The sequence below is a fragment of the Rhinoderma darwinii genome, chromosome 1 (assembly GCF_050947455.1).
Source record: "Rhinoderma darwinii isolate aRhiDar2 chromosome 1, aRhiDar2.hap1, whole genome shotgun sequence".
NCBI lineage: Eukaryota > Metazoa > Chordata > Amphibia > Anura > Rhinodermatidae > Rhinoderma > Rhinoderma darwinii.
Genome location: NC_134687.1, coordinates 174,273,561 through 174,417,739, shown reverse-complemented (window position 1 = coordinate 174,417,739; position 144,179 = coordinate 174,273,561). Strand labels below are relative to the sequence as shown.

Here is a 144,179-nt window from a genome sequence, read left to right as displayed (position 1 = left end):
CGCCTCTTCACTGTAGACGTTGACACTGGCGTTTTGCGGGTACTATTTAATGAAGCTGCCAGTTGAGGACCTGTGAGGCATCTATTTCTCAAACTAGAGACTCTAATGTACTTGTCTTGTTGCTCAGTTGTGCAGTGGGGCCTCCCACTACTCTTTCTACTCTGGTTAGAGCCTGTGTGTGCTGTCCTCTGAAGGGAGTAGTTCACACCGTTGTATGAAATCTTCAGTTTCTTGGCAATTTCTCGCATGGAATAGCCTTCATTTCTAAGAACAAGAATGGACTGTCGAGTTTCACATGAAAGCTCTCTTTTTTCTAGCCATTTTGAGAGTTTAATCGAACCCACAAATGTAATGCTCCAGATTCTCAACTAGCTCAAAGGAAGGTCAGTTTTATAGCTCCTCTAAACAGCAAAACTGTTTACAGCGGTGCTAACATAATTGCACAAGGGGTTTCAAGTGTCTTTTAATCATCTATTAGCCTTCTAACACAGTTAGCAAACACAATGTACCTTTAGAACACTGGAGTGATGGTTGCTGGAAATGGGCCTCTATACACGTATGTAGATATTGCATTAAAAACCAGACGTTTGCAGCTAGAATAGTCATTTAGCACATTAACAATGTATAGAGTGTATTTCTGATTAATTTAATGTTATCTTCATTGTGCTTTTCTTTCAAAAATAAGGAAATTTCTAAGTGACCCTAAACTTTTGAATGGTAGTGTATGTACAAAAGTACAGAATTACAAAAAGTGAGAAAAAAGGAGATCAAAAAATATGTTAAAAGTGAAGCAATAAAAAGAACAATAGCTATCTAAAAACAGGGGTACAATCACCACTGTGAAAAGCCCAACCGTGTATTTAAAAACGTATTAAACACAATACTCCCAGTCCTAGTTCGTTTGCGAACCCTTTGTGACTGGGTATGTAAACAGAGATATCAAAATATGGAATCAGCGTATAACATTGGTAAAGCAGTGGTTTGGACCCTCGTTCACACAGGAGCCTGCGTTAACCGCACCAGATTCTCCCAATGTACAGATGCACAACAATGCCACTGCCCCCTACGCAAAATTCCCTCACTTCACCCGACCCTATGCGTTTCTATACTTATCATCAGGGGTCTGTCAGTCTGGCCAGGATGCCAGCGATATATCTTCAGCAGCAGGTATTCTACTGCACAACACGGAAGCATGCACGCATAGATGTCAGCGGCAATTATACATTTTACTCATTTATCACTTCAGTGAATTTTCAAATGTTCATATTTGTGGGAGCACAATATATATCGTTAAAATACAGTGAATTAATAAAAAGAACAAACAATACATACTTTAGGGGGTTAATATTAGACCCAGTAATCAAAATTACATGGTGAAAATTACAGTGCTACAAATGCATGGTCATGATGCTCAAAAAGTGATAAAAGACAATGGATTTACACAATTATGATGTTATATCTTAATACCATAAAGGGGAACTCTCCAAAAAAAGGGGGGATAAAAGATATTTGTAACCCCCTAACACAAGAATAATAATGAAATTCACTAAGCACTAAAAAAGTACTAATGAATAAAAAATATTGAATACATATAACTATATAATGTGATAGAACAATGAAAATAAATGATAACGAATGATAATGAAATAAAAATTAATTAAATTTTAATTAGAATAAAAAATACAGAATAATAACACGGTAATCATAGAATAGAGTTCATCATTTTGGATAAACTTCATTATGCATGTTAATTTTACATAAAACACAAGGGGGCACAAAAAAATAGATATATTGGAAGAAGCCACAGCTTGGCACAACTCTGCAACGATATAGCAACGGATCCTCCTTTCGAAACCGTATCGTTCCTTGCTGCTTTTTTCTTGGATTCCATTTGTGGGACTCTGGATCAGGTCCCTTTGAGGCTTGCACTCACTATATTACATATTGCTTTGGATCTCCAGTGCTGTGATATTCTCCTTCTGTCTATCTAGTACATAAGGCCCTCAAAGCCACTTCAGAACTGAACTGGTCCTTGAAAAATAGCCTTTTGAAATTTTCTTGAAAATGTGAGAAATTGCTGCTAAAGTTCTAAGCCTTGTAACGTCCTAGAAACATAAAATAATGTTCAAAAAACTATGCAAATTTAAAGTAGACATATGGAATATGTGAAATAGTAACAATTTTGTGTGGTATTACTATCTGTTTTACAGGCAGATACATTCAAAATGAGAAAATTCATAATTTATGCAAATTTTCTCAAAATTTTGGTGTTTTTCACAAATAAGCAATGAATTTATTGAACAAATTTTTACACTAACATAAAGTACAATATGTCACAAGAAAACCATCTCAGAATTGCTTGGATAAGCAAAAGCATTCCAGAGTTATTACCACATAAAATGACACATTAGATTTGAAAAAATGGGGCTGGTCCTGAAGGCCAAAATGAGCTCGGTCCTGAAAGGGTTCATTAATAAGTTGAATAAAAGTGGTCCCAACATTGAACCTTGGGGTACACCACTTATAACCGGGGAGATATTGGTCTTTATCTTGGACTACAAGGGCACCCCCTTTGTCGGCAGACTTCACAACCACCTCTTTAACCCCTTCCCGACCACTCCACGTAGATTAACGGGCTGCAGAGCTGGTCCTTGTGCCTGCAGCCCGTTAATCTACGTGTGCTCCTAACAGCCCGGGATCTCCCAGTACAGGCTGCCACTAGCAGCCTTAGTACTGGAGGAAAACATCAGGTCAGATCACAGCGGTGATCCAAACCGATTAACCCCTTAAATGCGGCAGTCAATAACGACCTCCGCATTTAAGTTGTTATAGCAATATCGGCGCGATTGCGGGGGCCGATGTTGCGGGGGGGTAATTACCATGGCAACTGGAAGCCTAACAAAGGCTTCCGATCTGCCATCTATGGAAGGCGATTAGGTCCTGCCAGAGGTAGGACCTAATATGCCTCCTGTCAGTGTGAAACTGACAGGTATAATACCCTGCAATGCATAAGTATTGCTGGGTATTATAACAACGATCCAACAATTGGATCTTCAAGTCCCTAGTGGGACTAAAAAAAAAAAATTACAAAAAAATTTACAAAAGTAAAATGACAAAATAATAAAATTTAAAAATCGCCCTTTTTTCCCTTATAAAGACCTTTATTATTAGAAAAAAATAAAAATAAACTATACATAATTGGTATCGCCGCGTCCGTAACGGCCTGAACTATAAAAATATAATGTAAGTTATCCCGCATGGTGACCGCCATAAAAAATTTGCATAAATAGGGATCAAAAAGTCGCATGTACCCAAGTTCCGCAAAAAACAAGCCCTCATATAGCTTTCGTGATGGAAAAATAAAAAAGTTGTGGCTCTTAGAATATGGCGACACAAAAACTAAATAATTTTTTTAAAACCGTGATTTTATCGTGCAAACACCGTAAAACATAAAAAAAACCTATATACTTATGGTATCGCCGTAATCGCATCGACCCAGAGAATAAAATAAATATGTAATTTATAGCGCACGGTCAACGGCGTAAAAAAAAATAATAAAAAACAATAGAAGTTTTGACGGCCTAGTTACACTAAATTCAGCAAAAAACCTATGGGATCAAAATGCTCACTATACCCCTAGATCAATTATAGTTAGGGCTGTAGTTTCCCAAATGGGATCACTTTTGGGGGGTGTCCACTTGGTCCCTCAGGGGCTTTGCAAATGTGCCATGATACCCGAAAACCAATTGAGTAAACTTGAGCTCCAAAAGCCAATGTCACGGACACTGGGTTTGTGGACCCACTAGGCCGCTCCACCGTAGCGGGGAGGCAGCTGACCAGGTCACAGTCTATGCGAAAGTAAAATGGCAGACAGTAATGCTTGGGTACCTGAAATAGTCCGGGCGGTGGCTGTGGCTTCAGCACGGATGGAGGCAGGAGCGGCAAGTGGCGCCAGACGTGGCGGGCAGTATCCGATGAGCGTTAGACACTTGACGTGGCAGATGGCACTTGACGTGGCAGATGGCACTTGAAGTGGCAGAAGACACTTGACGTGGCAGATGGCACTTGACGTGGCAGATGGCACTTGACGTGGCACAGGAACAATACGGAATACAGGAACGGTAACAGGGCACGGGTAACAGCTGGAACGTTCTTGTCGGCGGGACGGTAGTGGAGCAGAAATTGGAAACGGGTGAAGAACAGTGACCACCTGGCTTGACGAGGATTCAGTCTTTGAGCGGACTGAAGGTAAATAAGATTCTTGTGGTCAGTGAAGATCAGGATGGGGTGAGCAGCGCCAGAAGATGTCTCCACTCCTCCAGAGCCAATTTGATAGCCAGTAGCTCCCGATCTCCAATGGAATAATTGCGCTCAGCAGAGGAAAACAGTCTTGAGTAGTAGCCACATACTACAGCCTTTCCTTTGGAGCTCCTCTGGAACAGAAGTGCACCTGCACCAACAGAGGAAGCGTCCACTTCCAGTGAGAACTGCTGAGATACGTCACGGTGATGGAGGATCGAAGCTGAAGTGAAGGCTTTCTTGAGGCTAATGAATGCGGACTCTGCTTCTGGAGTCCATACCTTGGCGTTCACACCCTTGGTAAGGGTAGAGATGGGGGCCGTCAGAGAAGAAAAGTTCGGAATAAACTGGTGGTAGAAATTGGCGAAACCCAGGAACCGCTGTATGGCCCTTAGGCCTTGAGGACGTGGCCATTCCAGGACAGACTTTAACTTCTCAGGGTCCATCTTAAGGCCTTGATCCGAGATGACATAGCCCAGGAAGGGCAAAGACCTCTTTTCAAAGGTGCATTTTTCTAACTTGGCATACAAGCGATTCTCTCTTAGTCGCAGAAGAACTTGACGAACATGCCTCCGATGGGTCATCAGATCTGGGGAGAAAATTAAAATATCATCGAGATAAACTACAACACACGTATAGAGGAGATCTCGGAAGATGTCATTAACGATCTCCTGAAATACTGCGGGAGCGTTACACAGTCCGAAGGGCATCACTAGGTATTCGTAGTGCCCATCGCGGGTGTTAAATGCCGTCTTCCATTCGTCACCCCGGCAAATCCGGATTAGATTATAGGCCCCCCGCAGATCTAGCTTGGAAAAATTTTTGGCTCCTCGTATGCGATCAAACAGCTCGGAAATGAGTGGCAACGGGTATTTGTTCTTGACCGTGATCTGATTGAAACCACGGTAGTCAATGCAGGGTCGGAGAGATCCATCTCTCTTTTTAACGAAGAAGAAGCCTGCCCCGGCTGGGGAGGAAGATTTTCGAATAAAACCCCTCTCCAAGTTCTCCTTGATATAGGCTGACATCGATAAAGTCTCTGGCAAGGAGAGAGGATATACTCGTCCACGGGAAAGAGAAGAATTGGGAACCAGTTCAATGGGACAGTCATAATTCCGATGTGGAGGCAACGTCTCAGCCTCTCGTTTGCAGAAGACATCCGCAAAACTGGCATACTGAGAAGGTAGATCAGAGAGTGACTGAGGCAGAGGGGGCACAACAGGACGGACTTGTGACAGGCAATGGCTATGGCATCTGGAACCCCATTGAAGAACTTCTCCAGAACTCCAGTCGAGTGTCGGGGCGTGTAGACGGAGCCATGGCAGACCCAGCAGGATAGGATTGAAAGCCTTGGGTAGTACCAGGAAGGAGATCTGTTCTGAGTGAAGAGCTCCGACCCGTAATGTCAACGGCTCAGTGATGAGCATGATTGGATCAGGCAACGGTAGACCATTCACAGAGGCAACTGCCAGGGGTCTCTCCAGACGGACTGTGGGTAGTTGAAACCGATCCACTAGATCTTGGTGGATAAAATTAGCAGCCGCTCCAGAGTCAAGATAGGCGGAGGAAGGATGTGATGCCTGTCCGGTGACGATGGCTACAGGTATCGATAATTTGGAAGAGGTTTTAACGTTTGGAGATGTTCCACCTAGAGTTGCCTCTCCAACCAACCCTAGGTACTGGAGTTTCCCGGTTTCTGTGGGCATTGGCGCACAAAATGACCCTTGAGGCCGCAATAAATACAAAGTCCAGAGGAGGGTCTGCGCTGCTTCTCCTGTTCAGATAACCGGACTCTGTCTACCTGCATGGGTTCCTCAGGTAGCGCACTAGGAGTGGGCAATAGTGGTCTCTGGGCAGAGGGTGCTGGTCTGTGGGCCCGGCTCTCCTGACGAACCTCTTGAGAGCGTTCCCGGATTCTCATATCAACCCGGGTGGCTAACAGGATGAGGGCATCCAAGGTAGAAGGAAGGTCGCGGGCTGCCAGTTCGTCCTTGATGTGAGAGGACAGTCCCTGCCAGAAGGTCGCCACCAGTGCCTCATTGTTCCATGCCAGCTCAGCTGCTAGGGTACGGAAGGAGATCGCATACTCCCCTACTGTGGAGCCTTCTTGCTTGAGGGTCAGCAGAGTGGCTGCGGCAGAGGATGTTCGACCCGGCTCCTCGAACACGGCACGAAAGGACTGCAGGAACAAGGCTAGGTCCGAGGATACAGGTCCTTGTTGCTCCAAGATTGGGTTCGCCCATGCGAGGGCCTTGCCAGCGAGGAGGGAGATAATGAACGCTACTTTGGCCTCCTCAGAGGGGAAGAGATGAGGCCGTAGCCTAAAATGCACCGTGCATTGATTGAGAAATCCTCTGCATGCTCTGGGGTCACCGTCGTAGCGAGGAGGAAGAGGCAGAGGAATTGAGGATCCGGAACAAACAGGGGGAGCAACAGGCAGTGGCACGGCAACAGCTTCAGGAGGAAGAACCGGGGGTGGAACCGCGAGTAGATCCAGGCGGCCAGAATAGAATTCACCGCCTCAAGGAGTTGATCCTGACGTGTGCGTAGGTCATGCATCTCTGTCTGAATCTTCTGTACTGGGGTCTTGGGCTGACCAGCGGGTTCCATGGCCTGAGCGTACTGTCACGGACACTGGGTTTGTGGACCCACTAGGCCGCTCCTCAGTCTATGCGAAAGTAAAATGGCAGACAGTAATGCTTGGGTACCTGAAATAGTCACCAGACGTGGCGGGCAGTATCCGATGAGCGGTAGACACTTGACGTGGCAGATGACACTTGACGTCTCAGATGGCACTTGACGTGGCAGATGGCACTTGACGTGGCAGAAGACACTTGACGTGGCAGAAGACACTTGACGTGGCAGATGGCACTTGACATGGCAGAAGACACTTGAACGCGGGTAGGCACAGGAACAATACGGAATACAGGAACAGTAACAGGGCACGGGTAACAGCTGGAACAGGAGACACTAAGGGACCATTTGCGAGACAGACTGGGAAAGACTAACAACGCTCAGGCAAGGATTAGAAGGCCAGGGGCCTTCTTATAGACCAGGAAATTGTGGCAGTTGATGATGATGATTTCCTAATTGCGCGCGCTGGCCCTTTAAGGCCGGGCGCGAGCGTGCGCGCACACCCTACGGGACCCAGCCGGACGGAGCGGAAGTGAGCGCTGGCATCTCCTAGGAGGGAAACGGAGGTCAGCGCTCACAGATCCATGGCTGCGGGCGTCGGGAGGTGAGTAAACCCGACGGCCCGCGGCCATGGGCGCTACAGCCAAATAGCGCTCCTTCCCTTCTGAGCCCTGCCGTGTGTCCAAACAGCCGTTTATTACCACATATGGGGTATTGCTGTAATCAGGAAAAATTGCTTTACAAACCTTGGTGCGCATGTTCTTCTTTATTCCTTGTAAAAATGTATAATTTCTAAGTTTTATTGGAAAAAAATTTAGATTTTAATTTTTACAGACTAATTCCACTAAATTCCGCAAAAAACCTGTGGAGTTAAAAGCTCACTATACCCCTTGATAAATTCCTTGAGGGGTGTAGTTTGCCAAATGGTGTATTTTTGGGGGTGTTTCCACTGTTTTGGCCCCACATGACCTCTTCAAACCTGACATGGTGCCTAAAATATATTCTAATAAAAAGGAGGCCCCATAATCCTCTAGGTGCGCCTTTGCTTCTGCGGCCGGTGCTTCAGACCATTAGCACACTAGGGCCACATGTGGGATATTTCTAAAATCTGCAGAATCTGGGCAATAAATATTGAGTTGTGTTTCTCTGATAAAACGTTTTGTGTTACAGAATTTTTTTTATTAAAATGGATTTTCCAACAAAAAAAAGAAATTTGTTTTTTCCCCTCTACTTTGCTTTAATTCCTGTGAAACACCTAAAGGGTTAAGAAACTTTCTAAATGCTGTATTGAATACTTTGAGGGGTGCAGTTTTTAAAATTAGGTGATTTATGGGGGTTTTTAACATATAAGGCCCTCAAAGCCACTTCAGAACTGAACTGGTACCTATAAAAATATGTTTTTGTAAATTTTCTTGAAAATGTGAGAAATTTCTGCTAAAGTTCTAAGCCTTGTATCGTCCTAGAAAAATAAAAGAATGGTCAAAAAATGATGCCAACATAAAGTAGACATATGGGAAATGTTAATTAATAACTATTGTGTGTGGTATTACTATCTGTCTTACAAACAGATACATTTAAATTTAGAAAAATGCTAATTTTTGCAAATTTTCTCTAAAGTTTGGTGATTTTCACAAACAAATACTGATTTTATTGATTCAATTTTTCCACTAACATACAGTACAATATGTCATGAGAAAACAATTTCAGAATTGCTTGGATAGGTAAAAGAATTCCCAAGTTATTACCACATAAAGTGACACATGTCAGATTTGAAAAAATTGGCTGCGTCCACAAGGCCAAAACAGGCTCAGTCCTGAAGGGGTTAATCTGAGAAAGACATTGTAATGCTTGTTTTTCACAATGAATGAAATTATGTCAGCTTTGTGGTTTTACAGACAACAGTCATTTTTCTATGTCACATGATAGCAGGTGAATGTATGTTTCAACACTAGTATCACCTGTTGGAGGGGAACGTGTACTTATTTTAGTCAACCCAAGCCCTTTTCTAGTTAATAAACAAGTTTAGTGGCAGATGCGATCGCAAATCCCTAGGGATGCGTTTAGTCTTGTAGTGTTCTGCAATGGTTAACATATGCAATTCAAAGGGCTGTAGTTTACACCATTTGTTCAACAAAGCTATCCTGCATTTTTCAGGAGGGCTCTAAGAGAAGTGTAACACCTTCCTTAACACTTTCAAGTATCCTGGCCACCTGCTCCTCGCTGTATACAAACATAATGACTGCATTTATACTCGTTTTATCCATTATGTAGGTACATACCACAATGTGCATGCAGGATATATAGTGGATTATACACTTTGTAAAACAGAGATAGACTAATAAATTGCCACTGCAGCAGACATCCAGTGGAGAATATGTTAGTTTACAGTCACTAGGCAAACGGGTGTATATACGACGCGTGATGTCATCACGTCACGTACTAGCATTGTTGGGTTGCTAAGCGACACAGCAGATATGTACGACATATGACGTCATTACGTCTTATACTATCATCGTTCGTTAAATTGCTATGCTACAGACAACTAGCTGTGAAGCTACGGTATGTAGGCTGTATGCGATGCTGTGATGCTATGCGCTGCTCTTGTACTAAGATGCCCAGTATGATTATGAAATAATACAGTGTTTAATACTATTGTATCAGGCCCCATTGAGGCTAGCTGGAATACAATATTGGCATATTTCCTGGTTATACCTTCTCCACAGCGATTGGTAGGAGTGCCATAAATAGACGCCTTATTGGCCTGGACTACAAATGTGCCGCTCCCCTCTCACAAATCCGAGATTCTATGCATCCGTATGTTTTATTAGCTTTTAACAGTATTTGTAATGAATTTCTGTACATATGTGATACTTTTTACTTGTGTTAATAATTATATTAATATCTATCATAAATGTTGTATCCAACATTGGTGTGTATATATATATATATGTGTGTATGGTGGTGGTTGGTATATTTAGACTTGAGAAAGACCAATGTATGGCCGAAACATTGTCTTTTTTCTGTATGCATTCGTTGATGGTGCAGTGGCAAATTTTTAGTGCACTGTGATTTTTCGGGAGCTATTGGAGCCTGGCGCAATCAATGCACAGCTAAGTCCACAAATGGTGCTGGGGAGGCTATTTCTATACTATTAGGCTATATTCACACGTGTTGGATTTGCATATTGCAAATCCGACAAAAATTCCTGCTTGATCCGCGGCAGAAATCCAAGGCATGTTTTCTGTGGATATGCAGCAGATCCGCACGAGGATTAGCCCTATTGTCATTCCACACTTCGGACAAGAATGCGCATAGAAATTTGCTGCAGCATGTGAACAAGGTTGCGAAACCCGATTCACATGCCTGGGATGCAAATTGTTGTCGGATGTAATGTCACTTTCTGTGCGGAATCCACGCCAAAATCTGTGTCAGGCACGTGAACAGGGCCTAACAAGGGGGCATCCTCTAGGTCTAGGGGAAAGAAAATTACTACACTAACATAAAAGGGGATTCTTTACTGTGAGAGCAGTGAGACTATGGTATCTCTGCCAGAAGAAGTTGATAAGGTGAATTCATTGAAAGAATTCAAAAGGAGCCTGGATGCCTTTCTTGAGTGTAACAATATTACAGGTAATCGTACGTTGATCCAGGGATTTATTCTGATTGCCAAAGATTTTTTTTTCCCTAAAGTGAAAATTTGCTTTTACCTCATGGGGGATTTGCCTTCCTCTAAATCAACACTGTAGGAGTAGAGGTTGAACTAAATGAAGTTATGCCTTTTTTCAACTTTACTTACTAAATTACTAGAAATATCCTTCTTAAATATACAATAAAAAGGGTCCTGTTCACAGCAGCCTTGAGTACATCTAAGATCATCAAAATCATTGTGCAAAAACTTTGTGTGAACATACCCTATGGGGGCCTTGTATCTGTTAGTGCAGGGGTCAGGAACCTTTTTGGCTAAGAGAGCCGTAAACGCCACATATTTTGAAATATAATTCCGCGAGAGCCGTACAATATGTTTAAAGGGCCATTGACAGATCTTTGCCCTGATAGTGGTCCTTTAAATCAGTTTCTTATGCCCACAAGAGATTAATTTAAAGCCCCCAAGAGTGTAATATGGGTGGCAGATGTTTTTTAAGGCCATATTTTTTTTTTTTTTTTGGGGGGGGGCTATATAATGGATTATGTGGGATTATTTTCAGGGGTGAAGTGGGAAGGGGGGGTTGGTGGGACACACTGTATTACACAGCCCCTTTATTGATGCAGCTCACTGCTGCTGACCATGAGGCTGTGTAACAATTTCCATGTTATAATGTTCACATTCAAAGCAGCAGCACAGCCAGGGGTTTCTGGAACGTCCAAGGGAGACACAAGGGAGGAGGCAGATGCCGCTTCACTAGGGGACGCTACGGCTGCTATAGCGGTATTTACGCCACTGCGCATAGGTTTGTACGGCGTAAAACTACAGCTCCCAGCATGGCCGAAACAATGATAAGGATATGCTGGGAGATGCGGTTTCACAAAAAAAAACATACCACCATCATCTCGCTGCAGATCATACAGTGACTACATTACTGATTAGAGGCAGAATAAACATTTACATTAAGTGACTCACCGGTGACGTCTCAGATTCTAGTTCTTTTCTTCTCCCTCTGGTTCAGACATCTATGATGGATTTCTCCCGGCCATGACCCACTTCTGCAGTTTTCCGTTTAGATGTCTTCAGCTTCTCACTTTTAAAACATTTCTGCACCTGTAAACAAAGTTACAATTCTCAACACATCTAAATATAACTGTCTCACACACACACACACACACACACACACACACACACACACACACACACACACCGTGCCCCCTGTAGATAGTGCCCCCTGTAGATAGTGACCTACATAGAAGCCCCTGTAGATAGTGCCCACATATGGACTCCAGAGCTGCAAGGCAATAGTGCTAACCACTGAGCCACCGTGCTGCCCTACATATAGCTTCCCCTATAGTTAGTGCTCCACGTATAGCCCACCTCTGTAGATATTGTCCCACATATAGCCCACCCCTGTAGACTGTGCACTACATATAGCCACCCTGTTGCTAGTGCCCCACAGGTAACCCACCCCTGTATATAGTGTCCCACACATAGCCCACCCCTATAGAAAGTACCCTAAAAAATAGCTCCCCTATAGATAGTGCTCTACATATAGCCCACCCCTGTATAGTGTCTCACATATACTGCCCCACATATAGACCCCCCTGTAGATAGTGGCCCACACCCCCACATATAGACCCCCCTATAGCTACTGCCCCACATATAGACCCCCCTGTAGCTACTGCCCCACATATAGACCCCCCTATATATAATAGCCCACATAAAGACGACCCCCCCCCTGTAGATAGACCCCCCCCCCCACTATAGATAATGCCATTCACATTTTTCTGAGGAAAAAAATATATAAAGTTGACATACTCACATTCTCCGGTTCCCACGCTGTTCACTGGCGATGCAGACATGCTCTCTTCTGAGCATGTCTGCAGGAGCTGAATGAGCGTCCTTCAATGACGCTGATTGGCGGGGCAGAATGACTTGCCCCGCCAATCAGCACCTTCCAAGCATGGAAGCGGCGCGATGATGTCATCGCGCCGCTAGCCAATCAGTGTCATTGTAAGGCACTGGATGGTCAGGCACGGAACATGCCCGGCCATTCAGCGCTAATACATGTATTTGGCTGCCGCTAGCACCGGGGCCCCCTCCGGTGCTAGCGACACCTACAGGCATGAGAGTGCCTGTGTAAGGCTCGGCGGCGCGGGCCCCACAGTAGCGGTGCTACCCCTGTAGCAGCCATAACGGCTGCTAGCGGCGCCACCGGGCATTTGGGAGGGCGTGTCGGCTGGCGGCACGGGCCCCCTCAAGCCCCGGGCCCCGTAGCAGCCGCTACTGCTGCTACCGCGGTAGTTACGCCACTGGGTAGGAGCCCTGTCTGCGAGCCAGATACGGCCATCAAAAGAGCCATATCTGGCTCGCGAGCCATAGGTTCCCGACCCCTGTGTTAGTGTATGGGGGACCTGTAAATGACAATGCTAGAGGAGCACCAAAGCATCCAGAAAGAAGCACACAAAAAAAATTCTACAGAAAAGCAACATATATCCATGCTGCTTCTTTCATTTATCTTAAAGTGTAGTTGAACGTTCGACAAGCTTCTGACATGTCATAGAGACATGTCAGAAGTTTGGATTGGTGGGGGTCCGAGCACTGAGACCACGACCAATTGCTAGAACGAAGCAGCTGAAGTGCTCGTGTTAGCGCTCAGCTGCTTTGTTTCTGTTCGGCTTTTTCCGGAAAGCCGATGTATCGGAGTACGAGCTCATAGACTTTCTATTGAGTCCGTACACCGATTCATTTATTTCCGGAAATAGCCGAGCAGACACGAAGTAGATGAGCGCTCACACAAGCACTTCAGCTGCTTTGTTCTAGAGATTGGTGGGGGTCTCCGTGCTCGGACCCCCACCAATCCAAACTTCTGACATGTCAGAAGTTTGTCGAACGTTTAGCTACACTTTAAGACTGGGCAATGTGTTTAAATGCAGATTTTTCAGTAGTTCAACAGAGACACACTACATTGATGATTTATCATCAACATAATTAATTATTTAAAAACATCAGAAACACAAAAATGGAAAAAAAAGGAGGAAATAAAAAAAACTCACATAGTCACATTGGTTAGAGGTTTTTTTTTAATCTTAAAATAGCCAACTGGAACAAAGTTAAACGTTTCCGGAGGCCAATCAAAGCATTGCGAGCTCCAGCAGGGGCCTACCCACATAGTTATAGAGAATGTATAGTATGTTCATGTCCTTTGTGTATAAGTCGCACACAGGATAATTACGACTTACTTGCTGCTACGCACAAGATCACATTAGTACCGGACTATCAAGTAAGTATTCCAGTATTCTAGAATTTCAAGACCATCAGGTGCCAGATTACTGGATTTTTCCAGAATTTGTTATTTATACATACAGGTTTATTCTGCTCCAATGGGTTAAACACATCCTTGTAAATGTAAAGTATTTAATCCTTTTTTATTAATGCTGTTTATAACAAAAAGAAAGTCTGAGTTCTTTAAGCCTCTCTGCAGGATTGTGCTGTAACAAGGTAATGTGCTGCTGAGAGTTTGTTTTGATCTTTGGATAATATCAAGTAGTTAGTTAAATGAAGAAGCGCTTCCCACTGATTTTGGATCAGAATGAGAATAAAAAGAAGTGAATAAATTGCATGTAAAATGGTATAAATTATGGGGCTTATTGAACAAATAAAGCTGCATTTTTGGATTTTAAACTGCAGTGCTAAAAAATCCCTCCAAGTGTAATAACTTCTGGTGTTTAGTAACCTAATAGGACTTTTTCCTGCTGTGGTCTAAAACGACTTATGACATACGGCCACTAACCATGTTATATGATCTTTTAAAAAAATAATTATTCTTGCAATCGTTTTTTGAACACAAGTTTCTCCTGCACACTTGGCGTGTTAAGGCTAGAGCTACTGTGGCCACAACAGGTTCCACAGCCAAAGATCGCTGAGTTGTGCTGGCTGCATCGCGGTAATTATAGTAAACTTGGCTCACAGGTTTCTGCGACATGACTCAAATAAGTCGAGTCGCTTCTCCCCTTATGTAAATCTACCCTCCCAAAGCAGACACTGAAACAGAGTTGGATTTTAATGGCCACAGCAGCCGTTTATTATTTAAATAACAATAACTTTAAATACCATAATTTTTGAATCCCCAAAAAAGGGGATACATCATAACAACAAATAACCCACTGCGACCCTATCAGGGTCATAACATTATAAACCAACCAGAATGACAGGGGCAAGTCCTTGAAGCCACCGATACTTAATTTTGGCCATCTGCCCACAAATACCTTACCCCCAGCCGTAACCCGGCCCAGGAGCACCAAATTACCTTTTTGCAGATGACCACCATATATATATAAATATATATAACCCAGCTTTCAAAAGGGGTAACACCCTAAGAAGCCGACAAATTGGGGGTGCATCCCGTGATGCATTCCCCCCCACCACTTTTTACGACCTACTTCAAGGACTCCCCCCCGCAGCTGCAATGACAAAATTTTACCTCCCCCAAAGACAAATGTCAATAAGCAAATAAACTTTGACGAGAAGAACCACCATCCGCAGCAACCTTTTGCCGCGGTCAACCGATCCACATCAGGGCGGGCGGGCGGGAACATGTTCCTGCTTCTGTGTCCTGGCGAAGAGAGGGAGAGCACAAACAGGAAACAGGTACATCCCCTTCAATCCCCACCCCTTCTCACTCAAGCCCTCCTGCTGTCCCCCCCCCCTTTCCTCTCATAGGCCAGCCAACTCTGTGTCCCTCCCATCTATTTTAGTCATGGAGGCCTTCCCTTATTCCTTTTTTCTTCTTTCAGTACGGCCTCTTCTTGACTCAAATAAGTCGAGTCGCTTCTCCCCTTATGTAAATCTACCCTCCCAAAGCAGACACTGAAACAGAGTTGGATTTTAATGGCCACAGCAGCCGTTTATTATTTAAATAACAATAACTTTAAATACCATAATTTTTGAATCCCCAAAAAAGGGGATACATCATAACAACAAATAACCCACTGCGACCCTATCAGGGTCATAACATTATAAACCAACCAGAATGACAGGGGCAAGTCCTTGAAGCCACCGATACTTAATTTTGGCCATCTGCCCACAAATACCTTACCCCCAGCCGTAACCCGGCCCAGGAGCACCAAATTACCTTTTTGCAGATGACCACCATATATATATAAATATATATAACCCAGCTTTCAAAAGGGGTAACACCCTAAGAAGCCGACAAATTGGGGGTGCATCCCGTGATGCATTCCCCCCCACCACTTTTTACGACCTACTTCAAGGACTCCCCCCCCGCCAAAGCGAAACAGGCCTTGACCACCTCACGCCTGCGAGCTCCTCCACACTCCCACCGCTCGCTCAATTCCATCGGTCAAAGCCAGACTCCACATATCCATCCCCACCTCATTGAGGTGCACACCGTCCTCTCTCCAGTAGCTGCCTGTCCCAGCCTCCAGATCCCAGTGGCGCACCGCAACCCCACCATTACGCGTCACGAAGCTCGATATGGCCCTATTAGCCTTAATGCGAGCCTTGTTAATTTTTCCCACAGAACGGGCCATCCGCCAGTTCTTCCTAGGGACCATCTCAGACCACACCGTCACCAATTTAGGATAAGTTGCCCATAAGCAGAGCAAATCATGCTTGACGTCCCGTACCAACTCCCGGAAAGGGCGTATACCCAAATCGTTGCCTCCCACATGCAACACCAGTACCTCCGGCGCCCTGTCAAGCAGTACAAAATTGTGAAACTCGGGCAATACCCTGTTCCATGTCATTCCCCGTATACCCATCCACCTCACAACCGCCGCGTCCCGCGGAATCCTGAGCTGTCGACCGTCCGGCCGTACATCCGCGCGAAGGGCACCCCAGTACACAAAAGAATGTCCCATAATCCACACCATGCATGAGTCACGGCCTGCAAAACAAATGAAGAACATACACGCACCACCTCTTGCTGCCGCGTACCATTAATACTCAGGCGGAAACGCACGCACCCGGAACATGCTATACATCAATATATCACAACATGTTCAAGCGCACATAGGAACGGAAACGCGCCGACTCCCAACGCCCTATCCGCTGCACGCCTGCATCATCTAAACCCCATCTCACCGCCTCCGTCGCTGCCCCTATACGGAAAGAATGAGACGAGTATTGCTCTGCCTGCACCCCGCTAGCCACCAGACACTTTCTGAAAACCGAAATAAACTGATACCGCGACAGAAACGAGCCATCCTCGTGCCGCAGCAACGGCCCGTCTGAGAGATCTAAACCCGCCAAGTACTCCTTGACACACAACACTGGACAAACCGGATTCTTTGGGACCGCCAGCAAAACCACTCGACGTCCTGCCCCTCCTTGGTCCGTTTTGGACCTTCGCAACACTATCTCCACCCTGTCTTCATACAAATCGACATTATCCTGCAACAAGCCCCCCGCTTTCACCGAACTGGGGGAAACCAATTCCCCTACCCGAAAAGCTCCAAAAAAGGCTAACGCAAAAGCCAACCGGAAAAGCTTGCTCTCATACTCTGAACGACACACCTGCCGCACCACCACCTCCAGGGAACACAACAATTGAAATGACACGGGACGCCTCTTATCCCTCACCACTACACCCCGTCTCAGCCCTTTCAATGCCTGGCCCACCAAAAACCGCTTCGTGATATCTGCCAACCCCCGTAACTTACAACCGAAAGCAATGGCCGCCACGAAGCGATTAACCTTAGCGACCGTGCAACCCCGGGCGAACGCATCCCCCAACCAAAACAGCAAGGCCACCATCCTATCATCATCCGAGCACACATCCCCCAAAGATCTCACCCACTCCTCCCATTGCCTCCATCCAGCCGCATACGACGACCACGTCGCACTGGCCAGTGAACGTTTAATCAATGCACCTGCCGCCTGGATACCAGCTCCCACAGATGACTGGGACAGTCCACCCCTGTTAACTCCGCGTCCGGGACCAGCTGCCGGAAACGATCCCACTGCGAGCGAGAAAGCGCGTCAGCAATACAATTCTCTACCCCGGGAACATGCACCGCCACCACCCATGCATTTAAACTCAAACAGGAAAGCACCAACTGACGCAACAAGCGAACCACTGGAGGGGACGACGCCGAAGTATTATTTATAGCCATCACCACCCCCAAATTGTCGCAATGAAAACGCACTTTTTTTTGTCCCGGAACCTGTCTCCCCAAATGGTGACCGCCACCACGATGGGAAACAGTTCGAGTAGGGCCAAGTTACGCGTCAGTCCCGCCTCCACCCATGCAACCGGCCATTTTCCCGCGCACCATTGACCTTTAAAGAACGCCCCGAACCCCACCGCCCCAGACGCGTCAGTGAACAATTCCAAATCGAAGCTATCTAACGCCCGGGACATCCAAAGAGAGCGCCCATTATACTGTGCCAGAAAATGGAGCCAGACCTGTAAATCTTCCCTGTGCTCTGCAGCCAGACGAATGAAATGATGGGGTTCCCGAACCCCCGCCGTCGCCGCTGCCAACCGCCGACAAAAAACCCTGCCCATCGGCATGATGCGGCAAGCAAAATTCAACTTCCCCAATAAGGACTGTAATTCACGTAGCGTAATTTTCCTAATCCGACACGCTCGCTCCACTACCAACCGCAAATCCCCCAACTTATCCTCCGGCAATCTGCACTCCATTGCTACGGAGTCGATAGTAATTCCCAAAAAACAAATGGTCGTCACCGGACCCTCAGTTTTTTCCACAGCCAAGGGTACACCGAACTCCCTTGACACCCAATTGACCGTCTCCAACAAATTTGCGCAAACCCCCGAACACGACGGGCCAACGCACAAGAAATCGTCGAGATAGTGAATAACTGATTCCACCCCCGCGACCTCCCTGACTACCCATTCCAAAAAAGAACTAAACACCTCAAAGTACGCGCACGACAACGAACAACCCATGGGAAGGCATCGATCAATGTAATAATCCCCTTCCCAATAACATCCCAACAACCTCTGGCTGTCCGGATGAACCGGCAACAAACGAAACGCCGCTTGAATATCAGTTTTTGCCATCAGAGCCCCTCTTCCGTAACCACGTACCAACGCTACCGCCGCATCAAACGACGTGTAGACCACAGAACAGAGATCCTGGTCAATGCCATCGTTAACCGACGCCCCCTTCGGGAAGGACAAATGCTGAATAAGCCGGAATTTGTTACCTTCTCGTTTTGGAACCACCCCTAACGGTGACACCACCAAACCTGGAACTGGGATCGTGCTAAAGGGGCCCGCCATTCTGCCCAGATCAATCTCCTTCCGGATTTTTTCCGAGACTACCCCCGCATGCTGATATGCCGACTTAAGGTTGCGCTGCGTGAAAGGGACCTCATGCAAAGGGGGCGGAATAACGAAACCGTAACCAAAACCTAAACTAATCAACCGCGCCCCCTCCTTATTGGGGTACCTACTTAGAAAGGGGGCCATCTTTATGAGTTTCACCGGAGTCTCCCCCATAACCAGACGCACCGCTGGCTCCCCCTTGTCGTTTACCCTTCTTAAAACATTTAGACGCTCCATGTGACTGCCCGCTGCAATGTGAACACGCATGCTTGAATTTACACGTCGCTCCAAATTTGCACTGCCCCTCATTGAACTGCCAACACGTCCCAAATTTTGAACCTGAGGCCTGACTACCCCCGCCGGAAGTTCCTGCTGCATTCCCGCTCCCGGGAAAGGACTGCCCCTGCTTATAAAGTGCCGTCACTTTCAACCATAAGGCTATGTCCTTATGGTCCCACCGTATATTCGGCCGCACCGCTTTCCTCTGCCGAAACTGCTCATCGTAACGAAGCCAGGCCTGGCCCCCATAAACCCGATGCGCCTCCCCCACCGCATCCAAATAACAAAACAAGCCGGAACAATTATCTGGCGCCTTTTCCCCAATAACGCTCGCCAAAATTGCAAAAGCCTGCATCCAATTGACGAACGTTTTTGGAATCAACCTGTACCGTCTCTTTTCTTCCTCATCCTTTTTTGTTTCATCCCGCTTCACCTTATCTAAATTAAACTTCTCCAGCGGAAGCAAGGAAAAAATCTCCACATACTCGTCCTTCCAAATCCTTTCCTTTACCTCCTGCTTTAAATGCGCCCCTAACGGGCCCTCATAACAAACATAAACCTCCCCGCGCGCACGATCATCAAGACGCACCCTATCAACCTCCTTTGGCGAGTCTGTTTGAACCGCCGCCGCCACTGCCACCGCTGCCCCGGCATTCAACCCCCCACCGTTTTGACGAACCGGAGCGCTTCCAACACTGCCCCCCCACACCGCGGCCGGCGCCACACCTGACGATTCTTGGGAAGGGGAACCACCTAGCCGCCCCACTAACACTTTTAAACATCCCACTAACTCCGCCAAACTATCCCCCGCACCCGCCTGTAGCGACGGGACCCCCGACTCCGCCGCGACGCCCACCGCCTCGACACCCTCTACACCGATACCCGACATCAATAAAGCTGGAAATGGTAACGTAGGTGTCAACTCACCAGGCTGCCCAGGGGCTGTGAACCCGTCAGCCGGACCCCCATGTCCACGTGGAGAGGCCCGCCGCTCACCGTCCTCCAATGCTCCGGACTCCCTCTGGCGCTGTCCGCATTGGCAATGTGTGCACGGGGAATTTTCGTCTGAGTAAAGGGGGGGTGACATCGCATCATCCAATTGGCCGAGGTCCAGTTCATGCCTCATCCGTCCCGCTGAACCAGCTCCAAGCTGTTCCGTCCCTGGCACTCCAACCACCGACCTCATCCTGCGACCTCCGGTCGTTTCCACCTCGACGACACCATGAGCCGACCCTCTGGCTGGCACATCACCATGCAGGGTCGCCGTTGCCCTTCCGCCACGTGCTGAAGAAGGAGAGGATGTGACCGGAAGTGAAGGCCGCGTCCTCCTCGCCGCTGCCGCCGGGCGCTGCCGCGTTTTGGGATTCCTCCCAGGACCAGACGAAAGAGCAGCGGCAGGCCGCCCTGGGGTCTGGCCTGCAGGGTCCACTGATGGGCTCCTCTTGCGCCGCCGCGCCCGCGGGATGTCTTCAGGACTCAGCCTTGCGGGCGGGCGCGAGCGCCTCGTGCTGCGCGTCACGCCGGGAGTGCCAGCCCTGGCCTGAGTCATGGGGGAAACGGGCTCTCCTCTTCTCCTGCCCGACCCCCTGGTACGCCGGTCCTGTACCTCGGCCTGCTCCAGCAGCCCCGCGACCACCGGCATGACAGAGCGCTCCCCGCTTGCTCCAGCCGACTCTGCTCGCTCCTGGACCGGAGCGCCCGATTGTCCCTGCAGCAGCGTCGCTACTCGTGCTCCGAGCCATCCAGGACCCTGAGAGGCTGCCGCGGCCCGCAACAGCTCCATAGCCTCCTCATCAGACGCAGCAGGGGTAACAAACATGTTCCTGCTTCTGTGTCCTGGCGAAGAGAGGGAGAGCACAAACAGGAAACAGGTACATCCCCTTCAATCCCCACCCCTTCTCACTCAAGCCCTCCTGCTGTCCCCCCCCCTTTCCTCTCATAGGCCAGCCAACTCTGTGTCCCTCCCATCTATTTTAGTCATGGAGGCCTTCCCTTATTCCTTTTTTCTTCTTTCAGTACGGCCTCTTCTTGACAGTCACAGGAAATCCGAACTTGAGGGGTATCTTGTGACTGTCGTGTCACGATCATGGCAACCTGCGGGTCGCAACATGGCCACTTTCATTACTACAATGCAGCCAGCACGACAATGCGATGCAGGCAGCAAAACGCAGCGATCTTTGGCCATGTGACCTGTGTCGCAGCCAAAGAAGCGTGTAGAGCATCACTGGTGACTTGGCCATATTTTATCAAACATCTAAGATCGTTTTTTAGACTTTTTAATAACACTCAATACCCTTAGGCTATATTCACATGGTACATATGGCAAATCCGCCATATGGATAATCTGCGACAGAAATACACAGCTGAAACTTGAATTTCTTCCACAGATTCGGCAGCGAGTCAGCACGCTGATCAGTCCTATTCTAATTCAATGGAGCTAACCTGCTGCTTTTTAAAATTGGCAGTGTTCTCTTTATTCCGCCTGATTTTATCCAGAGCATGTAAATGGGGCATAAAGAAAACCAATGTGTATGGAATAGACGATTGTGACATATTTTCACTCGCAGAAATTTCTGCAACAAATCTGCTGCGTGTGAACATACCCTTAAAGAGGTTGTACAGAATTAGAAAAAAGGGTCTGCTTTTGTTCAAAAACAGCGCCGTGCTTGTCTATGGGCTATGTCTGGTATTGCAAATCAGTTCCATTCACTTCTGACTCAATGTTTGAAAAAATAATCTTACCTTATAAAAATGTAGCATATGAACTCTAAGTTAGACCTGGCCTAGAACTTGTGCCTGATTTTTTTTTTTACAAATTTTAAAAACATTCTAATGATATTAGAGACATTCATCATGACCTGACTTGATGCAATCACTCAAATTAATCATAGTAAGGAAAAAAGAAGTTAAGGCCTTGGGACAATGATCGGGTGAACGAGCGCTCGTACTAACACTCATTCCCGATCATTGTCCTGTGAACGTGCAAGTGCCTATTCATTGGCTGATCAGATTTTTTATGCGGCCAGAAAAATAGTCCTAGTCAGCAGCATATCTCCCCCGATTAGACGGGGATGTGCTGCTGACAAGATGCAAATGTATGGGGACAACCAACTGTATTAATGATCGTTCATCTCCATACATTCTGACCATTGCTCTATGTAAATAGCGCAAACGAGCACCGATCGATTTTATGTTTTGTCGATCGATACTCGTTTAACGAGCAGATTATCTTCCAGTGTAAGGCTGGATTCACACGAGCGTGTGCGTTTTGCGCGCGCAAAAGGTACATAACAGCTCCATGTGTCAGCAGCGTATGATGCGTGGCTGCGTGATTTTCGCCATTTGTATGTTTGTAAACAGAAAAGCACCACGTGCTTTTCTGTTTTCATTCATAGGTTTTACTGCTGTTGCGCGAATCACGCGCGTCATACGGAAGTGCTTCCGTGTGCTGCGCGTGATTTTCACGCACCCATTGACTTCAATGGGTGTGTGATGCGCAAAAAACACACAAATATAGGACATGTCGTGAGTTTTAAGCAGCGGACACACGCTGCGTGAAACTCGCGGACTGTCTGGACGGCCCCATTGACTAACATAGGTCCGTGCGAGGTGCGTGAAAATCACGCGCGTTGCACGGACGTATATCACGTTCGTCTGAATAAGCCCTAAAGGACATTTAGTCCTTGACGAGGTGATCGCATGGCATTGCGAGTGTGCCCACGCGATCCCTTGTGGGAACGTGGCACTGACACACAGTCACACTCCTACCACAGCTGGAATGGGGGAAATATCCAATCCTGGCAGTTAACCCCTTCCTTCCGCAGTCAGATTTAGTTTTTTTCATTTTTGTTTTTTCCTCTCCGCCTTAAAAAAGCCATAACTGGTTTATTTTTCCATCGACATAGCTGTACCATGTAATGTACCATATAATAAGAGACGTTTAAAAGTAATTTTTGGGGTGATATGGAATAAAATAGCAACCCATTTTTTTGGGGTTTGGGTTTGGTTTTTCAAAAAACATTTGTGTCGCCATATTCTGAATCCCATAGCTTTTTTATTTTTCCATTGATCGAGCGGTGTGTGGGCTTGTTTTTTTGGGAGGCGAAGTGACCGGGGCATTTAAGCGTTTAGATAGCCGGGATTAGAGTTATCTCCAATCCTGGCTGTTAGAGCGAAGTGATAGCTCCATGCTCCCACCCTCCCAAGTATGACGTATATGTAAGTCAAATGTTAGGAAGGGGGTAACCCCCTCAGTGCATTAATCAAACCTGATTTCAGTACATTGTAAGGCCAGATTTTCACATCCGAGGTGCCCGCGTGTGGGTTCCGTTTTTACGGATCCCCATAGACTTGAGTCTATTGAGGGATGCGTGAAAACAGAAGAAAATAGGACATGATCTATTTCTCAACAGACCCTTCACACGGTTCATTAAAACAACAGCCGTGTGAACGGCCCCATTGAAATACATGCGTCCGTCACAGGGACGTATTCTACGTTAGTGTGAATACGCACTAAGAGTCATTTATAAGTTTGTCTTGTAAACCGCCCGGTTAATCTGTCGCAAATGATGACTTCAGATGAATTTCAGTGGCAATATTTGCTACCTTTTTGTCAAGTGAAGAGAAAAGTGGGTGGACTAGGAGACATACTTTAGGCCACATACTGTATAATAAGTAGAGTAGCTGTACATGGTACAAATTTTCCAGTGAATCTACACCTGGCCATAGCAGGTATAGATTTTATTTTCAATTTGTCTAAATAAATCCAACTACCTCCTTGTCTTAGGGGGGATTCACACGAACGTGTATTCGGTCCGTGCGGGCCACGTGGTTTTCACACGCCACGCACAGACCAATACAAGTCTATGGGGCAGTACAGACAGTCCGTGCTTTTTGCGCAGCGTTTGTCAGCTGCGCAAAAAGCGCGACATGTTCAATATCTCCGCGTATTTCGCGCATCACGCACCCATTGAAGTCAATGGGTGCGTGAAAAGCACGCAGGTCGCACGGAAGCACTTCCGTGCGAACCGACTGAAACAGCGCACCAGCTGTCAAAAGGATGAATGTAAACAAAAGCACGACGTGCTTTTCTGTTTCCAAACATCCAAACGGAGTGTCTTTGAGATGAGCGAACCCGGACAACCGAACCGAACTTCACCGGGTTCGGCCGAACTCGTTTTGGCCAAACCCGGCAAAAAAATTTCCGGTACGCGACGTCAGGAGATAGTCACTGTCCAGGGTGCTGAAAGAGTTAAACTGTTTCAGCACCATGGACAGTGACTTCCGATCCCAATATACATGAACCTGTAAAAAAAAACGAAGTTCTGACTTACCGATAACTCCCGGCTTCTTCCTCCAGTCTGACCTCCCGGGATGACAATTCAGTCCAAGTGACAGCTCCAGCCAATCACAGGCCAAGCACAGGCTGCAGCGGTCACATGGACTGCCGCGTCACCCAGGGAGGTGGGGCCCGATGTCAAGAGAGGCGCGTCACCAAGGACGCGTCACCAAGGCAACGGCCGGGAGGGAAGTTCTCGGTAAGTACGAACTTTTTCTTTTTTTTTAACAGGTTGCTGTATATTGTGTTCGGCATTCACTGTCGAGGGTGCTGAAAGAGTTACTGCCGATCAGTTAGCTCTTTCAGCACCTTGGACAGTGACGGGCGTCGACTAGCCTCATCTCTATGATGGCGGCTGCGCGAAAATCACGCAGCCGCGCATCATACACGGATGACACACGCAGCTGTCAAGTGTTTTTTGCGCGCGCAAAACGCCGCTTTGTTTGCGCGCGCAAAAACGCAACGTTCGTCTGAATCTGCCCTTAGACTGATGTAAAAAAGCCAGTCTTAAGGGGTTTTACACTAGGCAATTATCGGGCAGACGAGCATTCGTAGAATGCTCGTTATAGATAATTGCCCTGTGTAAACAGGGCAGAGATCAGCAGATGAACGAGCAAATGCTTGTTCATCTGCTGATCGTATCGTTTTAAAAAATTAAAACATTATCATATGTAAACGGACACGCGCTGCCGACATAATAATAATGTATGGGGACGAGCAATCAGAGTAACGACCGCTCGTCACCCTAACATAGCTCCTTGTGAAAGGAGTAGTCGAGCGCCGATCAACGATGTCTCGTTAATCGGCGCTCGCTGCCCCGGCCAAATTCGGCCGGTGTAATAGGGGCTTTAGTAAATGTGGGACATAATCTTTATGTGTACGACAACCTTGATTATCATAGTCCTATGGGTGTATTCACATGGGGTAATAATGGTTGTCTAGAGAGCTGCATACAAATGAGTGAGTAGACCTTATAAGACACAGGGGTGTTATGTGCCGTTGAGATGCTTCACTAATCTCAGAAATAGTCAAAATGTAGAGATAGGCACATCAAAAAATAATAGACAACAACCTGTTAAAGTTGAAAAAAGATATATTCTTTGTATTAATATTATAATATACAAAATCACTATAAAAATAGCGCAGAAGTGTAAAAAGTAGTCACCCCATATGGAGAAGTCCTTTCGCTCAGATAGGCTGGTATGATGTCTTGTTTTCCGGACTAGAGATCTGGAGGACATCAGCAGAGGCCTACGTGGAGGGTAAGGGCATGTTCAGACGTGGCAGAATTCTGCAGGCACTTTCCGCATCAATGCTGCACATAATCTGCATTGCAGATTCCGTTGCGCCTTTGCCTAAAATGTGAAGCAAAATGCTGCGGATTAGTCGTTGCGGATACAGGTGAAGAGTACAGCCTGCTGTCTTTTAAAACATTCCATCTCAGTCTGGCTATAGACCTCGAAACACATAGGTCCAGCCAGAATGATGAAATATCCTGTTCGCAAAACAATCCGCAACGCAACACACATAACATCTGCGGATTTCATTGCGTAATTTTGCAACTCCATTGAAGTCAATGGAGAAATTACGCCACAAGTACGCATCAAGTCCGCAACAGACAGTGTATGCTGCGGACACCAAATTCCGCACCGCAGCCTATGGTCCGCAGCGGAGTTGTCCGCAACGTCTGCACGAAGATACCTAAAAAGGTGTGGAATCCAATAGACAGACTGTCTGCTGCGGATTTCCAGTGCGGACTGTCCACAGCGGAATTCCACAGCAATTCCGCCACGTCTGAACTACGCCAGGTGCGATGTTTCGGGGGACCTCCCCCTTTCTCAAGCGTGTCAGGCAACATCTGGTGCAAGCTTAAGTATTGAAGGTGAAGCAGCTGATTGTGACAACAGATGTGAGTAGAAAAAACATCTTTATGTGATTTAAAATGTAAGACCTTATTTACACGACAGGCTTTCCTGGCCGAGTGACGGCCGTTCATAAAACGTCCGTCTCACGGCCGCAGTAGGAACAATAGACCCCTAATGGGGCTATTCACATGACCGATTTTTTGACGGCTCGGGAAACCCGGCCGTCAAATAATGGGACATGCCCTATTTTCGTCCGTTCTCCCGGCCGCCCGGCTCCCATAGAGGTCTATGGGGCCAGGTAATACACAGCCATCACTGGAATGTGTCCCGAGTGACGGCCGAGTCTTCCGTTGCTCGCTCTCTCTCCTTCTCCTCCTCACAGTGCGAAGTGCATGTGAGGAGGAGGAGGAGGGTATTTTTTTGCTCCCTGTAGGAGCGGAATCCCCAATCCCCGGCCACAGCTTCAGCAACGCTGTGGCCGGGGATTGGGGATTCTGCTTCAGAAGTGCCTGACGTCACTGTGTCCATATATGGACACAGTGAAGTTGGGGACTTCTCCTGGAGCGTAAACACCGGCAACAGGGTCGGGGATTCCGCTTCAGAAGTGCCTGAATACACCTTAAGAGTATGTTCACACAGCTTATTTTCAGATGTATTCAGACAGTAAAACGTTCATATTACGCTTTGGAATACACTTAAAATGCACATGCAAACAGCTTTCCATTGAATTCATGAGGAAAAACACTGTGTAGTACATATGAGGCATATCTTTACACTGTTGAATTAAAAAACACCCCGTAAAAATATGCTTCACTTCTTGAAATGTATTACAAGCTTATTTTCCATTGACACTGCAAAAAAACTCTTTGAAAATACGCCTCAAAATACGCTTCGAAATATTCTATGGAAATCAGCTCCAAAAACGCCTGGATTCAGGGGGTGTTTTCTCTTGATATCAGCCTCGTATTTTTCACACATACACTATATGGACAGAACTGTATTGGGACACACTACCTCTAGAACATTATATTCAGGTGTTTCATTCAGTCCCATTACCACATGTCTATAAATCACGCTTCTCTATCTGGCAGTCTGATGGACAAGTCTGGGATTGGCGATTGCCAGGAGAACGTTACCTGCCTGACTGCATTGTGCCAACTGTAAAGTTTAGTGCAGGAGGGATAATGCTATGGTTTTTTTTCAGGGGGTGACCTAGGCCCCCTAGTTCCAGTGAAGGGAAATCTTAACGCTTCAGTATACCAAAACATTTTGGACAATTGTAGGTTCCATCTTTGTGGGAACAGTTTGGGGAAGGCCCTTTTCTGTTCCAGCATGACTGTGCCCCAGTGCACAAAGCAAGGTCCATAAAGAAATGGTTGGGTGAGTTTGGTGTGGAAGAATTTGACTGGCCCGCACAGAGCCCTGACCTCAACCCTATCGCATACCTCTGGGGTGAACTAGAACAGAGATTTACGAGCCAGGCCCTCTCATCTAACATCAAAGTCTGCCTCACAAATTCTCTTCTGGATGAATGGGCAAAAATTCCCACAGACGCACTAAAACATCTTGTAGAAAGCCTGCCCAGAAGAGTGGAAGCTGTTTTAGAAGCAAACGGGACCTACTCCATATTAATCCTTATGGATTTAGAATGGGATGTCATAAACACTTCTGTACGTGTAATGTGTAGTTGTCTCAATACTTTTGTTTATAAAGTGTATGTCGTGTGAACAAAGCCTTAATGTAGCAAAGATTTACAGGAGCTCTAAAATGGAAAATAAATTACAATGAATTATATCACTATTGTTTAGCTCCATGATAAAATCAGGCGTTTTAGTCTGTGTATGGTAACTTAAAGCGACTTAAAGGAACAGTGTCACGGAAAAAAAATTTTTTACATCAGTTTGATTTTAGTGTTTTATTAAAAACTTTTAGATTTATTTGTGTGTTTTACTTTTTTTTATTTTTGAACTTTTTCTTCCCTATGGGGGCTGGCATTTTTTTTTCCATTTCTGTATGTTTCGATTAACGACACATACAGACATGGAATACGGCAGCTACAGTCCCATAGTGAATGCGAACGGGGCCCGTTCCATCCACTATGCTGTACACCGTCTGTGTGGGAACGGCGCATGCGCCGCTCCCACACAGTCCAAGTTGAACTGTGCGCCGTCCGGCGCCATTTTCCTGTAAGATTACTACTTCCGGTCGCGGCTTCCGGACTTGTGCACTTGGAGCGGCGGTAGCAGAAGGAGCGGTCGGACCGGAGGGAGCGGCGGCGACTGGAGCAGGTAAGTTATTTCTGAGTATGTAAGTGTTTTACTGTGTGTTTACTAGTGTATGTAAACCTACTACACTGTGTGTTAGCTCAAAAAATGGCGACACACAGTGTAGGAGGTTTGACCGTTCAATCCCCTCGTTTCTCCCGGCACTAGCCAGGATAAAGGAGGGGGGGATTCTGAGAGCTCACTAGAGCGAGTGAGTTTTCTCAAATTTTGCAGCATAAAGCAATGTGGTTGCTTTACCACATGCAATGCTGCAATTTTGGGAATTGCTCCATCTAGTGACCAGCACTGGGAAATATTATAAATTAGAATCTAATTTATAATATTTCCTGACTCGTGAAAAAAATTAAAAAAATTAGAACAATGTTTAATCACCTATACACTAATTGTTTAACTAAAAAAAAATAAAAAAATTTCTAGCGTCACATTCCCTTTAAGTCGTCTTGAGAACCTTTAATTGAATTCTGCTCAATTCACACAAGGGAGTCATTTTAATCTTATTTTCCTGAAGCTTAAAGAGGCTCTGTCACCAGATTTTGCAACCCCTATCTGCTATTGCAGCATATCGGCGCTGCAATGTAGATAAGAGTAAAGTTTTTGTTTTTTTTTTAAAACGAGCTTTTTTGGCCAAGTTATGACCATTTTTATATTTATGCAAATGAGACTTTCTAAAGTACAACTGGGCGTGTTTAAATTAAAAGTACAACTGGGCGTGTATTGTGTGTGTACATCTGGGCGTTTTTACTTCTTTTACTAGCTGGGCGTTGTGAATAGAAGTGTATGATGCTGACGAATCAGCATCATCCACTTCTCATCGTTAACACCCAGCTTCTGGCAGTGCACAGACACACAGCGTGTTCTCGAGAGATCACGCTGTGACGTCACTCACTTCCTGCCCCAGGTCCTGCATCGTGTCGGACGAGCGAGGACACATCGGCACCAGAGGCTACAGTTGATTCTGCAGCAGCATCAGCGTTTGCAGGTAAGTAGCTACATCGACTTACCTGCAAACGCCGATGCTGCTGCAGAATCAAATGTAGCCTCTGGTGCCGATGTGTCCTCGCTCGTCCGACACGATGCAGGACCTGGGGCAGGAAGTGAGTGACGTCACAGCGTGATCTCTCGAGAACACGCTGTGTGTCTGTGCACTGCCAGAAGCTGGGCGTTGTGAAGAGAAGTGGATGATACTTCTAGTCACAACGCCCAGCTAGTAAAAGAAGTAAAAACGCCCAGATGTACGCACATAATACACGCCCAGTTGTACTTTTACTTTAAACACGCCCAGTTGTACTTTAGAAAGCCTCATTTGCATAAATATAAAAATGGTCATAACTTGGCCAAAAATGCTCGTTTAAAAAAAAAAAAACGTTCCTCTTATCTGCATTGCAGCGCCGATCTGCTGCAATAGGAGATAGGGTTTGCAAAATCTGGTGACAGAGCCTCTTTAACAGGTTCCCGACCGCTGGCCGTATTTATACGCCCAGCGGTCAGGGTCTCTGAAGTCCGCCGTATAGACTATTTACGGCGGCACTTCAGAGACTGTGCACGCGCGATCGCGTGCACACAGCTCTGTGCCCTGGCTGTTGCTAACAGCCATGGGCACTGGGCAGAATGTCAGGGGTCAATCTTTTGGCCCCTGAACATGTGATCGCTGTGACAACCAATCACAGCGATCACATGCATTTCTGCATAGAAAACAGTGTGCACGCGATCGCGTGCACACAGCCCTGTGCCCACGCTGTTACCAACAGCTTTGGGCACTGGGCAGAGTATCAGGGACCAATCTGATGGTCCCTGAACATGTGGTCGCTGTGAAAACCTATCACAGCGACCACATTTGTTTTATTTTGACTTTTCTGGCAGTAAATCTCCTGCCTCTTTTCTTCTCCTCAAACATTGTTTCAGTGTGAGGAGAAGAAGAGACTCGTGAGAATTGCTGCCAGAAGATTACAGTGAAAAAAAATACAGTTACACTATAAAACATTCTATGTATAGATAGATTTCTATCTATCTATACAATCTATCTATCTATCCATCTATCTTTTTTTCTATTTATCTACCTTTCTTTCTTTTATTCTATTAGAATAGGCAGGTAGGGAGTATATAATTATATATATATCCACATATATATAATATATATAGCAATAGCGGTTTATTTTTTTGTTAGCGGTAGTGTAGATATATATAGCAGTTAGTTTGTGTGTTTTATAAAAAAAATAAAATAAATTGTTTAGCTAGTGTTAGTGTTAGTTACGTTATGGCGAGGAAGTTGTTTAGCGCCGAGGAGGCATACGCCATGCTGTGGTCTGAGTCGGAGACCGCATCAGAGTTGGCGTCCGAGATGGAACCTGTTTTAGGTAGTGACGATGACAGCCTCACTTCAGGTTCATCTTCAGGGGACGTTGTCCCTGATGCAGTTGAAACTGCAGAACATGAAAGCGCAGGGCCAAGTAGCGCTGTAGCACGGGACAGCCTGGTCCCTTCAGTCCAGGCTCTTGTATGGGCACCTGCCCCATCTTTTGGGCCTAGAATCCACGGATTTACTGCCACTCCTGGCATAACCGTGGACAATATAAATTTTGTCCAAATGGATTACTTCCATTTATTTATAACGGACGACATCCTAAATCAGATTGTCCACTAAACAAGTTTATATGCCACGCAATATATAAGGCAGAAACGTTCATCCACCCATGCCAGAGATTGGACGCCCACCAATTTGCAGGAATTAAAAAATTTTTTGGGGCTCATCCTAAATATGGGTATTGTCAAAAAGCCCTCCATTAGGTCTTACTGGTCAACAAGACCCGCCCAAGCCACTTCAATGACAACACACAGGCCCCCCCAAGTACCGATGCAAACCGGGATCGGTTGTTCAAAATAAGACCGCTAATAAATTCCCTGAATAATTTATTTCTACAACTCTACACCCCTGAGCAGAATGTAAGTGTGGACGAATCCCTCCTCAACTTTCATGGCAGACTTAGCTTTCGCCAATATCTACCTTCCAAAAGGGCAAGATATGGCGTTAAGCTCTACAAATTGTGTGAAAGCGGGTCAGGATATACCACCGCCTTCAGGATTTATGAAGGGCGGGACCGCACAATAAATGTTCCTGGATGCCCCCCTGATCTTTCCACCAGCAGTAAGATCGTGTGGGAGATAATGCAGCCTCTGCTTCACAAGGGGTACCACCTGTACTGTGATAATTTTTATTCGAGTGTGCCCCTGTTTAGGCATTTGCATGCTGCAAGGACTGGGGCATGTGGTACCATGCGCAAAAACAGAATTGGTTTTCCACAGCAATTAGTGGGGAAGCGCATGGTAAAGGGGGACTCCTGTGCTTATGCATCTGAAGAATTGCTGGCGGTCAAGTTCAGGGATCGCAAAGATGTGTATGTGCTAAGCACAATTCATACCGCAGGAACAGTGGCAGTGAGGGAAAGAGGGGCAACATCGGACAAGCACAAACCAGTGAGCGTGTCCGAATATAACAAGTACATGGGGGGGGTGGATTTAAGCGACCAGGTTTTACAGCCCTATTTAGTAAAACGCAAAACTAAAACCTGGTACAAAAAAGTGGCCATTTATCTTATACAGATGGCCATCCACAACTCATTTGTGCTCTACAAAAAAAACAGAGGCAGAGACACATACCTGGATTTCCAGGAAAAAATTATTGAAGGCCTCATTTTTGATGTTCAGGACACCCGAGAATGCCCCCAGTCTGAGGATGTCACGCGACTGACTGAAAGACACTTCATCAGTCGGATTCCCCCAACAGCAACCAGAAGCAACCCCCAGAAAAAGTGCCGCGTCTGCAGAAAAGACGGGCACTGCAAAGATTCCCGATATTTCTGTCCCTCATGTCCCTCGCAACCAGGCCTGTGCATTGAGCCATGTTTTAAAATATACCACACTGTTCTGAATTATTAGATTTTAGTTAATTCGTTGAAAATATATTTGCCCTACATTACGTTTTTATTTTTCCTCTGATTTTACTCCAAGGGTGAGGGAGGGAATGGGTGGGGGGTGGATGTCATGTTTGCATATTTTCTAAAGTTCATCTGCTGGAGAGCTCCATTTGCATAAACCTGCAATTTCTTATTTTAGAAAACCCAAAAAAATAAATTCCCATTATACCCCTAGATGAATATTTTGGGATTTCTGCTTCAAGAACAGATATTTTGGAAGGGTTATAGAAACTCTGTTGAGTTTTGTAAAACCAGCTTTGAAAAAAAGCGATTTGTGAAATAAGCTTCTTCTATCGTCCGCCCTCCTACATCTCTATGTGATAATAAGGCACACATATTTGGTATCCCCATGCACGGGAGAAGTGGCAGAATGTGAAAGGAGATTAATTTTGGCCGTGGTCTATGCCGTGTGTGAAAAATGCTGGTATAAACTGACGCATTTGCTAAAAAATTGCTAATTTTATTTTGATCCATCTTACTCAAGAAACTTTCAGAAGAAATCTGGACTGTCTAAAAATATGATAAACCCCTTGAAGAAAACCTTGTGGGGTCTACTTGCGTGAATGAAGTAATTTATGGGGTGATTCTAATCTTTCAGCAGCATTACGCCCCCCAGAAAACAGTATGCGGCTATAAAGTCAAGTGCAGAATTCCTGGACCGAAAAGGCCAAAAAGCCTCCTTTTATGCCAAGCCCTGGCACATGCCCGCACAGTGAATAAGGCACACATATTTGGTATCCCCATGCACGGGAGAAGTGGAAGAATGTGAAAGGAGATTAATTTTGTCCGCGGTCCATACCGTGTGTGAAAAATGCTGGCATAAACTGACGCAATTGCTAAATTCTTGCATTTTTTTCCAATTTTGCCCACTTTAGAGAAAAAAATAAAAATTATATATACTGACAAATGCCACTAAAACAAAGCCCTATCTGTCCTTTAAAAAGAGTGTAAAATTCAAAGATGAACTTTATTCACCTGCAGAGTTATAGTCATCTAAAGAAGCGCATAGCAAAATTGTGAAATTTGCTCTGGTCATTTAGCTGTAAAACAGCCTAGTCCTTAACCGGTTAAAGAGGCTCTGTCACCACATTATAAGTGTCCTATCTCCTACATAATGTGATCGGCGCTATAATGTAGATAACAACAGTGTTTTTTATTTTGAAAAACGATCAAAATAGTTTGAGCAAGTTATGAGCAATTTTAGATTTATGCTAATTAATTTATTAATAGACAACTGGGCGTGTTTTTACTTTTTTACCAACTGGGCGTGGTAAAGAGAAGTGTATGACGCTGACCAATCAATGTCATACACTTCTCTGCATTCATTTTTAGCAGTACTCGCAACACAGCGTGATCTCACGAGATTATTTATTTATTATTTATTTCAGTTACTTATATAGCGCCAACATATTACGCAGTACTGTACAGAGGTCCTCTTTTTTACTGTCCCCAATCGAAATATTGCGTCCTCCAGCCAGGACGCAATGTCTATTCACACTCCCGACACTACGGTAAAGTTTCTGTGAATGACAGCACATCGTGATTTCGCGAGATCACGCCGTGCTGTGTGAGTTAAGTCCCACAGAAACTTTACCGAAGTGTTGGGAGTGTGAATAGACATCGCGTCCTGGCTGGAGGCAATGTCTATTCACTCTCAAGACACTTCTGTAAAGTTAATGTGGGAGTATGTGACAGTACAGCATGATCTCGCGAGATCACGCTGTGTTGCGAGTACTGCTAAAAATGAATGGAGAAAAGTGCATGACGCTGATTGGTCACTATTTACACGCTCTTTACAACGCCCAGTTGGTAAAAAAGTAAAAACACGCCCAGTTGTCTATTAAGAAAGTAATTAGCATAAATCGAAAATTGTGAATAACTTGCTCAAAATTGTTTTTCAAAATAAAAACCACTGTTGTTATCTACATTACAGCGTTGATCAGATTATGTAGGCGATAGGGCACTTATATTGTGGTGACAGAGCCTCTTTAAGACATTTTGGTCCAGTTAACTTGCCCAATTAGTTGTAACCTACACTTCTGTTTTTATTGTCTCTATTTTCTGGGCAGAGTATATACCCCTCAATATGATAAATGGGATGGAGATGTTCCCAGTCTCAGAGCCTGCTGAATGGTAAGCTTTCACAGAGTGGAGAATTTGTCAATGCACACACACAATTCCACCAGCTAAATTCTTTTCTTGAGCTTTTGCTTGATGTGCCCCACCCAGTGGTGACATATGTAAAGACGGAGATTGAGGACCATGGCGACCCTATTGTACTAGAGTTATGTGAGATGTGACAGCTGGCTTAGCTTTACTTATTAACCTATTTTATTCTGTTTTGCAGCTACAGAGACTTTCCTAAAAAATACTTTCACATTTTATTTGGCACAATAGTTTACAAAAAAGTGCACTCTACACCTAACCATGTATATGTACAAAAATATACACATGGAATAAAAAAAAGGCTATGTCTCCGTATAAAATCAGAGGTATAGAGAGCTACAGTAGAGCCCCATAGAAGTATATGCGTACCCTATTGTTGTTTCCAATTTAGCAATGATAAGTTGTGTATTGTGTCTCTGAAGTTTAAATAATTTAAGAACTTTCCTGCCCTCAAATATTACTGCCACTATTTACGTTAAAAAAGGACTTTATACATATAAAGTTACAGCAGGTATCAAGAGAACTGTCATTGTCAGCTCATTTCTCAACAGTTCATTGTATTGACCTGCTAAAACCCACACATTTGATATCCGCGTCTTTCTGAATCAAATGGAGTAATTGAGTAATAATGGGTTCTGAAATATGTTCCAAGAAACGCTAACTTTTTTCACCATCATTTGGCATGCAAAGTAAACAATAAAAATACGTCACATTGCACTATATTATCTTTATGTACTGGAGGCTCATAGGGCACTAAGGACTATGCCAAGTGAGTTTGCAAGAACATAGGCAGTTTCTTGAACATGACACTGGAAGGGCCTTACCAGGAAGGAGCGATGAGATGAGTGGGGGATGTGACAGGGCTTGGCTTGTTAGCTTTACTCCTTAACAATCTTTCCATCAGTCAAGGAAATTAGAGTATAGATAAGACACTCTAAACCTAGCAAGGGCAAACACCTGTATTACCATACAAAGCGCAAGTGTACAACTCTCATAGCACCTTGTAGACCCAAATAACATACATGTATCCCTCTCCTGGGGTGTAATAAGTGTCCTTGTCTTAGCATTCATTCTAAAGCAGCTTCTGTGTTCGTCCTGAAAGGCTGACACAATAGAGGAAGGACAATAAAGGCAATGAATGCGGAGGTTGGACTCCCCTTAGTGCTTTAGGGCCAAGTAATGTGTAATCATTCCAGACTTGGCTATCAGTGAAGGAGTTCAGGGAAGACGGCGCACACCTCTGCCTTGGGAGGTTAAGTTTTGCCAGAGTAGGAAGCAGGCAGGGCTCTCAGGTGACAAGCCCTCAGGTAGACTGTAACATGACTTCATTGGGGTGGAGCTATGAGCTGTACAGGTGTCTCCTTCAGACAGGTTACTAGCACTGGTACAGCTGATCTCTGGCAGCGCTGACTCACTCCATTGCTGCATTGTGGGGCTGCTAAAATAAAACTATTGCAACGGGAATTAAATTGTACATGATTGACCATGGACACCAAGGACCCCAATGGGAAAGATGGTGGGGGGTTCAAGAGGAAGAACTTGACGTTTCTCAAGAGCAGGTTGTATATGTTAGAGAGGAGGAAAACTGATACAATTGTGGAGCACACTGTGAATGGGGACCATGGGAATACAGGCACATTGCGCAGGAGTCAATCTGACAGGACCGAGTATAACCAAAAGCTTAAAGGTAAGGGTCACATGGTGTGCTTGATAATTCTCCAACATTTTTGGGCTGTTCTTTATTCATTTATACATATACTGTTGAGTAAAAATGAGGGTGGCGGGGTCTTATGCGCCTCAATGTATTTGCCTTACAAGGCCTACTTAAACAAGTAGATGCTCATGAAATACTCTCCTGTAAGTATTTATACAGATGCTGATGTAGCAGGGCTAAGTTTGTCATTCGGCAAAAGTCTACGGTTGATACGGTATCGGATTTAGTTTTTTTTGCATAGAACTGCATGTACACCTGTTGCATTATATTTACAAAGAGTGTTATCTCAATATGCAAATATCAATGACAAATTCAGCTCTGCTTCATCTGCAAATGCTTAGTTGAATGACATCCTGATACATGTATCTAATATTTGTAAAGTTAGGAGAAATATGTTGGCAAAAAAGTTTGCATTACTAATGCTATTGCACGATAAAGTACGGTATATAGAAGGCAGCCATATAGATTTAAGGAATTTGCTGCATTGCATTACCCAAAATGTTCATGACTGTGGAGGGGATGGATGTGTCCCTCTGTTGGTATGCACACTGCAGGGGTATCCAAACTTTTGTGCCTTGGACCATTGTGTTGACTTTGCTACATATCCTTTCTCACAGGCTGTTGCTTTTTCCTCTTTGCCGTTTGCATAATTTTTTGTTGTTAGAAATAATTAATACTTAGAAGAAGGTAATGCAATATCGATGGCGTAAACAAGTCTTATTAATTATAGGCTTCTTATAGTTATGTGTAATGCTTGGACATTTAGACTTTGTCTCTTCACGTTGAGCAGGATGCCCTAGAAGTGTTCAGTAATGGTCTTCTATGTGCAATGAAACGCTTACAACATTGCTATTCAAGATATTATGCATTTCATGCTAATATTTTGTTTTATACTTATGCAGTTACATTTTAGAGATTAGTTGTGAATGTGATCAGTTTTATTATAGTGTCTTAAGACAATCGGCTTTCCATTCCTCCCTGTATGAGAAAAGTGGTCTGTGGTTAAAGGGGTTGTCCCATCAGCTGATCACCTGTGGTCTGGCTGATGGACTCTCTGGCTATATGCTATTCTTGCCAAGAGAAGCTATTGGCACTTACACATTTCCCCTGCAGCGACTATGTGACTATTGGCGCCATCTCCGCTCTTGTACTGGTTCTTTCTGCTCCGGCTAATATACTGGAGCCTTCAGCAGATAATCTCTCTGTGACATTCATATGGTTTAATGCCCTTATTATGGGTGTTTAACTGTGATCATCACAGTTTACATTTATACTAACATACGTCACGTATGTTAGTATAAATGTAAAAGCACATGTATGAATTGTAGAATGAGAGCTTTACCATTCCCTCTGCACTATTGGTAGCAAAAATCGCAACTATTTTACATAATACATTTTTAAATCCATGATCACCACATCTATGGTGCATGTTTAGCTTAAATCTCCTGACGTATTCACCAATATCACACAGACTTTAAAGTGGTTTTCTAGGACTGTAATATTGAATGCTGTGTCTCCTTTCAAATCAATGGGTTGTCTGTGTAATGTAGGACAGGACAAGTTCTCCAGAGCGAGCGGCGTGGTTTGTAGCCGCTCTCTACTCAAGAGATGAGGATGCTGAACAGAGGACCTTTCTCAATAAAAGCAGACCGGTCACATATATATACTGCCCTGCTGATTTCAGCGTTCTGTCACTTATTAGATAATGTGTCATGATTACGGACAATTTAGCAGTTATACTTGCGGCACGCGGCCTGCGATGAAGGCTTAAGTCCAAGCATATTCATATATTCACACCTGGAGGGTGGGGGGGGGGGGGCGAGAATATATGAATATACTCTGAATCAAGCTTGCAGCGCTGCCCGCGTGCCGCAAGTATATCTGCTAAATTCTCAGTAACCACGACACATTAACTAATAAGTGACAGACTGCTGAAATCAGCGTGTCTGCCTCTTCTTTATGCGGTCCTCAGACAGGGCAGCATATATATATGACAGATCCGCATTAATATAACACATATACCTCCGACGTATAGATGTGAACAGAGCCTAACTCAGAATTCATGCTACGGTATATGACATTAGCTTTTCTAGACTAGACAACTCCTTTAAGTCCTGTTTTCCTTAGTGAAATAGATTGATGAGGTACTAAGCTCCTTGTTGTCATGTACACAACTGTAGGAGAGATGTCCATATGTCACAGTGACTGATTATTATATAGGTGACAGTTGTTTCTTGGTTGTGATGAGTGTGTAATGTTTGAGATTCATGGCTCCAGGCTGTGAGCTGCATGTAGCATGGTGTAATAAAACTACTGCACAGTCAGATACCAGCCCATGGTGTGTGTCACTGCTCCGTGCATAGCTCATGTCAAGACTCTTTCTTGCTTAGTAACAGATCCAAGGAGATGACAACACTTGGTGACAAGAGAGCGCTTCTGACTCTGGGAACAAGTTCAACAGGCGAACAATGGGAGTATGAAACTTCCTCCAACTACTTTGATAGATCAGATTTCTCCCATCAATGCATCATTGCGGGCTTGAGCAATAACCTCTAACATAGTCACAAGTATTTTACTACTATGGCGTTGTGGATAATGCATTCAAGGGCCAACCAAACGTATTCCAACCATTGTTTTGCAAGGGATCATTATAAAATAGAAACAATGACCTAATGGGTTGCCATAGGAAACACATTTCTGATATTGACCCCCCCCCCCCCCACACAAACATACTGTACAAATTGTTTCTTATACATATGCGCGAATTTGTTCCATTATAAAGGGTATTTACTTTTGGCTGCTTCAACCCTTTTAGGTGATTTGAACAACCTTGTAACTTGTACATGTAACTCCGTACCTTCATAGAAAATAAAGGGGAACACTGAGGTACATGTATAAATAATGCCATATTTATACTACTGAAAACCCCAGTGTAAATTTAACACGGATAATGCCAACACAGAATTTATGTCAAACTTTTAACAAAGATGGCTGAGTGCAGTAAATCTAGGTGCATACAGTACTTCAGTGCATACAGGGTATAGCTGCAATACTTATAATGGTTGTATATATATATATAGTACTTATATAATATTTATAATGGTTGTGTATATAGTATTGCATGGAGACTGCTGCACTAGTTCACACTGCATAAACCATAATCTGACTCAGAACTTGTGGACCAAATGTCCTGTCCCACAAAGCCACCCTAAGGCATTGGCCTTTTATTCCTAATGATAAACTGGCCCTAAGGGCTTATTCAGACGAACGTATAATACGTCCGTGCAACGCGCGTGATTTTCACGCACCTCGCACGGACCTATGTTAGTCTATGGGGCCGTTCAGACAGTCCGTGATTTTCACGCAGCGTGTGTCCGCTGCGTAAAACTAACGACATGTCCTATATTTGCGTGTTTTTCGCGCATCACGCACCCATTGAAGTCAATGGGTGCGTGAAAATCACACGCAGTACACGGAAGCACTTCCGTGTGATTCGCGCAACAGCAGTAAAAAATAGGAATGAAAACAGAAAAGCACCACGTACTTTTCTGTTTACAAACATACAAACAGAGTGTCATAATCATGGCGGCTGCGCGAAAATCACGCAGCCACGCATCATACGCTGCTGACACACCGAGCTGTTATGGACCTTTTGCGCGTGCAAAACGCCACGTTTTTTGCGCGTGCAAAACGCACACGCTCGTGTGAATCCGGCCTCACAGTCCGCATCCTGTTCTTGGCCAAATAGATCAAAAAGGTGTTGTTAGATCTATCATAAAAGATTATTAAAAATGCAAAGTGTCAGTTGTGACATTTGCTGCTACCTTAATACAGTAGTATCAAAGGCAACAGAATCCTATTCAATAATCCTTGTTTATTGTGCTCAAATAGTCATACAGAATATAAGCAACGTCCCAGCGCGTTACAATGGCTGGGTTTTTCTCAAGCTCAAGATTTTCTGCTACCTTATGATAGATTTGACAGAATATATTAATACATATTGCCCTCCCTGCAGCCCTAGCCATACACCTTTTAAATAGTTGTTTTTTTTTTAAAATAAAAATGTGTAACAGTGTGTTTTGTGCAACTTTCGAAATACTTTTTATTAAAAATTATTTTTACTTTTTGAGATACAGCTGCTCTGTATTCTGTATACAGAGCAGCTGTATCGTGCGCTAAGACCTGAATCCGTCAGTGACAGCGGGATTGAGGGGTTCAGCGTCAGCGGGTCCTGCGTGTCTCTGACACGTAGAATCCAGCTGTTATCGATCACATCTAAGTTATGAACCGCTGACCTGACGGATTCAGGTCTCAGCGCACGATACAGCTGCTTTGTATACAGAAATACAGAGCAGCTGTATCTCAAAAAGTAAAAATAATTTTTAATAAAAAGTATTTACCACTGATAGACATTTTTATTAAAAAAAAACAAAAACAAAAATTTCTAAGTTGTATATAGCCAATCATTTTACCAGCTCCATAGATTTCAGAGGTCACTGATACTGATAGTTTACTGTAGGTTGGAATACATTATTCCTTTTTATTGTTTGTGTATTCATAATCAGTACTTCTGAATTTTTCTGAAATATTTTTTTTCTGAAATCAGTCGAAGAGATTACTATATGATAAATTGTATGGTTAAATTGTATTACACCATGAGGGCATTTTGACCATGTCAAACAGTTGAGGTGGTCTGAAATATGGTTATATATTCTTTTGTGTATTGATTCCTGTTCTATGTATCCACAATGATGAGTGATAGGTTGTGCTTTTGACAAACTTTTTCATATACCCTTCAATAGGTCCCTATGTGTTCACACTCACTTTTCTACAATTGAATGCCCCCAGGCCAAAAGTTGCTTACACCCTAGTAAAACATGCTTTAAACCTGTTCACTAACATTAGAAACCTAGTGTTTTTTTCTGCTATTGATGCCTTTACTTATCAGTCTTGTTAAACAAGTACCTGAGGTCTAGACTTGAAGCACATGAGCCACAGAGGGAAAGTTTTATCTGGTCCCATCACCTAGTAGAAGAACATTGGGATACACCATATGCGGTTTTATCACACTATATAGGATTTTTAGACAATATAAAGATAAATATTAAATGTTTATTAAAATGGTTCTTTACAGCATAATAGCAGTATCAGTGGCTTTAACAAGGAACAGTTTAATCTACGGTAGCATGTGATATGCAAGACTATTGCAAGCTTTAAGCCCTTCGCACACCCAGACGTGCTATTTCGTCCGGGTGCGGGGGGTGATGTTTGGAGCGTGCTCACGCACTGAGCACACTCCATATGCTGCGGGTGTTGGCTGTATTTTACAGCAGACACCCGGGACTAACAGCCGGGAGCAGCGATAGCAAATGCTGTGGTCAATTGCGACCGCAGTTTCTAAGGCGTTGAAAAGAGTGGGGCGGCCCCCTCCGACAGCTCATCGTCCCCTCCCCCGCAGTGAGATCGGGGGTGGGGGGTGATGACGGTTGTTATGGCAGCCCAGGGGCCTAATGAAGGCCCCCAGGACTGCCTTCACTCTGCCTCTGTTAAGCCGTGTCTCTGCAGGGCTTAACAGAGGCTTGTAAAAATGACGATATACTGCAATACGTTAGTTATTATCTAACGATCGCTGGTTCAACTCCACTAGGGTGGCTAATCATGTGTGTAATAAAAAGCGATTAAAAAGTTCTACGTACCAAAAAATGGTACCGATAAAAACGACAGCTCGTCCCACAAAAAATAAAACCTCACACCGCTCAATCAGTAAAAAATTAACAAAGTTATGGCTCTCAGAATGTGGCGACACAAATTGATTTTGCTAAGCTGTCAACAAATTAGCTTGGGAATTGGGGATTTGGTTTCCAGGTGGTTTCAAAAACAAACTTGAACATTCTTACTGCTGATCATGAGCTGTGTTTGCTATACCTGCAGACTCAAGTCATTTCTAATATTCAATTGAAAATTCTAAACATAAAGCAGCTTTTGAACATAGTCTAATGCCCATTTTCTCTCCTCCAAGCTGCATAAATGATTTATTGTCCCCTTTTTAAAGGCTATGTACACCTTTGAAAACGTTTTTTGTTTTTTTAATAACAATGTGTATCAGGGTATGTTCACACGCTAGCAGGCTTTTACGGCTGAAATGACAGACTGTTTTCAGGAGAAAACCGCTGCCTCGTTTCAGCCGTAAAAGCTCCTCCTCGTATTTTGCGAGGCGTCTGTGACGCTCGTAAATCTTGAGCTGCTCTTCATTGAGTTCAATGAAGAATGGCTCAAATTACGTTGCAAAGAAGTGCCCTGCACTTCTTTGCCGAGGCAGTCAATTTACGCGTCGTCGTTTGACAGCTGTCAAACGACGACGCGTAAATTACAGGTCGTCTGCACAGTACATCGGCAAACCCATTCAAATGAATGGGCAGATGTTTGCCGACGTATTGTAGCCCTAGCCTCGTTTACGTCTGAAAATAGGTCGTGTGAACCCAGCCTCAGTGTGATTGATGCAACTTTTAATTACTTTTTATTAAAATGATTTTTACTTTTTGAGATACAGCTGTTTTGTATCTTATATACAGAGCAGCTGTATCCTGTGCTGAGACCTAAATGCATCAGGTTACCGACACTGACAGGTTCAGTGTCAGCGGGTCCTGGACCCGCTGACACTGAACCCGTCAGTCCCGCTGATCTGACGGATTCAGGTCTCAGCGCAAGATGCAGCTGCTCTGTATAAAGCAGCTGTATCTCAAAAAGTAAAAAATATTTTTGCTAAAAAGTAATTAGACAGTTGCACCAAACACACTGACACACATTGTTATTAAAAAAACAAAAAACATTTTCAAAAGTGTACATAGCGTTTAAGGAATACTCAGAATGCAAGTAATACCGTATTTGGGCTGCTGTTCTGATTCTAGCTGTATTCTAGGAACAGTAGGCATTGAATTTAGGGTGTTTGCTGAGAAGTCATGGGAAATGTGATTTCCTCATACCTGCCCACTCCTATTATCAGAATCAACCTCACTGATAAAGATCATGATAATACATATAATATGTAGACCTCATGCATGCAACAAAACCATGACCATGGAAATTTTACGGTGGCACACATAGTTCCTATGGTTCTTTATTATTAAGGCACTATGTGTGCCATCATATGGTGCCTTCATGAGGCCCCATATTCTATGGGAGAAGACCTCAGTAATATGGCATGCAAGGGAACAATATTTTGAAGCCAAGAGGGGAAACCTCGGTGTCCCACCATATGAAGGCACACAGAGGTACAATACGGGCCCGTAGATTTGGGTGATGTATTACATGCGTGCATTAAGCCTACGTCAAAGTTATTACTGAATTTAAAAATTTGAACATCTTAATACACAAACACTGGGTAAACAATTGGCATTTCTGAAAAGATGTGTATTATTATTCATGGTTTGCGCCCAACTTTGTCACCAGACTGTTAGTTGTTTTTCTTTTAAAAAAAACAGTTTGATGACATTCTCCTAAACCTGTTTCTATTGGAAATTTTCATTGCAGTACTGCTAATATTTAGATAATTTTTAATAAATCGAACTATTTCAGAACCTAAAAATAAAATTGGGCTTGTGTATGGACCTTTCAAAAAGTTCGGAAGGCTTTGAAAACATAGTTAATAAACTGTGCTTATCCCAAAGAAATATTACAATCACATTGCATTATTCACATTTACAAACCTCTTTAGATGATCTCATTGGAACCTTCTAGTAGACCATTACCTGGAACATATGAAAATATGAGTCATTCCTTGTCTAAAGTTATTTGCATGCTTCTTGATGTGGCTGTCCTAATGTGCTAATGTGCTTCTTCTCTTGGCAGAGTTAAAGCGCATAGGCAGGTATTGGATAAAGCATCAGTAAATAACATGTTGACAGTAGCAAGTACGGCATTCAATATTATCCTAAATTAACATTACCAGAAAATATGGATTAATCTTGAGAAATAAGTGTCTTATACATTATATGTGAGTGTTGCTTGCAATGTTAGCAATCGTTCATGTACTAATGTGTATTATAATGCCACTTTATACTTAATATGAAGCATAACAGATTTATAATAATAAAGTTGTTGCAGTTGTCTCTTGCATTATTAGGGTGGTATCTATAAGGTGAAATTGATATTGTTTGGACATTGTTGTTGGAATAAAATGTTGAAAAAAAGTTTTTAAATGTGTTGTTACTTGCACCAACAAACCAATAAAAGGAATTTGTTCCGAAAACAAATAAATGAAAACCGCGTCAAAATCAGCATTTTTTTCCAGACCGATCAAAGGAAAAAAAAGCTGCATGCCCTTTCTTGAAGCGGTTTCCGCCTCTGAACCCCCATTGAAATAAAAAAATCCTGAAGGAACTTTTTGACTGACAAAAAACTCTAAATGAGTTACTTACCCTAAACATGTGAATCATGTTTTTCCTATATCCTGAGAGTTTTTGGGTATGAGACATAAGGCTAAAACAAATTGTAATATTATAGGGATTGGGAATCATCTACATATTCTTGCAAATGTGAGACGAGTATTAATATTACTCTAGGATAGCAGTGGTTTCTGGCTCAAATCCCATTTTTCCTTAGTCTCCTTCTTGTTTTGGAGATTTGAACACAGACCTTATATGAAGCCAGACAGGGTTATAGTTCTTCTCTTGTTATTATGTGATGTTTTATGACTTTTTTGATATATGACAATTTCAGGCAAAATTCACCACTTTTCCAAATTTGCTACATTTGTAGATTATGGCTGATACTGTAGTTTGATTCCCATAACCTCAGTGGGCTACATTATGCATTTCAACAAAAATTTTTTCGTTTATAGGAGTTTTTGTGTAGTGGGGCTTAGAGCTCATACAGGTTAAAATAATTTTGGAAAGTAACTTGAAATCAGATTTAGAATTGTCTGCCTATGTAAGTTGTGGTGTAGGATTTCTTTCCACTTATTCTACTATTTTCTATAAATCTAGAAATAAAAATGTAAAAAGAGAACCGACCTTCATCAATTATGACATATAGGAAACCAGTGTTATGTGTACAAGTAGTCCTAACCTACAGTGACTATTCTAAAGAGATCATGAAAGAGAATCGGACCAGGTAATGTTTCTTCCCTTTCTTTTCTGTCGAGCTGTGCAAAGATTTATTTTTCTGCTACAGTATCAGATAGGTAAAAAGAAGGAAGTGCCATGACGTTTTGACAACACAGTGGGCATTATTTGTGATGGGTGTGACCATTTTTCTCAGTAATTCATGTGCTATGACTATATACTGATTCATAATAAACAGTACGCCAAGCCAGCACAAGCAAATGTGTTTTACAACCTGAAATAGGTTAGAATTTAGAGAAACTCTTATCGAAAAAGGCAACAAGCTTTTTTTGTTGTTGTTGTATTCTTCTCAATGACCTAGGTGGACTTATCATAAAATGACCTATTGTTTAAATCAAGTTTTTTTTAATAAGAACTAGGCTTGTCCATTGGGGCAGCGGACAAGTACAAACATGCAGCCCCTCTGACAGCCCCCTGCTCCACCTGTACTTGTTGTATCTACTTGTAGATTTGTAACACAATGTATGCACTTGATTTGTTGACACATTTTAACAAATGATTGCATTAGAATGGAACCCCTTTTGTTGTTGCTTTTTATTTTCCATGTAACTCACTCTTCATAGGAATTTTTTTTTTTAGCTTGTGCTGAGCACACTGGAGGTAGGGTCAGTAGTCGCCTCATTATCATCACAGACAGAATTACAACGAAAGGTAACAACTCTGTTACAACACTGGTGGCAGATAACACAGGATCCACTATTGACAATATTTGATGGGGACAGCTCAGCCCTTTCTCCTTCTCTCTGTACAGTGTCCTCTGCCCGTATCACAAAGCATGCCCACAACACCCTCCCATAGAAGTAAATTTGTTATTTTCTGGCCTAGGCTGCCTATACTTTCATTGAATCCTGTTGATATTGGTGCTTTCCTCCAACAATCTAATGTGTATGGGGACCTCCCAACTGTCAACTAATAGCAGATGTCAGGGGAATATAGATCACTTTGGATTTCAGAGTTCCAATTCTTTTCTACCAGGAGATAAGCTACTATCAGAGATATCTCCCTATTGAAATAAACATGCACACTCAGCTAAGCAAGCATGTTTATGGGAAGGTTGAGGGAGATGGCATCCGAAAACTACCTTTTTGTGTATGGCGAGTCTTAGTTTTCTTATGCCAGCTGGAAATCAAATCTCTGGAACCTGCTATTGCAGCAGCTTAGGCTAGATAACTTCCTCCATAACCATGGCAAAAACAAAAAACTTTTACAATCAGAAAATAAAAACAGAAAAAAAAGAGTATGTTTCAGTATATTAAAATAATCTATGAAAAAACAGAGCTGGAGGGAAACTACTAAATATAGCTACCACGAGATAAAGCAAAGTTAAACACCTTGGCTATTTCACAGCAAATAACAGACAAACTAATTTTGGAACCAATGTCCCTAGATCATATTCCTATTGAACACTATAAATAATAATAATAAATAAAATAAAAAAATAATATATATACTATATATATACACATACATATATAATATACAAAATGTTTGGCCAGCACATTCCAGAAAAAAACTATTAACAATTCTATTTTTGAAAGCATTCTTACTATGCAGCATTTTTCCCACAACTTGGTTACGCTTTTGCACAGTACTCATATATATATATATATTTATTTATACAGTACTGTGCAAAAGCGTAAGCCAGTTGTGGAAAAATGCTGCAAAGTGAGAATGCTTTCAAATATAGAATTGTTAATAGTTTTTTTTTTATCAATTAACAAAATGCAAAGTGAATAAACAGAAGAAAAATCAAAATCAAATCAATATTTGGTGTGACCACCCTTTGCTTTCAAAACAGAATTAATTCTTCTAGGTACACTTGCACACAGTTTTTTAAGAAACTCGGCAGGGAGGTTGTTCCAAACATCTTGGAAAACAAACCACAGATCTTCGGTGGATGTAGGCTTCCTCAAATCCTTCTGTCTCTTCATGTAATCCCAGACATACTCGATGATGTTGAGATCAGGGATCTGTGGGGGCCATATCATCACTTCCAGGGCTCCTTGTTCTTCTTTACGCTGAAGATAGTTCTTACTGACATTGGCTGTATGTTTGGGGTTGTTGTCCTGCTGCAGAATAAATTTGGAGCCAATCAGACGTCTCCCTGATAGTATTGCATGATGGATAAGTATCTGCCTGTATTTCTCAGCATTAAAAGGAACCTGTCACCAGCATTTGACCTATTGAACCAGCAATACCTGGTGTTAGTGGGTGAAAAATAATTTTTATGTAACCTATAATTATCTTCTAAGTTGGCTCTGTACCTTTAGTATTCAGTTTTTTAGTGTTCCCGTGCTGTATGCTAATGAGCATGAAAGAGTCATATCTTCGTTTGAAAAGAGTCATATCTTCATTCCTCAAGCCTTTCCGAATTAACCCCGCCCCCTTACTTTTGATTGACAGCTCCTCGCCTCCACGAAATCCCGCGCTTGCGCATTGAATTCCAGTTCTGATGCGTGCGCACAGTGCGACACCATAGCCGCGCATGCACAGTAACTAGATTTAAGGCCCTGATGAAGCATGGAAGGGTATTGAACAATACATGACGGGTGCATGTGCGCTCTCAGACGAGATTTCGACAGTCCGTGCGGTCCAGTTTTCGGCGGTGGGATGGCATAAGAAGAGGAACGAACAAGACTGCCGGATTATTAGCATAAAAAGCGCTAAATGTTTGCAGACTGTTATTTACGGTAAGAGGAAGAGTTTAGGGGAGGGGATAATGGCAATGAACTTTTGACAGCAGCGGCCAGCGAGGAGTGAGTAGAGTTTAATAGGTGAAATGCTGGTGACAGGTTCCCTTTAAGGACATCATAAATCCTGACAAAATCCCCAACTCCATTTGCGGAAATGCAGGCCCAAACTTGCAACGAACCTCCACCATGCTTTACTGTTGCCTGCAGACACTCATTATTGTACCGCCTTCCAGCCCTTCGGCGAACAAACTGCCTTCTGTTGCAGCCAAATATTAAAAATTTTGACTCATCAGTCCAGAGCATTTGCTATTTTTCTGCACCACAGTTCCTATGTTTTCATGCATAGTTGAGTCACTCGGCCTTGTTTCCACATCAATGGTATGGCTTTTTGGCCGCAATTCTTTCATAAAGACCACATCAGGCCTGACTTCTCCAAACAGTAGATTGGTGTACCTGTATCCCACTGGTTTCTGCCAGTTCTGAGCTGATGGCACTGCTAGACATCTTCCGATTTCAAAGGGAAGTAAACATGATGTGTCTTTGATCTGCTGCACTGGTTTCCTTGGCCGACGACTGCGTCAATGGTCCTTAACTTTGACCGTTTCTTTGTGCTTCTTCAAAAGAGATTGAACAGCACATTTTGAAACCACAGTCTGCTTTGAAATCTTTGCCTGGGAGAGACCTTGCTGATGCAGTATAACTATCTTGTGTCTTGTTGCTGTACTCAGTCTTGCCATAATGGACCTGCGACATGAAAGTATCTTCCATAACCTCACCTTTGTAGCACAGTTTGGCTGTTCCTCATCAAGTTTTAAGCCTCCTACACAGCTGTTACTGTTACAGTTAATAACTGTGTTTCAACCTACATATGAAAATGATTATCAACTGTTTGGTATAATTGGTTAATCATGCCCCTGACTTATCCTACAAAATCCAAGAATTTATGCTGTTTTGAAGGCAAGGGGTGGTCAAACCAAATATTGATTTGATTCAGATTTCTCTTCTGTTCATTTACTTTGTATTTTGTTATTTGATTAAAAAAAAAACTATTAACACTTCTATTTTTGAAAGCATTCTTACTTTGCAGAATTTTTCCACAACTGCCTAAAATTCTTTGCAGTCGTAATGCAATAAGTTGGTAAGTCAATAAAGTAGTTTCTGAGGTTACTAACTGCTACAAGCGTTACAAGCAGCACAGGGAAACATACAAAAGCTAGCCACAAGCCAACGTTCAAAGTGCAGTTTACAGAATTCATGTCTAAAAATGGACTACTGACTGCTGTGAATGAGGTCAGTTGGTTGTCACATGGTGTTTTTTGGAATATAAAATTATAGCATCTAGTAGTTTTAAATATCTCCAACTGGTAAAGGGAACAATTATTTGAATTACCTTTATATAAGCAAATCGCTGTTTAATCACTTATTTGATGGTGATTTTGTCTTGCTTACCCTTTGGAATGATGTTTAGTTTACAGGGAATGTTTACCCATACACCGACATTTTTAAAGAGGCTCTGTCACCAGATTTTGCAACCCCTATCTCCTATTGCAGCAGATCGGCGCTGCAATGTAGATAAGAGTAAAGTTTTTTTTTTTTAAAAACGAGCATTTTTGGCCAAGTTATGACGATTTTTATATTTATGCAAATGAGGCTTTCTAAAGTACAACTGGGCGTGTTTAAAGTTAAAGTACAACTGGGCGTGTATTGTGTGTGTACATCTGGGCGTTTTTACTTCTTTTACTAGCTGGGCGTTGTGAATAGAAGTGTATGATGCTGACGAATCAGCATCATCCACTTCTCTTCATTACCACCCAGCTTCTGGCAGTGCATAGACACACAGCGTGTTCTCGAGAGATCACGCTGTGACGTCACTTTATGCCCCAGGTCCTGCATCGTGTCGGACGAGCGAGGACACATCGGCACCAGAGGCTACATTTGATTCTGCAGCAGCATCGGTGTTTGCAGGTAAGTCGATGTAGCTACTTACCTGCAAAACGCTGATGCTGCTGCAGAATCAACTGTAGCCTCTGGTGCCGATGTGTACTCGCTCGTCCGACACGATGCAGGACCTGGGGCAGGAAGTGAGTGACGTCACAGCGTGATCTCTCGAGAACACGCTGTGTGTCTGTGCACTGCCAGAAGCTGGGTGGTAACGAAGAGAAGTGGATGATGCTGATTCGTCACAACGCCCAGCTAGTAAAAGAAGTAAACACACCCAGATGTACATACACAATACACGCCCAGTTGTACTTTAACTTTAAACACGCCCAGTTGTACTTTAGAAAGCCTCATTTGCATAAATATAAAAATGGTCATAACTTGGCCAAAAATGCTCGTTTAAAAAAAATAAAAACGTTACTCTTATCTACATTGCAGCGCCGATCTGCTGCAATAGGAGATAGGGGTTGCAAAATCTGGTGACAGAGCCTCTTTAAGTAATTTTTCTCCTTTTTTGTAGTGTAATAATTTTATATTTGTTTTGTGTACATGGGTTCACAATGCAGCAGGGAATGAATGGTCTGTGTCTTCCCTGCATTACAACAATTGACAGCTATCACCCCGAACTCTGGGAGCTGAGAAAGATGAGCAGTTGTTGTTTACCTCAGACACCGCTTATCTCAAGGCAACACAAAATTATCAAACAGATAAATTCAATCTAATCTTATTCATGTTTTCCTCAACAGCAGTTCCCATAACCATAACCATCATATAGTACTCTGACAAATCACCAACAAAATCTATAAAGTCTAAGAGCACCTAGATATATAGGGTAAGATAAAACAGCAGTGATCTAATGACAACTGTTCACTAGATTTCCATAACCAATGGGAAGCAACAAGCACAAAAACAAATACTTCTGCATTGTACAAACATATCATTTCAAATCAACACTTTGATAGAAAAGGGATTATTTGGGGCCCCTGTCACATAGCTTGTGTTGGTCTGTCACTGTGATCACCTGATTCTGGTAATATCAGTGCTCTATCAAATTCCATAGATGTCTTCCTAATGGGACTATGTAGATGTAGAGATTACTATATTTCACTATCTCCGACTGCTGATCTATAGACACAGCTGAAACATGATCAGGGTAGCATACTCAAGCAAATGTTATTGTTCCTTTTTATGTGCCTGTGAGGTATGGATGTCATTCGCTATTATACTGATATGTTTTGCAGAGCTCAGTACACAGAAATGACATCGTAGTTCCTGCTGTGTTTGTAATGTGTGTACCAAGGGAGTATATTTGCATCATGCTATATGAGCCATCCTTTCAGCGATGCACAGTAAACAGAGTTGGTGGGAAACGATCAGTCTACCTATATATACAAAAATGCACAAACTTGCTTGGCAAGTCATAAACTAGTATATGTATGTGTATATATATATATATATATATATATATATATATATATATATATATATATATATATATATATATCCAAGAAGAAAATTCAGCAGCACTCCAACGATCAAGGTGAAAAAAAGGTGAAATTTATTGTGCCAACATGGCAATGCAACGTTTCCGTCCCACCTTGGGACCTTTCTCAAGCATAGTGATACATACAAGTTCAGTGATTTATATAGTGTGTATGCAATCAGTGTCGTCAATCTCATTAAGAAAATGAGGTTGATATATACATCTTAAAACAACGTGATATAAACAAAGAAAGAGTATCGAAGTGACATAAGTCGATACATATAGTGAAAACAATAAGTTGATGTTAAAAACAACATAAAACATACATTTCTTATGCAAGAAAATACAAAATTCCATAAATCGCAATATTCACCAGCTGGGTGAAATACGGAGACTGCATGACCACTTAACCAATCAGAATGCAGGTATTGTTGTTAGACGTATAACACTTGTCATTCACAGCCCGTGTCTGTCCGGCTCCAATGCGCATGCGTCGGATCAGTCCGGACCGGATATGACGTCTCGCTATAGTAACTAGTATACCGATCGTTAGTAAACAGAGTCCTCTCAGCATTCAGTTTGGTCGATCAGTATAACCCGGAAATGACATATCGCTTCAAGAGTTAAACATATCGATCCTCCGAAAAGACCATTGCGTATAATACAGGTAGGAAATATAAATCAAATAAGAATATTGCTCATCTTGTCTTTACACAGCACCTACAGGGTAAATATACCCAAATGTTATACCTACATGGAATAGGCAATTTACCGCACATCATAATTAGAGTGTCAAAAGCTCATTCATGGTAATATATAAGAAAATAACCAATAGAATCCACACGAGGAAGACGGGATCCCGATCACATTCCGTGTACGGCGGTCTCCGTCATTCAGGTTCGTGGAAAGAAACGCACACAACATCGTGTACGCGGTCCCAACCATATTGCCTATAACACGTGTAACGGACTCACAATATTTTAAAATCATAAAAATAAAAAAGAGAAAAGATGTACCGTAAATACAACCCAGTCATGGGAAAGGAAGAAACGAATAAAATATCAAATATGCTGAGAAACAGACACCTTGAGCAAGAGAATACTTCAACCACCTTTCCATCGCAGATATAGCTAATATTGGTTTATCATAATATCAATGAAGTCGATCTGAAGTGGTCCTGCAGTCCCATGTTTATCTACAATAGAAGAATTTTTTTATTAAAAACATGTCAGGTTCATGTATCAAACATTTTCTTTTTAAAGAGGAGAACATCACCAGAAGTCGAGACACAACAGAAGGTAACAGACTCAGGGAGCAATTCTAGATACATTAAATTCAACGTTAAGACCATTAGGTCGCAAGGAATTCAATTGGAAAATCCATTTAAGTTCACATTTATGTAGTGCCCTATGTCGATCATCACCCTTATAAGATAAAGGGATATGGTCAAGGATCATAAATTTCAGATCCTTTTCAGTATGGCCATGATCAGTGAAATGTTTTGCAACAGGTAAGTCACATTTCTTTTTTCTTATTGAGTACCGATGGTTATTCAACCTCGTTTTAAAATCACATGTAGTTTCCCCTACATACAATAAATGGCAGGGGCACCAAAGTATATAAATAACCCAGTCTGTATCACAGGTTACATGATGTTTAATTTTAAATGACTTATGTGTCACAGGATGATCAAAAATATTACCCCTCTGCATAAGATTGCAATTGATGCATCTATGGCATGGGAAATTTCCTGGTCTTAAAGACTTTAATAACGCTTGTGTCCCTTTTAGCTGTTGTACACCAACTCTGGTTCTGACAAGATTGTCCCGCAGATTCTTAGATCTACGGTAAGACATTAAGGGCGGGTTGTTAAGTTCACAAATATGGTTATAGCTATTTTTAATGATAGGCCAGTGTCTATTCAAAATGCTGGATACACTACCGCTCAACACATTATATGTAGATATGAATGGTAATCTTTTGCTTTTAATGCGCTTACATGGTTTAGTCAATGTTTCCCTCGGGATACTCTTGATCTTCATTTTGTGAGTATATAATAAATGTTTAGGGTATCCCCTTTGAGCAAAATTGGAAATCATGAGGTCTAGGGACGTATCTAAATCATTCGGATCATCCACAATCCGTTTTGCTCTCATCATCTGACTTAATGGCAAAGACCGTATCATGTTCTTAGGATGACAGCTCTCAAATTGTAAAAGGGTGTTACGATCTGTATCCTTCGTATATAACCTAGTGGTTAGGACATTGTCCCTCAGTATTACATTGACATCCAAAAACTGTACCATTTCATTGGAATAGGTCATAGTAAATCGGATATTATGATCAATCTGATTAAGGAACTGATGAAAAGACTCCAAATTTGCTACAGTATCCGTCCAGATGAGGAAGACATCGTCTATGTATCTCCACCACCCCAGTACATGGGTGAAGTGGTGGGACACATAGACGCATGTCTCCTCCATCATGTCCATGAAAATATTGGCGTAGGTGGGGGCCATATTGGACCCCATCGCCGTCCCCTTTAATTGAATGTAAAATTTATCATCGAACATGAAGGGGGTGCGGTCGTGGTTATGGATACCATAACATATATGTCAGAAGCTCATAGACAACTGAGTGATACAGATATTTACAAATTATTAAAAACTGACCCTAGGTGTGATATTGAGAAGAAGATTAGAAATTTTTTGACATCAGCAGTTGATGAGGGCATTATCGACTCTGCGTTACATGCCTTCTTGCTTATAGATCATCCAAATACTCCTTGTCTTTATTTACTTCCCAAGATTCACAAGGGATTAGTGAATCCGCCAGGTCGCCCGATTGTATCTGGTAGGGGTTCCCTTTTAAACAATATCTCGATTTTTGTAGACAAGGCATTGAGACAATTTGCAACAGGCACTAAATCCTATATTAGGGACACCACAGATTTCCTTCAGAAATTAAAACAGACAAGACCCCCAGCAGGAGCACTGTCGGTGTCTTTTGATGTTGTCTCCCTCTATACCTCTATAGGACATGATAGAGGTATGGAGGCAGTGAGATGGAGACTAATGGATTCTGATTATGATATCCCGTGTAGGGAATTCATCATGTCTCTCCTAGAACTGATTTTGACCTACAATTACTTCATGTTCGATGATAAATTTTACATTCAATTAAAGGGGACGGCGATGGGGTCCAATATGGCCCCCACCTACGCCAATATTTTCATGGACATGATGGAGGAGACATGCGTCTATGTGTCCCACCACTTCACCCATGTACTGGGGTGGTGGAGATACATAGACGATGTCTTCCTCATCTGGACGGATACTGTAGCAAATTTGGAGTCTTTTCATCAGTTCCTTAATCAGATTGATCATAATATCCGATTTACTATGACCTATTCCAATGAAATGGTACAGTTTTTGGATGTCAATGTAATACTGAGGGACAATGTCCTAACCACTAGGTTATATACGAAGGATACAGATCGTAACACCCTTTTACAATTTGAGAGCTGTCATCCTAAGAACATGATACGGTCTTTGCCATTAAGTCAGATGATGAGAGCAAAACGGATTGTGGATGATCCGAATGATTTAGATACGTCCCTAGACCTCATGATTTCCAATTTTGCTCAAAGGGGATACCCTAAACATTTATTATATACTCACAAAATGAAGATCAAGAGTATCCCGAGGGAAACATTGACTAAACCATGTAAGCGCATTAAAAGCAAAAGATTACCATTCATATCTACATATAATGTGTTGAGCGGTAGTGTATCCAGCATTTTGAATAGACACTGGCCTATCATTAAAAATAGCTATAACCATATTTGTGAACTTAACAACCCGCCCTTAATGTCTTACCGTAGATCTAAGAATCTGCGGGACAATCTTGTCAGAACCAGAGTTGGTGTACAACAGCTAAAAGGGACACAAGCGTTATTAAAGTCTTTAAGACCAGGAAATTTCCCATGCCATAGATGCATCAATTGCAATCTTATGCAGAGGGGTAATATTTTTGATCATCCTGTGACACATAAGTCATTTAAAATTAAACATCTTCTATTGTAGATAAACATGGGACTGCAGGACCACTTCAGATCGACTTCATTGATATTATGATAAACCAATATTAGCTATATCTGCGATGGAAAGGTGGTTGAAGTATTCTCTTGCTCAAGGTGTCTGTTTCTCAGCATATTTGATATTTTATTAGTTTCTTCCTTTCCCATGACTGGGTTGTATTTACGGCACATCTTTTCTCTTTTTTATTTTTATGATTTTAAAATATTGTGAGTCCGTTACACGTGCACGTGTTATAGGCAATATGGTTGGGACCGCGTACACGATGTTGTGTGCGTTTCTTTCCACGAACCTGAATGACGGAGACCGCCGTACACGGAATGTGATCGGGATCCCGTCTTCCTCGTGTGGATTCTATTGGTTATTTTCTTATATATTACCATGAATGAGCTTTTGACACTCTAATTATGATGTGCGGTAAATTGCCTATTCCATGTAGGTATAACATTTGGGTATATTTACCCTGTAGGTGCTGTGTAAAGACAAGATGAGCAATATTCTTATTTGATTTATATTTCCTACCTGTATTATACGCAATGGTCTTTTCGGAGGATCGATATGTTTAACTCTTGAAGCGATATGTCATTTCCGGGTTATACTGATCGACCAAACTGAATGCTGAGAGGACTCTGTTTACTAACGATCGGTATCCTAGTTACTATAGCGAGACGTCATATCCGGTCCGGACTGATCCGACGCATGCGCAGTGGAGCCGGACAGACACGGGCTGTGAATGACAAGTGTTATACGTCTAACAACAATACCTGCATTCTGATTGGTTAAGTGGTCGTGCAGTCTCCGTATTTCACCCAGCTGGTGAATATTGCGATTTATGGAATTTTGTATTTTCTTGCATAAGAAATGTATGTTTTATGTTGTTTTTAACATCAACTTATTGTTTTCACTATATGTATCGACTTATGTCACTTCGATACTCTTTCTTTGTTTATATCACGTTGTTTTAAGATGTATATATCAACCTCATTTTCTTAATGAGATTGACGACACTGATTGCATACACACTATATAAATCACTGAACTTGTATGTATCACTATGCTTGAGAAAGGTCCCAAGGTGGGACGGAAACGTTGCATTGCCATGTTGGCACAATAAATTTCACCTTTTTTTCACCTTGATCGTTGGAGTGCTGATGAATTTTCTTCTTGGATATACGTATGGTCTTTGGATCGGGACTATCAGCTGGCACCCTTCATTACTGGAACCTGCACATTGAATTAGAGTGCTGCCGTTTTTCTACTAGTATATATATATATATATATATATATATATATATATATTTATATATTGATATATATAGTATACTCTGCTTGTTTGTAGTACAGGAAAAACAGATGGATGACACAGACAATAGGACAGAATCTGTTTACCTCTGTCAAATCTACAGTGGAGCTAATCTCATGTTTCTACATTTGTTTAGGCGTTTGGTGTTTGTCTGATCAAACAGAAGATAACATTTTAAACAGGAGCCATGCCATGCACTGGTTCAAGCACAATTTCACCAATGTATACCATAAGAGTGCCCTATTAGCATACATTTGAGAGGTTTCTGTCTGGGTACCTTTGTTACTGAATAGTGTAGCCTGCTATGCTGCTGCACACGGTAGAAAAACGTAAATATGAAATTTTTGGGCAGACATCTATAAATGTATGGCATTTATTTGCATATTCTTGCCAGAGGAAGGGCCTAATAGGCTGTCTCTATAGTTTTAATAGAAATATTGCAGATTATTACACAAAAATCAAACCATTGCACGTTAAAGTCCCAAAGTGGGACAAAAAAGTGTTAAAATAAAGATCAATAAAGTCTTTTAAAAAGTTAAATAAAAAATAACCCTTAAAAAGGGATTTTTAGTCCATGCAAAATTCCATTTTATGTCTAAATATTTAAAAAAAAATTATAATCTACACATATTTGGCATCAACCCACATTTGTAACAACCTGGTCTATATAATTATCAAATTACTTATCCCGTACGGTGAACGTCACAAAAAATAAAATAAAAAAACAATTTCAGAATTGCTGTTTTTTGTTTATCACACCTCCTGAAACAACGGAATAAAAAAAGTTGTGTATACCCCAAAATGGTACCAATAAAATCTACAGCTTCTCCACAAAAAATAAGCTCTCACACAGCTTTGTTGACAGCAAAATTTTAAATGTTATAGGTCTCAGAATATAATAACACAAAAAATTGTTTTTAAAGTGCAAAACAATATAAATTTGGTATCGCGGTAATTGTACTGACCCACAGAATAAAGTTAACATGTCATTTATACCCCAAAAACTAAACCTAAAAGAAAATAACAAAATTGTTGTTTTTTTCTACCCCGTCCCAAAAATGGCAAAAGTTATACATTACATTATATGTATCCCAAAATTGTGTCATTAAATAATACAACTTGTCCTGCAAAAAACGAACCCTCATACAGCTACGTCGATGGAAAAATGAAAAAGTTATGACTCTTAGAATGTGACGATAAAAAAACAAAAAAATCTGTGTCCTCAAGGCCAAAACTGCCTGCATTCTTAGGCTGGGTTCACACGACCTATTTTCAGACGTAAACGAGTCGTATTATGCCTCGTTTTACGTCTGAAAATAGGGCTACAATACGTCGGCAAACATCTGCCCATTCATTTGAATGGGTTTGCCGACGTATTGTGCAGACGACCTGTTATTTACGCGTCGTCGTTTGACAGCTGTCAAACGACGACGCGTAAAAATACAGCCTCGTCAAAAGAAGTGCAGGACACTTCTTTGGACGTTTTTGGAGCTGTTTTCTCATAGACTCCAATGAAAACAGCTCCAAAAACGGACGTAAAAAACGCTGCGAAAACGGCGCGAAAAACGCCGCGAAAAATGCGAGTTGGTCAAAAAACGTCTGAAAAGCAGGGTCTGTTTTCCCTTGAAAACAGCTCTGGATTTTCAGACGTTTTTGGTCACTACGTGTGCACATACCCTTAAGGGGTTAATGTAGACCAAATATACTGTATACGAAAAATATATCTTTTTGGCAGATCCACTATGCAATATGTAGAGATGACAAAACCTTTTCACCAGTTTCTAGAAATCAGAGTGCTGTTCTGGTGCCACTGCCACGTGGAGTGTGTGCTGTACAGACAGCAGGGTTGCCAGGTTGGGTTTCCCCTCAAATTGGGTTGCTTTTTTCTGCAGCCCGGCGGGTTTTTGTGTTATCAAACCGCCCAAACTTAGTTCTGCGGGTATTAGGCGTTTGGGCGGGTTTATAGTGCTGTACTAGTTATATAACAAGAACAGCCAGGAGATGGCAGAATTACCAAAAAAAGCGCCTATATGCTAGTATTGCATCCTCCTGCTAAGACAGGCTTCTCCAAGGGACAAGGAGGTTAATTATACTCAGGGGGAACTGAGCCATTCGAAGCATTCCCCCCCCCCCTCCACCAAAAAAAAACCAAGTTATTAACTATTGTATTAATCCAATAGATAGCGGTCTGTACACTAACCCTCCTACCTTCCGGCTCTTGTTCAGCATCGGGCGCGACGGCTCTTGGTCCTGACGCTGCGGTGGCACACACAATGTCCTGACGCAGAGATGTCTTCAAGACCCAGTGCTGCGACGTCTGGAGTTGAACAAGAGCCAGAAGCGAGGAGGGTAAGTATGTAGTCTAGTCTGGGGTCTAAATATATATTTTTGTCTAATCTGGGGTCCGAATTAAGTTAGGACTCTGATCTGGGGTCTGAATTAAGTCAGTGGGTCTTGTCAGGGGTCTGATATTAATATAGGGGTTCTGAATATATTAAGGGGATCTGATATTAATATAGGGGATCTGAATTAAGTTAGAACTCTGCTCTGTGGTCTGAAATAAGTCAGTGGGTCTTGCCAGGGGCCTGATTATTAATATAGGGAGTCTGAATATATTTAGGGGGTCTGATATTAATATAGGGGGTCTAAATATATAAAACAACACCTGTAAAGGATCTGCCAGGCACTGCGGGGTTAACTCCCAGAACTAATCAGTCAGCACCTGAGAATACATCCCTGAGACTGACTCCTGCTTCCACCATTCAGGCTGGCAGGCTTAGGAGTGGGAGAGCCTATCGTAACCTGGCCAGACTCAGCTAGCTCCCGCCCTCGCTCTATTTAAGCCTGCACTTCCTGTCCCTCGGTGCTTGTTATTGCTTTGGTTTCCTTCCTTGTGGTTCCTGGCCCAGCTACAGCTCCTGCTATTTTTGATCCTGCTCCATACCGACCCTGGCTTACCGACTACTCTTCTGCTTTTCGTTTTGTACCTCGCACACTCCTGGCTTGACTCGGCTCGTTCACCACTCTGGTTGCTCACGGTGTTGCCGTGGGCAACGGCCCCTTTTCCTTGCTTGTGTTCCTTGTATGTTTGTCGTGCACTTACTGAGCGCAGGGACCGCCGCCCAGTTGTACCCCGTCGCCTAGGGCGGGTCGTTGCAAGTAGGCAGGGACAGAGTGGCGGGTAGATTAGGGCTCACTTGTCCGTCTCCCTACCCCCTGCCGTTACATAATAACAAGCCCATACCTAGTCTACCCCTGGTCCCTGACACCACTATGGATCCCCGTGAGACCCTGGCTCAGCAAATGCAGGGTCTCTCCCTACAGGTCCGGGCCCTGGCTCAGAGGGTCAACCAGCCTGATGCTACCCTGGTAGTTCCCCGCACCGCACCTCTTGAACCCCACCTCAAGTTGCCCGACCGGTTCTCAGGGGACCGGAGGACTTTTCTCTCCTTTCGGGAGAGTTGTAGGCTTTACTTTCGTTTAAAGCCTCATTCCTCAGGTTCTGAGAGCCAGCGGGTGGGTATAATTATGTCCCGGCTCCAGGAAGGGCCCCAAGAGTGGGCCTTTTCCTTGGCTCCTGACGCCCCTGAACTTTCCTCCGTTGATTGTTTCTTTTCTGCTCTCGGACTTATTTATGACGAGACTGACAGGACTGCCTTTGCCGAGAGTCAGCTGGTGACCTTAAGTCAGGGTAAGAGACCTGTTGAGGAGTATTGCTCTGACTTTCGGAAGTGGTGCGTAGCTTCTCGGTGGAATGACCCTGCCTTAAGGTGCCAGTTTAGGTTGGGTCTGTCGAATGCCCTGAAAGACCTGCTAGTTAGCTATCCCTCTTGTGACTCCCTAGACCAGGTTATGGCTTTAGCGATACGACTTGACCGACGTCTCAGGGAACGACAACGTGAACGTTTATGTGTTTTCTCCTCCGACTCCCCCATGATGTTGCTTCGTTCCTCCCCGAAAGATTCAGAGATACCTATGCAACTCGGGGCCTCCGTGTCCCCCCAACAACGTAGAGAATTCTGCAGGAAGAATGGTCTCTGCTTCTACTGTGGGGGCGACAAGCATCAAGTGAACAACTGTCCTAAGCGTAAGGTTGCAGCCAGAGAACTTCCGCGTCTAAGTGATCATCGGGGAGGTCACTTGGGCGCACAGGTATTTCCCGTAAATATGAAACGTACTAAGATCTTGCTTCCCTTTCAGGTCTCTTTTGGTGGTAGGTCTGCTACCGGCAGTGCTTTCGTGGATTCAGGGTCCTCTACTAATATCATGTCTGTGGAATTTGCTATGTCCCTTGCTATGCCTCTTATTGATTTGCCTAAACCTGTCCCGGTAGTGGGTATCGACGCCACTCCTCTTGCTAATGGTTATTTTACACAGCATACCCCTGTTTTTGAACTCCTTGTTGGCTCCATGCATTTGGAGCAATGCTCTGTACTGTTGATGCAGGGATTATCGTACGATTTGGTGCTAGGTCTTCCCTGGTTGCAGTTGCATAATCCTACGTTTGACTGGAATACTGGGGAGCTAACCAAATGGGGTAATGAATGTTGTACGTCATGTTTTTCTGTTAATTCTATTTCTCCCCCTAAGGAGGCGAATACGCTACCCGAGTTTGTTCAGGACTTCGCTGATGTTTTCTCTAGGGAGGCCTCCGAAGTGTTACCTCCTCATAGAGAATACGATTGCGCTATCGAATTGGTACCAGGAGCTAAGCTTCCTAAGGGTAGGATATTTAACCGGTTAAGGACTAGGCTGTTTTACAGCTAAATGACCAGAGCAAATTTCACAATTTTGCTATGCGCTTCTTTAGATGACTATAACTCAGCAGGTGAATAAAGTTCATCTTTGAATTTTACACTCTTTTTAAAGGACAGATAGGGCTTTGTTTTAGTGGCATTTGTCAGTATATATCATTTTTTTTTTTTCACTAAAGTGGGCAAAATTGGAAAAAAATGCAAGAATTTAACAATTGCGTCGGTTTATGCTAGCATTTTTCACACACGGTATGAACCACGGCCAAAATTAATCTCCTTTCACATCCTTCCACTTCTCCCGTGCATGGGGATACCAAATATGTGAGCCTTATTCACTGTGGGGGCATGTGCCAGGGCTTGGCATAAAAGGAGGCTTTTTGGCCTTTTCGGTCCAGGAATTTTGCATTTGATTTTAGAGCCGCATACTGTTTTCTGGGGGGCCTAATGCTGCTGAAACATTAGAAACACCCCATAAATGACTTCATTCACACAAGTAGACCCCACAAGGTTTCCTTCAAGGGGTTTATCATATTTTTAGCAAGTCCAGTTTTCTTCTGAAAGTTTCTTGAATAAGATGGAACAAAATAAAATCAGCACTTTTTTAGCAAATGCGTCAGTTTAGGCTAGTATTTTTCACACACGGTATAGACCACGGACAAAATTCATCTCCTTTCACGTTCTTCCACTTCTCCCGTGCATGGGGATACCAAATATGTGTGCCTTATTCACTGTGCGGGCATGTGCCAGGGCTTGGCATAAAAGGAGGCTTTTTGGCCTTTTCGGTCCAGGAATTTTGCATTTGATTTTAGAGCCGCATACTGTTTTCTGGGGGGCCTAATGCTGCTGAAACATTAGAAACACCCTATAAATGACTTCATTCACACAAGTAGACCCCACAAGGTTTCCTTCAAGGGGTTTATCATATTTTTAGCAAGTCCAGTTTTCTTCTGAAAGTTTCTTGAATAAGATGGAACAAAATAAAATCAGCACTTTTTTAGCAAATGCGTCAGTTTAGGCTAGTATTTTTCACACACGGTATAGACCACGGACAAAATTCATCTCCTTTCACGTTCTTCCACTTCTCCCGTGCATGGGGATACCAAATATGTGTGCCTTATTCACTGTGCGGGCATGTGCCAGGGCTTGGCATAAAAGGAGGCTTTTTGGCCTTTTCGGTCCAGGAATTTTGCATTTGATTTTAGAGCCGCATACTGTTTTCTGGGGGGCCTAATGCTGCTGAAACATTAGAAACACCCCATAAATGACTTCATTCACACAAGTAGACCCCACAAGGTTTCCTTCAAGGGGTTTATCATATTTTTAGCAAGTCCAGTTTTCTTCTGAAAGTTTCTTGAATAAGATGGAACAAAATAAAATCAGCACTTTTTTAGCAAATGCGTCAGTTTAGGCTAGTATTTTTCACACACGGTATAGACCACGGACAAAATTCATCTCCTTTCACGTTCTTCCACTTCTCCCGTGCATGGGGATACCAAATATGTGTGCCTTATTCACTGTGCGGGCATGTGCCAGGGCTTGGCATAAAAGGAGGCTTTTTGGCCTTTTCGGTCCAGGAATTTTGCATTTGATTTTAGAGCCGCATACTGTTTTCTGGGGGGCCTAATGCTGCTGAAACATTAGAAACACCCCATAAATGACTTCATTCACACAAGTAGACCCCACAAGGTTTCCTTCAAGGGGTTTATCATATTTTTAGCAAGTCCAGTTTTCTTCTGAAAGTTTCTTGAATAAGATGGAACAAAATAAAATCAGCACTTTTTTAGCAAATGCGTCAGTTTAGGCTAGTATTTTTCACACACGGTATAGACCACGGACAAAATTCATCTCCTTTCACGTTCTTCCACTTCTCCCGTGCATGGGGATACCAAATATGTGTGCCTTATTCACTGTGCGGGCATGTGCCAGGGCTTGGCATAAAAGGAGGCTTTTTGGTCCAGGAATTCTGCATTTGATTTTAGAGCCGCATACTGTTTTCTGGGGGGCCTAATGCTGCTGAAACATTAGAATCACCCCATAAATGACTTAATTCACACAAGTAGACCCCACAAGGTTTCCTTCAAGGGGTTTATCATATTTTTAGACAGTCCAGTTTTCTTCTGAAAGTTTCTTGAATAAGATGGAACAAAATAAAATTACCTTTTTTTTTTAACAAATGCGTCAGTTTATGCTAGCTTTTTCACACACAAAATGGACCACGGACAAAATTCATCGCATTTCACATTCTTCCACTTCTCCCGTGCATGGGGATACCAAATATGTGTGCTTTATTCACGGGCATGTGCCAGGGCTTGGCATAAAGGGAGGCTTTTTGGCCTTTTCGGTCCAGGAATTCTGCACTTGATTTTATAGCCGCATACTGTTTTCTGGGGGCCGTAATGCTGCTGAAACATTAGAAACACCCCATAAATGACTTCATTCACACAAGTAGACCCCACAAGGTTTCCTTCAAGGGGTTTATCATATTTTTAGACAGTCCAGTTTTCTTCTGAAAGTTTCTTGAATAAGATGGATCAAAATAAAATTAGCAATTTTTTAGCAAATGCGTCAGTTTATACCAGCATTTTTCACACACGGCTTAGACCACGGTCAAAATTAATCTCCGTTCACATTCTGCCACTTCTCCCGTGCACGGGGATACCAAATATGTGGCCTTATTTATCACATAGAGATGTAGGAGGGCGGAGGATAGAAGAAGATTATTTCACAAATCGCTTTTTTTCAAAGCTGGTTTTACAAAACTCAACAGAGTTTCTATAACACTTCCAAAATATCTGCTCTTGAAGCAGAAATCCCAAAATATTCATCTAGGGGTATAATGGGAATTTATTTTTTGGGGTTTTCTAAAATAAGAAATTTCAGGTTAATGCAAATGGAGCTCTCCAGCAGATGAACTTTAGAAAACATCAAACATGACATCCACCCCCCACCCATTCCCTCCCTCACCCTTGGAGTAAAATCAGGGGAAAAATAAAAACGTAATGTAGGGCAAATATATTTTCAACAAATTAACTAAAATCTAATAATTCAGAACAGTGTGGTATTTTTTAAAACATGGCTCAATGCACAGGCCTGGTTGCGAGGGACATGAGGGACAGAAATATCGGGAATCTTTGCGGTGCCCGTCTTTTCTGCAGACGCGGCACTTTTTCTGGGGGTTGCTTCTGGTTGCTGTTGGGGGAATCCGACTGATGAAGTGTCTTTCAGTCAGTCGCGTGACATCCTCAGACTGGGGGCATTCTCGGGTGTCCTGAACATCAAAAATGAGGCCTTCAATAATTTTTTCCTGGAAATCCAGGTATGTGTCTCTGCCTCTGTTTTTTTTATAGAGCACAAATGAGTTGTGGATGGCCACCTGTAACAAATAAATGGCCACCTTTTTGTACCAGGTTTTAGTTTTGCGTTTTACTAAATAGGGCTGTAAAACCTGGTCGCTTAAATCCACCCCCCCCATGTACTTGTTATATTCGGACACGCTCACTGGTTTGTGCTTGTCCGATGTTGCCCCTCTTTCCCTCACTGCCACTGTTCCTGCGGTATGAATCGTGCTTAGCACATACACATCTTTGCGATCCCTGAACTTGACCGCCAGCAATTCTTCAGATGCATAAGCACAGGAGTCCCCCTTTACCATGCGCTTCCCCACTAATTGCTGTGGAAAACCAATTCTGTTTTTGCGCATGGTACCACATGCCCCAGTCCTTGCAGCATGCAAATGCCTAAACAGGGGCACACTCGAATAAAAATTATCACAGTACAGGTGGTACCCCTTGTGAAGCAGAGGCTGCATTATCTCCCACACAATCTTACTGCTGGTGGAAAGATCAGGGGGGCATCCAGGAACATTTATTGTGCGGTCCCGCCCTTCATAAATCCTGAAGGCGGTGGTATATCCTGACCCGCTTTCACACAATTTGTAGAGCTTAACGCCATATCTTGCCCTTTTGGAAGGTAGATATTGGCGAAAGCTAAGTCTGCCATGAAAGTTGAGGAGGGATTCGTCCACACTTACATTCTGCTCAGGGGTGTAGAGTTGCAGAAATAAATTATTCAGGGAATTTATTAGCGGTCTTATTTTGAACAACCGATCCCGGTTTGCATCGGTACTTGGGGGGGGCCTGTGCGTTGTCATTGAAGTGGAGGAACCTCATTATTGTCTCATAACGAGACCTGGGCATTACTGCAGAATATACTGGGGTGGCTTGGGCGGGTCTTGTTGACCAGTAAGACCTAATGGAGGGCTTTTTGACAATACCCATATTTAGGGTGAGCCCCAAAAAAATTTTTAATTCCTGCAAATTGGTGGGCGTCCAATCTCTGGCATGGGTGGATGAAGGTTTCTGCCTTATATATTGCGTGGCATATAAATTTGTTTCGTGGACAATCTGATTTAGGATGTCGTCCGTTATAAATAAATGGAAGTAATCCATTTGGACAAAATTTGTATTGTCCACGGTTATGCCAGGAGTGGCCGTAAATCCGTGGATTCTAGGCCCAAAAGATGGGGCAGGTGCCCATACAAGAGCCTGGACTGGAGGGACCAGGCTGTCCCGTGCTACAGCGCTACTTGGCCCTGCGCTTTCATGTTCTGCAGTTTCGACTGCATCAGGGACAACGTCCCCTGAAGATGAACCTGAAGTGACGCTGTCATCGTCACTACCTAAAACAGGTTCCATCTCGGACGCCATCTCTGATGCGGTCTCCGACTCAGACCACAGCATGGCGTATGCCTCCTCGGCGCTAAACAACTTCCTCGCCATAACGTAACTAACACTAACACTAACTAAACAAATTTTTTTTTTTTTTTTTTTTTTTTATAAAACACACAAACTAACTGCTATATATATCTACACTACCGCTAACAAAAAAATAAACCGCTATTGCTATATATATTATATATATGTGGATATATATATAATTATATACTCCCTACCTGCCTATTCTAATAGAATAAAAGAAAGAAAGGTAGATAGATAGAAAAAAAGATAGATGGATAGATAGATTGTATAGATAGATAGAAATCTATCTATACAGAGAATGTTTTAGTGTAACTGTATTTTTTTTCACTGTATTCTTCTGGCAGCAATTCTCTCGAGTCTCTTCTTCTCCTCAAACTGAAACAATGTTTGAGGAGAAGAAAAGAGGCAGGAGATTTACTGCCAGAAAAGTCAAAATAAAACAAATGTGGTCGCTGTGATAGGTTTTCACAGCGACCACATGATCAGGGACCATCAGATTGGTCCCTGATACTCTGCCCAGTGCCCAGAGCTGTTGGTAACAGCGAGGGCACAGGGCTGTGTGCACGCGATCGCGTGCACACTGTTTTCTATGCAGAAATGCATGTGATCGCTGTGATTGGTTGTCACAGCGATCACATGTTCAGGGGCCAAAAGATTGACCCCTGACATTCTGCCCAGTGCCCATGGCTGTTAGTAACAGCCAGGGCACAGAGCTGTGTGCACGCGATCGCGCGTGCACAGTCTCTGAAGTGCGGCCGTATATATACTATACGCCGGACTTTAGAGACCCTGACTGCTGGCCGTATATTTACGGCCAGCGGTCGGGAACCTGTTAATCTTTCTTGTCCCGAACGTGAAGCTATGAGAGTGTATATCCAGGAATCCCTGGCCAAGGGTTACATTCGTCCCTCTTCTTCTCCGGTAGGTGCTGGCTTCTTCTTCGTGGGGAAGAAGGATGGTGGTCTTAGGCCATGCATTGACTACCGTAGCCTGAATAAGGTCACGGTAAGGAACCAGTATCCCCTTCCTTTGATTCCTGATCTCTTTAATCAGGTTCAGGGGGCCCAATGGTTTTCTAAATTGGATCTACGGGGGGCGTATAACCTTATTCGCATCAAAGAGGGGGATGAGTGGAAGACTGCGTTTAACACGCCCGAAGGCCATTTCGAATACCTCGTCATGCCCTTTGGGTTGTGTAATGCCCCTGCGGTCTTCCAGAATTTCATAAATGAGATTTTGAGAAATTACCTGGGGATTTTTCTGGTAGTGTACCTTGATGACATACTGGTGTTTTCCAAGGACTGGTCCTCCCACGTGGAGCATGTCAGGAAGGTGCTCCAGGTCCTTCGGGAAAATAAACTGTTTGCCAAAACCGAAAAATGTGTGTTTGGGGTACAGGAGATTCCATTTTTGGGTCAAATCCTCACTCCTCATGAATTCCGCATGGACCCCGCCAAGGTTCAGGCTGTGGCGGAATGGGTCCAACCTGCCTCCCTGAAGGCGTTACAGTGTTTTTTGGGGTTTGCTAATTATTACAGGAGATTTATTGCTAACTTCTCGGTCATCGCTAAGCCCCTTACGGACCTCACTCGCAAAGGTGCTGATCTCCTCCACTGGCCTCCTGAGGCTGTCCAGGCTTTTGAGGTCCTTAAGAAGTGCTTTGTCTCGGCCCCGGTGCTGGTTCAGCCCAACCAAATGGAGCCATTTATCGTGGAAGTTGACGCATCTGAGGTGGGAGTGGGGGCTGTCTTGTCCCAGGGTACCAGGTCCCTCACCCATCTCCGCCCCTGTGCCTACTTCTCCAGGAAGTTTTCGCCAACTGAAAGTAACTATGATATTGGCAACCGCGAACTCTTAGCCATTAAATGGGCATTTGAAGAGTGGCGCCACTTCCTGGAGGGGGCTAGGCACCAGGTAACGGTCCTTACCGACCACAAGAATCTGGTGTTCCTAGAATCTGCCCGGAGGCTAAACCCGAGACAAGCTCGATGGGCGTTATTTTTTACCAGATTCAATTTTTTGGTTACCTATAGGGCTGGATCTAAAAATATTAAGGCTGATGCACTGTCGCGTAGCTTCATGGCCAGCCCTCCTTCGGAGGAAGATCCTGCTTGTATTTTGCCTCCAGGTATAATCATTTCCTCGATCGATTCTGATTTAGTCTCTGAAATTGCTGCTGATCAAGGTGCAGCTCCCGGGAACCTTCCTGAGAACAAGCTGTTTGTTCCCCTGCAATTCCGGCTAAGGGTACTTAGGGAAAATCATGACTCCGCACTATCTGGCCATCCAGGCATCCTGGGTACCAAACACCTCATTACCAGAAATTATTGGTGGCCTGGGTTGCCTAAAGACGTTAAGGCCTACGTCGCCGCTTGTGAGGTTTGTGCTAGGTCCAAGACTCCCAGGTCCCGACCAGCGGGCTTACTGCGTTCGTTGCCCATTCCCCAGAGACCTTGGACACATATCTCCATGGATTTTATCACCGATTTGCCTCCATCCCAAGGCAAGTCGGTGGTGTGGGTGGTGGTGGACCGCTTCAGTAAGATGTGCCACTTTGTGCCCCTCAAGAAACTACCCAACGCCAAAACGTTGGCTACCTTGTTTGTCAAACACATCCTGCGTCTCCATGGGGTCCCTGTCAATATTGTTTCGGACAGAGGGGTACAATTTGTTTCATTGTTTTGGAGAGCCTTCTGTATGAAGTTGGGGATTGATCTGTCCTTCTCCTCTGCCTTCCATCCTGAAACCAATGGCCAAACGGAGAGGACTAATCAGTCTCTAGAACAATATTTAAGGTGTTTTGTCTCTGACTGTCAATTTGATTGGGTCTCTTTCATTCCCCTCGCCGAATTTTCCCTTAATAACCGGGTCAGTAACTCGTCTGGGGTCTCTCCTTTTTTTTGTAATTTTGGGTTTAATCCACGGTTCTCCTCCGTTTCACCTGGTAGTTCCAACAATCCTGAGGTAGAGGTCGTTCATCGGGAACTGTGCACAGTCTGGGCCCAGGTTCAGAAAAACCTAGAGGTGTCCCAGAGCGTACAAAAAACTCAGGCTGATAAAAAACGTTCTGCTAACCCCCTGTTTATGGTCGGGGATCTGGTGTGGTTGTCGTCTATGAACTTGCGTCTCAAGGTTCCGTCCAAGAAGTTTGCTCCCCGGTTTATTGGGCCGTATAAGGTCATTGAGGTCCTCAATCCTGTCTCCTTCCGGCTGGAGTTACCCCCGTCTTTTCGGATACACGACGTGTTTCATGCCTCCCTCCTCAAACGCTGCTCCCCGTCCTTGGCTCCCTCGAGGAGACCTCCTGTTCCCATCCTCACCCCGGAGGGGGTGGAATTCGAGGTGGCCAGGATTGTGGACAGCAAGATGGTCCAAGGCTCCCTCCAGTACCTGGTCCATTGGAGAGGATACGGGCCCGAGGAGAGGACTTGGGTACCCGCCCGGGATGTTCACGCTGGGGTATTGGTCAGGAGGTTCCACCTGCGTTTCCCCAGTAAGCCAGGTCCACTTAGAAAGGGTCCGGTGGCCCCTCATAAAAGGGGGGGTACTGTAAAGGATCTGCCAGGCACTGCGGGGTTAACTCCCAGAACTAATCAGTCAGCACCTGAGAATACATCCCTGAGACTGACTCGTGCTTCCACCATTCAGGCTGGCAGGCTTAGGAGTGGGAGAGCCTATCGTAACCTGGCCAGACTCAGCTAGCTCCCGCCCTCGGTCTATTTAAGCCTGCACTTCCTGTCCCTCGGTGCTTGTTATTGCTTTGGTTTCCTTCCTTGTGGTTCCTGGCCCAGCTACAGCTCCTGCTATTTTTGATCCTGCTCCATACCGACCCTGGCTTACCGACTACTCTTCTGCTTTTCGTTTTGTACCTCGCACACTCCTGGCTTGACTCGGCTCGTTCACCACTCTGGTTGCTCACGGTGTTGCCGTGGGCAACGGCCCCTTTTCCTTGCTTGTGTTCCTTGTATGTTTGTCGTGTTTGTCGTGCACTTACTGAGCGCAGGGACCGCCGCCCAGTTGTACCCCGTCGCCTAGGGCGGGTCGTTGCAAGTAGGCAGGGACAGAGTGGCGGGTAGATTAGGGCTCACTTGTCCGTCTCCCTACCCCCTGCCGTTACAACACCCTTTTATATAAGCCATGCCCCTCAAAAAGACCACTCCCATGTTTTAATTAGCTGCAACCAGCTTCTCGAGTATCATTTTGTGAAGGGCTCTCCCAGATTGACATCTCTGAATATCTGGGGTCACTCTAGCTGTCACTGTATTTAGGAACACAGGTTATCATTATATCTAGAGCCACATTGACTGTATATTTGGGACAATGTGGCTCTCACTGTCAGAGGGAAATTTGTCTCTCACTGCATTTGGGGACAATTTGGCTTTCACTATATCTGAGGGCACGGTGGCTGTCAACTTAAGGGCAGGGTCTCACCGTGACTTTGGCCACTACTCAAAGATCACTGTGTCACTCTGCCTGCATCGCAGGTAATGAAAATCAATGTAATCGCTTTGTGACCCACAAGTTACCACAACACCACTTTCGCAAGTCATCTAATCGGGTTTGGTTTCCTTTAGACTGTGGTGTCACGCATGCGGCAAATTCCAGGTCGCAAGACTATTATTACCTGAGAGGCAGGCAGGGTGACAGAGCGATCTTTGGATGCCCGACCTGGGTCGCGGCCAAAGTAGCTGTGTAGCCCTAGCCTAATTGGGGACACTGTGGCTCTAACTTTACTGTGTTCAAAACTAGTGTAATAGCCACAGCTAGGAGAAGCCTCTTTAGACTGGGTTCCCACACTGCAGATTTTGATTTCATTTTGTAAGCGAAAACCAGAATTAGATCCAGGAGAGCAGACCTATTAGATTTTTCTTTATATATTTCTTATGTTTAGGTTCCGTTCCTGGTTTTACCTTAAGACACATGCAAAATCTGCAGCAAATCTGCACTGTGGGAACCCAGCCTTAGGTTCAGTTAACACGTATACACTACCGTTCAAATGTTTGGGGTCACCCAGACAATTTTGTGGTTTCCATGAAAACTCACACTTATATTTATCAAATGAGTTGCAAAATGACTAGAAAATATAGTCAAGACATTGACAAGGTTAAAAATAATGATTTTTATTTTGAAATAATAATTTTCTCCTTCAAACTTTGCTTTCGTCAAATAATGCTCCATTTGCAGCAATTACAGCATTGCAGACCTTTGGCATTCTAGCTGTTAATTTGCTGAGGTAATCGGGAAAAATTTCACCCCATGCTTCCAGAAGCCCCTCCCACAAGTTGGATTGGCTTGATGTTCTTGCGTACCATATGGTCAAGCTGCTCCCACAACAGCTCTATGGGGTTGAGATCTGGTGACTGCGCTGGCCACTCCATTACAGATAGAATACCAGCTGCCTGCTTCTTCCCTAAATAGTTCTTGCATAATTTGGAGGTGTGCTTTGGGTCATTGTCCTGTTGTAGGATGAAATTGGCTCCAATCAAGCGCTGTCCACAGGGTATGGCATGGCGTTGCAAAATGGAGTGATAGCCTTCCTTATTCAAAATCCCTTTTACCTTCTACAAATCTCCCACTTTACCAGCACCAAAGCAACCCCAGACAATCACATTACCTCCGCCATGCTTGATAGATGGCGTCAGGCACTCTTCCAGCATCTTTTCAGTTGTTCTGTGTCTCACAAATGTTCTTCTGTGTAATCCAAACACCTCAAACTTCGATTCGTCTGTCCATAACACTTTTTCCAATCTTCCTCTGTCCAATGTCTGTGTGATTTTGCCCATATTAATCTTTTGCTTTTATTAGCCAGTCTCAGATATGGCTTTTTCTTTGCCACTCTGCTCTGAAGGCCAGCATCCCGGAGTCGCCTCTTCACTGTAGACGTTGACACTGGCGTTTTGCGGGTACTATTTAATGAAGCTGCCAGTTGAGGACCTGTGAGGCATCTATTTCTCAAACTAGAGACTCTAATGTACTTGTCTTGTTGCTCAGTTGTGCAGCGGGGCCTCCCACTTCTCTTTCTACTTTGGTTAGAGCCTGTTTGTGCTGTCGTCTGAAGGGAGTAGTACACACCGTTGTAGAAAATCTTCAGTTTCTTGGCAATTTCTCGCATGGAATAGCCTTCATTTCTAAGAACAAGAATAGACTGTCGAGTTTCACATGAAAGCTCTCTTTTTCTAGCCATTTAGAGAGTTTAATCGAACCCACAAATGTAATGCTCCAGATTCTCAACTAGCTCAAAGGAAGGTCAGTTTTATAGCTCCTCTAAACAGCAAAACTGTTTATAGCGGTGCTAACATAATTGCACAAGGGTTTTCAAGTGTTTTCTAATCATCCATTAGCCTTCTAACACAGTTAGCAAACACAATGTACCATTAGAACACTGGAGTGATGGTTGCTGGAAATGGGCCTCTATACACCTATGTAGATATTGCATTAAAAAACAGACGTTTGCAGCTAGAATAGTCATTTACCACATTAACAATGTATAGAGTGTATTTCTGATTAATTTAATGTTATCTTCATTGAAAAAAACTGTGCTTTTCTTTCAAAAATAAGGAAATTTCTAAGTGACCCTAAACTTTTGAACGGTAGTGTATACCTTTGTTTTTTCCGCAATAGAATTAGTTGTGGAAAATCCACAGCAAATACAGTAGCAGCAAAGTGGATGAGATAAAACAAATCTCATCCACACGCTGCGCAGCGTAAATACTGAGCTGAAAAACCGCTGGGAAATTGACCTGCGGTGTGGAATTTTATTCCGCAGCATGTCAATTGTATTTGCGTAAATGCTGCTTATTTGTTGCATTTTTTGCAGCGGGTTTGCAGTGATCCCGCCGCAAAAAAACGCAATTCAGAAGAAAATAAAAATCTCATACTTACCTAGAAGTCTGTGTTCCTCCGTCCAGCGCGGCCTATGTGACCGCTACAGCCAATCACAGGGTGTAGTGAAGGTCACATGGGATGAAATGTCATCCCGGGAAGCCGGTCTGGATGATGTCAGGGGGGCGATCTACTGGGATGACGCTTCATCCCATGTGACCGCCGCTGCTGCCAATCACAGGCTGCAGTGGTCTCCTGGGATGAAACGTCATCACAGGAGGCCAGCCTGCTAGCAGGACTTTAAGTGCTGCGGTTTTCGCAGCGGACATTCCACAGTTTGGTGCGCTTTTTCGTCCCTGTGGCGCACGGAGCAGATATGCTGCGTGCTATTATGCAGCTTATCCGCCCGTGTGAACACAGCCTTAGACTGCCATTCAGGAATATTTTGCCTGCACGTCTGGGTGGGAGTGGGGAATAGGAGATTTGTATAGATCTCGGATTTCTGTGTGGACAAAAGCTATATTCTCTGTAGAACTAATAGTCTAAGCGTTTGTGTGCACTTTGTGTTCCAGCTGTGCCCATTGGTTCCCCTATAGGGTTCCCCCATGGAACAATTCTAGAAACTCCCACATAATTGATATAAGATAACAGTTTAAATCTGAAACTTCTTTAACTTTCTCTTGGATTAACTTCTTAAACCACCAGGGAAAAATAAGCACAAAAAACAATATATTAATTAGTCATTTTAAATTTAACTGCAAATAGAAATTTGCGATTTTCCAAAACACCAGCGAAGCAAATGTTCTTGGTCTGCCAAAATAATTCTCTGAGCATTCACGAGATCACAGGGCGCAAGTGCTAGCTCATTCTTGCATAACAATACATAACGATATCTATCTAGAAATTATGTTAAAATATGCATTACAAATCCCATCTAACTTCAATAACTGACAATTTCCTTATTTGCGAGATGTGTTTCTGTGATTGCAGATTGTCAGAAACAATTTCTGGAGGCTGCATTACATTTACCTTCTTTCATGTGCCACAATACTATAGAAACTTATTTTTTGTGTGGAATCTCACATATAGTTTGGACCTGTCTAAAACAATAGATCACTTAGATTAATATTAAAGAATATTTGAACCTCCTATGCATTTGTACTAGGACTGGTGCATAGCAAATGTGGTGCCAATATTCAAAAAGGGGTCAAAAACTGAGCCTGGAAACGATAGACGTGTAAATTTAATCTCCATTGTGGTTAAAATATTTGAGGGTTTTTTAAGAAATGCTTTTCTCGAGTATCTCAATGCAAATAAACTGTTAACGCAGCATCAGCATGATTTTATGAGGGATCGGTCCTGTCAAACCAATCTGATTCGCTATTAAGGCTGTGGATGTGGTGTATCTAGACTTTTCAAACGCGTTTGATACTGTGCCGCATAAATGGTTGGTATATAAAATTAAAATGCTGGGACTGGGGGAAAATATGTGCAATTGGGTTAACAACTGGCTCAGTGATAGAAAACAGAGGGTGGTTATTAATGGTACACCCTCAGAGTGGGTCACAGTTACCAGTGGGATTCCTCTTCTTTTTAATATATGTATTAATGGCCTTGTAGAGGTTTTACAGAGTATAATTTCAGTATTTGCAGATGACACTAAGCTCTGTAAAGTAATCAACACAGAGGAGGATAATGTAATATTACAGACAGGGGAGTTGCTAAAGGCTCATGGGCCCTCATGCAAAAGTTCTTCTTGGGGCCCGACCCAAACTTTTCATGGCCGACAGCCTGCATCTTTCAGCTGTATTGCTGGGTCTCCTAAGTGACCCAACGATGCAGCACTAGCAGCCAGGGGCGTCACTATGATCTTAAAATGTCAGGGGCAATAGCCCCAATACATATGTGTCCCCCAAAAAAATGTGTGTTCGTGTATGTATGTGTGTGTGTGTGTGTGTGTGTGTGTGCGCGCGTGTGTGCGTGTGTGTGTGTGTGTGTGTGTGTGTGTGTGTGTGTGTGTATCTATTTATCTATCTATCAATCTATATACAGTTATGTCCAGAATTATTTGGACAGTGACAAGTTTTGGCATTTTAGCTGTTTATCAAAACATATTAAATATACAGATATATAATCAATATGGGCTTAAAGTGCAGACTGTCAGCTTTAATTTGAGGGTATTCACATCCTAATTTGAGGAAGGGTTTAGGAATTACAGCTCTTTAATATGTAGCTGCCTCTTTTTCAAGGGACCAAAGGTAAGTGGACAATTATCTCAAAAGCTATTTAATGGGCTGCATGGGCTATTCCCTCGTTAATCCTTCATCAATTAAGCAGGTAAAAGGTCTGGAGTTGATTCCAGGTGTGGCATTTGCATTTGGAAGCTGTTGCTGTGAACCCACAACATGAGGTCAAAGGAGATCTCAATGCAAGTGAAACATACCATCGTTAGGCTGAAAAAAATGAAGAAATCCATCAGAGACATAGCACAAATGTTAGGAGTGGCCAAATCAACAGTTTGGTACATTCTTGAAAAAAACAGCGCACTGGTGATCTCGTGAACTCCAAAAGGCCTGGATGTCCACGGAAGACAACAGTGGTGGATGATCGCAGAATCCTTTGCATGGTGAAGAAAAACCCCTTCACAACATCTACCCAAGTGAGAAACACTCTCCTGGAAGTAGGTGTATCCGTATCTAAGTCTACCATAAAGAGAAAACTTCATGAGAGCAAATACAGAGGGTTCACCTCAAGGTGCAAACCATTAATCAGCCTCAAAAATAGAAAGGCCAGATTAGACTTTACCAAATAACATATAAAGAAGCCAGCCCAGTTCTGGAATAGCATTCTTTGGACAGATGAAACTAAGATCAACCTGTACCAGAATGTTGGGAGGAAGAAAGTATGGAGAAGTTTTGGAACGGCTCATGATCCAAAGCACACCACATCCTCTATAAAACATGGTAGAGGCAGTGTGATGGCATGGGCATGTATGGCTGCCAAAGTCACTGGGTCACTAGTGTTTATTGATAATGTGACTGAAGACAGAACAGCCAGATGAATTCTGAAGTGTTCAGGGATATACTTTCTGCTCAGATTCAACCAAATGCAGCAAGGTTGATTGGACGTTGCTTCACAGTACAGATGGACAATGACCCAAAACATCCTGCGAGAGCAACCCAGGAGTTTTTTTAAGGCAAAGAAGTGTAATATTCTGCAATGGCCAAGTCAATCACCAGATCTCGACCCGATCGAGCATGCATTTGACTTGCTTAAGAAAAAACTTAAGGCAGAAAGACCCACAAATAAGCAACAATTGAAGACAGCTGCAGTAAAGGCCTGGCAAAGCATCACAAAGGAGGAAACCCAGGGTTTGGTGATGTCCATGGGTTCCAGATTTCAGGCAGTCATTGCCTGCAAAGGATTATCTACAAAGTATTTTAAAAAAAAACACATTTTATCTATGGTAATGTTAATTTGTCAAATTACTTTTGAGCCCCTGAAATGAGGAGGCTGTGTAGAAAAATGGTTGCAATTCCTAAACGTTTAACAGGATATTTGTGTTCAACCCAATGAATTAAACCTGAAAGTCTACACTTCGATTGCATCTCAGTTGTTTCATTTCAAATCCAATGTGGTGGCATGCAGAGCCCAAATCATGAAGATTGTATCACTGTCCAAATAACTCTGGACCTAACTGTATATATATATATATATATATATATATATATATATATATATATATAGGAGTCAGCATATCTATAGCACTATGACCCAAATAGCTATGGATAGGATTAGATACAGTGGCTCAGCAGATTTATCACACATGATAGGCTTAGATATAGGGCCCAGCTCGCTGACATTGCGGCTCCATCGCTGGACCCAATCAGGCAGTGGCTATTACTAAGGCGATAGTAATAAAGTTTAAAAAAAATACAAAGACATAGAAAAAATATTTAATTGAAATAAAAGAAAAAACACACAACCCTCGTTAACCATTTTATTGAGAATAAAAAAAGCCGTCATAGAAATAGACCATGAATCTGAAGTAGCCCAAACCTGTAAAAAAACACAAACATAAAGAAAAACATTCGTAACACATGTGATAGGCTTAGATACATGGCCCATGTGTGATACATTCTGTTGGACCCTGTATTTAAGCAAGGTAGATTTAGATACAGGGTCCAGCAGACAGTAATCTTATACAGTATAAGATTACTGTCTGCTGGAGCCTTGTATCTAAACCTACCATTTGGTAGGCTCAATACAAGACCCATCAGACAGGATCACACATGCGCCATGTTTCTAAGCTTACCATGTGGTCATGGTAAGATGCTTAGATACAGGGCCCCAGCAGACAGTAATATTATACAGTATAAGATTAGTGTATGTTGGGGTCCTGTATCTAAGCCAACCATGTGGCAGGCTTAGATACAGGGCCCATCAAACAGGATCACACATGGGCCATGTATCTAAATCTACCATGTGGTAGGCTTAGATACAGGGCCCAGAAGACAGGATCACACCCTGTGTGGGCCCTGTATCTACGCCTACCACATGGTAGGCTTAAATACAGGGCCCCAGCAGACAGTAATATTATAAATACCCTCCTCTTCGGCTCCGGCCGCAGTGGAGGTCCTGACACCATCCAGTGTCGCGATGTTATGCACGGCGCACAGTGTCGTGACGTCATCGTGGGAAAAGACGTCAGGACCTCCGCTGCGCTCCGGATCGAGGAGGGTAAGTATGCTTTCAGTTACTATAGTGACAGGGGCCCTTTTAGTTTACTATATAGGCCCCAGTTACTATAGTAACTTTTTATAGACATGGTGTGGGGGGCCGCTGGTCCCCCTGGTTTCGGGGCCCGGTCACAATTGCGACCACTGTGACCCCTATAGCTACACCACTGACTACAGAGGGATTTGGGGAAGCTGGAGGTTTGGGTAGAGGAATGGCAAATGAATTTTAATGTCAATAAATGTATGGTTATGCACTTGGGCTGTGGAAACTAATTTTACAATTATGCATTGAATGGTAAAACACTGGCTAAAACTACTACTGAAAAAGATTTGGAGATATTGGTGGACAGTTCATTTAACTTTAGCAACCATAATTCTTTGAACAAGTTCAGGAAGGGCATTGATGCCTTTCTTGAAAAATATAATATTACAGGTTATAGGTACTAGATTCTGGAGATGGGACGTTAAACCAGGGATTTATTCTGATTGCCACATTTGGAGTCAGGGAGGGATATTTCCCCTAATGAGGCAATTGGTATCAACCTCATGGGGGCTTTGCCTTCCTCTGGATTAACACGGTAGGAATATAGGTTGGACTTTTTGGACCTGTGTCTTTTTTTAACCTTTTCAACTATGTAACTATGTAAATTCTGGAACATAAGGAGATTCTTAAGGCCCTATTACACGGGCCAATGATCGGGCAAACGCACGTTCCCAAACATTGCCCTGTGTAAACAGGGCAACAATCAGCCGATGAACGAGCAGACACTCGTTCATCGGCTGATCTGCTCTTTTATGCAGCATTAAAAATGATCGCTGTCAGCAGCATATCTCCCTGTGTCTCCCAGCATCTTTGTGGAGATTTATAATTAGACATTTATGTGTGTTGCCCTTTAGTGGAACATTATAGTCATGTCTTGACACAGTTGTACCTAATGTAAACAGCGCACCAACAATACAAGTATACAAGACAAGAAGCATCATAGAAGAAAGAAAAGGAAGGAAAAGGCAGTTTAGTGAAAGCTGTCTGAAGATGTAATTAGTTAAGTGTATTAATCATCATGTAATCATTTCTTGGTTCTGTTAACTAAAGAACATTTCTATCAGTTCTTTTTAGAATTTGATGCATATTTTATGAAGGAGTACTATAACAATATTTTTTTCCAATCACAAATCATGGTAAAGAGGAAATGACATAATCTCCAAATATTTGTTTCAACATGTATGACATATACTCAGTACTAATTAGATATATAATGTATGTTATCCTTTTCTGCATGACTCATGGAGTCTCTTCTAGAGCAATATAAATAGTTAGATAGATAGATAGATAGATAGATAGCAGGGGCGTAACTAGGAAAGACTGGACCCCATAGCAAACTTTTGACTGGGTCCCCCCTAGGTGGCACACGCAGCCCCCCTTATAGATAGTGCCCCCTGTAGATTGTGCCATACAGCCACCCCTGTAGGCAGTGCTATACAGCCCCCTGTAGACAGTGTTACAAACTATACAGATAAAAACAAGGGGACATATATACACAAAAACACAAAAAAAAAAAAAGCCCATACTTACAAAAGGACACAGACAGATCAGAAACGCTGATGAAGGAGAGTGAGCAGGTGCATTAAATAATAATAGCCACTCCCACTAGTCTTGAGGGGAGTGGCGTGTGGTGCATGGGAAGTATAGTAAGAAATAATAAATGAATGGTGTATGTGCAAGTGATAATTGTGGTTATTTAAGTGTGTGTGCACTGAATCCCAGTATGCCTTGATAAAGCGTCTGAACGACGTGAAACAGTTGGCTCTGTTGTCTTTTGAATCCCGTGTTGCCTGCCTCAATCCTGGAATAAAGAGAAACCTTTTGCAAATGGTGAGTGCCGTGCTGTCTTCCTTTCTACATGTTATCATTTGCTGAAACTAACTTCAACAAGCACTGAGCACCACCAGACAAAGGCTGTCGAACTACAGGTCCCAGCCAGCTGAAGCACAGAGTCTGTGACATTGTAAGCTAAGGCCAACGATTTTTCATTTCTACATGTTGCAAGTGATAATAATATGAGTGAAATATAGGGGGCAGTAATGAGTAAAGTGCCTAGATAAAAGAATAATGGGGTGCAGGTGTGTGAAACATGGAGGGATAGTGTGTAAGTCATGAGGCGCAACGTGTATAGCCAGGTAGAAGCCTATTTGTGACGCCTTGATAATTCATAGAGCGGGCTACCCTGCTTGCTATGCCAGATAACAACACACCATACTCTCCCAGCATCAAAGACACGGCTGTGTACAAAAGAAGCAAATATAATGCAAGTAAGCATGAAAAATACCAGGGGTATTAGTAATCATTTTGGCCAAAAGGACGCAAGCTCGCAATCCACGACAAGGATCCCCAGACTTGCAAGTCCCTAACTGGAACTTATTGTTCCTGATATACAAACCATACAGATAAAAATAAGGGGACATACTACTTGTAGATAGCGTCCCCCACCTCCCGCTTGTAGATAATGCCATACAGCCCCCCTGTAGATATCGCCATAAAGCCCCCCTCTAAATAGTGCCACACAGCCCCCCCTCCCTTGTATATAGTGCCACACAGCCCCCTTTAGTAGATAGTGCCACACATCCCCCCTCTTAGTAGATAGTGCCAAACACAGACCCCTGTAGATTAAACCACAGCCCTCCCCCTTCTAAATAGTGCCATACAGCTCCCCTAGTAGATAGTGCAACACAGCCCCCCTTAGTAGTGCCACACAGCCCCTTGTATATAGTGCCACACAGCTCTCCCTTGTGTATAGTGCCAAACAGCCCCCCCTGTATAGTGCCACACTGCCCCTCCTTGTATATAGTGCCACACAGCCCCCCTTGTATATAGTGCCACACAGCCCCCCTTGTATATAGTGGTATACTGCTCCCCCTTGTATATAGTGCCACCCTGCTCCTCTTGTATATAATGCCACCCTGCTCCCCCCTTGTATATAGTGCCACCCTGCTTCCCCCCATGTATATAATGCCACCCTGCTCCCCCCTTGAATATAGTGCCACCTGCTCCGCCCCCTTGTATATAGTGCCACACAGCCACCCCCAAAAGAAAATTATTATATTGTACTTACCTTGCCTTGTGGCAGACAAGGTGCTGCACAGGCTCTGGTCAGGACACATTTGCAGACCAGAGTGATGCAGTGACATCATCACGGCGGCTTGAGCAGGGAGTCTTACCAGCACCTTATAGGCTGCAGGCTTAAAGGGAACCTGTCACCAGCATTTCACCTATTGAACTTTAGTTACCCCTCACTGGCCGCTGCTATCAAAAGTTCATTGCCGTTATCCCCTGTCCTAAACTCCTCCTCCGACTGTAAATAACGGCTTGAAAAGATTTTGCGCCTTTTATCGTAATAATCCGGTGTCCCTTGGAGCGCACACACTAGAAGCGGACATCAATGCAAAAGGCGAGGAGCTGTCAATCAAAAGTTAGGAGGCGGGAAAAACTCGGGAAGACTTGAGGAATGAAGATATGACTCTTTTCAATAGAAGATTTGACTCTTTTCAAACGAAGATATGACTCTTTTATGCTCATTAGCATACAGTTCTGGAACACTAAAAAACGGAATACTAAAGCTACAGAGCCGACTAAGAAGATACTTATAGGCTATATAGAAATGATTTTTCACCCCCTACCACCTGGTATTGCTGGTTTAATAGGTGAAATGCTGGTGACAGGTTCCCTTTAAAGTGGCCTGCAGCATTAGGGCCGATTCTAGCTTTTTTTCTGCCTGAGGCGAAAATTGAAATGGCGCCCCCAGATTTTGATTGACATCCCCCTGGCTGTTCTACATCACTACCAGCCTCCTCAAACCCTTGCGGATGCGCCATTGCCTTGTACTACCCTGGCATGCGTGGTGCAGCCATGAAGCCGGGCAGAGTACACATTGCTGCACGGTGCGTGCCCAAGTAGTACAAGGCAATGGGGCATCCGAGAAAGTTGTATCAGCCAGGGGGATGTCATTCAAACCTGGAAAGGTGGATTTGGAGGCAGGACTATGTGACTCTTCAGGATAGCTGCACCGCCCTCTAACCCTTTAATGAGTAATTAGAAGATAGTGAGCACCATTGATTTTATAGATTTTGCTGCATCTGAAAAAAACATACATTTGGAAATATTGTTCAGCTCATGTATTACCGCATGGTGGCGGTTCAAGGGGTTAAAACCACCAGACAGGTTCCCATTACATGTACAATTGATTAAAAATAATTCCATCTGCCCTGCAATTTTGTTATTATAAATATAGCTTATATAGTTACAGCTCCAGAACAAAGCTCAGCACATAAATACAGCACTAGAACCAACCTCTGACATATATACAGTACCAGAACCAAGCTCAATACATAAATACAATACCAGACCCAAGCTCAGTACATAAATACAGCACCAGAACCAAGCGCAGTACATAAAAACAGAACCAGAACAAAGCTCAGTACATATATACAGCCCCAAAACCAAGCTCAGTACATATATACAGCCCCAGAACCAAGCTCAGTACATATATACATCTACAGAACAAAGCTCAGTACATATATAAACAGCACCAGCTCAATTTAGTGCAACCCCTGCTGTATAGGTTTGTACGGCGTAAAACTACAGCTCCCAGCATGGCCTGAACAATGGTAAGGCTATGCTGGGAGTTGCTGTTTCACCAAAAAAATTCATATCATAATCAAACCACCCATCATCTCGCTGCAGATCATACAGCGACTACATTACTGATTAGAGGCAGAATAAACATTTATATTAAGTGACTCACCGGTGACGTCTCAGATTCTAGTTATTTTTCTCTTTTCTTCTCCATCCGGTCCAGACCCCTATGATGATTTCTTCTGGCCACAGCCCATTTCTGCAGTTTTCCGCTCAGATGTCTTCAGCTTCTCACTTTTAAAACATTTCTGCACCTATAAACGAAGATAAAATTCTCAACACCACTAAATATAATAGCACCATGCACTACACCTCTAATTATAATAGCACCATACACTGTGGCCCTGACTATAATAGCACCATACACTGCACCTCTAATTATAATAGCACCATACACTGTGTCCCTGATTATAATAGCAACATACACTGTGTCCTTGATTATAATAGTACCATACACTGCAACTCTAATTATAATAGGCCATACACTGTGTTCCAGATTATAGTACCATACACTGTGTCCCACACACATACACAGTGCCCCCTCTAGATAGTGCCCCCGTAGCCCCCCTGTCGATAGTGACCCCCATAGAGCCAGTGCCCTACATAGAAGCCCCTGTAGATAGTGCTCCACATACAGCCCCCTGTAGACAGTGCCCCACATATGGACTCCGGAGCTGAAAGGTAATAGTGCCAACCACTGAGCCACCGTGTTACCCTACCTATAGCTCCCCCTATAGATAGTGCTTCACGTATAGCCCACCTCTGTAGATAGTGCCTCAAATATAGCTCCCCCTGTATATAGTGTCCCACATATAGTCTACCCCTGTAGACAGTGCCCTACATATAGCCCCCCTGTAGATAGTGCCCCACAGGTAACCCACCTGGGGCTGAATGACGCAAGCGCCTGAATGACATCATCGCCCCACTAACGTCGTTGAAAGGCGCTGATTGGCAGAGCATAATGACTTGCCCCGTCAATCAGCGCCTTTCAAGAACGGAAGCAGCGTGATGACGTCATTGCGACACTAGTGTCATTGAAAGGCGCTGATTGGCGGGGCAAGTAATTTTGCCCTGCCAATCAGCGTCATTGTAAGGCTCTGAATGGTCGGGCACGGAGCCCTAATGCATGTATTAGTATCTGTGTGTTTTAGACGCAGGTACAATTACTGCAGGAGGGGGTGGCGGCGGCTCTATAATATTAATTTATATCTACGTCCAGAGGACGCAGATACAAGTGAATGTGGCTGTCACTAGCACGGGGGCCCCCTTCGGAGCTAGCGATGCCACCGGGCATGAGGCGGCCCATGCTGCCCGGCCCATAAATGTTAGAGGCCTGGGCAGCGCGGGCCATGTAGTGGCGTCGCTAACACTGTAGCAGCCATAACGGCTGCAAGTGGCGCCACCGGGCATGGGGGGGCCGTGTCGAGAGGCGGCACGGGCCCCCTTATGCCACTGGCCCCCTCATGCAGCGGGCCCTGTAGCAGCCGCTGATAAATAGATTAGATAGATAGATAGATAGATGATAGGTAAATAGTAATCTAGTAACCATAACTTTGTCATGTTCTCGTCATGTGCATCTAATCAGAGCAGGGCGCATCACTCCAGTAGGTGGAAGGGGATGCTGCGCTGGCTCCCTTACCCTGCTTGTGCTTCTTCTGTGCGGTGGCGTAACTTCCACTATAGCAGCCATAGTGGCTGCTACGGCGCCTGCGGTATGAGGGGGCCAGTGCCGCCCACCAGGAAAGGCCCCGTTCATGCCTGGTGACACCGCTAGCAGCTGCTATGGCTGCTACAGCGGTAGCGATGCCACATTCAATAGTAACTGCATCCTTAGGACGCAGGTACTATTGAACACTATCACAGAACAGGGAGGTATCTCCCTGCAGTGCCATTTACTAGGCTACAGGCCGTGAGGCCTGCAGCCCATCAGGCGCAGGGAAAGGATCCCTGCGCAGGCCAGCTTGATGATGTCACCTGATCACGCTGGCCTATGCAAGGATCCCGTTGTGGAGCAGCTCCATTCATTGTGGGAACGGGGCCTAGATGAGTAAATTTTTTTTGTTTTATTTGTTTGGGGGGCTGTATGACACTATCTACAAGGGGAAGTAGGGGGCTGTATGGAACAGTCTACAGGGGGAAGTGGGGGGCTGTATGGCACTGTCTACAAGGGAGAGGTGGGGGGCCATATGTCACTGTCTACAAGGGGGAGGTGGGGGCTGTATAGCACTAACTACAAGGCGGAGGTGGGGGCACTGTCTACAAGGGGGGAAGTGGGGGGGCACTGTCTACAAGGGGGAGGTGGGGGGCTGTATGGCAGAATCTACAGCTGTATGGCACAATTTTCAGGGGGCACTATCTACAAGAGGGAACTGTGTGGCACCCAGGGGAGGGGGGGACATTATATTGGGGGGCACTAAGGGGGCATTATACTGTGTGGGTGCGACTTAGGGGACAAAATACTGTCTGTTTAATGGGTTATAATATATTATATGAATAAATATTATACTATATGGGGGATACTAAGGTGGCATTATACTGTGTGGGGGGCACTAAAGTGGCATTATACTGTGTGGGGGCACTTAGGAGACATTATAATGTGTGGGGGCACTAAAGGGGGCATTATACTGTGTGGGGCACTATAAAGGGCATTATACTGTGGAGGGGCATTATACTATTGTATGGGGCATTTTTCTAGGACACGTAATGAAAATTTTGCACATGGGCGTAAATGTATCCTAAGGGCGGCCCTGCATCTAATCTCCTTTTGATGCATCCCATGATCTTACTTGCATTGACAGTAGCTGCCTGACACTGGTTGCTATAGTGATGTTTACTGTCAACTAAAATTTCTCAGTCCTTATCAATGTCAGTTTTCCCCAGTGTTTTCCCATTTAGTATATATTGGTGACATATCTTTTTCCTTCCCAAGTGCATAACCTTACATTTATCAATGTTAAACCTCATTTGCCACTTCTCTGCCCAAGCCTCTAACTTCTCTAGATCCATTTGTAACAGAATACTGTCCTCTTTAGTGTTAATTACTTTACAGTTTAGTATCATCTGTAGAAAAGGAAATTTACTGTGCAATCCCTCTACAATGTCAATAATATATTAAACAGGATAGATAGATAGATAGATAGATAGATAGATAGATAGATAGATAGATAGATAGATAGATAGATAGATAGATAGATAGATAGATAGATAGACAGACAGACAGATACATGATATAGCTGTTGGACAACAGCTATGAGATCCACCTGTAATTATGCATGTTATATTTTAGACATTAAATTGTTAGTGGATACCATCTAAATCTGTGGGATCTGCAAAGTAGAATCTAATATGTATGACCAACTTTAGCCTATAATATGCCATCATCTAATGATTACTTTAGTGTGGGTTTATACATAAATATAATGAACTGTAACTCGGTGCACATAAACTCCTATGGGCCTATACTGTATCTCTATGTGCCACTGATTATATACTGAAGCACATAGAGAATTTCCCTAATAGATTCTATGAAAAACAATTGTGGCATTATGTATCGCATAGTGTATCACGGGGGTACTCTCTCGAAACAGGGGGTTTTCCCATAGACAACATTTATAATCTATTCCAGTGATCATGATCAAAGATAGCTAAGTACATCGCTCGCCTGTCTCCATCAGTCCCATAGACAGCAAAAGAAGCAGTCGTCATGCATGGGCACTACTGTTCTATTCAAACAGAGTCTAAGCCCTGCATTCTTCTGATCAGTTGGGATTCCAGCGGTCGGACCCCTAGCGATCAGTCAATTATTACTTATCCTGTGGATATGTGATAATTGTTTATGGGAATACCACCATTAACTGTGATTTATCCCTACAGTGTCATTCATGTTCTATGCTTGTTCAGTCCTATAAATGCTGTATATTAACAAGTTTTCACCCAAAAAATTGAAAGACTAGGTACCCTTATCCATTTGCACACATGGAAAACTACAGTGACAGAGTTTATTACTCCTGGTAAACTAAACTACAACCTACAAAAACATGGAAGAAGCATTTAGTAAAAAAGTTTGTTCTTACTCTTCATACAACCCACCAACTCGTAGGGCAATACAGTACTGTGCAAAACTTTTAGGCAGTTGTGGAAAAATACAGCAAAGTAGGATTGCTTTCAAAAATAGAAGTGTTAATAGTTTTTTTTATTATCAATTAAAAGGCAAAGTGGAGAGAAATCTAAATCAAATCAATATTTGATGTGACCACCCTTTGCCTTCAAAAGAGCATCAATTCTTCTGGGTACACTTACACACAGTTTTTGAATGAACTCGGCAAGGAGGTTGTTCCAAACATCTTGGAGAACTAACCACAGAATTTCTCTCGATGTAGGCTTCCTCAAATCCTTCTGTCTCTTCATGTAATCTCAGACAGACTCGTTGATGTTGAGATCAGGCTCAATGAGGGCCATATCGTCACTTTCAGGGCTCCTTGTTCTTCTTTATCCTGCTGGTAGTTCTTAATGACATTGGCTCTATGTTTAGGGTCGTTGACCTGCTGCAGAATAATCATGGATAAGTATCTTCCTTTATTTCTCAGCATTGGGGACACCATTAATCCTGACCAAATCCCCAAGTCAGAGGCGTAGCTAGGTTCTCCTGCACCCGGGGCAAAGATTCAGTTTGGCGCCCCCCCCCCAACTTATTTCCCGACATCTCCTTCCCCCTCGCCATGTTTTCTTTCCCTACCAATCAATGAGGTGTAATTTTTTTTCACGATTTTTTTAATGTAACGCGAGTATAAAAGCATTTTTACATTTTACAAGCAATATAGTTATATAATGTAATTAACATAAAAATAAATTAAAAGAAAATAAATTAAAGAGGCCACACACAGCCCCCCTTGTAAATAGTGCCACACACAGCCCCCCTTGTAGATAGTGCCACACACAGCCCGCTTCCCCCTAGTAGATAGCGCCACACTCCCACCCCTTGTACTTAGCGCCACACTGTGAATAGAGCGGTGAGCGGTAGCCTACCGCTACCACTCTCCGCTCTGCCTGGTGTGACTTCCAGAGAAGCCAAAGAGGTCATGCGGCGCAGGCAGCGGCGGAGTTCCTTCTGACTAGGGTTGGTGACAGCCAGGGCCGGCCTTCGCTTGGATGGCGCCCTGTGCGGGACTCTCTATTGCCGCCCCCTACACAAACCAAAAATGAACCACATATATGGACACGCTGTAACATATATACTGTACATACATAAAGACAGATATTTAGACATACAGGCAAATATACATACACACATCAGGAATATATACAAACAGGTAAATATATGGACGTACAAACACATATATACACACACACACACACACACACACACACACACACACACAGAGATAAATACACAGACAGGAACATATACAAATACATAAAAGGCACAAATATACAAGCACAAAGACACATTCACAAACAGACCCATATATACCCACACAGGCACATATGCAGGGGCGTAGCTAGGGGGGGGCAGGTCGGGGCACTTGCCCCGGGCGCAACCCGGAGGATAGGGAAGCAGGAGGATAGGGAAGGGGGGGCGCCGAAGAGCAGCTGATCCCTGCTGACAGGCGCCCCGTATGTGGGACACCTGCAGCAGCTTAGGAAGAGCCAGGACATTACGGCGTTCTGACTGGGGTCTGTGACGGCCAGGGAGTGGACCAGTCCAGTCACCTGACCTCACGTCAGTGACATGAGGTCAGATGACTCAGGTCAGGGGACAGGTCCACTCCCGTGCTGCAGCCTTCCTGCATCTGCCTGTGCTCTGTGCTCTGCCGAGAAGCAGAGAGGAAGCTCCGCCCACACACAGCCCGTCCTGACCTGTCAGCAAAGAGACATGGTGAGTGTCTCTGTATGTGTCTGTGTGTCTGTGTGTCTGTGTGTCTGTGTGTGTGTGCGTGTGTGCGTGTGTGTGTTTGTCTCTGCATGTGTTTGTCTCTGCATGTGTTTGTCTCTGCATGTTTGTCTCTTACATCTACTACATTATCTGTACTCAGAGAGTTATCTCTGTGTTATCTGTGATGTTACATAGGACTGCAGATAACACTACTACATTATCTGTACTCAGAGAGATATGACTGTGTTATCTGTGGTGTTACATAGGACTGCAGGTAACATCTACTACATTATCTGTACTGTGTGCTAAATTACAATCTCAGCTCTGCTACACAGTACAGATAATGTAGTAGATGTTACCTGCAGTCCTATGTAACACCACAGATAACACAGTGATAACGCTCTGAGTACAGATAATGTAGTAGATGTTATCTGCAGTCCTATGTAACACCACAGATAACACAGTGATAACTCTCTAAATACAGATAGTAGTGTTACCTGCAGTCCTATGTAACACCACAGATAACACAGTGATAACTCTGATTACAGATAATGTAGTAGCTGTTGCCTGCAGTCCTATGTAACACCACAGATAACACATTGTGCTAAATTACAATCTCAGCTCTGCTACAATGTGTTATCTGTGGTGTTACATAGGACTGCAGGTAACACTACTATCTGTACTCAGAGAGTTATCACTGTGTGTTATCTGTGGTGTTACATAGGACTGCAGGTAACACTACTATCTGTATTTAGAGAGTTATCGCTGTGTTATCTGTGTTGTTACATAGGACTGCAGGTAACATCTAATACATTATCTGTCCTGTGTACATATGTGCCTGTGTGGGTATATATGGGTCTGTTTGTGAATGTGTCTTTGTGCTTGTATATTTGTGCCTTTTATGTATTTGTATATGTTCCTGTCTGTGTATTTATATGCCGGTGTGTGTGTGTGTGTGTGTGTGTGTGTGTGTGTGTGTGTATATGTGTCTGTACGTCTATATATTTTACCTGTATGTATATATTCCTGATGTGTGTATGTATATTTGCCTGTATGTCTAAATATCTATCTTTATGTATGTACAGTATATATGTTCCAGTGTGTCCATATATGTGGTACATTTTTGTTTTGTGTAGGGGGCGGCAATAGAGAGTCCCGCACAGGGCACCATCCAAGCTAAGGCCGGCCCTGGCTGTCACCAACCCTAGTCAGAAGGAACTCCGCCGCTGCCTGCGCCGCATGAACTCCTCGGCTTCTCCGGTAAGTCACACCAGGCAGAGCGGAGAGTGGTAGCGGTAGGCTACCGCTCACCGCTCTGTTCACAGTGTGGCGCTAAGTACAAGGGGGGAGGAGTGTGGCGCTAAGTACAAGGGGGGCTGTGTGGCACTATTTACAAGGGGGGCTGTGTGTGGCCTCTTTAATTTATTTTCTTTTAATTTATTTTTATGTTAATTACATTATATAACTATATCGCTTGTAAAATGTAGAAATGCTTTTATACTCGAGTTACATAAAAAAAATTGTGAACAAAAAATTACATCTCATTGATTGGTAGGGAAAGAAAACATGGCGAGGGGGAAGGAGATGTCGGGAAATAAGTTGGGGGGGGGGGCGCCAATCTGAATCTTTGCCCCGGGTGCAGAAGAACCTAGCTACGCCTCTGCATATGTACACAGCACAGATAATGTAGTAGATGTTACCTGCAGTCCTATGTAACACCACAGATAACACAGTGATAACTCTCTGACTACAGATAATGTAGTAGATGTTACCTGCAGTCCTATATAACACCACAGATAACACAGTGATAACTCTCTGAGTACTGATAATGTAGTTGTGTCCCCTGCAGTCTTATGTAACACCACAGATAACACATTGTGCTAAATTACAATCTCAGCTCTGCTACACAGTACAGATAATGTAATAGATGTTACCTGCGGTCCTATGTAACACTACAGATAGCACCAGGGGCGTAACTAGGAAAGACTGGGCCCCATAGCAAACGTTTGACTGGGGCCCCCCCCCCTCCCCTGGGTGTCACACAACCCCCCCCCCTTGTAGATAGTGCCTTTTTTACAGCCCCCCCTGTAGATATCTACAAAGGGGGCTGTATGGCGTTATCTACAGAGGGGGCTGTATGGCGTTATCTACAGGGGGGGCTGTATGGCGTTATCTACAGGAGGGACTGTATGGCGTTATCTACAGGGGGGCTGTATGGCGTTATCTACAGAGGGGGCTGTATGGCGTTATCTACAGGGGGGGCTGTATGGCGTTATCTACAGGGGGGACTGTATGGCGTTATCTACAGGGGGGACTGTATGGCGTTATTTACAGGGGGGCTGTATGGTGTTATCTACAGGGGGGGCTGTATGGCGTTATCTACAGGGGGGACTGTATGGCGTTATCTACAGGGGGGCTGTATGGCGTTCCCTACAGGGGGGGCTGTATGGCATTCTCTACAGGGAGGGCTGTATGGCGTTCCCTGCAGGGGGGAGGCTATACGGCGTTCTCTACAGGGGGGCTGTATGGCGTTCCCTACAAGGGGGGGCAGTATGGCGTTCCCTACAGGGGGGCTGTATAGCGTTCTCTACAGGGGGGCTGTATGGCGTTCTCTACAGGGGGGGCTGTATGGTGTTCCCTGCAAGGGGGGCTGTATGGTGTTCCCTGCAGGGGGGGCTGTATGGCGTTATCCACAGGGGGGCTATATGGCGTTATCTACAGGGGGTCTGTATGGCGTTCCCTACAGGGGGGGTCTGTAGGGAACGCCATACAGCCCCCCCTGTAGGGAACGCCATACAGCCCCCCACCGTAAGGAACGCCATACAGCCCCCCCTGTAGGGAACGCCATGCAGCCCCCCTGTAGAGAACGCCATACTGCCCCCCCCCCCTGTAGGGAACGCCATACAGCCCCCCTCTAGAGAACGCCATACAGCCCCCCTGTAGGGAACGCCATACAGCCCCCCCTGCAGGGAACGCCATACAGCCCCCCTGTAGAGAACGCCATACAGCCCCCCTGTAGAGAACGCCATACAGCGTCCCCCCTCCCAAAAAAATCAGACCTACAGTGTGTCCTACAAAAGACATGTATCCCCTCTCCACAGGACATCCACAGGACAGGGGATACATGTGTGATCGCTGGCATTGATAGGGAGAACGGGGGACCGAAAGTCCCCTGAAGTTCTCCATCACAAACCTCTGACTTCCGGCGTCTGCGCAGCTCAATAAAAAATGAAAGGCGCGCTGGTCACGCATGCGCACAAGCACGACCGGCGCTCCATTCATTTCTACGGAGCTGCCGACACAGACCCCGGAAGTCCGAGGTTTGTGATGGAGAACTTGGGGGACTTTCAGTCCCCCGTTCTCCCTATCAATGCCAGCGATCACACATGTATCCCCTGTCCTGTGGAGATCCTGTGGAGGGGGGATACATGTCTTTTGTTTAATGGCAGAACGGGGAGATACCTCCCTGCTCTGCCGTAGTGTTCAGTGGCGTCGCGCTGTAGCAGCCATAGTGGCAGCCAGCGGAGCCTCCGGCCATGGGAGGGGCCCGTGCCGGCGGGCGACACGGGCCCCCTCATGCCGCGGGCACCGTACAAGCCGCTACTGCTGCTACGGCGGTAGTTACGCCACTGAATAGCACACTGATAACTCTCTGAGTACTGATAATGTAGTTGTGTCCCCTGCAGTCCTATGTCAAATCACAGATAACACATTGTGCTAAATTACAATCTCATCTCTGCTACACAGTACAGATAATGTAGTAGATATAAGAGACAAACACATGCAGAGACACAGACAGACAGACAGACAGAGACACACACACAGACAGACAGACACAGACACTCACCATGTCTCCTTGCTGACAGGTGAGAACGGGCTGTGGGCGGAGCTTCCTCTCTGCTTCTCGGCAGAGCACAGATCACAGAGTGGAGGCAGATGCAGGGAGGCTGCAGCACGGGAGTGGACCTGTCCCCTGACCTGAGTTCATCTGATCTCATGTCACTGACGTGAGGTCAGGTGACTGGACTGGTCTACTCCATGGCTGTCACAGACCCCAGTCAGAACGCCCTATATTTCCTGGCTCTTCCTAAGCTTCTGCAGGTGTCCGACATACGGGGCGCCTGTCAGCAGCGATCAGCTGCTCTTCGGCGCCCCCCCTTCCCTTGCGCCCGGGGCAAATGCCCCGCCTGCCCCCCCTAGCTACGCCCCTGCCCAAGTCCATTTGCTGAAATGCAGCCCCAAACTTGCAAGGAACCTCCACCATGCTTCACTCTAGCCTGCAGACACTCATCATTGTACCGCCCTCCAGCCCTTCGGTGAACAAACTGCCTTTTGTTACAGCTAAATATTTCAAATTTTGACTCATCAGTCCAGAGCACTCCAGTTCCTATGTTTTCCTGCATTGTTGAGTTGCTTGGCCTTGTTTAACCCCTTTGCGCTCAGCGACGTATGCGACACATGCAGGAGCTGTGACAGCTGCTGTCTTGTACAGCAGCTGCCGCAGCTCCTACAGCGGGGACCGATCGCTGTGTCCCCGCTGATTAACCCCTTAAAAGCTGTGTTCAATAGCGATCACAGCTTTTTAGGGGTTAAGCTACAATCGCCGGCCTGCTACACTATGGCAATCGGACACCAAACAATGGCGTCCGGCTATGCCATCGACGGAAGCCTAGTGGGTCCTGACAAAGTCAGGACCCACTATGCTTGCTGTCAGTGAGTAGCTGACAGCTCTAATACACTGCACTACGCATGTAGTGCAGTGTATTAGAATAGCGATCAGGGCCTCCTGCCCTCAAGTCCCCTAGTGGGACAATGTAATAAAGTAAAAAAAATGTGTCAAAATAAGAAAATAAAAGTTTTAAAAGTAATAAAAGTAAAAATCCCCCTTTTCCCTTATCAGTCCTTTATTATTAATAAAAATATATAAACAAACAAATTAACTATACATAATTGGTATCGCCGCGTCCGTAACAGCCTGAACTACAAAATTATTTAGTTATTTATCCCGCGGGGTGAACGCCGTAAAAGAAAATAATAATAAACCGTACCAGAATCACAATTGTTTGGTCACTTCACCTCCCAAAAAATGGAATAAAAAGGGATCAAAAAGTCGCATGTACCTAAAAATGGTGCTGATCGAAACTACACTTCGTTACACAAAAAATAAGTCCTCGCACGGCTTTTTTGATAGAAAAATAAAAAAGTTCTGGCTCTTAGAATAAGGTAACACAAAAAGTAAATGATATTTTCCAAAAGTATTTTATTGTGCAAACGCCATAAGACATAAAAACCTATAAACATATGGTATCGCTGCAATTGTATCGCCCCGCAGAATAAAGTGAATATTTCATTTATAGCGCATGGTGAACGATGTAAAAAAAAATAGAATAAATAAACAATAGTAGGATTGCTGTTTTTTAGTTATCACGCCACTTAAAAATAGAATAAAAACTGATCAAAAAGTCACATGCACCCCATGAAAACTGCAATGAATTCCTCAAGGGGTCTAGTTTCCAAAATGGGGTCACTTTTGGGGGTTTTCCACTGTTTTGGCACCACAAGACCTCTTCAAACCGGACATGGTGCATAATAAAAAAGGAGGGCTCAAAATCCACTAGGTGCTCCTTTGTTCGGAGGCCGGTGCTTCAGTCCATTTCCGCACTAGGGCCACATGTGGGATATTTCTCAAAACTGCAGAATCTGGGCAATAAGTATTGAGTTGCGTTTCTCTGATAAAATCTTTTGTGTTATAAAATAAATGGTATAAAGAGGATTTTCTGACAAAAAAATTATGTAAATTTCACCTCTGCTTTGCTCTAAATTCCCGTGAAACACCTAAAGGGTTCATAAACTTTCTAAATGCTGTTGTGAATACTTTGAGGGGTCTAGTTTCTAAATTGGGGTGTTTGATAGGGGTTTCTAATATATAGGTCCCTCAAAGCAACTTCAGAACTGAACCGTAACCTAAAAAAATAAATAAATTAGGCAATACTTCGCTTCTTACATTATACTGATAATGAGCAGCGCCCACCCCGAGATGACCCCAGTTTTGACCGTTTGTATAAACGGAGACCCCTATTAGGCTGTGTTCACACAGAGTTTTTTGCAGGAGGAATATCTGCCTGAAAATTCCGTTTGGAAGTTTGAGGCCGATTTTCGCTGAGTTTTTCGCCCGCGGCCATTGAGCGCTGCGGGCATAAAACACCGCGAAATACGCTTTCTCTGCCTCCCATTGAAGTCAATGGGAGGTCAGAGGCGGAAACGCCCGAAGATAGGGCATGTCGCTTCTTTTTCCCGCGAGGCAGTTTTACTGCTCGCGGGAAAAAGACGCCGACGCCTCCCATTGAAATCAATGGGAGGCATTTTCGGGCCGTTTTTGCCGAGTTTTGCGACGTGGTTTCCGCGTCAAAAAACTCGTCAAAATACTCCGTGTGAACATAGCCTTAGACCGTTTCAGTGCCCGGTTTTCCCAAGCATACACCCCTGAGAAGTGTATTTCTATTGATGAGTCCTTGGTAGATTTTAAAGGACCAGTGTCACGAAAAAAAAATTTTTTATATCAATTTGCTTTTAGTGTTTTATTAAAAAAAAAATTATTTATTTGTGTGTTTGTGTTTTACTTTTTTTTATTTTTTCACTTTTTCTTGTCCATGGGGGCTGCCATTTTTTTTCCATCTCTGTATGTGTCGACTAACGACACATACAGACATGGAATACGGCACATACAGTCCCATAGTGAATGCGAACAGGGCCCGTTCCATCCACTATGCTGTACGCCGTCTGTGTGGAAACGGCGCATGCGCCGCTCCCACGCAGTCCAAATTGAACTGTGCGACGTCCGGCGCCATTTTCTTGTGGACCGGAAGTCGCGGCCAGACAGTAAGATTACTACTTCCGGTCGCGGCTTCCGGACTTGTGCACTTGGAGCGGAGGTAGCAGACGGAGCGGATGGACCGGAGGGAGCGGCGGCGGCGGCAGGAGCAGGTAAGTTAGGTCTGTGCATGTACGTCTTTTACTGTGTGTTTACTACTGTATGTTAACCTACTACACTGTGTGTTAGCTCAAAAAATGGCGACACACAGTGTAGGAGGTTTGACCGTTCAATCCCCTCGTTTCTCCCGGCACTAGCCAGGATAAAGGAGGAGGGATTCTGAGAGCTCACTAGAGCGAGTGAGTTTTCTCAAATTTTACAGCATAAAGCAATGTGGTTGCTTTACCACATGCAATGCTGCAATTTTGGGAATTGCTCCATCTAGTGACCAGCGCTGGGAAATGTTATAAATTAGAATCTAATTTATAATATTTCCTGACTCGTAAAAAAATTAAAAAAATTAGAACAATGTTTAATCACCTATACACTAACTGTTTAACTAAAAAAAAAATAATAATTTTCTAGCGACACATTCCCTTTAAAGGGAGGCTTCAATTCCGCCAGTACCTGCTGAGTAAGAGGGCAAGGTATGGCGTGAAGATGTATGAGCTGTGCGAGAGTGCATCAGGGTATACCTACAGATTTAGGATATATGAAGGGAAGGACACCAGTATTCAGCCCCCAGAATGCCCCCCGTCACTGGGAGTTAATGCAAAAATTGTGTGGGATTTGGTGCACCCACTGCTGTACCAGGGTTACCACCTCTACCTGGATAATTTTTATACCAGCGTCCCGCTCTTCAACTGCCTCGCTTCCAGAAGTCCTGCGGCATGCGGCACTGCTAGAAGAAATCTGAGAGGCCTCCCTAAGACTCTGCTTGGGCAAACACTCAGAAGGGGTGAGAGCAGGGCACAATCCAGCAGCAACATATTGTGTGTCAAGTACAAGGACAAGAGAGACGTCCCACCAGTACCCATGTACCTGTACGAGGTACCAGTACAGGGACCCCCAAACCAGACTGCATCCTGGACTACAATAGGTACATGGGAGGGGTGGACTTGTCAGATCAAGTCCTGAAGCCCTACAGCGCCATGCGGTGTGGTATAAGAAGCTGGCCGTGCACATCATACCGATGGCTTTGTACAATGTGTACGTGCTACGTCGATGTACAGGCCAGGGGGGAACTTTCCTGGAACTTCAAGAGGTGATTATCAAGAACCTATTCTTTAGGGACCAAGAAGGGGGGGGGGCACTCAGTACTTCTGGAAGTGAGGCCACACGCATCGTACCAGGGCAACACTTTCCAGGAAAAGTTCCCCAAACTCGCAAGAAGGGAAAAATTCAAAAGAGGTGCAAAGTCTGCTATAAGAGGGGGATAAGGGAGGACACAATATATCAATGTGACACGTGTCCCGAAAAACCAGAGCTCTGTATGAAAGAGTGTTTTAAAATTTATCATACATCCCTTGGTTTATAATTTACCCCAATTTTACTTACCCTTATGCACTCCGCACAGCTTATCCCCCCTCGTCTTTCCTTTCTGAGCCCTGCCGTGTGTCCAGGCAGCTGATAACAGCCACATGTAGGGTATTGCCGTACCCAGGAGAACCCACATTACAGTTTATGGGGTGTATGTCTCCGTTCAAAATGCTCACTACACCTCTAGATGAATGCCTTACAGGTGTAGTTTTTAAAATGGGGTCACTTCTTGCGGCTTTCAACTGTACTGGTACCTCAGGGGCTTCTGCATACATGACTTCGCACCAGAAAATCCCCAGTAGGCCAAATGGTGGTCCTTTCGTTCTGAGCCCTCCCATGGGCCCAAATGGCAGTTTATCACCACAAGTGGGGTATTGCTGCACTCAGGGCAAATTGCGCAACAGAATGGGGTATTTGATTTCTTGTGAAAATAAGAAATTTTCAGCCAAAACTACATATTATTGGAAAAAATTAATTTTGTTTTAATTCCCATCCCAATTCAAATAAGTTCTGTGAAAAAACTATGGGGTCAAAATGGTCACACCACCGATAAATTAATTCCTTGAGGGGTGTAGTTTCCAAAATGGGGTCACTTCTAGTGGGTTTCCATTGCTTTGATAACTCTGGGGCTCTGCAAATGCGACATGGCACCCGAAAACCAATCCAGCAAAATCTGAACAAATAGCGCTCCTTTCCTTCTGAGCCCTCCCATGGGCCCAAACGGCAGTTTATCACCACAAATGGGGTATTGCCACACTCGGGACAAATTAGGCAACAAAATGGAGTATTTTATTCCTTGTGAAAATAAGAATTTTTGAGATAAAACGACATATTATTGGAAAAAATATATATTTTTTTAAATTCCCAGCCCAATTCAAATAAGTTCTGTGAAGAAACTATGGTGTCTAAATGGTCACATTACTCATAAATGAATTCCTTGAGGGGTGTAGTTTCCAAAATGGGGTCACTTCTGGTGGGTTTCCATTGCTTTGATACCTCTGCGGCTCTGCAAATGCGACATGGCACCCAAAAACCAAACCAGCAAAATCTGCACTCCAAAGAACACACAGCGCTCCTTCCCTTCGGAGGCCTCCCATGGGCCCAAACGGCAGTTTATCGCCACAAATGGGGTATTGCTGCACTCAGGAGAAATTGGGCAACAAAATGGGGTATTTTGTTCCCTGTGAAAATAAGAAATTTTGATAAAAAATGACATCTTATTGGAAAAAATGAATTTTTTTTCATTTCACAGCCCAATTCAAATAGGTGCTGTGAAAAAACTGTGCGGTCAACATTGTAACAACAACCATATTTGAATTCCTTGAGGGGTGTAGTTTCCAAAATGGCGTCACTATTGGGGGATTCCTACTGTTTTGGCACCTCAACACCTCTTCAAACCTGGCATGCTGCCTAAAATATATTCTAATAAAAAAAGAGGCCTCAAAATGCTCTAGGTGCTTCTTTGCTTCTAGGGCTTGTGTTTTAGTCCACGAGCGCACTAGAGCCACATGTGGGACATTTCTAAAAACTGCAGAATCTGGACAACACATATTTAGTAGTATTTATCTGGTAAAACCTTCTGTGTTACTGAAAAAAATTAAAAAATATTGAAATTCAGCAAGAAAAATGAAATTTCCAAATTTCACCTCCACTTTGCTTTCATTCCTGTGAAATGCCTGAAGGGTTAAAAAACGTTCTAAATGCTGTTTTGAATACTTTGAGGGGTCTAGTTTTTAAAATGGGGTGTTTTATGGAGTTGTATAATACATATTCCCCTCAAAGCCATTTCAGAACTGAAGAGGTACCTTAAAAAAAAGGCTTTTGAAATTTTCTTAAAAATATGAGAAATTGCTGTTTATGTTCTAAGCCTTGTAACGTCCAAGAAAAATAAAATAATGTTCAAAAAACAATTCTATTCTAAAGTAGACATATGGGAAATGTGAACTAGTAACTATTTTGGGTGGTATAACCGTCTATTTTACAAGCAGATGCATTTAAATTCTGAAAAATGCTATTTTTTAAAAATTTTCTCTACATTTTGCAATTTTTCACCAATAAACACTGAATATATCGACCAAATTTTACCACGAACATGAAGCCCAATGTGTCACGAGAAAACAATCTCAGAATTGCTTGGATAGGTTTAAGCATTCCAGAGTTATTACTACATAAAGTGAAATATGTCAGATTTGAAAAATGGGCTCTGAGCCTTAAGGCCAAAACTAGGCTGCGTCCTTAAGGGGTTAAACGTCAAAGGTATGAATTTTTTGGCCACAATTCTTCTATGGAGACCACATCTGGCCAGACTTCTGCAAACAGTAGATGGGTGTACCTGTGTCCCACTGGTTTCTGCCGGTTCTGAGCTGATAGCACTGCTGGACATCTTCCGATTTCGAAGGCAAGTAAGCGTGATTTGTTTTTGATCAGTTGCTCGATGTTTCCTTGGCCAACCACTGCATCTATGTTGCCCGTTTCTTTGTTCTCCTTCAAAAGAGCTTGAACAGCATATCTTGAAACCCCAGTCTGCTTTAAAATATTTGCCAGGGAGAAACCTTGCTGATGCAGTATAACTACTTTGTGTCTTCTTGCTGTGCTCAGTCTTGCCATGACCTGTGACATGAAACTGTGCTTCACAATGTCACCTTTCTGGCAGAGTTTGGCTGTTCCTCACCCAGTTTTAAGCCTCTTAGACAGCTGTGTCACATATGAAAATAATTATCACCTGATCGGTATAATTGGTTAATCAGACACCTGACTATAATACTACAATCCATTACTTCAATCCTAGAAGATTTGATGGTGTTTTGAAAGGAAAGGGTGGCCACACCAAATATTGATTTGATTTACATTTCTCTTATGTTCATTCATTTTTGAAAGCTGTCTTACTTTGTAGCATTTAATCTGAGGTGTTTAAACATTTATTTCTTGTACTCTTATCTATTTCCCCATATTTGTTTATTTAAGAAAGTAACATGAGTTACATTTATTTGTGTAATTAGGAAGTCGGATGACTCAAAAATAAAAGGTGGGTTTAAAATCTTATACACTGTGTAGGAAAACATGAGCTCATACCACCCCAGGACTTAGCATTCAGCATTACACTTCTTGTTATTTCCGCTGTAAACACCTTCCAAAGCTAAACCATGTTTTCCAACAAAATTTCATGCTTTAGTTTACACTAATTATCTTAAAGGGAATGTGTTGCCAGAAAAACATGTTTTGTTTTTTTTTAATTAAACATTTAGTGTGTAGGTGATTAAACATTGTTCACATTTTTTTTATTTTTTTCACGAGTCAGGAAATATTATAAATTAATTCTAATTTATAATATTTCCCATTGCTGGTCACTAGATGGAGCTATTTCCAAAATTGCAGCATTGCAAAATTGGGTAAAAAGCCCTCGCTCTAGTGAGCTCTCAGCATCCCCCCCCCTCCTTTATCCTGGCTAGTGCCGGGATAAACGAGGGGTTTGAACGGTCTAACCTCCTACACTGTGTGTCGCCATTTTTTGAGCTAACACACAGTGTAGTAGGTTTACATACAGTAGTAAACGTACACAAACACGAACATACATAGAAATCTCTTACCTGCTCCTGCCGCCGCGGCTCCCTCCGGCCCGTCCGCTCCGTCTGCTGCCGCTGGTCCAAGTGCACAAGTCCGGAAGCCGCGACCGGAAGTAGTAATCTTACTGTCCGGCCGCGACTTCCGGTCCACAGGAAAATGGCGCCGGACGGCGCGCATTTCAAATTGGACTGTGTGGGAGCGGCGCATGCGCAGTTCCCACATAGACGGCGTACACAGAAGTGGATGGGACGGGACCCGTTCGCAGTTCCTATGGGACTGTGGCTGCCATATTCCATGTCTGTATGTGTCGTTAATCGACACATACAGAAATGGAAAAAAAAATGGCAGCCCCCATAGGGAAGAAAAAGTGTAAAAATAAGAAAAAGTAAAACACAAACACACAAATAAATATAAACGTTTTTAATAAAGCACTAACATCTTTAACATATTAAAAAAATAATTGTGATGACACTGTTCCTTTAAGCATTAAGAGTGCCTTTACACACTTCAATTTGGTGATTTCTGGCTCATGTAACTTTTCCCTACTTCTCTTTCAAAAATTTATTTTTACATGTGGCGAATCTTCAATATTTGTATTCATCATTTGATTTATTTTATTATTTAGCAGCAACATATTCCACAGTGCTGTGCAAAAGGTATCTACATTTACTGTCTCCAGTGGGTCTCATAGTCTAAATTCCCAATCTGCATTTTCTTCTAGTGTGTGGGAGGAAACCATAGCAAACCCATGCAAACGCGGGGAGAACATACAAACACCATGCAGGTGCCAGATTTGAACCCAGAACCACAATGCTGAATTAAAAAATTTAACATTTTAGTGGAAAAATGTTGTATATTCATTTTCACGGCCTCATTCTAATAAATTCTGCAGAAGACCTGTGGGGTCTAAATGCTCACTATACCACTACATAGATTCCTTAAGAAGTGTAGTTTCCCAAATGGAGTCATTTTTGGGGTGTTTCCACTGTTTTGGTATCGCAGGTCCTTTGCAAATGTGACATGATCACCGAAAACCATTCCAGCTAAATTTGAGCTCCAAAAGCCAAATAGCACTCCTTCCATTCTTAAACCCTACTGTTTGTCCAAACTTCAGTGTATGACCACATATGGGGTATTGAAGTAATCAGGAATAATTGCTTTACAAATGATGGAGGGCTTTTTCTCCTTTATTCCTTGTAAAAATTTAAAATGTCTATATTTTTTCAGAAAAAAAGTAGATTTTCATTTTCAAGACCTAATTCCACTAAATTCAGCAAAAAGACCAAACAGTGGGGTCAAAATGCTAACTATACCCCTACAAAAATTCGTTAAGGGTGTAGTTTCCAAAAAAGGGGTGAGTTTTGGGGGGTTTTCACTGTTTTGGTCCTTTCGTGGCGTTGCAAACAGAGATGTCAGGATGATGGAGGATTGAGGCTGAGGCTATTAAATGCTTATTCTGCCTCTGGAGTACACACCTTGGCATTCACACCCTTTTTGGTAAGGGTAGAGATTGGAGCCGTCAATGATGAGAAGTTTGGGATAAACTGCCGGTAGAAGTGGGCGAATCACCAAAAACACTGTATGGACCGCAGGCCCTGAGGACGTGGTTATTCCAGGACGGACTTTACTTTCTCAGGATCCATCTTGAGACCCTGATCCGAGATGATGTAACCCAGGAAGGGCAGAGAGTTCTTTTCAAAGACACACTTCTCCAGCTTGGCATACAGACGATTCCCCCTTAATCGCAGTAGAACTTGACGAACATGCCTCCGAAGAGTCGTCGGATCTGGAGAGAAAATCAAAATATCATCGAGATAGACCACAACACAGACATAGAGAAGATCTCGGAAGATATCATTGACGAATTCCTGGAAGACCGCCGCGGGAGCATTACACAGACCGAAGGGCATCACCAGGTATTCGTAGTGCCGATCTTGAGTGTTAAACGCCGTCTTCCACTCATCACCTTGACGGATTTGGATCAAGTTGTAAGCCCCACGCAAGTCTAGTTTAGAGAAGATCTTGGCTCTTCGTATGCGGTCAAATAGTTCGGAAATGAGTGGCAAAGGATATTTGTTCTTGACCGTGACTTGATTGAGACCACAGTAGTCAATACAAGGCTGAAGAGATCCGTCTTTCTTCTTGACAAAGCAAACCCCTCTCCAGATTCTCCTTGATATAGGCCGACATAGACTGAGTCTCTGGCAAGGAGAGAGGGTATACCCGACCACGGGGAGGGGAAGCATTTGGAACCAGTTCAATGCTGCAGTCATAAGCCCGGTGTGGAGGAAGCGTCTCAGCCTCCTTCTTGCTGAAGACATCCGCAAGCTGAGAGAAATAAGGGGGTAATCCTGCCAATGACTGAGGCAGAGGAGCCTGGACAGGATGGATCTGTAACAGACAGCGGCTGCGACACTTGGAGCCCCATTGGAGAACTTCTTCAGAACTCCAGTCCGGGACCGGGGCATGTAGTCGGAGTCAAGGCAGGCCCAGCAGGACGGCTTTAGGCAAAACAATAAACAAACTTAGTTTTGAACGAAGGGCTCCAACATGGAGCCTCAGCGGCTTGGTTTCAGATACGATCGGGTAAAACAGAGGTAATCCATTCACCAAGGAAAAAAACAAAGATGTCTCCAGAGGGACTGTGGGCAACTGGAGAATATCCACTAGGTCTTTTTGGATGAAGTTTGCTGCGGACCCTGAGTCCAGATATGCAGAGACCCAGTGCATATTTTCACCAGACACTATGGTCACGGGAATGGACAGTTTCGAGGAGAACTTTCTATCTAGCGACGTTCCACCTAGGGTTGTCTCTCCAACCAATCCTAAGCATTGGAGTTTCTTTTGCTTCTGAGGGCACAAATGCACAACATGGCCTCCGAGGCCACAATATAGACAATGTCCTGAAGTGCATCTGCGGTGTTTCTCCTGGGCAGACAGTTTGAGCCAGGCTCCCTGCATAGGCTCCTCTGGTGGGACAACTGGTGAGGTCAACAGGGATTGCTGAAAGATAGGAGCCAGTTTAGGGAATCTTCTCTCCGACGAACCTCTTGGGATCGCTCCCGGATCCTCATGTCAATCTGGGTGGCTAGAAGAATAAGGTCATCTAGGGTAGACGACAGATCTCGAGTGGCAAGTTCGGTTTGATATCGTAGGATAGACCCTGGCAGAATGTAGCCACTAAGGCTTCGTTGTTCCAGATCAGCTCTGCCACCAGGGTACAGAACTGAATGGAGTACTCGCCCACGGAGGTGTCTTTTTGGCGAAGGGTCATCAGGGATGCGGCTGCTGAAGAGACTCGCCCAGGTTCCTCAAATACTGTGCGGAAAGTCTGCAAGAAACACTGTGAGTCGAGGGTCTCTGGTCCTCCACGTTCCCAGATGGGGTTCGCTCATGCCAGGGCCTTGCCAGTAAGGAGAGAGATTATGAATGCGATCCTTGCGCCATCGGAAGAAAATGCTCTGGCATATAGAGTGAAGTGGATCTGACATTGGTTGAGAAATCCCCTGCAGGTCCTCGCGTCTCCATTGTAACGGGGAGGTAGTGGCAGAGAGAATCAGGGATCGGTACTGCCAGGAGGTGTAGTAGGAGAAACAGGCGCAGGTGCCGTGAATGTTGCAGCTTGTGTGTCCAGCCGATGTGCAATAATATTCACCGCCTGGGGAAGTTGGTCCTGTCATGACCGGAGGTCTAGCATATCTGCCCGCATGACTTGTGATGTCATCATGGTCTTGTGTTGACCAGTGGGGTCCATGGCCTCAGCGTACTATCACGATCTGTGGGTATGTGGACCCACTGGGCCGTACCCCCGTAGGGGGATAGCAGCTGGCCAAACAGTGTACCAAGTCAATGTCTATATAGTCCAAGCACAAGGGTACCTGTAGCAGTTCAGACAATAGTAAAAGCTAGGCTCAGATGGGACCTTGGCAGCAGACACCAGGCGTGCTGTAACACAGCAAGCGTGACCGATGGCACAACACAACTCCAACTTTCTAAGGCACAGGAACAACGGTAGCAGGGGATACAGGTAGCAGGTACGGGAACACTGGGAACAGTATAACACTAAGGGACCATTTGCAAGACTAACACAGGTAAACACAACAACGCTCAGGCAATGAGTGAAAGGGCAGAGCCCTTTTTATAGTTCAGGGTGATCAAGAGTTAATTGATGATTATTTTCATGTGCGTGCGCTGGCCCTTTAGAGCCAGGCACGAGCTTGCGCGTGCACCCTACGAGACACATAAAAATGGAGCAGAAGAGAGCGCTGGCGTCTCCTGGGGAGGAGATGCGGGCCAGCGCTCACAGATCCATGGCTGCGGCCGTCGGGGGGTGAGTAATCCCAACGATCCGTGGACGCTACACAGACTTATTCCAATAAATTTAGCAAAAAATGCTATCTATACCCTAGATAAATTCCTTGGTGGTGTATTTTCCAAAATGGGGTAACTTTTGGGGGTTTTCCACTGTTTTGGCACAACAATACCTCTTAAAACCTGACATTGTGCCTAAAATATATTCTAAAATAAGGAGGCCACAAAATCCACTAGGTGCTTCTTTGATTCTGAGGTCTGTGTTTCAGTCCATTAGCACACTAGGGCCACATGTGGGATATTTCTAAAAACTGCGGAATCTGGGCAATAAATATTGAGTTGTGTTTCTCTGGTAAAACCTTCTGTGTTACAGAAAAAAATGTATTACAAATGAATTTCGGCAAAAAAAAAATGAAACTTGTAAATTTCACCTCTACATTGCTTTAATTCCTGTGAAACACCTAAAGGGTTAAGAAACTTTCTGAATGCTGTTTTGAATACTTTGAGGGGTGCAGTTTTTAAAACGGGGAGATTTATTGGGTCTTTCTAATATATAAGGCCCTCAAAGTCACTTCAGATCTGAACTGGTCCCTAAAAAAATAGCTTTTTGAAATGTTCTTGAAAATGTGAGGAAATAACTGCTAAAGTTCTAAGCCTTGTAACGTCCTAGAAAAATAAAAGGACATTCAAAAAAATTATTCAAATTATTCAAACATGAAGTAGACATATGGAAAATGTTAACTAGTAACTATTTTGTGTGGTATTACTATATGTTTTACAAGCAGATACATTTAAACTGAGAAAAATGCAAATGTTCTCAAAATTTTGGTGTTTTTCACAAATAAATACTGAATTTATCGACCACATTTTTCCACTAACATAAAGTACAATAAGTCCAGAGAAAAAAATCTCAGAATCACTTGGATAAGTAAAAGTAATCCCACGTTATTACCACATAAATTAACACATGTCAGATTTGAAAAGGACAAAAAAGGCACGGGACGGGACAGTATTCCTTTGGGAGGCAGTGAGACCTAGCGTCATACATAACTATGATGCTAGAAGCCCGCCTCCCTGAACCGTGTTTGGTCCGGGAAATGCGGGTGACATGTGGTCCGTATATCAAGGACCGAACACGGTCATGTGAATAAGGCCTTAAAGACAGTTTTGGTACTAATATTATATTACTGTATCTTTAATAGTAGTTATACAATATTATTATTACTTTTGGCAGTCATTAATAACTTTTCATATTACCACTTTAGAATTTCTATGCTTATAGCTATTGATTTTGCTTATTATATTTGTGTTAAGGTTTGTCTGCCGGGGTAAGGGCAAAAAATGGGCACAGGGCAGCCTTGTCTCATTTCCTTACCAAAATGAAATGTGAAGATGTCAGTTCTCATGCATGTTCTTCATTATCAGATATAGCAACTTGGATAACTGGTTTCTATGTGTGCCATGCATTATGAACATATTCTCAATGTCAAGGAAGTCCACCTTTACTCTGAAAGCCTTTTCTCTGATCATGCAAGTTACAATGTCACAGCACTCAACCAAATAGATACTGTACAGAGAACACTGCTATAATTGTAGAATACAAATGTCAAGAAATATATAATTGTAGGCATGACACTGCTCTCTGAAGGCTAGGATTTGTTTAGGTATAGATTATTTGGTAGTACAGATAACAAGGGTCCCATCCTCACAATTAAAGGGGTTCTCCACTACCGGACCACTGATGACCTATCCAACTGATAGGTCATCAGTATATATTTGGTGCGGATCCGACACCCGGACCCTGCACCGATCAGCTGCTCTGTTGGCCTACGGGCACCAGATGTTATTGCACATTATGCAATGTATGCAGCCGGAAGCAGTTGGCTCTGTACATAGCATAGCGGTCGTGCTGCTGAACTGCAGCTCTGCTCCTGTTCACTTGAATAGCAGCAGATTAGCAGTAATGCAGCTCGGCCGTGATTCCATGACTGGAGCTATCTGCTTCCGGCATGGACGTCCAGTGCCCGTAGGCAGCCGGAGCGGCTTAACGGTGCGGGGTCTGGGTGTCGGACCCCCATAGATCATGTACTGATGACCTATCCAGTGAATAAGTCATCAGTTGTCTGGTTGTGAACAACCCCTTTAAAGGTTTTTCCAAGGGTATGAAAAACACAGAAAAATACCTATATGTGTCTGAATGCTCCTCAGATGATGCCACCATAGCTCAAAAATAGTTATCTTTCATTATGTTACCCAGCTCTGTACAGCACCTCTGTTTTGTTGCTGCCAGGGCTTGCTGTGGGCGGGATTACCATAAAAAGCACTACTGTTCCCATGATTCCTCTCCCCTCTTATAGTCATTGTCTATATTTACAGCTGCCTGCATGCCCCTCTATTACAAGGTATAAGGTAATGTTGTAAATACTTACTTACCCGATTACATGCTGCCCAGCATGTGAAATACGGAGGGAGGTGGGAAAGCAGGGAGCAGTGGAGATAAGAGACATGTGATATGCGGCCAACGTATTTAGTATTTAGTCTACATCTCGTCACACAAGAAGGAGATAAACACCAGGAGCATGGTCATGTAACTGCATGTGAGACTGGCTTACAGAAACATTTTAGCTACAGTACAAGTGACTAATTTTACTGCAGTTACACCATCTGCACTCAATTTCTAAAGATCGGAAACCCCCTTTAAATTTTCCAGTGTTTTGTAAATAAAGCGTAAGTTATATAATTTTCTAATACCTTTGTGTTTCAACTTCTCACCATTTTCAAGACCTCTGTTTGAGGTCATAGAATAGTAATATTCTTGTTTACATCCAGAAGCCTTTACAGATCTAAAATCTCTCACAGCTAAGAGGTGTATACAATGTCAACTAAATACACCAGCAACACAAAAATGTCCTGATTTACGATTTACTACAATGTAAGTTTAATGTATTATGTGGATTTTAGGCTTTTTAGATCATAAATGATTCCCTAGACAGGATATAACAGTATCACTAGAAAGTCACAGAACCTGAAAAACCCCTTAACAGGACACTAAGGGCCCTTTTACACGGGCCAATTATTGGGTAAGCGAGGGTTCACTGAATGCCCGTTCCCGTTCATTGCCCAGGGTAAACAGGACATTTGCTGATCATGTCATTTTTTAGTTTCTGCAGCAGAAAATATTATCGTTGTGGGCAGCACATCTCCCTGTGTAAACACGGAGACCTGCTGCCGACATGATAGAATAGTATGGGGATGAGCAATCAGAGTACCAAGCGCTTGTCCCCATACATTACTGATAACATCTCCTTGTGAAAGGAGCAAACAAGCGCCGATCAACGAGCTGTCTCGTTGATCGGCACTCGTTGTTATGGCCAAAATGGTCCGGTGTAAAAGGACCCTGAGCTTACATTTTGTTATCTTTTTCTAATGCACAATTTATAGTTCCCTGTAAGCACCCTAATTACAGTATGGGTTCTTCAATGGGATGAATGACAGGAACTAAATGAAAAGGTCTTCCCCATGACGACTACAATTACCATTTATGGCATATCAGTCTAATATAATATCAAGGTTTAATCATTGGGCACAAAAGCTGGGACGCTGAGGATGGTGGTGTCGTATCCCACATTCACAGTGGAGAAGTGGCTGCATGTGAATAGTCATCCTCTATGCTAGTCTATGGCAGACTTGGCTGTTTTTGAATCTCCCATAGACTGTGATGGAGCAGATGTGCATTTGAATCCCCACCGATTAGACACCAAGTTGCACACAGTACAATGGTCCAAATAAGTTGATACCTGGCATGAATATATATTCTAATAGTTTTATAATCAATATAATAGTACCATTGGAGAAAACTCACTTATTTTTTTTGTATATATTGTAAACAGAAAAGATGGCACCTAGTATTGCAGCATCAGCTCCCACATCACCAGTGCAAGACCCAGAGGAGCTCCAGAGGAGGAAGATGGATAAGAGGGCCAAAATTATTGCCGAGCTGATACAGACAGAAAAAGATTATCTGAATGATCTGGAGCTCTGCATCAGAGAAGTTGTCCAGCCACTCAGACAACACCATGTGAGTATTGACTTTTTCTTTCCAAACAGTCTAATATATACCGTACATATAGGAGTCACACAGTGAATATGTGTCATTTTCTTACTGCTTTATTTGCATGTTCCTTGGTTTACACTTGTATGTTTATCATGACTACCAAAACAGAACTTACTCTTTTAGTTGTCTTCTGCACATTATTCTACAAAACGAAACTTGGGCATGGCGATGGTAACAGAAAATACATCAGGATATAGATTTGTACACTGTAGTAGAGAACATTAACCCCTTAAGGACACTGTTTTGGCCTTGTGGCACAGCCGATTTTTTTCAAATCTGACATGTGTCACTTTAAGTGGTGATAACTCTGGAATGCTTTTACCTATCCAAGCGATTCTGAGATTTTTTTTCTCGTGACATGTTGTACCTTATGTTAATGAAAAAATGTAGTCATTACTACACCCCTCAATAAATTTTTCTACTGGTATAGTTAGCATTTGGAGCTATTTACCCATATGTGGTAATAAACTGCTGTTTGGAGCCACAGCAGGGCTCAGAAGGGAAGGAGTGCCATTTTGATTTTGGAGCACAGATTTTGCTGTAATGGTTTTTGTGCATCATGTCACACTTGCAGCGCTTCTGAGGTACCAGTACAGGGCAAGCCCCCAAAAATTTTGGAACTACACCCCCTAAAGTATTTATCTAGTGGAGTGGTGAGTTGATGTGCAGAATTTAAAACTGATTTTTTTTCTCACAAATGTGTAATTTATAGGACACATATTTCCTATAAAGTACATTAAACGGAATAATTGCACCCCAACATTGATTATGCCTTTTTTGCTATATTTATAAATATCCCCATCTGCTGCTCAATCAAATGGTGGGCCCCAAAAGGAGCACCCTGCGGCTTTCAGGACACAATTTTAGCTAAATTATAGGCCCTATTCCACGCCCTTAGGGGATTTCAGCTGGCAGAACAATGTAACACCCCCAGAATTTACCCCATTTTCAAAATTAAACCCCCTAAGGTGTTCATCTAGGGGGTGTAGTGCAAATTTTGAGCCCACATTTTGGTCCAGAAAATATGTAAAGCTGGTGTGAACATTTTTAATTTGAGGTTTTTTTTCACAAAAATGCCATTTTAAGGGTATTTTTGCCATGCAAAATGCATGATACTGAAGGAATGCACCCCAATATTTATTGCACCGTTTCTCCTGTGTTCACTAATACCTCTACTTTGGCCATAGCCTGCTGCCTAGCCACATGAAAGGGCCCGAAGCTATACAACATCCCCAGAAGTTACTCCATTTTGAAAACTATACCCCCTAAACCAGGGGTCGGGAACCTATGGCTCGCGAGCCAGATATGGCTCTTTTGATGGCCGTATCTGGCTCGCAGACAGGGCTCCTACCTGTCTATGGGAAGGATGCATGCACCGCGCTCCATCAGCCCGTGCACCGCGCTCCATCAGGCCGCGGTGCACGCTGATATTGGTAGTTCTTTGATGGCCTGATAAGCATTGGCGGCAGTGGTGAGCGGCAGGGAGCATGGACTACATTTCCCATAACTCCCTGCATAGCCGCGCCGTCTGCAAGCACGCACCTGCGTCCCCTAGTGAAGCGGCATCTGCCTCCTCCCTTGTGTCTCCCTTGGACGTTCCAGAAACCCCTGGCTGTGCTGCTGCTTTGAATGTGAACATTATAACATGGAAATTGTTACACAGCCTCATGGTCAGCAGCAGTGAGCTGCATCAATAAAGGGGCTGTGTAATACAGTGTGTCCCACCAACCCCCCCTTCCCACTTCACCCCTGAAAATAATCCCACATAATCCATTATATAGCCCCCCCCCCAAAAAAAAAAAAAAATATGGCCTTAAAAAGCATCTGCCACCCATATTACACTCTTGGGGGCTTTAAATTAATCTCTTGTGGGCATAAGAAACTGATTTAAAGGACCACTATCAGGGCAAAAATCTGTTCTGAGCACTTCTTTACAGCTCTGGAGGTCTCCCAGAGCTGTAATAAAGCGCTCAGGAACGGCGCCCGTGCTATATGTTATTGGGGCGCTAGCCCCTGTTTTTACCTTCTCCCATAATGCAGCGATTCCACCCGATGACGTATCTGTGTGGGATCGCTGCATATACTTTCACTCTAGCACGCATGCGCCGCCGGCTCTGCCTCCTCGGCGCTTGCTGAACCGAGGAGACATGAGCTTCATAACCCCCTCCATTTATATTCGTTGTGCTCCGCAGCTCTTACTTCCGCGTTGAACCGTGCATCTTACGTCGTGCTGCCACTGGTGCGCATACGCTGCCAGCAGATTCCATTTACCTCTATGGAGAGAGAGGGAGCAGCGTGACGTAAGATGCAGGGATCAACCCGGTAGTCGGAGCTGCAGAGCACAACGAATATAACTAGTTAGTGAAGAAGATGGCTAAAAGAAAGAAGGATGAGGAGTATCGTACTTTTCAGCAGGAGTGGACAGACGAATTTGCCTTTGTGGAGAGAGCAGGTTCACCAGTTTGTCTTATATGCAATGATAAAATTGCATCCATGAAGCGGTCAAATATAAAGCGCCACTTTGACACACGCCATGCTTCATTTGCATCGAAATATCCTGCAGGGGACAGCAGGAAGAAAGCCTGTCAAGAGCTGCTGTGCAAAGTGCAAGCTAGTCAGCAGCAACTTCGAGTTTGGACCCAACAAGGTGACTTAAATTCGGCTAGCTTTGTTGGTGCTTTGGCAATTGTCAGAAACGGAAAACCATTCACAGATGGGGAGTATGCCAAAACATTTATGCTTGATGTTGCCAATGAACTTTTTGATGATTTTCCGGATAAAGCCAAGATTATCAAACGGATAAAAGACATGCCTCTGTCAGCAAGAACAGTTCATGACCGTGCCATCATGATGGCAAATCAGATTGAGGCATCCCAAGTGAAGGACATAAATACAGCTCTGTTCTTTTCTCTTGCTTTGGATGAATCAACTGACGTAAGCCATATATCTCAGTTCAGCATCATTGCAAGGTATGCTGTCGGTGACACGTTACATGAGGAAAGTCTTGCTGTTTTGCCTCTGAAAGGGACAACAAGAGGGGATGATTTGTTCAAGTCATTCACTGAGTTCACTAAAGAAAAAAATCTACCAATGCATAAACTTATTTCAGTGTGTACTGATGGTGCTCCATGCATGGTAGGAAAAAACAAAGGATTTGTAGCGCTTCTTCGTGAACATGAAAAAAGACCTATCCTTAGTTTTCACTGCATTCTACATCAGGAGGCACTTTGTGCTCAGATGTTTGGTGAGCAGCTTGGTGAGGTGATGTCACTTGTCATTCAGGTGGTCAACTTTATTGTTGCCCGTGCTTTAAATGATCGCCAGTTTAAAACACTCCTGGATGAAGTTGGGAATAATTATCCTGGTCTGCTTCTGCACAGCAACGTGCGCTGGCTGTCAAGAGGGAAGGTGCTCAGCCGTTTCGCAGCTTGTCTGAGTGAAATACGAACTTTTCTTGAAATGAAAAACGTTGACCATCCTGAGTTGTCCAACACTGAGTGGCTCCTGAAGTTCTTCTATCTTGTAGATATGACTGAACATCTGAACCAGCTCAATGTGAAAATGCAAGGCGTTGGTAATACAGTTTTATCGCTTCAACAAGCTGTGTTTGCATTTGAAAATAAGCTGGAACTGTTTATCGCAGACATTGAAACAGGTCGTTTAATACACTTTGAAAAACTGGGAGAGTTTAAAGATGCATGCACAGCAAATGACCCTGCACAACATCTTGATATTCAGCAGCTAGCAGGCTTTACATCCAATCTCCTGCAATCATTCAAAGCGCGCTTTGGAGAATTTCGTGAGCACACTCGTCTTTTTAAGTTCATCACTCATCCACATGAGTGTGCACTGGACAGCACTGACCTGAGTTATATCCCTGGTGTCTCCATCAGAGATTTTGAGCTACAAGCTGCTGACCTGAAGGCTTCAGACATGTGGGTGAATAAGTTTAAATCACTTAATGAAGATTTGGAAAAACTTGCACGACAGCAAGCAGAGTTGGCAAGCAAACACAAGTGGAGAGAAATGAAACAACTCCAACATGCAGACCAGCTGATTGTCAAAACTTGGAATGCACTTCCTGTCACATACCAAACACTGCAGCGTGTGGGTATTGCTGTACTGACAATGTTTGGCTCTACCTATGCATGCGAGCAGTCTTTCTCACATCTAAAGCACATCAAGACTAACATACGTTCACGTTTAACGGATGGAAGTCTCAACGCCTGCATGAAGCTAAACCTCACCACGTATGAACCAGATTACAAAGCCATCAGCAAATCCATGCAGCACCAGAAGTCACATTAACGGTAGGAAGTATTCTATTCATCGTTGGTTAGCAACAGCATTAAAACGTTATTATGTTATAAAAAAAAGAGTTCGGAGATTTGTTGTTCTTTAAAATTAAATACAAGTCAATGTGTGCACTTTATGTACAGTGAGACTATTTAATAAAGTTCAATTATTTATTACGCTGGGTGTGCCTGCTTGTATGTACCACTTTAAGTAGTAAATGCTTTAGTTCCCTATGGGTCTGAGCCTCTCTTTTTTGTTCATTTTCTGTAAGACCAACACTTTTAAAAGGGCCACTGACAGATACAATTGCTCCAGCGGTCACTTAGTACACAAAGGAGTGTTCCTCTCTGCTGCACTAAGCCACCGCTGGACCTAAACAATAATTCGCTGTAAAATAATAAAATAGATAATTGACATAACTGACAATGCGTTGTGTGACATGTCCAACATTCCAGCTTCTTTCTTCTGCGAATGCCTCAAAGCTGGCATTCTCTCAACATCAGGTGGGAAGAATGCCAGCTTCCAGTCATGCGCAGGAAAAAGAAGAAGCCAGACTGCTGGACTGATGTCATGCATCGCAAGCTCACAATGTAAGTTATTTATTTAATTTTTTTACTGCTAATTACCATTGTTTCAGTCCAGTTGTGGCTTTATACAGCAGGGAGGAGCATTCCTTGCTGTACTAAGTGAACATTGGAGCGATTGATCTGTCAATGGCCCTTTAAACATATTGTACGGCTCTCGCGGAATTATATTTCAAAATATGTGGCGTTTACGGCTCTCTTAGCCAAAAAGGTTCCTGACCCCTGCCCTAAACTATTCATCTAGGGATGTAGTGAGCAAAGTTTTTAAAGTGGAAAATAACGGGGGTTAGGTGTAAAATAAAAATGGAAATGTGCCATTCTGGTACAGCATATATAAATGGCATGTATTCTCACAATTTATTCCTCTACTCTGTTACTCCTATGTTTAGAAATATGCTGCATTTCTGGGGGATCAAACAATAGAGGAGCACCCATTTTTACTGGTAAAAAAGGTTTGACCCTAACAGTGAATTTTTGCCTGTAGTTACTGAATGACCATATCATGCCAACAAAGCTGTTGACCATCAAACATAGCCCTGGTTTGATATATAGTAAGTTAGCAAGCAAGGGAAAATTGTCCTGTAGTGAAGGGCAATAGACATGAAAAATGGAGGAGAAATCGATACAAACGTGTTGAAACTCAAGCGTGTTCACAGGATCAAATAACAGTTCCAGGGAAATATATTCAACATATTTTTTCAAAGGGACTTGTTGTACAAGGCCTCTTTAGCACCATCAATCACTATATGAGAGACGGACGTGCCAAGTGACGTTGGCACACCATAACAGGTCCCTGCCCGGCAAGGTAGGAACTGCAATGTGCGCAAAACAACCTGTCACCTGCAGAATATATAAGGGGCAGTGTCCAACACCGTATATATGGATAGTAAAGGACCACCAATCCCCATAGTATTGTCAGCTTTACTAGTTTTGTCGATTTTAAGAGGTCAGTGAAGAAACAGAATAAAACCATCTACACCGCGTTCCAAATTATTATGCAAATGTTATTTTTCGCTGATTTTCCTAAATAGTCGATGCAAATGACAGTCAGTATAATCTTCAAGCCATCAACCATTGGAGTATAATGCGAATATTATTGAACAAGTCTCCTAATGATAACAGATTTTTTTTAGAAGTAAAAAACTCAAAATGCACTGTTTCAAATTATTATGCACAACAGAGATCAAAACATTTTGAAGGTTGTAAAGAGAACTAAAATTGTAATTTGTTGAATTTGCAGCATCAGGAGGTCATATTTACAGAAATCAAAAGCTCTTTCAATAAAAAAAACTTAACAGGCCAAGTTACATGTTAACATAGGACCCCTTCTTTGATATCACCTTCACAATTCTTGCATCCATTGAATTTGTGAGTATTTGGACAGTTTCTGCTTGAATATCTTTGCAGGATGTCAGAATAGCCTCCCAGAGCTTCTGTTTTGATGTGAACTGCCTCCTACCCTCATAGATATTTTGCTTGAGGATGCTCCAAAGGTTCTCAATAGGGTTGAGGTCAGGGGAACATGGGGGCCACACCATGAGTTTCTCTCCTTTTATGCCCATAGCAGCCAATGACACAGAGGTATTCCTTGCAGCATGAGATGGTGCATTGTCATGCATGAAGATAATTTTGCTACGGAAGGCACGGTTCTTCTTTTTGTACCACGGAAGAAAGTGGTCAGTCATAAACTCTACGTACTTTGCAAAGGTCATTTTCACACCGTCAGGGACCCTAAAGGGGCCTACCAGCTCTCTCCCCATGATTCCAGCCCAAAACATGACTCCGCCACCTCCTTGTTGACGGCGCAGCCTTGTTGGGACATGGTGGCCATTTACCAACCATCCACTACTCCATCCATCTGGACCATAAAGGGTTGCACGGCACTCATCAGTAAACAACACGGTTTGAAAATTAGTCTTCATGTATTTCTGAGCCCACTGCAACCGTTTCTGCTTGTGAGCATTGTTAAGGGGTGACCGAATAATAGCTTTATGCACACTTGCAAACCTCTGGAGGATCCTACACCTTGAGGTTTTGCGGGACTCCAGCACCAGCGGCTTCAAATACCTGTTTGCTGCTTTGCAACGGCATTTTAGCAGCTGCTCTCCTAATCCTAATTAATTTGTCTGGCAGAAACCTTCCTCATTATGCCTTTATCTGAACAAACCCGTCTGTGCTCTGAATCAGCCACAAATCTTTTCACATTACGATGATCACGCCTAAGTTTTCTTGAAATATCCAATGTTTTCATACCTTGTCCAAGGTATTGCACTATTTCACGCTTTTCGGCAGCAGAGAGATCCTTTTTCTTTCCCATATTGCTTGAAACCTGTGGCCTGCTTAATAATGTGGAACGTCCTTCTTAAGTAGTTTTCCTTTGATTGGGCACACCTGGCAAACTAATTATCACAGGTGTCTGAGATTGATTACAATGATCCAAAGAGCCCTAAGACACAATACCATCCATGAGTTTAATTGAAAAACGAATAATTATATGTTTATGACACTTAAATCCAATGTGCATAATTATTTGGAACGCGGTGTAGAGTCCATACTGTATTGATCATGAACCACTTGATATCCTCCCCAAAAAAACGACGATGCCCATATCACCAGTTATGAGAATAAATATAACAGCTGAATATGGCAGAATATGGTCATAATAACAGGCAAACAGAAGCAAAAATATAAAAACCTCAGTTTATCAAAAGATATGATATATATTCACTTCTGATGGTATTCATCTAGGGGTGTAATAAGAATTTTTAAAGCACAAGGGGTTGGCAGAAATTTATGAGCTTGTAGAGAGTAACAATTGTTATTTTTTTATAGATGTGTCAGTTAGGGGAAGTTCACACAGAGTTTTTTGATGTGGAAACCGCGTCTGAAAAAGCTCCAAAAAACGGCCGAAAATGCCTCCCATTGATTTCAATGGGAGGCGGAGGCGTTTTTGTTTCCCACGAGTGGAAAAAACGTCTCGCGGGAAAAAGAAGGGACATGCCCTATCTTCGGACGATTACACCTCTGACCTCCCATTGACATCAATGGGAGGCAGAGAAAGCGTATTTCGCTGCGTTTTTTGCCCGCAGCGCTCAATGGTCGCGGGCGAAAAAGCGCAGCGAAAATCGGCGTGCAGGCAGAGCAAAATCTGCCTCAAAATTCCAAACGAAATTTTGAGGCAGATTTTCCACCGGCAAAAAAACTCAGTGTGAACCGAAGTAAAAAAAAATTTCAGTTGGTAACAATAAAGAAACACGTCAGTTACGTTTTTTTCTGTAGTACAAAAATATTCCATATGTTTTATTCATCTAGGGGTAGAATGAGAAATTTTAGATTTGTTTAGTTATTTTATATTCCAGTTTGTAATGGGGCAATAAAGCAAGAGGCATAAGAAAAAATAAATAAAATGAAAAGAGGCAAAGTGTCAGTGAAAAAATGTGAAAGATTTAATAAATTAACAACATTAACAATCAAAAGAGGAATGACAGGTTTTAAAGCAATCTTTTATACAAAGGCCGGGTTTGGAGGGGTTACGGATTCCTCGTTTGTAGCACACGCAACATTTTTTTGCGCCTGTAACATTTTTGTGTACGGCTGAAGGAAAATGTTGCCCTCAAACTATTTTTGAGGCTTCACTGGCTGATACTGAAGGTTCTACTTCCTCCTTACTGCCTTCAAAAATGTATTTTCGGATTATATTTTCCTGGTACTCCCGGTAATTCTTTTATACCAGGTCCTGGATTTCCTCATTGCATTATAGGGCGTAATCATCTGATCGGAAAGATCGCCCCCTCCCCCGCTCCCATATATTTATTATACACCTGTATACAAACAGACTTTTGGGTCTCACGCACAGGGACGAGAGTGCTTGAGAGGGACGATTGTGAATTGTAGTGAGCAGATGGACATCTTTCTTGTCCCTATACTTTAAGAAGAGCACCCCGTCACTGCACATTGCCCTGCTCTTGCCAATTTGTAGCCTTTGGTCTAGGAGGGTCTTTGGGAGGCCTCTCTGATTTTTCCGTACTGTTCCACAGGCTCCGACCAATCAGTGACTAATCAGTGTCATACACTTCTCATTGTTCCAGGCTATTGTTACAGCGTGATTGTGCAGTGAAAGAAGCTGGGCTGGAACAATCAGAAGTGTATGATGCAGATTAGTCACTGATTGGTCAGCGTCATACACTCCTCTGTACAACACCCAGTTGGTAAAAAATAAAAACACTCCCAGTTGGTCATCAAGAAACAAATTAGCATAAATCTAAACTAGCTCATAACTTGCTCAAAAATGATTGTTTTTCAAAATAAAAACCACTGCTGTTATCTACATTACAGCGCCAATCAGATTATGTAGGCGATAGGGCACTTATAATCTGGTGACAGAGCCTCTTTAAAAGAAGTTTTCCCACCACAAGAAGACTGTCAAGACCCCCCAATGACCCTCACAATGAAGGGGCCAAAGAGCTGTGGCTTCTTCACTGATTTTCCCTACATTCAGGTGTTTCTGTCCACCTTCTTTACAAGGAAATGCCACACTGCCCTGTTGGCTTCAATGGATCTGTGTTGCAGTTCCCAACACTGTGGGTAGACGGGAGCACTTCTGTGCATGCGAAAGGCCAAAGGGTCTCTGTCCCTTCATTCTCTGGATTGGACTCCCACCGCTTAGTTTGGTATTATATTTACAAAATGAGAAAGAAGCTCATATATCAATTACTATAAACAATCCACTACCTAACTTCAATTTTAACATTCAATATCAGTTTCTTCACGTGGCTCAGAGTGATTCAACTTGCCTCCAATGAATTATAGCTTTTCTACACAATACAAAGGTTCTATTTACACGTCACGGTCATATGGCGGTTTTTGTGACATGATTGTTGTGAGATTGCAGAAAAGACGCAACGCGTGAATAGACCCGTAGTCAAGTGTGTGCTATTTTTACCTTAATGTGTATCAATTCAATATTCTCAAAAGGATTATATGATCCCTTCATTAACCATATGCCTTCCAGGTGTTAAGTCAAAGCAACTTCAACACAGGCTACAAGTAAGCAAAGTACAATGTGTGTTATACTCTTACTAAGCCTCTTTTATAAACGTTTCTCTCCTAGTCAGAACGCTTTGATGTGGAAGCGCTATTCAGCAACATTGAGTCCGTCTGCCACATATCGGCCAAAATGGTATCTTTGTTGGAAGAAGCCACAACAGATGTAGAGCCGGAGCTGCAAGTGATAGGTATTTATGCCTTCTGCTTTCCTTGTCTATGCATTAGGTATCTATTTTCATGCTAGACTGATCTTGTGTCAGCTCCTAGTTTTCACTACACAAAGGAGCTCTGCATAGTGAGACACCCTATTATGCTACAGAGGCACACTGTAATACTAGTACTTAATGCCATTAAATTCATGACTTCATGTATAATAATGAGGCCTTCTTTTCACATAGATGCTTGGAAAGAAAGTTTCTCCTTTCTTATATGAAAAGCCTACTCTTTAATGAAAATGTAAGATTTAAAGACACTGCAAAAAATATGCTTTAGATCAGACATGGGCAAACTACGGCCCGCGGGCCACATACGGCCCGTTAGGCTTTTTAATCCGGCCCGCCGAACTTGTCCAAATCATAGTAAAAACCTCCTTTTTTTTCCCCTTTCCCTGCAATGCCCAAGTTTTCCCAATAGATGGCGCACTCAAAACACATTGACCGTTGTTAATGTGGCGCGTATTTCTCTTTATTTCACTTTAATTTTCACTTCGTTTCACGTCACCATTAAGCCCTTCGGTTTTCAAAGAGTACAATATCAGCCGTCACTTTGCCACGAAGCATGCAAACTATGCTAGCAAGCAGTCAACACAAGAACGGGCGGCTACTGCTCAGAGGTTGGCAGCTAATTTACAGAGTCAACAGAACTTTTTTCTTGATAAATCACAGTGCGTATGTTATTTTAATCTATTTACATTTCCTCCTCCCAGTATCTGCGAAATAGTATGTAAATGCCATATCTTGCATATTCCTTGAGACAAATTTATTAACTGATAAGGGCTATTTTTCACATTTGAAAGACAGTTAATAAATTGGGTTGTAGTGTTCTTACTGTGCTATGAGGTTTGCACACACTACATTTAATGCTTTAGTATATCCGGCCCAAACACTCCCTCCAAATGCTCCTGGCCCGGCCCCTCTGTCAAATTTTAGAACCCATTGTGGCCCGCGAGTCAAAAAGTTTGCCCACCCCTGCTTTAGATAGATAGATAGATAGATAGATAGATAGATAGATAGATAGATAGATAGATAGATAGATAGATAGATAGATAGATAGATAGATAGATAGATAGATAGATGATAGATAGATAGATACTGTCAATCTTAGGGCATGACACAAAGTATGAGGACAGAAAAAAATTAGCAGCCCTATGTCTCATGCTGATACTAAGAGTATGTAAGGTATTATGGTATACAACGTATATTGATCTAGTTCAGATAATAGGCCTAACGTATAATTTACGTGACCAGGTACGTTAGGTCCAGAATTATTTGGACAGTGACACAAGTTTTGGCATTTTAGCTGTTTACCAAAACATATTGAATATACAGTTATATAATGAATATGGGCTTAAAGTGCAGACTCGCAGCTTTAATTTGAGGAAGGGTTTAGGAATTACAGCTCAGACCAAATGTAATTGGACAATTATCTCAAAAGCTCATTTAATGTGCTGCATGGGCTATTCCCTCATTAATCATCGTTAGGCTGAAAAAAATGAAGAAATCCATCAGAGAGATAGCACAAATGTTAGGAGTGGCCAAATCAACAGTTTAGTACAGTTTTGAAAAAAAAGAGCGCACTGGTGAACTCGTGAACTCCAAAAGGCCTGGACGTCCATGGAAGACAACAGTGGTGGATGATCGCAGAATCCTTTCCATGGTGAAGAAAAACAACCTTCCCAACATATACCAAAATGAAGAACACTCTCAAAAAGAAAGGCCAGATTAGACTTTGCCAAACAACATGTAAAGAAGCCAGCCCAGTTCTGGAACAGCATTCTTTGGACAGATGAAACTAAGATCAACTTGTACCAGAATGATGGGAGGAAGAAAGTATGGAGAAGGCTTGGAACGACTCATGATCCAAAGCACACCACTTCCTCTGTAAAACATGGTGGAGGCAGTGTGATGGCATGGCCATGCATGGCTGCCAAAGGCACTGGGTCACTAGTGTTTATTGATGATGTGACTGAAGATAGAAGCAGCCTGTTAAGGATCTGCCAGGAACAGTTTCTGTATCCACGCCCATAGGTAATCAGTCTGCACCTGATTCTATGTCTGTGAGACTGACTCCATCTTCCACCACTCAGGATGGCAGGCTTAGGAGTGGGAGAGCCTATCACAGTCTGGCCAGACGGAGCTAGCTTCCGCCCTCTGTCTATTTATACCTGCCTTTCCTGTTCCTCCTTGCTTGTGAATCTTCTCTTTTGGTTTCCTGGCCCTGCTGCAGCTTCTGTACTATTTGACCCTGCTTCATATGACCCTGGCTTACTGACTACTCTTCTCCTCTGCGTTTGGTACCTCGTACACTCCTGGTTTGACTCGGCTTGTTCACTACTCTCCTGCTCTGCGTTTGGCACCTCGTACTCTCCTGGTTTGACTCGGCTCGTTTACTCCTCTTGTTGCTCACGGTGTTGCCGTGGGCAACTGCCCCGTTTCCCTTTGTTCTGTGTTTCCTTGTCTGGTTGTCTGTCGTGCACTATTGAGTGTAGGGACTGTCGCCCAGTTGTACCCCGTCGCCTAGGGCGGGTCGTTGCACGTAGGCAGGGACTGAGTGGCGTGTAGATTAGGGCTCACTTGTCTGTTTCCCTATCCCTGTCATTACATATTCACAAGCCCATATACCTACTCTACCCTGGTCCCTCACACCACTATGGACCCCCTTGAGACCCTGGTTCAGCAAATGCAGGGTCTCTCCCTACAGGTCCAGGCCCTGGCTCAGAGGGTCAACCAGCCTGATGCTACCATGGTAGTGCCCCTCACCTCACCTCTTGAACCCCACCTCAAGTTGCCTGACCGGTTCTCAGGGGACCGGAAGACTTTTCTCTCCTTTCGGGAGAGTTGTAGGCTCTATTTTCGTTAAAAGCCCCACTCCTCAGGTTCTGAGAGCCAGCGGGTGGGTATAATTATGTCCCGGCTCCAGGAAGGGCCCCAAGAATGGGCCTTCTCCTTGGCTCCTGACGCCCCTGAACTTTCCTCCGTTGATCTTTTCTTTTCTGCTCTCGGACTCATTTATGACGAGACTGACAGGACTGCCTTTGCCGAGAGTCAGCTGGTGACCTTACGTCAGGGTAAGAGACCTGTTGAGGAGTATTGCTCTGACTTTAGGAAGTGGTGCGTAGCTTCTCGGTGGAATGACCCTGCCTTAAGGTGCCAGTTTAGGTTGGGTCTGTCGAACGGCCTGAAAGACCTGCTAGTTAGCTATCCCTCTTCTGACTCCCTAGACCAGGTTATGGCTTTAGCGGTACGACTTGACCGACGTCTCAAGGAACGACAACGTGAACGTTTATGTGTTTTCTCCTCTGACTCCCCCATGATGCCTCCCGAGGTTCCATTGCTTCGTTCTTCCACGGAAGACCCGGCGGTACCCATACAACTCGGGGCCTCCGTGTCCCCCCAACAACGTAGAGAGTTCCGCAGGAAGAATGGTCTCTGCTTCTATTGTGGGGATGACAAGCATCAAGTGAACACCTGTCCTAGGCGTAAGAATAAGCAGCTGGAAAACTTCCGCGCCTAAGTGATCATCGGGGAGGTCACTTGGGCGCAGAGGTATTTCCCGTAAAGATGAAACGTAATAAAATCTTGCTTCCCTTTCAGGTCTCTTTTGGTGGTAGGTCTGCTACCGGCAGTGCCTTCGTGGATTCAGGGTCGTCTGCTAATATCATGTCTGTGGAATTTGCTATGTCTCTAGCTATGCCTTTGATTGATTTGCCTAAACCTGTCCCGGTAGTGGGTATCGATTCCACTCCTCTTGCTAATGGTTATTTTACACAGCATACCTCTGTTTTTGAACTCCTTGTTTGCTCCATGCATTTGGAGCAGTGCTCTGTACTGTTGATGCAGGGATTATCGTCCGATTTGGTTTTAGGCCTTCCCTGGTTGCAGTTGCATAATCCCACGTTTGACTGGAATACTGGGGATCTTACCAAATGGGGTAATGAATGCTTGATGTCATGTTTTTCTGTTAATTCTATTTCTCCCCTGAGGAGGTGAACACACTACCTGAGTTTCTTCAGGATTTCGCTGATGTTTTCTCTAAGGAGGCCTCCGAAGTGTTACCTCCTCATAGAGAATACGATTGCGCTATCGATTTGGTACCAGGAGCTAAGCTCCCTAAGGGTAGGATATTTAATCTCTCTTGTCCCGAACGTGAAGCCATGAGAGAGTGTATCCAGGAATGCCTGGCCAAGGGTTACATTCGCCCTTCTACTTCTCCGGTAGGTGCTGGCTTCTTCTTCATAGGGAAGAAGGATGGTGGTCTTAGGCCATGCATTGACTACCGTAACTTGAATAAGGTCACTGTAAGGAACCAGTATCCTCTTCCTTTGATTCCTGATCTCTTTAATCAGGTTCAGGGGGCCCAATGGTTCTCTAAGTTTGATCTACGGGGGGCGTATAACCTTATCCGCATCAAAGAGGGGGATGGGTGGAAGACTGCGTTTAACACGCCCGAAGGTCATTTCGAATACCTCGTCATGCCCTTTGGGTTGTGTAATGCTCCCGCGGTCTTCCAGAATTTCATAAATGAGCTTTTAAGAGATTACCTGGGGGTATTTCTTGTAGTGTACCTTGATGACATACTTGTGTTTTCCAAGGACTGGTCCTCCCACATTGAGCATGTCAGGAAGGTGCTCCAGGTCCTTCGGGAAAACAAACTGTTTGCGAAGACCGAAAAATGTGTGTTTGGGGTGCAGGAGATACCATTTTTGGGTCAAATCCTCACTCCTCCTGAATTCCGCATGGACCGCCAAGGTCCAGGCTGTGGCGGAATGGGTCCAACCTGCCTCCCTGAAGGCGTTACAGTGCTTCTTGGGGTTCGCTAATTATTACAGGAGATTTATTGCTAACTTCTCGGTCATCGCTAAGCCTCTTACAGACCTCACTCGCAAGGGTGCTGATCTACTCCACTGGCCTCCTGAGGCTGTCCAGGCTTTTGAGGCCCTTAAGAAGTTCTTTATTTCGGCCCCGGTGTTGGTTCAGCCCAACCAAATGGAGCCATTTATCGTGGAGGTTGACGCGTCCGAGGGGGGAGTGGGGGCTGTCTTGTCCCAGGGTACCAGGTCGCTCACCCATCTCTGTCCCTGTGCCTACTTCTCCAGGAAGTTTTCGCCCACTGAGAGTAATTATGATATTGGCAACCGCGAACTCTTAGCCATTAAATGGGCATTTGAAGAGTGGCGCCACTTCCTGGAGGGGGCTAGGCACCAGGTAACGGTCCTTACCGACCACAAGAATCTGGTTTTCCTAGAATCGGCCCGGAGGCTAAACCCGAGACAAGCTCGATGGGCGTTATTTTTTACCAGATTCAATTTTTTGGTACCTATAGGGCTGGGTCTAAAAATATTAAGGCTGATGCACTGTCGCGTAGCTTCATGGCCAGCCCTCCTTCGGAGGAAGATCCTGCTTGTATTTTGCCTCTAGGTATAATCATTTCCTCTATTGATTCTGATTTAGTCTCTGAAATTGCTGCTGATCAAGGTTCAGCTCCCGGGTTTGTTCCCCTGCAATTCCGGCTAAGGGTACTTAGGGAAAATCATGACTCCGCACTATCTGGTCATCCAGGCATCCTGGGTACCAAGCACCTCATTGCCAGAAACTATTGGTGGCCTGGGTTGCCTAAAGACGTTAAGGCCTACGTCGCCGCTTGTGATGTGTGTGCTAGGTCCAAGACTCCCAGGTCCCGACCAGCGGGCTTACTATGTTCTTTGCCCATTCCCCAGAGACCTTAGACCCATATCTCCATGTATTTTATCACCGATTTGCCTCCATCTCAAGGCAAGTCAGTGGTGTGGGTTGTAGTAGACTGCTTCAGTAAGATGTGCCACTTTGTGCCCCTCAAAAAACTACCCAATGCTAAGACGTTAGCTACCTTGTTTGTCAAACACATCCTGCGTCTCCATGGGGTCCCTGTCAATATTGTTTCTGACAGAGGGGTACAATTTGTTTCTTTGTTTTGGAGAGCCTTTTGTAAAAAGTTGGAGATTGATCTGTCCTTCTCCTCTGCCTTCCATCCTGAAACTAATGGCCAAACCGAGAGGATTAATCAGTCTCTATAACAATATTTAAGGTGTTTTATCTCTGACTGTCAATATGATTGGGTCTCATTCATTCCCCTCGCCGAATTTTCCCTTAATAACCGGGTCAGTAACTCGTCAGGGGTCTCCCCCTTTTTCTGTAATTTTGGGTTTAATCCACGGTTCTCCTCCGTTTCACCTGGTAGTTCCAACAATCCCGAGGTAGAGGTCGTTCATCGGGAACTGTACACAGTCTGGGCCCAGGTTCAGAAGAACCTAGAGGCGCCCCAGAGCATACAAAAAACTCAAGCAGATAGAAGACGTTCTGCTAACCCCTTGTTTATGGTCGGGGATCTGGTGTGGCTATCGTCTAAGAACTTGCGCCTTAAAGTCCCGTCCAAGAAGTTTGCACCCCGGTTTATAGGGCCGTACAAGGTCATTGAAGTCCTCAATCCTGTCTCTTTCCGACTGGAGTTGCCCCCATCTTTTAGAGTACACGACGTGTTTCATGCCTCCCTCCTTAAACGCTGCTCCCCGTCCTTGGCTCCCTCGAGGAAACCTCCTGTCCCCGTTCTCATCCGTGAGGGGGTAGAATTCGAGGTGGCCAAGATTGTGGACAGCAAGATGGTCCAAGGCTCCCTCCAGTACCTGGTCCATTGGAGAGGAATATAGGCCTGAGGAGAGGACTTGGGTACCCGCCCGGGATGTTCACGCTGGGGTATTGGTTTCCCCAATAAACCAGGTACATCTAGAAAGGGTCCGGTGGCCCCTCATAAGAGGGGGGGTACTGTTAAGGGGGGGTACTGTTAAGGATCTGCCAGGCACAGCTTCTGTATCCACGCCCATAGGTAATCAGTCTGCACCTGATTCTATGTCTGTGAGACTGACTCCATCTTCCACCACTCAGGATGGCAGGCTTAGGAGTGGGAGAGCCTATCACAGTCTGGCCAGACGGAGCTAGCTCCCGCCCTCTGTCTATTTATACCTGTCTTTCCTGTTCCTCCTTGCTTGTGAATCTTCTCTGTTGGTTTCCTGGCCCTGCTGCAGCTTCTGTACTATTTGACCCTGCTTCATACGACCCTGGCTTACTGACTACTCTTCTGCTCTGCGTTTGGTACCTCGTACACTCCTGGTTTGACTCGGCGCGTTTACGTCTCTTGTTACTCACGGTGTTGCCTTGGGCAACTGCCCCGTTTCCCTTTGTTCTGTGTTTCCTTGTCTGGTTGTCTGTCGTGCACTTACTGAGTGTAGGGACCGTCGCCCAGTTGTACCCCGTCGCCTAGGGCGGGTCGTTGCAAGTAGGCAGGGACTGAGTGGCGGGTAGATTAGGGCTCACTTGTCTGTTTCCCTATCCCTGTCATTACACAGCCGGATGAATTCTGAGGTGTTCAGGGATATACTTTCTGCTCAGATTCAACCAAATGCAGCGAGGTTGATTGGACGTCGCTTCACAGTACAGATGGACAATGACCCAAAACATCCTGCGAGAGCAACCCAGAAGTTTTTCAAGGCAAAGAAGTGGAATATTCTGCAATGGCCAAGTCAATCACCAGATCTCAACCCGATCGTGCATTCATGTCACTTGCTTAAAGGGGTATTCCCAGCTTGATAAATATACCTATAAAGCTTAAAGGGAATGTGTCGCTAGAAAATTATTATTTTTTTTTTAGTTAAACAGTTAGTGTATACATGATTAGACATTGTTAGAATTTTTTTTTATTTTTTCACAAGTCAGGAAATATTATAAATTAGATTCTAATTTATAACATTTCCCTGTGCTGGTCACTAGAGGGAGCAAATACACAGTGTAGTAGGCTTACATACAGTGGTCATAATACAAAACATACATAAGCATGACTTACCTGAAGCTGCCGCCGCCTCTCCCTCCGGTCTGTCTGCTCCCTCCGCTTGCTTCTGAACACATGCCCGGAAGCCGCAACCGGAAGTAGTCATCTTACTGTCTGGCCGCGGCTTCCGGTCCACAAGAAAATGGCGCCGGATGTCGCTCGGCCGTAGACCTTCCATTTGGACTGTGTGGGAGCGGCGCATGCATAGTGAATGGAACGGTGGGGCTGTATGTGCCGTATTCCATGTCTGTATGTGTCGTTAATCGACACATACAGAGATGAAAAAAAAAATGGCAGCCCCCATAGAGAAGAAAAAGTTTGAAAAAAAAAAGGTAAAACACAAACACACAAATAAATAAACTTTTTTGAAATAAAACACTAATAGCAAAATTATCCCCAAATTTTTTTTTCGCGACACCCTTCCTTTAACAACATAAAATTAGGCCTTTTTGTAAATAGCATCTTTTTTTAATGCTGTACATTGCGAGGTATCCTGGCTCCATCTTACTGACAGCCCCTCTTTGTTTATTGCTGATTGCCTAGGGGTCCGGCAACCACTACTTTCCTCTAGCAGTGGCCGCGCCTGCGCTGTTCTACCTCTTTATTTTGCAATGAGGATGGCCGGGATCTCGGGAACGCGCATGCTAGAGCATGTGCAGTAGCTCCCTGCCCACCTACCTCTCTTGAGTTCTATTCAAGTATATACGACGGCCCCCAAGCATGCGCAGTAGCCATGGAACTGTCCTGTACTCGGCACATCAGTAAAGGCCAGCCTAGTTAGCTGATCCCTTATCAGAACTGGTATGTAACATTGTCTGTTACATACTTATGCTACACAGCAGCATGGACTGGCCGCTGTCCCTGGTGTAAGCTGCTTATAAATCAGCTGTATGAGACAGTGTCCTCCTCGGTCTCCTCTGCTCTCATCTGCTGTAAGGAAGCCAGCCCTGTATCAGTGCAGGCTTCTGTACTGCCGACAGGAACACAGGAGACAGAGCAGGACGCTGTCTCATACAGTTGATTTATGTGCAGCTTACACCACGGACCCTACAGTCAAGGGCTCCTCCAGGACAGGAATTCCCGGCCAGAGTGTCGGAAATTACACTCCTATGAGCCCCAATGGAGTTGCTACTGGTAGGGGGGTGTGTAGCAAAAACGACATTATCTAACGATGTCGAGAGCGCGCACTAACAGAGCAGAGCGGCTTGATTGACATCAAGCCGCTCGCGCCCCCTTTTAGATAATATAACTAGCAGTAGCTGCATTAGTTGAGATAAAAGGGAGTTAGGAAATAATGATTAAAACATTTTTTAGAGCAATATATTTTTATTTTTATTTATGTTTAGGATGTATTAAAAAAAATTACTCAACTTGGGAATAACCCTTTAAGACAAAACTTAAAGGGGTTTTACAGGAATAAATTTTATTACAGTTTTAACTTAATTGAACATATTTAATAACATTTCTAATATAGTGTCTGTTTACCTGTGCCAGCGTTACCCTGTTCTGATCTGCGGTCACGTTACCGCACCCAGTGTAAATTTTTTATTTCCTGTGACGTTCCGTGTCTTTGCTCAGCCAGCACTTCTGGCTGAGAAAGGCACGGCATATCATCAACTACATTTACAGGCAGTGGGCCAGGCAGATGTTTCATGAGCTCTTCAGAGCTCTGCCTCCTCTGGTCCCGCAGCCTGTAGACCTAGTTGATGAAGTGCCGTGTCTCTACATAGCAGGAAGTGCTGGCTGAGCAAAGACACGGAGCGTCATCAATCATAGTACACGCCCCCTCCTCCTGTCTCGTCGTCCACACCTCCTCCTCCTTCTTCACTCTTGGAGCTCGCACACTGAAGTGCATGTGAGAAAGAGGAGCGGAATATCTAATCCCTGGCCACAGCGTTGCCGAAGCTGTGGCCAGGGATTACGCTCCAGGAAAAGTCCCTGTCTTCACTGTCCATACATGGACAGTGACTTCAAGGACTTTTCCTGGAGCGGTCCCCTACTCCTAAAGCCGAATCCCCGGCCACAGCAGTCGACGCTGTGGCCGGGGATTCCGCTCCAGGAGAAGTCCCTGACTTCACTGTCCATATATGGAAACAGTTACATCAGGGACTACTGAAGCGGAATCCCCACCGTTATGGCCGGGGATTCCGATACAGTAGAAGTCCCTCACTTCACTTTCCATATATGGACAGTGAAGTGAGGGACTTCTCCTGGAGCCGTCCCCTACAGGGAGGTAGGGGGGGGTGCCATCTATGGGGGGTGACTATGTACAAGGGGGCTGTGTCGCACTACCTACAGGGGGCTGTGTGGCATTACCTACAGGGGTGCTTTGTGGCATTACCTACAGGGCGGCTGTGTGGCATTACCTACAGGGGGCTGTGTGGCATTACCTACAGGGGGGCCGTGTGGAATTGCTTACAGGGGAGTTCTGTGCCATTACCTACCGGACGGCTGTGTGGCATTACCTACCGGACGGCTGTGTGGCATTACCTACCGGGTGGCTGTGTGGCACTACCTACAGGGGGCTGTGTGGCATTACCTACAGGGGGCTGTGTGGCATTACCTACAGGGGGCCGTGTGGCATTACCTAGAGGGGGCTGTGTGGCATTACCTACAGGGGGGCTGTGTGGCATTACCTACAGGGGGGCTCTGTGGCATTACCTGCAGGGGGGCTATGTGGCATTGCCTACAGGGGGCTGTGTGGCATTACCTACAGGGGGGGCTGTGTGGCATTACCTACAGGGGGGCTGTGTGGCATTACTTACAGGGGGGCTGTGTGGCATTGCTTACAGGGGGCTGTGTGGCATTGCTTACAGGGTGCTGTGTGGCATTACCTACAGGGGGCTGTGTGGCACTACCTACAAATGAAATTCATCCGTTTTTAATGCAAAACGACCGAGAAAAACTGACCAAAACCGCAGTTTTTATCGGCCGACACTCGGACCCTGTCGTGTGAATAGAGCCTAAAGGTAGTTGATGACGCGCCGTGTCTCTACACAGTCAAAAGTGGTGTCTTAGAAAAGACACGGAGCATCATCAATCATAGTACACGCCCCCCCCTCCTCTTATCTCGTCGTCCACATGTCACAAAGGGTCTGTGAACCCACTGGGCCATACCGCCTTGGCGGTAAGGAAGCTGGCCAACATGGTGCAGGACAATGTCTATAGTTCGTATAGGGTACCTGTGGCAGCTTGGACAGTAGCAAGGCAGGCTCGGCTTGGACTAGGCAGCAGGTAGACGTCAGGCGAGGTGAAGCAGGTCAGACGTGGACCAGCATGACACGACTTTGGCACAACACAGTGCTAGACCAGGGAGGTATGGAAATGCAAGGAACAGGAACTGGAACAGGAACACACTAGGAGGCCATCACATAGACAAACTATAGGGAACATAGAAGCATAGAAGCAGGAGGCTGGACCCCTCTTATAGTCCAGTGTACTCACGGGTCAAGGGTCATCAGAATGTCCAGTGCGCGCTGCCCCTTTAAGAGCGGGCACGAGCGTGCGCACGCACCCTACGGGATCCGGCTGAGGTGTTTTGACGCGAGCGCTGGCATCTTCTGAGGAGGAGGCTGGGGCCAGCGCTTGCCGACTCGTGGCTGCGGCTGTCAGGGGGAGGTTGGACCTGACGGCCCGCAGCCACGGACATTACATTATCCTCCCTCTTACGCCCCCTCATCTTGGGACCAGAGCGAGAGAGAAACTTCTTCAGAAGAGTAGGAGCATTAAGATTCTCCTCTGGCTCCCAGGACCTCTCATCAGGGCCAAACCCCCTCCAATCCACCAAATAAAAAGTCTTTCCTTTTACTCTCTTGGTGTCCAAGATCTCCTTGACCTCAAAGATGTCCGAAGGGCCGCTGGAGGCAACCGCAGGGCTGGGAGTCTTGGAATAGCGGTTCAGGATCACTGGTTTCAGGAGGGAGACATGGAAGAAGTTGGGAATCCTGAAGGTGGGAGGCAGCCGAAGCTTGTAGGCGACAGGGTTGATCTGCTGCAGGATCTCAAATGGTCCGAGGATCCTGGGGGCAAATTTACATGACAGCACCCTCAGTCGGAAGAGCTTGGAAAAGTATCCACATACCCTTGACTTGCCCTTGGGACCTCTCTGGAACAGGAGTGCACCAGCACCGACAGAGGACGCATCCACCACCAACAAGAACTGCAGAGAGACATCCGGATGATGGAGGATAGAGGCTGACGTGAAGGCACTCTTCAGGCTATTGAATGCGAACTCTGCGTCGGGAGTCCACACCTTGGTGTTCATACCCTTCTTAGTAAGGTTAGAGATGGGAGAAGTCAGTGAGGAGAAGTTCGGAATAAACTGCCTGTAAAAATTAGCGAATCCCAAAAAGCGCTGTATGGCCCTCAAGTCTTGAGGGCGTGGCCACTCCAGGACAGACTTTACCTTTTCAGGATCCTTCTCGAGACCTCGATTCGAGACGATGTAGCCCAGGAAGCGTAAAGCATCCCTGTCAAACACGCACTTCTCCAACTTGGCGTACAGATGATTGTCCCTTAACCGTAGCAGAACCTGACGGACATGTCTCTAGTGCGTCATAGGATCTGGAGAAAAAATCAAGATGTCATCAACGTAGACTACAACACAAACATAGAGGAGGTCACGGAAAATGTCATTCACAAACTCCTGGAAGACCGCGGGAGCATTACACAGGCCGAAGGGCATTACTAGATACTCATAGTCTCCATCACGGGTGTTAAATGCTGTCTTCCATTCATCACCCTGACGAATCCGGACTAGGTTGTAAGCCCCACGCAGGTCTAGTTTAGAAAAATATTGCACCATGTATACGATCAAACAGTTCAGAGATCAGTGGCAACATTTATTCTTCACCGTGATCTGGTTTATACCACGGTAGTCGATGCAAGGACGAAGAGAGCTATCTTTCTTTTTGACAAAGAAGAACCTGGGGAGGAAGGCTTTCGTATGAAGCCCCTTTCCAAGTTCTCTTTCACATAGGTGGACATGGACAGAGTCTCTGGCAAGGAGAGAGCATATACCCTACCACGGGGAAGGGATGCACCAGGAACCAGTTCAATAGGGCAGTCATACGCCCGATGTGGGGGCAATGTCTCCGCCTTCCTCTTGCTCTAGATGTCCGAAAATGCAGCATAATGACTCGGCAATCCTGCTAAAGACCGAGGCAGCGAAGGCTGAGCCAAACGAATCCGCACCAGGCAACGACCTTGACACTCAGGGCCCCACTGGAAAACCTCTCCAGAATTCCAGTCCAGAACTAAGGCATGCAGTCGGAGCCAAGGCAGGCCGAGCAACACAGGGTTGACAGCTTTGGACAGGACAAAGAAAGACAGAAGTTCAGAGTGAAGAGCTCCCACTTGGAACTTCAGCGGCTTGGTCACAGCTATAACTGGGTCTGGCAGAAGTAGTCCATTCACTGAGGAAACTGTCAACGGCCTCTCCAGAGGGGTGGTGGGCAATTGCAGAAGGTCCACCAGATCTCTGCGCATGAAATTAGCAGCGGATCCAGAGTCCAGATACGCAGAGACCTGATTCATTCTCTCACCGTACACTATGGACACAGGTATGGACAATTTAGACGGAAGTCCATCTTTACCCAAGGTTGTCACTCCTAGCAACCCTAGGTTTTGGGATCTTTGGGGGCACAGGCGCACAAGATGGCCATCGAGACCGCAATAAAGACAGAGTCCAGATGTGCGTCTGCGTTGTCTCTCCTGGGTAGATAACTTATACTGATCCATTATTACTGACTCCTTAGGATGATCGACATCTGAGGACAGCAGGGGTTGCTGCAAAGTAGGGACCAGAGTAGGAAGGGCTCCCTCCCATCAAACCTCTTGGAGGCGTTCACGGATCCGTATATCAATCCGGGCAGACAGAAGGATGATATATACAGTATATGTGTATATATATATATATATATATATATATATATATATATATATATATATATATATATGTGTGTATAGCGATAGAGCTTTTATATTTATATATATATATATATATATATATATATATCTCAACAACAGGATGTGGTTATATTGCTTGATCTGTATATCTATATACAGTGAAGGAAATAAGTATTTGATCCCTTGCTGATTTTGTAAGTTTGCCCACTGTCAAAGACATGAACAGTCTAGAATTTTTAGGCTAGGTTAATTTTACTAGTGAGAGATAGATTATATATAAATAAAAAAAAGAAAATCACATAGTCAAAATTATATATATTTATTTGCATTGTGCACAGAGAAATAAGTATTTTATCCCCTACCAACCATTAAGAGTTCAGCCTCCTCCAGACCAGTTACACACTCCAAATCAACTTGGTGACTGCATTAAAGACAGCTGTCTTAAATGGTCACCTGTATAAAAGACTCCTGTCCACAGACTCAATTAATCAGTCTGACTCTAACCTCTACAACATGGGCAAGACCAAAGAGCTTTCTAAGGATGTCAGGGACAAGATCATAGACCTGCCCAAGGCTGGAATGGGCTACAAAACGATAAGTAAGACGCTGGGTGAGAAGGAGACAACTGTTGGTGCAATAGTAAGAAAATGGAAGACATACAAAATGACTGTCAATCGACATCGATCTGGGGCTCCATGCAAAATCTCACCTCATGGGGTATCCTTGATCCTGAGGAAGGTGAGAGCTCAGCCGAAAACTACACGGGGGGAACTTGTTAATGATCTCAAGGCAGCTGGGACCACAGTCACCAAGAAAACCATTGGTAACACATTACACCGTAATGGCTTAAATTCCTGCAGTGCCCGCAAGGTCCCCCTGCTCAAGAAGGCACATGTACAGGCCCGTCTGAAGTTTGCAAATGAACATCTGGATGATTCTGAGAGTGATTGGGAGATTGTGCTGTGGTCAGATGAGACTAAAATTTAGCTCTTTGGCATTAACTCAACTCGCCGTTTTTGGAGGAAGAGAAATGCTGCCTATGACCCAAAGAACACCGTCCCCACTGTCAAGCATGGAGGTGGAAACATTATGTTTTGGGGGTGTTTCTCTGCTAAGGGCACAGGACTACTTCACCGCATCAATGGGAGAATGGATGGAGCCATGTACCGTCAAATCCTGAGTGGCAACCTCCTTCCCTCCACCAGGACATTAAAAATGGCTCGTGGCTGTGTCTTCCAGCACGACAATGACCCGAAACATACAGCCAAGGCAACAAAGGAGTGGCTCAAAAAGAAGCACATTAAGGTCATGGAGTGGCCTAGCCAGTCTCCAGACCAACTTATGGAGGAAGCTGAAGATCCGAGTTGCCAAGCGACAGCCTCGAAATCTTAATGATTTACAGATGATCTGCAAAGAGGAGTGGGCCAAAATTCCATCTAACACGTGTGCAAACCGCATCATCAACTACAAAAAACGTCTGACTGCTGTGCTTGCCAACAAGGGTTTTGCCACCAAGTATTAAGTCTTGTTTGCCAAAGGGATCAAATACTTATTTCTCTGTGCACAATGCAAATAAATATATATAATTTTGACAATGTGATTTTCTTTTTTTTTTTTTATATAATCTATCTCTCACTGGTAAAATTAACCTAGCCTAAAAATTCTAGACTGTTCATGTCTTTGACAGTGGGCAAACTTACAAAATCATCAAGGGATCAAATACTTATTTCCTTCACTGTATCTATCTATATACATGTGTATATATATATATATATATATATATATATATATATATATATATATATAAAAAAAAAATATATATATATATATATATATATATATATATATATAGTAAATAACAGTGTATGTAAAAAAACAAAAACTTTTACCATTGTTTGGAGTAGTGTTTGGTGTTTGCTTCACTGTTCACACAGTTTTTTGCAGGCAGAAAATTCTGCCTCAAAGTTCCGTCTGGGATTTTGAGGCAGATTTTGATCTGCCTGCACGCCGCTTGCCATGTTTTTCGCTGCGTTTTTCGCCCGCGGGCATTAATTTCAATGGGAGGTCAGAGGAGTAAACGCTCGAAGATAGGGCATGTCGCTTCTTTTTCCCGCGAGCTGGTTTTACTGCTCGCGGGAAAAACACCTCCGCCTCCAATGGAAAGCATTTTGGGCCGTTTTTTGGCGTGTTTTTCGATGCGGTTTCCGTGTCAAAGAACGTATGTATGTTCACACGCTTAATAAAAACATCTGAAAATACGGGGCTGTTTTCATGGGATTTTCAGCGTTTTTTCATGGCGTTTTTTACGGCCGTTTTTGGAGATGTCTTTCCATTGAGTCAATGAAAAACGACTCCAAAAACGGCTGAAGAAGTGACATGCAATTCTGTTTCGTGGGCGTTTCTTTTACACGGGCGTTTTTCGTGCTGCAAAAATTAGAAAATCAGGAGCTGTTTTCCCTTGAAAACAGCTCTGTATTTTCAGACGTTTTTGAGTTTGTGTGTGAACATACCCTTAGGGTATGTGCACACGTAGTGTTTTCAGGCGTAATTCGGGGTATTTACGCCTCGAAAAATGCCTGAAAAAATGGAAGCAGAACGCCTACAAACATCTGCCCATTAATTTCAATGGGAAATACGGCGTTCTGTTCCGACGGGGCGTTTTTTTGTGCCTCATCTTCCAAAAATGGCACGTAAAAGGACGCCCGTGAAAAAGAAGTGCATGTCACTTGGGACGTTTTTGGAGCCGTTTTTCATTGACTCTATAGAAAAACAGCTCCGAAAACGGCCGTAAAAAACACTGCAGAAATCCTGAGTTGCTAAATAAAACGGCTGAAAATCAGGAGCTGTTTTCCCTTGAAAACAGCTCCGTATTTTCAGACGTTTTTGATTTTGTGTGTGCACATACCCTTACATTTATCAGGCTGTGAAGGGGTGGGGGAGGGAGATAAGTGTCTGTACTTAGATCAGGGATCGATAGAGGCACAAAGGATAATGATGATTATTAGGCTGGATTCACATGAGCATGTTCGGTTCGTAAAGGACAGTACATATTTCGGCCGCAAGTCCCGGACCGAACACACTGCAGGGAGCCAGGCTCCTAGCATCATAGTTATGTATGACACTAGGAGTCCCTGCCTCTCAGTGGAACTACTGTCCCGTACTGAAAACATGATTACATTACGGGACAGGTGCCCCACAGCGAGCCAGAGACTCCTAGCGTCGTACATAACTATGAGGCTAGGAGCACGGCTCCCTGCAGTGTGTTCGGTCCGGGACTTGCGGTCGAAATACGTTCCGTCTTTTACGGACCGAACATGCTCTTGTGAATCCAGCCTAAGGCCTTATTCACACGGACGTGTCCATTTTGCGCACGCAAAAAACGCTGCGTTTTGCGCGCGCAAAAGGTCCGTGTGGCATCAACATATGATGCATGGCTGCATGATTTTCGCGCAGCCGGCATCATTATGACACTCTGGTTTTATGTTTACAAACAGAAAAGCACGAGGTGCTTTTCTGTTTTCATTCTTTCTTTTTACTACTGTAGCGCGCATCACCCGGAAGTGCTTCCGTGTGCCGAACGCGATTTGCACGCACCCATTGACTTCAATGGGTGCATGCTGCGCGGAAAACGGCCAAATATAGAACATGTCATGAGTTTTACGCAGCGCACATGCGCTGCGTGAAATTCACTGACAGTCTGAACGGCCCCATTCATTAACATAGGTCCATGCGACGCGCGTGAAAATCACGCGCATAGCACGGACGTAAAAGACGTTCGTGTGAATAAGGCCTTAGTGTGTAAGACAGTGTGCAGGGAGGGTGCTGCCTGTAATTAGTAATTAGAGCAGGGAATGACCTGTGAACATAGAGAGGCGTGGCAGTATGCAAATAGCTGAGATGCTTTGGAGGAAGGGGGGTGCAAGCTGTCTCCTCAGATGCAGCAGGGGATCATGGGTATGGTGAGTTACTAGACAGGAAACAGCCAGGACAAGAAGCAAGGGATGTAAACAAACAGAAAGAGCAGCAGTGACGATGGAGAGCAAACAGAAACTGGTTAGAAGTTTAATAGGGGGTATTAGGGAAGGCAAACCAAGGCTGGGGGACACTTTTTAGAAAAAAATAATTTCCTGGATAACCCCTTTAACCCCTTTACAACGAAGGATGGATATATCTATCATGTGCAGGAGTTAGTTCCCACAAAAGGATGGATATATCCGTCCTCTAATCGCCCGGGTGCTGCCAGTGCACCCACGCGATCAGCGGCAGGAGCACGGCTGTTATACACAGCCTGGCTCTTGCCGCAACTGCCGGAATCGAAGCACACTCTAATTCCGGCAGTTTAACCAATTAGATGCCGCTGTCAATACCAACAGCGACATCTAATGTGTTTGACAGCGGGAGGGAGTGCCTTCTGTCACCCCATTGTCGCCCCACGTAAAGAAATCACGGGGTGCAGTCAGGTTTCCATGGCAGCCAGGGGCCTAACAAAGGCCCCCAGGTCTGCCTTCAGCAAATGCCTGTTACGCTTCATTCACACGGCCGTTTTTCCCGGCCGGTTTGCTACCTTTTTGCATCCGTTCCGGGCCGTGTTGCCGTTTTTAACGGCCGATTTTGACCCCTTTTGCATCCGTTTTTTTCCCTGTCCGTTTTAAAATCAGATGAATTTCATTTAAATTTGTTGCCACACACAGCCCTCTGTAGATAATGCCACACAGCCCCCTGTAGGTAATGCCACCCAGTCCCCTGTTGGTAATGCCACCCAGCCCCCTGCAGGTAATGCCACCCAGCGCCTTGTAGGTAATGCCACCCACCTCCCTGTAGGTAATGCCACCAAGTCCCCTGTAGGTAATGCCACCAAGTCCCTTGTAGGTAATGCCACCAAGTCCCCTGTAGGTAATGCCACACAGCCCCCTGTAGGTAATGCCACACAGCCCCCTGTAGGTAATGCCACACAGCCCCCTGTTGGTAATTCCACCCAGCCCCCTGCAGGCAATGCCACCCTGCCCCCCTGTAGGTAATGTCACCCAGCTCCCTGTAGGTAATGCCACCCAGCCCCCTGCAGGTAATGCCACCCAGCCCCCTGCAGGTAATGCCACCCAGCCCTCTGCAGGTAATGCCACCCTGCCCCTTGTAGGTAATGCCACCCAGCCCCCTGTAGGTAATGCCACCCAGCCCCCTGCAGGTAATGCCACATAGCCCCCTGCATGTAATGCCACCCAGCCCCCTACAGCTAATGCCACCCAGCGCCCTGCAGGTAATGTCACCCAGCCCCCTGTAGGTAATGCCACCCTACCCCTTGTAGCTAATGCTACCCAGCCCCCTGTAGGTAATGCCACCCAGCCCCCTTGTAGGTAATGGCACCCAGCTCCCTGTAGGTAATGCCACCAAGTCCCCTGTAGGTAATGCCACCAAGTCCCCTGTAGGTAATGCCACCAAGTCCCCTGTAGGTAATGCCACACAGCCCCCTGTAGGTAATGCCACACAGCCCCCTGTAGGTAATGCCACACAGCCCCCTGTTGGTAATTCCACCCAGCCCCCTGCAGGCAATGCCACCCTGCCCCCCTGTAGGTAATGTCACCCAGCTCCCTGTAGGTAATGCCACCCAGCCCCCTGCAGGTAATGCCACCCAGCCCCCTGCAGGTAATGCCACCCAGCCCTCTGCAGGTAATGCCACCCTGCCCCTTGTAGGTAATGCCACCCAGCCCCCTGTAGGTAATGCCACCCAGCCCCCTGCAGGTAATGCCACATAGCCCCCTGCATGTAATGCCACCCAGCCCCCTACAGCTAATGCCACCCAGCGCCCTGCAGGTAATGCCACCCAGCCCCATGTAGGTAATGCCACCCTGCCCCTTGTAGCTAATGCTACCCAGCCCCCTGTAGGTAATGCCACCCAGCCCCCTGTAGGTAATGCCACCCAGCTCCCTGTATGAAATGCCACCAAGTCCCCTGTAGGTAATGCCACCCTGCCCCTTGTAGGTAATGCCACCCAGCTCCCTCTATGTAATGCCACCAAGTCCCCTGTAGGTGATGCCACCAAGTCCCCTGTAGGTAATGCCACACAGCCCCATGTAGGTTGCACCCATCCCCCCCTTCCAGGAAAAGTCACTGACTTCAATGTCCATTTATGGACAGTTTAGTCACTGACTTCTCCTGGAGAGGAATCCCCGGCCACAGGGTCGGGGATTCCGCTTCTGAAGTGAGTGACATCACTGTGTCCATATATGGACTGTGTAGTCACTCACTTCTCCTGTATCGATATTCCCTGCCACAGGGTCGGGGATTCCGCTTCTGAAGTGAGTGACGTCACTGTGTCCATATATGGACAGTGTTGTCACTCACTTCTCCTGTAGCGGAATTCCCTGCCACAGGGTCGGGGATTCTGCTTCAGAAGTGAGTGACGTCACTGTGTCCATATATGGACAGTGTAGTCACTCACTTCTCCTGAAGCGGAATCCCCGGCCACGGGGTCGAGGATTCCGCTTCAGAAGTGAGTGACGTCGCTGTGTCCATATATGGACAGTGTAGTCACTCACTTCTCCTGGAGAGGAATCCCCGGCTACGGGGTTGGGGATTCCGCTTCAGAAGTGAGTGACGTCACTGTATCCATATATGGACAGTGTAGTCACTGACTTCTCCTGTAGCGGAATCCCCGGCCATAGGGTCGGGGATTCCGCTTCAGAAGTGAGTGATGTCGCTGTGTCCATATATGGACAGTGTAGTCACTCACTTCTCCTGTAGCGGAATCCCCGCCATAGGGTCGGGGATTCCGCTTCAGAAGTGAGTGACGTCGCTGTGTCCATATATGGACAGTGTAGTCACTCACTTCTCCTGTAGCGGAATCCCCAATCCCCGGCCGGGGATTGGAGATTCCAACTTCTACAGGGAGCAATAAAAGACACTCCTCACATGCACTCTGCACTGTGAGGAGGAGGAGAGCGAGCGCGAGCGACGGAATACATGGCCATCACTCGGGACACATTCCGACTTAGACTTCTATGGGAGCCGGGCGGCCGGGTAAACGACTGAAAATAGGACATGTCCCGTTTTTTGACGGCCAGGTTTCCTAGGCCGTCAAAAAATTGGTCGTGTGAATAGCCCCATTAGGGGTATATTGTTCCTAATGCAGCCGGGTGACGGCCGATTTATGAACGGCCGTGACCCAGCCGGGAAACCCTGTCGTGTGAATAAGGGCTTAAGCCATGCCGGAGGCATGGCCGAATAGATTGCCTGTCAGTTTTACACTGACAGGAAATAATGCTTTGTATATGCGATCAGCAGATTGCATAGTGAAATCCCCTGGTGGGACTAAAAAAAATAAATATATATATATATATATATATATATATATATATATATATAAAGCAGTTAAATAAAGTTTGTGAAAAAAAATTAAAATAATTTACAGTCAAAATAAAATAAAACTTTTTTTCCCAAAAAGTGGTTTTATGTAGTAAAAGTGTCAAAACGAATGACACATACACATATATGGTATCCCCGCGATCGTAACGACTTGAACAATAAAATGAACCCATTAATTAAACAGCCGGATGAACGGCGTCCAAAAAAAAGGCAAAAAAACAACGGCAAATTTCTCTCTTTTCTCCCATTCCCCCCATTAAAAATTAAATAAAAGTTAATCTATAAATCCACGGCCACATTGATGGAAAAATAAAAAAGTTACGGCTCTTGGAATGCGGCGATGCAAAAACAAGTAAATTTTCTAACAGTGTTTTTATTGTGCAAATGTAGGACAACATATAAAACCTTTACATATTTAGTATCCCCTTAATTGTGCCGACCCATAGAATAAAGTTAACATGTTATTTACGCTGCATAGTAAACGGCGTAAATTTATAACGTGAAAATCAATGCTGGAATAGCTGCTTATTTTCAATTCTCTCCTAAAATAAAGTTAATAATAGTTAATCGATATATTATAAGCATCTAAAAATGGTGCAATTACAAAATACAACTCGTCCCGCAAAAAACAAGCCCTTATACGGCTATGTCGATGGAATAAAAAAAAAAGTTACGACTCTTGGAATACGACCGTGAAAAAACAAAAAATAATCCTTGGTCATTAACGCGCAAAATGGCCTGGTCATTAAGGGGTTAAGGCAGAAAGACCCACAAACAAGCAACAACTGAAGACAGCTACAGTAAAGTCCTGGCAAAGCATCACAAAGGAGGAAACCCAGCGTTTGGTGATGTCCATGGGTTCCAGACTTCAGCCAGTCATTGCCTGCAAAGGATTCTCTACAAATTATTAAAAAAAACTATTTTATTTATGGTTATGTTAATTTGTCCAATTACTTTTGAGCACATGAAATGAGGAGGCTGTGTAGAAAAATGATTGCAATTCCTAAGGCTGGGTTCACACGACCATATTACGTCCGTAATGTACGGAACGTATTTCGGCCGGAAGACCCGGACCGAACACACTGCAGGGGGCCGGGCTCCTAGCATCATAGTTATGTAGGATGCTAGGAGTCCCTGCCTCGCTGCAGGACAACTGTCCCATACTGTAATCATGATTACAGTACGGGACAGTAGTTCCACGCAGAGGCAGGGACTCCTAGCGTCGTACATCACTATGATGCTAGGAGCCCGGCCCCCTGCAGTGTGTTCGGTCCGGGTCTTCCGGCCGAAATACGTTCCGTGCATTACGGACGTAACATGGTCGTGTGAACCCAGCCTTAACGTTTCACAGGATATTTTTGTTCAACCACTTGAATTAAACCTGAAAGTCTTCACTTCAATTGCATCTCAGTTGTTTCATTTCCAATCCAATGTGGTGGCATGCAGAGCCCAAACCATGAAGATTGTGTCACTGTCCAAATAATTCTGGACCTAACTGTATATAACAAAAAAAGAATATTATAAAGATCAAGTAGAAATAATATTCTAAATCAGGAAAAGGGCCTAATACATCCTTGGACAGAGCTCTTATAGCAGTGGTCTCCAACCTGTGCCTCTAGCTGTTGGGAAACTACAACTCCCAGCATACTTGTAGCTGTGGTTTAACAACAGTTTGAGAGACACAGGTTGGAGGCCACTGTCTTATAGAATGGTATTGTCATACATAAGTGTGTGTCATCTTTTCCTCTAGGCAGCGGATATTATCATTGCACAAGTTAAATAGTCCTGCATATTGTTGTACAAAACTTGATCCCACCAAGATGTTCCCAAGTTGAGCCAAGAAAAATATTTGTATCTGTGACAGCATAAATTGTTTGACTTTCAGCTTGATATGCTTTTATATACACTATGTTCTTTATGTCATGTTATGTTACACAATTGCAATATTGATATGATTGCTGTTACTGCCATAATGATTCCATCGGCATCTCTGATTAACTAAAAAAGTGTAAAAAGAATGTGATTATTACATATCATTATCTGGAAACGTGACCATATACAAGAAACTATCCCACAGAATGTCCAAGACACACAAAGAAAAAGCAGCACAGTCAGAAAAAAATTAGAAACTAGTGCAAAGAAAGGCTATCAATCTAACTTTTTATCTATTTATCTATGTATCTATCTAGCACACAAGAAAATGGCAACAGCACACTGCGAACACTAATGCCACCTAAGCCACTAAATATAAATATGCATTACTGCTAAATCTACTTACAATAGGGAGGTTCGTGCGCACATTTTGATCAAATTGTGTGAGCCCACCTGCCACGACACGACGACCTCTATGAAGTGGGAACCTACGCTGCACATACACCCAGAACTGGGACTAAACCTACATATTCTTGGGGATGGTAGGAACCAGCATTAAACTAATTAAAATCATCCATGGTAGAATGGGAGGAGTGCAAGATCAAAAAATGAAGGCAGTCACTAACCCCACATATATGAATCACATAAACACAAAAGTTTGAACAGCACATTCCAACAAAATGTATCTATCTATCTATCTATCTATCTATCTATCTATCTATCTATCTACTGAAGTTTAGAATGTGAGAAATCTGTAAAACGGTTGCATCCATGCAGTGGAGTAACTACCGCTGTAGCAGCCATAGCGGCTGATATGGGGCCCGCGGCATGAGGGCCGCACCCACTATATGCCCGGTGGCTCTGCTAGCCCATGGGGCCTTGGGCCCGAGTTTCTAACATTTATGGGCCGGGCAGCACGGGCCCTCTCATGCCCAGTGGCGTCGCTGGCATTGGAGGGAGCCCCGTTGCTAGCGACAGCCACACCCTCTTGCAGTAATTGTACCTGTGTCTATAGCACGCAGGTACAAATACGTGCATTAGCGATGAATAGCCGGGCACGTTCCCTGCCTGACTAGTTCCTACTAAAAATGGGAACTAGTTGGGCGCTGTGGCGAATTGAGACAGAGTTGTGTGTTTGGCACAAATTTATAAAGATAGATAGATGAATAGAAAGACTTTAGGGTAAATGATCCTGGTAGATCTGCAGAGTTTTTCATAAATTCTAAATTATATGAACAATAAAAGATTATCCATACCTACCCAACCCTTCCTCGCTTACGTCTGCAGCACGAAGAAGGAAGTCATGAAATGGGGAAGTGTTGGAGATGATGTACCTTGTTTATTTGTTCATTGTGCGGTGTAAACTTTAAACCTGGTAGTTCTCTGTACTAGGGACTTCGCTAGCAGATATTATATTAACAGCACCACTTATTGTCTTCATGCAAGTGTTGATCTCTTTGCAGGTGAATTGTTTCTGGAGATAAAATGTCCACTAGAAGAGGTGTACAAGATCTACTGTTATCATCATGATGAAGCACACACTTTACTGGAGTCCTACGAGAAAGACCCAGAAATGAAGAAGTATTTGAGACAGTATACACAATCATTAAAGTAAGACCATGTTCAAATATAGTTGTGCTGTTTTTCTGAACATTTCAGGCTTTTGTTTTGTATGACTGGTAGCCAAGGACAATAATTTCTAAGTTACATCAGATCCTTTCCATAACTGAAATGGGTAATATCTTTGAGAGGAGAACACTGATTGTATCTAGTGAAGAGCTCCTACATCTGCTGGAGTTTGATCATTTTAAAAACTATGTAAACTTTTGAAGGCTAATTTTTATTTTATTTTTTAATCAAAAAAAAGTTTCATTTTGAAAAACTCTTTATTTGGTTTTTTTTTGTTACATTTTGAA

At 44.1% G+C, this 144,179-nt stretch overlaps 1 protein-coding gene across 2 annotated transcripts; it reads left to right on the top strand.

Moving 5' to 3' along the window:
* Positions 1-36,285: 36,285 nt before the first annotated feature.
* Positions 36,286-143,878, top strand: LOC142738359 (rho guanine nucleotide exchange factor 38-like). 2 transcript variants are annotated; one of them, XM_075849757.1, is made up of 4 exons: positions 36,286-36,487; positions 108,900-109,087; positions 119,114-119,237; positions 143,727-143,878. In XM_075849757.1, the coding sequence occupies exons 1-4, from the start codon at positions 36,286-36,288 to the stop codon at positions 143,876-143,878; spliced, it is 666 nt and encodes a 221-aa protein (XP_075705872.1). The 2 variants fall into 2 exon arrangements, 1 of the variants encoding a protein (XP_075705872.1); XR_012880592.1 differs by lacking the exons at positions 36,286-36,487; positions 108,900-109,087; positions 143,727-143,878 and adding an exon at positions 113,918-114,009 and having other exon boundaries at positions 119,114-119,204.
* The last annotated feature ends 301 nt before the right edge of the window (positions 143,879-144,179 follow it).

Bases quoted from the DNA above. Each gene is read 5' to 3' on its own strand.
- LOC142738359 (XM_075849757.1), top strand. From the start codon at position 36,286: ATGGACACCAAGGACCCCAATGGGAAAGATGGTGGGGGGTTCAAGAGG. The intron at 36,488-108,899 runs GTAAGGGTCACA...TATTGTAAACAG, and splicing joins GTATAACCAAAAGCTTAAAG to AAAAGATGGCACCTAGTATT. The intron at 119,238-143,726 runs GTATTTATGCCT...ATCTCTTTGCAG, and splicing joins GCCGGAGCTGCAAGTGATAG to GTGAATTGTTTCTGGAGATA.